The sequence below is a fragment of the Quercus lobata genome, chromosome 5, assembly GCF_001633185.2.
Source record: "Quercus lobata isolate SW786 chromosome 5, ValleyOak3.0 Primary Assembly, whole genome shotgun sequence".
Lineage (NCBI taxonomy): Eukaryota > Viridiplantae > Streptophyta > Magnoliopsida > Fagales > Fagaceae > Quercus > Quercus lobata.
The window spans coordinates 10,442,007-10,584,762 of NC_044908.1; the positions used below are offsets into that span (position 1 = coordinate 10,442,007).

Below are 142,756 nucleotides of genomic sequence, written 5' to 3' on the forward strand. Positions count from 1 at the left end.
TTGGATGAGGACTGTTAATATAACACATCAATTTGATTAGTTGTAATGATGTATGTTTTTGGATATTGACAACTTATAAATCTGAGTCAATTTTTACTGTAATATTGTAACATTAATTTCGTTTGGTAAAAAATGGGTTAGTGTTTGATAATTAATTAAAGTAATGAACATACAAGGATTAAAGACTACATCTTAAGTTTAAATAATTAAAGATTGGAAGTTAGCTTATAAATTCAAGTCATTTCCATGCGGTTGATGTATTAAATCTGAACACCAAATTTATGTTCACATATATATCGTTTTTGCAAATAAAGCTTACGTTTATTATGTTAGGAAAAAGAAAGACATTTGTTAGCTAACATTGAAGCAAGCCACATTAAAGGAGTATATGTATTTTGTAGATCTCCTTCTATGTCTCTAGCTCTTAATTAAATGACAGCATATAATTAAGATGTCCTCATTTATGCAAAATTAATTAGTTGAAAACCGTTTCTAGAAAACAAAAATAGTGAAAATCTTTACTTATTTATAAAAGGGAAATGTTTTGCTGCATACATGTATGTGGCAGCAAAAAGAAAGAAACATGCGCATATCACTAGGTGGACCTTAGACATTTGTCCATTTCTTTTTGTTGTTGCATACCTCCTCTACATATAAGTATGCATCAAAACTTTTTCCTTTTATAAAATTATGTTTTTAATTTTTATTGACTTTAAACCTACAAATCCTAGATTATCTTAAACTTTCCCTAAGAAAAATACTATCTTGCTACAAATCAATTGAATAAAATAGTGGGTTCTAGTTAACTCAACTAGTAAAGTCTCTTGTCATGAAATAAGAGAGTTAGGGTTCGATCCCTATTTACATCAAAAACCAATTGAATGTCTTGATTTGATGATAAAAAAGCAATTATCTGGAACGAAAAGCATAAGTTGAAACTCTTTCAAAAAATATTATAAAATGAATATATGTATAATAATCAAACATGTTTTAATATATTGATTTACTTGATTAAAAACCTGTCTTGGTTGTTATTTATAAAAATTGGGATTAAATAAGATTGAATTAAGGATCTAAGATACCAATCTTGTAACTAATGTGTAGTTCATAAATCTAGATAGAAACCAGCACCTCTTAGCGTTTTTAATGAAGATGTTTAGGATTTAAAACCTCATCCCCTAATTATCATATTATATTATTTATATATAACAAATTATTGTTTTTTTTTTTTTGGGAGAATCTTATATATAAAAATAAAAGTAAAATTCTAGACAGAAACTAAGAGAACTTTGGGAAGAATAAATAAAACAGAGTAAAGAAAAGGAAATGCATGTCGTATAGTGCTTGTGAGATACTATATCCAGACAAAATCTACGGTAATCAAGAACGTGATTAGCGTAATTTAGAGAATCATTCTACAGGTTGTGTCTTTTAATATTTTGACAATATCCTTTGAGCGTGTCAAAGTACCCTCTTGACCTTAATGTGGGGTCTCTTAAATTTGAATGGAAATCTCAGACCAAATGATGCAACTAATGTAGATGTTAGTTTCAAAGTCAATCATATAGTTTCCTTTGGGCTTAACAAAATTCTTTTGAATCAGTCTCAATAATTTTCACCTAAATGGGACTTTAATTTTGAATCATACACTTAGCCATAGGAAATCGAGTCAATTAACTTTTCTGTGCAATTTTCTTCAAGAACTTGCCAAAGAAAATAAAAGGAAATAGAAAGTAAAATTTAACTCAAGCACACACTAGTTTGTTAATTTTTGGAAGAATAGCATAAAACTACAAGTAATTGGGACTACCATATGGTTTATATCATCACAACAATAATCTTTTAAAGAAGAACGTTTAGGATTTATTCATGTGAGTTTACTCAAAGGATTCCCTATGCACATCTTACATTTATTTTTAAATTATCATAGAATATTAATTTCTATCAACGACCAAAAAGGAGTTGGAATGCACTCTTCTATTATTTATTTATTTATTTATTTACATCAATCCGTTATTAATATAAGTGAGGATTAAATTTTCGATATTTTATTCAACTATCAGAGACTTTATTAGTTGAACTAACTAAAATCCACTACTTTATGAGGTTTAATACGGATGGAATGACTATATTGAAAATATAAGTTTTATTAATTTATATATATATATATTGTGGGGCGCAAATGATTTATGGGCCAGGCCCCTCTACCCAGGGAGAGTCCAAAGGCCCAGGCCGAGGAGGATTATGGCACAAGTTCAACGAAATAGCCTTTGGGTACCGCCGATGGTAGTTCAGTCCTCGGCAGACCCACAGTACCTCCAAAGGGAAGGGTAAAAACGGTATAGGACTGGAACATGGAAGAAAGATCTAAAATATCCAGGGAAAGCTGCTGTTATGGCCATTTAATGTTCTGAACCCGACAGAGCCGCATTCTTTGGCTTTTACAACCATCCCCAACGACTTTTGGTATGGGCTGATGGGACAAGTATCAGTCTTGGAAAAGTTGACCCTATACGTGGACGAAGGACAATGAACGCAAGGAGATATAAAAGGAAAGATAAGTAAACTAGAGAAGGGGTTGGGAAAAATGGCCAGAAACCAGAGCCTCCCAGCCCACCTCTAGGAAAAAGACTCCAGGGGTGTAGGAAAACTGAAACTGGTACGAACACCATGAAAAACCCACCGCCTATCAACTAAGGCCTAGCCTTCCAAACCCACGCTCTACAAATGATATTGTTAGGGGCCTTTTCACGTGCGAACCCGACACTGTTACGGTCCGCCACGAATCGCGTCCTTACAATTGGCGCCGTCTGTAGGAAAGGCTTGTGTGTTGGTATGGGAAGTGGGTCGATAGAGTTTCTTCGTTATATCTAACCGTCGGTTATAGAGTTCTAGCATAAAGTTCTGTTAGGAACTATGTTTCTTGATTAGGGGCTTGGTTGGGGAGCCAACTCCCTTAAAGCCAAGGTCCCCTGTAAAGAGTAAACTAGGTACCTTGTAACGTTAACCGTATGGATAAACTCTAGGGGCTTGGCCGAGGAGCTAACTCCCCTAAAGCCAAGATCCCACACAATGAGAAAACTAGGTTTTGGACAGAACCAAGGCATTGCATGGTCCTCGGACCCAAGCCTCAGGGGAAACCAACTACCTGGATGTGGAAAACTAGGTTTTGGACAGAACCAAGGCATTGCATGGTCCTCGGACCCAAGCCTCAGGGGAAACCAACTACCTGGATGTGGAAAACTAGGTTTTGGACAGAACCAACCAAGGCATTGCATGGTCCTCGGACCCAAGCCTCTGGGGAAACCAACTACCTGGATGTGGAAAACTAGGTTTTGGACAGAACCAAGGCATTGCATGGTCCTCGGACCAAGCCTCAGGGGAAACCAACTACCTGGATGTGGAAAACTAGGTTTTGGACAGAACCAAGGCATTGCATAGTCCTCGGACCCAAGCCTCAGGGGAAACCAACTACCTGGATGTGGAAAACTAGGTTTTGGACAGAACCAAGGCATTGCATGGTCCTCGGACCCAAGCCTCAGGGGAAACCAACTACCTGGATGTGGAAAACTAGGTTTTGGACAGAACCAAGGCATTGCATTTGGACCCAGGCCTCAGGGGAAACCAACTACCTGGATGTGGAAAACTAGGTTTTGGACAGAACCAAGCATTGCATGGTCCTCGGACCCAAGCCTCAGGGGAAACCAACTACCTGGATGTAGTGAAAACTAGGTTTTGGACAGAACCAAGGCATTGCAAAGTCCTCGGACTCAAGCCTGTGGGGAAACCAACTACTTGGATGAGGAACCAACTATTTAAAGAAAAAACTATGGCCCGTAAACCTCGAAATCCCTCCGAAGAGAACTCCGCGTTAGCAGACGGGTTAATACCTTGATGGCGCGGATTCCTCGGTCTACCCTCGGATCCCCAGTATCAAAGGGGTTGATGCGATACGGCGCAACATATTACCCCAAAAGCACAACCAAAGTCCCTCGCTACTTAGCTACCCTTTCAGACGAATTATTTAGAGATTATCGTTCTCGGACATTGGTCTAGCATGCATCGCGTAGTACTCAGCGCTTATCCCGGTTAGTTCCAAGAATTTAATTTATTGAAAGTTACCATTGTTATACTTGATAATATTTGTGAGTTTAAATTAGTAGGAACCCGTGTTAAAGCATTTTTTCTGCCTGGAATATCCTTAAGGGCAAGCTTGCATTTAATATTCATGCATAAAGTAGTTGTTACGGAGAAGAAAGATATGTATAGAGAAATAGACACATATTTTATTAAGACAAAGGAACAGTACAGTGTACAATGAAAAGCTGAAACAAGCTTACACTGAAGCTGATTACATAAGTAAAGGAAAATACAAGCGAGTGGAGAGAAGGCCGTGGGGACAGCTCAGAGGAGAGGTTGGCTACTGCGCCAAGTTATTGTCTAAGGAAACCATTCCTCGACACCTCTACATGCCCATAACTCAGGCAGCCAAAGAACCTGACCTCAGGCTAACACCATCTACAGAAAAGGTGCTAGGAGCTTGAGGTTGGGAAGCCCCCACAAAAATTTGCCTGCCACAAGGTAGACAGTGCTGATGGTGGAAATTCCTTCTTTGGACATACCGAAAAACTGGCATGACCAGAACCTACTTCGGATTTCGACTAAAAGAGGGAAGAGGACCCTCTCCCCTATGACGAAATGGAATGCTCCCTTGAACTTGCACCTCCTTGGCCCGTACCTCCCTACTCTGAGTCTCGGGGGGACATGACGCCTTTGTGGCGGAGGGAGCTCCTTTTTCCCAATCTCTGCCTCAAGCATGATGAACTAAGGGAGGAATCTGAAGGATTTGTGTGTGAAAAGGAGCAACTTTCTCTCCTATTTATGTTAAAAGATAAGGTGGTGGCATTTAATTCGCGCAGCGTCCCAAGGAACGCTACAGACAAAACGTCTCTGGCTCGACTTCCAACGTCGTCTGCAACCCTGAGATTAAAGGAGTCTCGAGAAGGTGCACCTCGAACACTGGGACGCCAAAAGGTACCGCGTGATCAAAAGTTATGGAAACACCTCTTAATTTGTGGGCCCAGTAAATTCGCGGCCCAGGCCCGTTCGGCATATGGGCCCAGGGACAGAACCAAGGCCTTGTATGGTCCTCGGACTCAAGCCTATGGGGAAACCAAGTACGAAAAATTATAAAAATTACAAGTTTTTGGGCAGAACCAAGGCCTTGTATGGTCCTCGGACTCAAGCCTATGGGGAAACCAAGTACGAAAAATTATAAAAATTACAAGTTTTTGGGCAGAACCAAGGCCTTGTATGGTCCTCGGACTCAAGCCTATGGGGAAGCCAAGCACGAAAAATTATAAAAATTACAAGTTATTGGACAGAACCAAGGCCTTGCATGGTCCTCGGACTCAAGCCTATGGGAAAACCAAATACTTGGATAAGAAAAGGTTTGACTCTCATAAGAAAGGTTACTTGGTAAAAATGTCAGGTCACTTCATCCACGGCTTAAACACCATAAAATGTTAAGGCCAATAAAGGTGTAAGGAAGGGGGTGGAACGCCCCAGCATTTAGTCGTATAAGAGGGCTATTCATTTGGTAGGGGATATGTCCTCGGACGGCTATTTCTCACACGGCATCAAGCCTTCGGTTCTCTCCTCGGCTAGTTCCGGGTGAGTACTATTTTTTTTACGGGTCGGCCTTATTGTGCCAAGCACTTCTACTAAAGCTATGGCGACATCATTTTATTATCAAATATTTTGGTCTTCGTCGTCATTGGTTTAGATGCTATATTATTGTGCCGAGCAGTGCTTGCAAATTTATGAAAACATAGAGACATAACATGCGAAATAAGGTAGACAACAATTTTTATTAATATAAAAAAATCATTACAACATACAAAAAGGGGCTCAAACGAGCCTATATAAAATGTAAACTGCCTAAGCAACCATTACATCTGTAGTACAGAAAAGTAAACTGTTAAGCGTCTTTTAAACTCGTCTTCAAAGTTTCTCCAATCTCTGCCTCATTGCTGCTCATACTGAGAGAGAGACTCACTTTAAAAAAGAAAATGAATGAAGAAGAAGGAAATAGTAAGGAAGAAATCAATGACGAAGATGAGGGGGATGAATAAAGAAGATGAAGGACATGAGTAAAGAAGGAGGAGAAGAAGAGAGAGAGATGAAGAGACAAAGAGAGGAACAAAAGATAGAAAAGAAACAGCACCAGGGCGGAACTGGTGCTGGGAAGACAATAAGAAGAGGGAGGGGAAGGGCACCAAGGAGCAAAAGAGGGAGAAGCAGAAGCACTTAGCCCTTGCCTCCGCCCTGACTCCTAACACGCCGGTGCCATATTAGGTACGCTCGTGAGGAGCCGGATGGTAACGATCTTGGGTGTTCTCGACTCAGTCACGTCGAAAGTTTGACGTGACGAGTCCCTGCTTCGGATTTTGACTGAAAGAAGGATGAGGTTGATTTTGAGTCTTCGCCATCCTTGTCCCGATCGAGCCATGATAAGCTTTATCGGAACGTGGCGTTTTTGGGAGGGGTGGGACTTTTGCATCCCTTGTTGTTATGGTAAAGTATTTTACGATTAAGTGTATAAACCGGCGAGTAAACCGAATCTTAAGGGAGGCTAAGTATTCCAGAGTCGCAGGAGGATGAAAATGGATTTTTGGTAAAAACAATCACCTCCTCCTGTCCTACTTATACAGAGGGCGGAGCGGGGGGCATTTAATAGGTTCAGATCTCCAAAGGAACCAGCAAACCCAAACACGCCGGTTCCGCTTCTCCACCCCATCAAAATAAACCGTCGAATTAAAGTAGTCTCGTAAATAGTGATTATTCAAAGCGCGTTTTGAATACCCCAAGCGATAAGAATGCATCAAGCGCGAAATTAAAAACTGTCTCGTAGACCGGTGCACCTCTTGGGCATATGAAGCGCCGCCAGCATGTTCAATAGGCCGAATGGATTGGGCCGTAGGAAGAAGTTTGGCATCACCAAAACCCCCCTGTCCAGCCCAGAGGTTGGACAGCCGGGTTTTGAGGGGCTAATGTGGGGCGCAAATGATTTATGGGCCAGGCCCCTCTACCCAGGGAGAGTCCAAAGGCCCAGGCCGAGGAGGATTATGGCCCAAGTTCAACGAAATAGCCTTTGGGTACCGCCGAGGGTAGTTCAGTCCTCGGCAGACCCACAGTACCTCCAAAGGGAAGGGTAAAAACGGTATAAGACTGGAACATGGAAGAAAGATCTAAAATATCCAGGGAAAGCTGCTGTTATTGCCATTTAATGTTCTGAACCCGACAGAGCCGCATTCTTTGGCTTTTACAACCATCCCCAACGACTTTGGGTATGGGCTGATGGGACAAGTATCAGTCTTGGAAAAGTTGACCCTATACGTGGACGAAGGACAATGAACGCAAGGAGATATAAAAGGAAAGATAAGTAAACTAGAGAAGGGGCTGGGAAAAATGGCCAGAAACCAGAGCCTCCCAGCCCACCTCTAGGAAAAAGACTCCAGGGGTGTAGGAAAACTGAAACTGGTACGAACACCGTGAAAAACCCACCGCCTATCAACCAAGGCCTAGCCTTCCAAACCCACGCTCTACAAATGATATTGTTAGGGGCCTTTTCACGTGCGAACCCGACACTGTTACGGTCCGCCACGAATCGCGTCCTTACATATATAAAACAATTTTCCATTGTAGCAATGTTGGTGGGATTGGTAAATGGCAATGCAGATTTTGGGAGTGACGCCAACGTGGTAGCTCAACTGTTGTGCATTATTAGATGCAGTACTATATCATTGTTTTAAAGTCAAATTTCATAACATTTAATTTTCATGTCCCAAATGTTTGTCGGATTCCATCTGGTCTCCAATAATCCATCCACCTGTTTTACTTATTGTGACTTGTGTCGGTGCCTGGGTGCAGGTAGTTTTACCAAGAAGAAATGCATATTAATTATTGGTTGTAATTTGTAACTTGCAAAAGAAAACTTTAAGGATTGGAAGAGTAACATTAAAAATTTTGAATCCTTAATCCTTGAATAATAATGGGTTTCATTATGACATTGACATTGTCCTCAAATCCCATAATTCTCTTTGGCTATTCATGCCATTTGTAATTTCTTGTATGGAATCTCATAATAAACTGTCGAATTGAGATCGGTTGCAATACCTAAAGTATTGCACTTGATACAATAGTAATATACAGTTGAGATTGAAAGTTTCTTTTTTTAAACTTTCAATTTCAACCATTAAATAAAAAAATTAAAAAGAAGTTGAAAAAATTAAAAAGTTAAAGTTAAAAAATGAAAATGGTAAAAATTAATATGAGAATACGTGATATAATTGCACCTAGTGATATTGCACCTGATCCAAATCCGTAAACTGTCTTATCAATGAGGTCGCAAATAAAATAAGAAACTAGTTCGGACAAGAGAGAAAATGGAGGCATTGTTAAAGCGTAGAGTCTTTGTTGACATTCTAGCAGAATGAAGAGTAAAAGTTTTCCTTTTAAGATCGTCTATCTTTTCAAAGTGTAAAGAGGATATAAACCGCGTAAAAAGGGGTCTCCTAGCAAATTTACTGTGGAAGTATTAACATATTGAAAAGGGGTACTAATCTCAAAAAGAAAAAGATAAAAAGGGATACTTTGGTGACACATTGCTTTTGATAACTGATGCAAAGTTCATGATAATAAGGAATTCTGAAGAAAATGTAGTTATGTGGAATAGGATTGAGTAACTATTTTTGGTATTAATGGGGTTATTTAGAAGGTAGGAATGTAATTTTTTTTTTTTCATTCTCAAAAATAACTTTTAATTAAATTTTAGAGCAATTTTTTGAAAAACCAGCCAAATAGAACCTTACAGAATAGATTTTGTCTGTTCCATTGGGATGAAGGGGAGTTTTAATTAAGGAGAATAAAGACTCTGCCTCGATATGGTCCATTAACTTAAGAATTTATTAAATTATAATTGTAAAATCGAAAATTTGAGATATTGGAGTGAGCCGTAATGAGTTACTGTGTAATAGCAATGTTAAAGATCAAGAAATATGTCTTAACATTGTTTTTTCGAATGACTTAGGAATGGTGTTACCAAAACAAATATATGGACTCATGGAGTTTAATATTGCCTTTAGAAAGAGTGATTTATGGTGCCTTAAACATTTACTTAGCTATTGTGTTATAATTAGGGGTGTGTATTCTACTCATCAACCCGACAAACCCAGTTTAACACCCTTTGCCCCCCAAGCCCAACTAGGTTTGGAGTTTGAGCTAGCAAAATTGTCAGTCCATGTAAATAGATATAATCCATGCTATTAATAATATATATATATATATATATATATGTGTGTGTGTGTGTGTGTGTATTAATGTGTTAGTTTGCTTTACTTTTGATATTGAGATTTTGTTTAAATTTGCTTCTTTGATTTATTTTGGTATTCTAGGACTGATTTTTTATGACATTGAAATATTAAGATTTATTGTGTAAATTATAATGATTTATTGAATAATAAGATTAAATAGTTGAATAAAAATCAATTACTCTTAGACGCATCTAGTTGATTCTTTTTAATAAGAATGATTGAATTTCTTAAATAGTCATTAGAGATATAATTTTTTTAGTTAGGCCATCAATATTGCATCTTCAACCTGAAGACTAAATCTAACCCAATCCAATACCTACAATTTTGGGTTAGGTTAGATTGGAGATTTCACAACCTAAGGAAGTTGCATTGAGTTAAAAACAAAAAACATCTCAAACCCAACCCAATCCAACGTATATACACCTCATAGGCCATTTGGACAACTACAAATTCAAGTATGCAACAAAAGTTGTTCCTCTTTCTTATGTAAATAAATTTCAGGGTGCCCTACTTGTAGCTTTGTAATACTTTGATGGGTTTGATCCACGTGTTGTCCATCATACCACTCCCACTCTCTCCCACAAAAAGAACAACTTCACAAATTTTTTAAATTAATTTTCATATCACAGAATCTCCCAAACTATAGTTTACTTGGAAATTTTAAGAAACCCAAAACATGTGACAATGAAATGTTTATTCCAAAAATGGTCTTAAAGGGAGGTTTAGATCTCAAAATATAAAATGAAAAAGAATTTAACGATGACAAAATTTAGATGATACATGCATTAGTTTAGTGAGTTTTGGGAAAGCTTTGCTGGGTTGAATTGAGTTTTGGCTGAGAGTATGAAGTGGGTGTTTTAGCATGCAAGGTTTTGAGGAATTTTTGATGTGTTTGTGAGTTTCAATTGGCAAAAAGATGTTAGCTCAATTGAGAAATTGGGTTTGAGGATTGGTTGCTGTGAACTGTGATTACACTTTGTCGTGGAGGTCTGGTGATTTGGCTAGTGGGGGGACTAGAGTGGACAAGGGTTTTGGCCTAAAACCTAATCAATTTGGTTATTAAGGCATTTGGGGTGGTTGATAGGAAGTAGTCTATTTAAAATTTGAAGCAAGGACAATAGTGGTGAAGAGTGGAGAAGACTAGGAGAGGTGAAAGAAGGGAGAAAGAAAAATTAAAAATAAAAAAAGATTTATGGGTAAAATGGAAAAGAAATATAATCAAGAGTTAAATAACAAAATAATCTACAAGAGTTCACAGAGGATTAAACAAAAGCCACACCTTTTGCTAATTTAAAACAGAGGTGCAATTGAACCTGCAACAAGGAGAGATGATAGTGTGCAAATCGTAAATCCATTGGTGACATAAACCATATCTCATATCTATAACAAAGAGGACAATTTCTATCGCACTTTTAGCTAAATGAGTGAAATTTATTGTAGCTAATAAAATAAGCAAGGGATGAAGGTGTTGGGATGGGCATCTCCTTAAAGATTATTGTTGGGTTATAAATTGAACCCAATTCAATTAACTAATTAGTTAAGTAGATCAATTGATTCAATTACATGCAAATTCCAATTATAGGCATAATTATATCGCCAATCTAGAGTATAGCGCAGCAAAGAATAAATTGATATAGTGAGCCCGTCACAATGGGGAAAACTTTTGTAGTAAAAACTTCAACCGGTGATTATGTAGGTTACAAGTACAACTCTCAAAAACTCTATTAATAAAAAATCAAGGTTACAACTTACAAGGGCAAGGAATTTTATTCAATCCCAAATATCTACCTAAAATAAAACATACTAATCCTAACTCAATTCCGACTCATTGGACTTTGATTAACAGAAGACTTTTCAATTTGCACGGATCTCCTATTGATGTGACTAACAACGGTTGCACAAATATCTTATCAACATAGCAACCTTACAACAACAACAAATTGATTGCAATAGTGTAACTTTGCAGCAGTTTCACGTAAAATACCAATAAGATATTCAATGGTTAGAGTTGAAGACTTTCTTTGGTACATAACCATTAGTGCACAAAATTCGCAGCAAGATAACTCACAAGTTCAATGTGTAGGTTAGGATTTTTCTCTAAAAACCTTTCAGTTTCTATCTCAATAACATTATTTAAAGTGGGGCTTAATAAGCCTTTAAATAGGCTCCAGCTAGGTTACAAAAACTTAATTACAGTCATTTTAACTAAAAGCGTTTCAAGCTAATTCAGAATTTACAAATCTTGATCTATTGGCTGGTGTTGATATTTAATTAAACTTGATCAATTGATTTGTAGTCAAACCTAGTATTGAGGCAACAAATTCAGTTGTTATTGAGCAGTTTTCTTGTGTCTTCCACATAGATATTCAACACTTTTGGACACTAAAAATTAAGACTCAAAATACATCATTAAGTACGTTTGGAAGCTGGTATGCTAACACCTAAAAATATAACCTTAAATATTTTCCTATCAAAATCAGTTTCAAAAGTCGACAATTAGTCTTGTTCTATAATTTGTGTCATTACTCATTATCTTTCTAAGTTTTTTCACTAGTTCATAAAATGATTATTATTATTTTTTTTTTTGGTTACTACATTAATAAGTTAGAGCTAGGGATTGAAGGGATTGAATCCAAGACATCACTATTTTACCGTATGCAAGATTCTGTCGTTGGAGTGTCATTATCTTTATAAGCTTTTCACTAGTTCACAAAATGATCTTTTGATTTTGACTTTTTCCCCCCTCCTATATTAGCTGAAAACCAATGGTTCATTGACAATTAATCTCCTTAAAAATAAATAAAAAGAAAGAAAGAAAGAAAGAGATTCAATCAATAAGCAAGGTTACACATAAACATGAGATTATAATTAAAAAATAAAAAATTTATAGGTAAGAAATCCTTGAAGAAAAAAATAACACATAATAATTTCATAGGCAATTTTAATACTTGTTGAGATAATAAACTATAATTAATCCACAATTATCACATTTTTTTTTTTCACCCATCAGTCATAATAATAACTTTATTATCTCAAATAAGTTGTCAATAAAAACAACCTACTATATAATTATCCAAAAATATATGAAAAGTGAGCACACATAATATACTGGCTAATGAAAAAAAAAGCTTCTCAAACTCAAAGTGGCGCCGTTTCCAAAGCTACAAGTCGCTGCATCTTTAGTAGTTATCGATCCCTAAACACTACCCTCCAAAGCACTCTGTCGTATTACTGTTTCTATGGCGTTGAGGGCCTTCCAATTTTTGAAACCCTAGCCTAGGGTTTCAAATTTCAATTTCTGGAGCCAATTGAAGGACAAAAAAAACCCAGGTACACTTTCACTTTCTTCTTCATATTTATTCATTGACAAATTCGTAACGAATTGGACGGCTACGATTGTACAAGATTGTGATTAGACGATCCAGGATTTTCCCCAATTTTTTTTTTTTCAAATTTTTGCCTATTATTAATAAAGGGGAAAGAGTAAAAATCTGGGCTTGAAAACAAAGCACGCGAGAATTTGTTGCAAGCTGTGTTTGGCTGCAAAGAAAATGTTGGGAAAGTTTCATAAAAATTGAAACTTTGAATATTTATGTGCTATTTAAATAGAATTTGTTACTTTTCACAAATGAAAAAGAAAATCATTGTGGGTTTATGAAGCTGCATTGCTTAAAATTGGGTTGAACTAAAAAGCATGACACAGTTACAATTTACTTTGATTAGCTTCTGTGTAATGCTTTTGATTTTTCAAAAAAATTAAAGAACAAAAATTGTAATGTGTGTTATTTGACAATTTGCTAACTTCAAAGGAAATGGTTTATTGAAGTATTGAACCATTTTTTCTAACACTATCCCTCATGTGTGGTTTCATAATCTCTTAATAAGTGGGACCCACCATGTGAAAATTTTAAAGGGTTAAACTCAAGACTAACGATAATATCACTGTGATAAATTATCACTTATCCTAAAAGCTTTAAGTTGCTAGGAAAATGTTCATTTAGTGATTTGTCCATTTTTCTAACAGTTTAATACCTGCTTATACATGTAAAACTTTTGTGACTCGAATGCAATTTGTGTGTATCTAATGGCAGATTTGTTGATGGAGGGGTCTTAAGAAGTGTTGCAGTACGAGACTTGCATGAGAACTTTTGGTGTTTTTGTCGAACAGAAGTAAGTTATGGTCATGATTTTTGGGATAAATGAAGGTTTAGCTGACAGGGGATTTGTGCCCTGAGTAAAGAGTTTGCTAATTATAGATATAGCTAACAAGATCATTGCTTAGTCATGAATGTCTCAAAGGCCAGTTTAAATTATTCAGTGTAACTATTGAGTGTTTTATTTCCTTTCTAGAAGGTATTTTTCTATTTATATGGGCCATTAAACTTGCATTGCACAATGCTTTGAAGTTTGAAATCACCAAGCTTTGTGAGTACTTGCAATTGAATGTGAATGTTTGGTTGTAGCTTGGGATAGATTTGTCCTAATATGTGCTGCATTGTTGGCTGTAGTCATGGACCGAGAAGAGAGAATTAAGAATGCATGCATGAAGATTGTGGAGTGCATAAACGCCATGTCTTTTTTAAACTTGGATGACCAACGGGTGCATTCACTAGTGATGATGCGAGAAATAGCACGTGGGGTTGTTGAAAATAAGGATAGAAAGGTAAGAGAGAGAGGGGAGTATGTGCAAATTATTTTGATTATCATGTTGATCACTCTCATTTGTTGCATTGTTACTTTATAGGTAACTAAGAGTGATGTGACTAGGGCTTTGCACTCTAGTATTGAGAAGATGGTAAGTACTACTTATATCATGATAAGTTGTTTTACATTATGTTATCATTATGTGATGATTGATGGCAATGCAGGCCAGTTCATGCAGGGATATTGTGTATAAATTAAGTAAGATGTCATATAAAGGCTTAGATGACCAACGGATTCAATCATTATTAAGGGTGAAAGAGATTGCGGCTAAACATGCTAAAGTTGCGAGTGTTGAGAGTGATACATGGATTAAAGAAAGCTTGGCAGGTGAGGAAATGCAGCCAAGCAGCGTGGATGTCCTGGTTGGAGGTGCAGAAATTATGGTGGTTGAAGAATCGCTGGTGGAGGAAACGGAGCTAAGAAATGAAGACGGTCATAATGTGGTGCAGAAAAGGCCTGTGACTAGGGCAAAACTCACTGGAAAAAAGGATGTGCAGATTGGAGAGGTACCAAGGAAGATGCCTGAAGATGAGCCACCAGAGGTGGAAGCTCAATTAATAAACGAAAATGGTAAAAATCAGTTGCAGGAGATTTTGTCACAACCACCGCTTCTGCAATCTCTTATATGGCCTCCAGATGACTGCATTACCTTAGATTGGATCTGGTCATTGATATCCGCAATTAAGCAGTTTTCACAGAATCATCCCCCCTCTGAGTTTCAATTGGTAATGCCAATTTCTGTGGTGGATAAACTAGTTGATAATGCTTCAAGTATCCTTTCCAAAGAATCAAACTGTGTGAAAATTGATTGCCATGGAGTGGACTCAAGAGTTGTTGTAGTGGGCGACATTCATGGCCAGTTCCATGATTTGCTCCATCTTCTTGAAAATGCTGGTTTTCCCTCTGAGAATCAGTTCTATGTTTTCAATGGTAACTATGTAGATAGAGGAGCATGGGGTTTGGAGGTATTTTTGCTCCTATTGGCTTGGAAGGTATGTGATATGAATGATATTTATGGTAGTTGTCCATTTGCTTAATGCTCATTTTTTATTTTTAGAAAAAGCAAAAGAATGGAGGCAAAAAAAGCATATGTAAACAATTATGTATCATGTACTTGTTTTGGTGGCTAAGTAACACAATTATATTTTTCTATTGTCTGTTGTATGAGTTATATGATTACTTTGTATTCATTATTTTGATTATGCTTATTTTCTCATCTTAGTGATTATCATAAATAATATAGTGTTTTCTTCATTGAAGAAAAAGAGCAGTTGGTTTCTCCTCCCTCTGCATAAGTAATATATAGTCCACTTATTTGTTGTTGATTTTTTATGTGTATTTTTTTCATTCTATAACTTGTGATGATTATACTGCTTTAATGTTTGTTTGTTTTTGTTTTTCATTTTTAACTCCTTGGTGTTTAGGTATTGATGCCTCACAGAGTATATCTACTCCGTGGGAATCATGAGTCAAAAGAATGCACACTGTCATATGGTTTCGAGAAGGAGGTGAAGACCAAATTTGGAGATCAAGGTGAATACGTCTATAATAAATTCCTGGATTGCTTTAAAGAGCTTCCTTTGGCCTCAGTTATTGCTGGATCTGTTTATACCACTCATGGAGGGCTTTTCCGTAGTACACGCATTGCATATTCACGAAGATCTAGAAGAAAAAGGACACAGAGGCTAGAGCTTGGTTCTTTAGAAGAGTTATCTGCAGTTAAAAGATCTCTAATAGATGCTCCATATGAAGGCCCAAATATGATATTAACTGATGTGCTATGGTCAGATCCATCACAGAGGCAGGGTATGTGTAAAAATCGAGCTCGAGGACGGGGTTTATGGTGGGGTCCTGATTGCACTGAAGCTTTCTTGAAAATGTCCAAGTTAAAGGTAATAATTTTCTACGTAGCTAGTGAAAAATTAAGTTGAAGTTTTCTTGTCACAATTGAAGCTACCACTAACTTATTTTGTCACAATAGAAATCATATTAGATGTCAGTCATTTATGGAATTAATATCACATATGGTCTCATTTTTAAAATTCTTTTTTGTTAACTTTGGCTAAGGCTGGAGCTAATTTTTTCCCCCTTTTTTTGGACTGCGTTTTCAACGCTATGCTGGAATAAAAAATAAAGTCATTATGGAATGAAATGTTTCAAATGTTCTTTTGTTTGGTTTTGTGGACATTTGATGTGACTCATTGGATAATTAAATGGTTTTGTGAATTGTATAAGAAAAAAAGGATTAATGCCTAATATACTAGAGCCTGAAAGGTTAAATAAGCAGCCTTTTCTGACCTCTACCATAGTAATTAGTCCATAGGAAGCTTTAATATATATATATATATATATATATTGATAATTATAGTAAGCTTTAAAATTAAATATTTAATTAATAGCCTTAAAAGTTTCTAAAATTATGTTGCACTGATGCAAAGAGGACCCATTTCTTAAATTAGGAAGGATTTGAGCTACTCGCTTCAATCCTTCACAAGACATGCAATTGACTCTACAAGAACCCTAAAACATACTAAAGTTGAATATGATATGATGGAGGTTGAAATCAAAGGATGTCATCTTTGATGTGCTGCTTCTGCCTAAAATCTCCTTTAGCAGAGAAGAAGCGTTCCACCTCCACTAACTGACCCACGTAAAGATTTCTTGCAGAGCATGCCATTACTGCTCCTACTGGATCCAAGAAGATTCTCTTCAAATATTTCAGCCCTTTGTGCAACCTGACCATTTCTCAAATTACTTATAGATATATAAATTGGTAACATTCCGATGATTCAGCACTTCTTTACAGGTAGTAAAAGTGTCTATATGAAACTTATACTATAAGTGGAACCATAATGGCCCATTCTGACACCAGGTACTTGATGAACCTCATCACATCTTGTCCCACCATCCAGCTTTTTCCATGAAAAAGCCTTGGTCATGCCATCTGGATCCAATACCTTGTTCCCACTTGTATTTTGAAGAGTGAGGCTAGTAAAAGCTTATTACTTGGTATTCGCTCAAACTTTCAAGATTATTAACATACATACAATCATGTACACCGATTAGGTTCTAAGCAAATATTGAGACAAAATTAACTGAGGCAATAATTTTAGCTCTTGGCTCAATTATCTTTTGTTAGCTCCATTTTGTGAATTATTTGTGCATAAAGACTCACTTTCCAGATCCCCTTTTAATTTTTTTTTTAATGCTTGTGAACACTGCCTCTTCATTTCTACTGTAGTTGATCATAAGATCGCATGAAGGTCCTGATGTGAGGGCTGGTCAGCATCTTTTTGGTGATATGCTATGTGGGTATAGCTTGGATCATGAAGGAGAATTAGGGAAGCTGTATACGCTGTTTAGTGCTCCGGATTACCCTCAGGTTGAAGATTTATCTCTAAGACTTGACCCTTAATTTTTTTGGTATGTTTAATTTTGTAAGTGACATTTCTTAGTCCTATGTGATAATCTTTGCAACTAGCTACAGCTCTGTATTTCGTTTTTCTACATCTGAAGGGCAGTCTGTGTGTGTGTGGACTTATATTTAAATAATGGAATGCTTCTATTCTGTTTATATGACAACTATCAACTTTATACTTGGAAAAAAATAATGACAACTATAAACTTTATATGTGAATATCGTTGATGGGACATGACTTTGGAATTGACCAATATGAGCATTTCACCTTATTTCTCATATGAGAAAGTAAGCATAATTCTTCTGTACAAATAGCAACATATAACCATGACTAGAATTTCTGACTTTGATTGCATTATGTGTCATAAAAAAATAATTTTTCTTCTTAAATAAAACATGTCTTTTAATTATAGGATTGAAATTTGTGTGCTTTGGCTAACAGGTTGCAGGGTTCAGATTTATTCAATGTCCTAATTCTGTCTTTTGGTTGCTTTAACATGAAGTATCTTCATTTCTTTATTAAGTTGGTATGCATCCAACACCTGGAGAGTGGATTATAGGTGTTTATTCTATACATTATGAATGTGTAGACATGTTGCAACATGGCAAATATCGTCGACAAGCAGGCCTTTGTACCCCTTACTAAACTAAGATTTGACTTACACTAGGGTTCAGATTTATTCAATGTCCTAATTCTGTCTTTTGGTTGCTTTAACATGAAGTATCTTCATTTCTTTATTAAGTTGGTATGCATCCAACACCTGGAGAGTGGATTATAGATGTTTATTCTATACATTATGAATGTGTAGACATGTTGCAACACGGCAAATGTCGTCGACAAGCAGGCCTTTGTATCCCTTACTAAACTAAGATTTGACTTACACTAGAGATTGTTTTGCAAAGCTTAGTAATGTGCCACCAATTAGTATGGTTGTGTGCGTCAAGATAGAGAGGCCGTGACTAAGATTAATAGAAAATGAGGAATCCAATACACTTGTGGTCTGCTCTTTTGGTGTCTTTGCATCCCAAATGAGGGTTTCTATAAATGACTTCCATATAATGGAATGTGCAATTTGTTGCTAGCTTGCTAGTTGGTGTATTTTCTGGATAGAAGTTTTTCTACTTCTCTTCCTTTTATGAGCAGAAATTTGTGAGTATTTTATTTGGATTTTACATTTGAAAAGAAAATTAAATCTATTGGACTTTCTACAGTATGCATTATTAGTAAAACATGGTAGCTCTTGATGTTCAAAGAAAGGAAGTTAATGTCAACTGCTACGGAAGTATACTTTTTTGGGTACAGAAGTTGTATTCTATCTCAGATAACAGTTTGTGAATTATGCAGTTCGGTAGAAAGATATTTGCCAATGAAGGAGCATATGCTGTACTTCAGTCTCCTAATTTTGAAAGTCCTTCCTTCCACTCATTCAAAGCTGTAGAAAAACCAAAGGTATGGATTCCAACCATTGATTTTGGCCCCTTGCCGATGGATAAGTTTGCACTTGTATGCTTAGAACACCTGCATCTAGCTGCAGGTTGGGGAAATGACATTAAAGCTTTTTGAAGGGTTTCAGTTTCATGTAACTCATGCCTGCATGAATGTATCCAATTAACTTGATGCAACTTGCTTCACAGGCAGATCCTTTTGTTGATGTTGATGACTATGATAAGATAGCATCATCTAAACGTGAAGATCAGATAGCAACATCGGATGAAGAAGATGAGATAGATATAGGTGAACGAGACCTCACATCAATAGTAAGTTGTTAACATTTTCTGGAGGAAAAGTAACCCTTAATTTTTTTTAAATTATGGTTTCAAGTGAAATATATGATGCTCTGACTAATGTATTGGGTCTTAGATTCTGTGTTGTTCACAATGGTTGTTTTAAATTAACTTTTCCTCTGCCCTTGTTTAGTAAAGAGAAATGCAGCTTGAACAAATAAGGTATAATGTTATTCTTTATGGTGCAATTTGGGTCTGATTCCCGAAGACTCAACTCCACCTTATTTATACATTTGGGAAAAAAATTCTTAAGTAGGTTTGTCAACAAGGCATGAAGTTGGATTTCTTTTTCTAATCGATCTTACAAATAGGTACTTCCTTTTTTCTGGCTACTTCATCTCTTTAATGAAGTAGTCTTTTCTTAATGCAATTTTTCTTACTTATCAAAACAAAAGAAAAGAAAAACAATCAATCTTACAAATAGGTGATTCCTCTGTCCAATTTTGAAATGATATATATATATATATATATATATATATATATATTTTCTTGGGGAAAAAAATCAATCTCAGGTTAGGTAACTTTTTCTTTAAAATGGTTTCAAAGTAGGATTTGTTTTGCTTTATATCTTGCTTATATGGAAGATGGAATCAATGTGACATTATCTTTAAGTCGGAAAAGATTAACCATCTTTTCTAGAAAGTTGGAAGTTTAATATGTCTAAGAAATTCCAAAAGAAAATTTGAAAGCTGTGAAATGCATGTAATTTAAGGCAGATCAATTCTTGTAGCATTACATTATAGTATTATATGTTTGCACTTAGAGTATGCAGTATTATGTTTTGTTACATTTTCCCTGCTCACGTGTTCAATTGGGATTTCAGTTGCTATATGAAGGGCTTATGTCACTTATTCAATATATATATATATATATATATATGAAGGATTTATGTTAAATGCCCATGGCCCTCACACCTGATCTTAATGCTCCTAGCAGCTATTCTCCATTCTCCATAATATTATTCTCAGAAATGGACTTTCTTTGTTAATTAGCATTCACAGTCCTCAACGGCCGCCATCTCTTCGTTGCAAAAATCTTCTCCGGTTGTGATGGCTTCTGGGGTTAACTTTGAGGCACTGGGCATTTCTAATCCTCCTTCTTGGAGTGTTCTTTTGCCGAATGATTTGGGTGGCACCCAACTTGTTCAAGTTCCACAGGCTCCTGAGGTGGAAGGACTACCACTACCCCCCAACTTAGAGGTAATAACATCTTTTTGGATTACCCATTATTATCATCTTTGTCAGAGGTCTAAACCTAAACTGTGCAGGAGCCTCACAAATCTGCTTATGAGTACTTGTTCAAGCTTGTTGCTGGCCTAAAGCATATGCTTCAAACAAGGGTGAGCCATTTTCACATTTATCTTCTCTATTCCTCTTACGTGAGAAACTAACGTGATATTCTTTGAGTAGGAAATTGAGAGTAAGGGCCAAAAGAGGAAGCGAGATGATTAGGTCAGCTTGGAGCCAAGGCAGCTCTGCCACAATGGCTTGATATGTCAAGCATCACTAGAAAAAAGATTTTCTGGAGATGTATCCAAATGGAAATGTATATAATACCAAGTAATGTGATTCATTGATTCTATGTTTATGTAGATAAACACTCGAGCATTTTGTATCAAATTTACAAATGAGTTGATTTAGCATTTGGGATCTTTATTCAGTACACTTTCTTAGGAATCTAACCTTTGTCTAAATCTGTGAGAGATGAAAAATAGAGAGAAAAATGCGCAAAGAAAAACAATCAAACACAAGAGTTAAGTGATTTGGCGATGTGCCTATGTTCACAAAATTGCAACGATTTCACTATATCAATAAGATGAATACCGAGGTGGCCATACAATACAGTTCATAAAAAAAAGTACGAAGTCGGCAAGCCTTTGTTCTATGGACTAAATCTAAGAAAATCACTCATTTAAAATTGTAATGCTTCTATATGCGTTTTTACTTTGTGTAGATGGTCTCTGCAACACCTATTTTATTCATTTATTTATTTAGTCCATGGTCAGAAATCAGACTTAATGGAAAGATAGCAGATTGACACTCCATAACTGAATGAGCTACATGGTTCACAGGTGGTAAGGTGACCAGCTGAGCTTGGGCTTACTCACTAATCACATAGAAGATTTATCTCAAAAATTACTCAACACTATATTAGGAGTAAATGATAGTCATAATGACAACATTTGTCATAATGACAACATCTGTTATCTGGGAAATTCTTGAGGATATTGATGGAAGCTAAAAGGTCTTACTAAAGCTAAAATTTGCACTCATTTCAAAATACTCGAGTAGACCAAGTCAAAAATTAAAAAATTAAAAAAATACTCGAGTAGACAAGGAAGAAAAAATAAAAAGAAAGAGAAAAGTGATTAAATGGATTATGATTAATCTGCACTCTGCAGTATCTTTCATCCCCAATCCCTTGGATCAACTGGCTTGCTTTGCTTCAATAAAACCGAAAAATCAAATTTAAATTAAAAGTGTCATGGACCATCTAAAAGCTTCATTTTCCATGGCAATTAAAATAACTATCCAGCCCACAGCTCATTTGATACTACAACCGTTCCAGCACTGCTTGTTATAGACCAAGAACTTCATAAATTCAAGAGAGAGAGAGAGAGTCAAGCCAACACCAAATCCATCCCAGCATTGAAAATTTTAATTCAGTGAAGAACTACTTGACATCTTAAATGAAGAATTTTTTACACATTTCATAATCATACAAGGCGACTATAGGCTATGCACTACATATCCCCTAAAACTAAGTAATAATAACCTACTTCCTAGAAGTGCTTTACTAATGACCAACGAAAAGAAAATCACATCTTAACCACTTTGCCAAATAGATTTTTTTTAGGGTATTTTTATCTCAATAAACAGAGCTGTCCGCATGATTAATGCATCTACAACTCTTAACATTGGCCATCCTCGCAAATCGAATCATCCTTCCGCTTACGCTTCTTAGTACTCTTCATTCCAATTTTTTTTGGTGAATCTCCAACTTCATCCATCAAATATTTGTGCACAATATCCTTGACCTCATCAAGTAACTTCCTATCCTGGAAATCCATCCCATCTTCTGAAAACTTACCTAGCATGTCTGCGATTTCATTCAAAGCTTCAACCTGTAAAATTAATAAAAACCAAATATCAAGAAAAAAGAAAAGAAGAACAACAAGTTAAATAATATCTAATTGTTGAGATTAGTAAACATCAAATAGCTAGTTATGCATAGCCTTACTTTTCCCTTAAATTCAGACTCAACAGATGTAAGCCTCCCTACGAATTTACGAGTAATTTTCTCATACCACTGCATGTACTCCTTTTCGTCCACATCATCATCACCTTCCACGACATAAAATCTACGCATTGCCCACTCATCAAGCTCATATTGCATTTTACCCAAGATGTCAACACCATGATCATATGCACGGCTCTTTCTCTCCCATCGATGAACATCATTTGGAATCCCTTGAAGCATGCCAAATTGCCTAACGCAACGATCTGGGAGGTGTCTTTCTGCCTTTTCAAAGCAAATGAGCATAGTCCTTGATGCCCGCAAGGTCAAAGTATTTTTAATATCTTCTGGTATTACTGTATGGTCGATATCTTTGTAAGGAAGCCACTCCACCTGCACGTCAAAAGCACACCAATTGGATCATATCTTCTAGACAATACATATAAGAATTGACAGTGACTAACATGCATATAAACTCACATCAGAAGGTTTAAGAGAATCCAAGGCTTTCCGATAAGAGACTAAATTACATTTCATTCTGGAACCACTTTGTTTTCCTTTCCACCAGAGCACCAATGGGAAGCAACCTTGGTTTGGCTCCTGATTGAACCTTGGTCGGCCAACATTCAGGCGATAATAACTCCAACACTAAAGACACATAACAAAGAATTGAAGTCAGCATTATGACTGAAAGTCATCAACATAGCCAAATTCCAATTGCTTCACCAATCAATATTTTAAATCACAACCCTGCCCCCCCGACGGTTATTTATCTGAAACAAAAAGAGAAGCAAAGAAAACAGTTATTTATCTGAAACCTGGAGTAAAGTCAAAGAGCCGCTAATGGTGCTTTGAGACTTTAGTGAAGCATTGCCAAGTGCTCTATATAAGAATGCCAATGCTGCTGCACCCCATGCAAACTTTCCCGCTTTGTCAAAATCCTCAAACAATGAAAGGTACATGACAGGGACTTTGTTACCAGTTGTTGTAGAAAATATTGTACTGCCTACCAGGTATAGAAGGTAGGCACGTGTTCGGCACTCAATCTCTTCCACTGGTGCATCTTTGGGACATTGAGAAAAGAACTCTTTCAACCAGGTAAGCTTCACCATTCCACCAGTTAGGTCCTCTGGTACTCTTCCTAGTAATTTTTCACACAACAAGCTGGGTGTGCTGCTTGTTACACCTATAACAGGCTCTCCATCAATTGCTAGTCCAAGCAAGAGTGCTACATCTTCAAGAGTTATTGTCATTTCTCCAACAGGCAAGTGAAAGGTATTTGTTTCTCTCCTCCACCTCTCAACTAGCGCTGCTATGAGGGCACTGTCAAAATTAATTGCGGGAATCATTCGTAAGTAATGAAATCCAGCCTTCCCAACCAACTCGATTTGTTCAGCTGTGAGCTTCCATTGGTCAAGCAGTGAAGTGTGTTCATGACATCTAAGCACTCCTCGTTCCTTTTAAATGTTGCAATTAAATTATAAGCAATTGCAGTCCTTTAAAATTTTGGGAAAAAACAAATTAAAACAAAAGGAGTGATATGATAGATATTGTCAAACCTGCCCATCCCAAACAGCTGAAGAGACATGGCTATCTTGATCATAAAGTACAACATTATCAATTGGACCGGGATCTCCAGTGGTCTCCATTTGAGCTTTGTAACAAACTACAAGCCAAAAAAGGGAATGCTAAAGTTAGCTCCATATAGTAGTAGCTCAAGAGCAGTAATTCGAGCTAAAAAAAAAACTTGCAGTAGCATTAAACTAGTTTCAACTTGATTTTCAGACACAACAATTATTTTGGCCAGTTCAGACCTTGAATTGACAAGACTCACATTTGCATGACCCTTAATACATAGTTGAACAGATAGAGATTACAAAAAGGACAAACAAATGGTTAAGGCCATTAAAATCAATGCTCTCTTCATTGTACACTACCCTTACTTCAAAAGACACAGAGTTTGAATTGGAGCGTAAAGCTGAGGCTCCTTCCAATATATACAATAGTAAAAAGGATTAGCAAGTAAAGAAAAGCCTAACTTCCATTTTATTTACCTGAACTTTCCCTTATCAAAGCAAAAAGTAAGAATATTTACAACTAAAAAAATGAATGAACAATACTACTTTCTTCACTGTACACAAAGCCGTAGTTCCATATGCAAAGATCAATAATTAAACAAAAAGCCTAACTTCCATTTAATTTGTAGCAAACACCCAATTTCTCTAAATTTTAGCTCTCCCTTTTGAATTCTGTCTTCTGTGTCCAAAAATATAAAGATTAATTTCACAGATAACAAGAAAAATAGTAAAGAATTCAAGACTGGGATTTTATTGAGCAAATCCTGAAAGCACTTTCCTTTCCTTTATTTCTTACTTCTTACAAACAAAAATGCTTCTCTACATCATCAATTACTATATTCTTCCTTAAACAGCTTGATTAAACCATGTTTTTCATCGAAAACTTTTCTGGGTATTTTCCCATAGAGGCAAACAGAGCTTTAGCAAGCAATTGCAGCACCCAAACCCGCAAATTAATTAAAACCCAGATGATAAGATTAAAAACCCAGATCAAATATAATATTTAATTTAAAAATACTAGGCCAATTAGTGGTAAAGGTTCAAGCTTTCAAATTCAGTAACGAGAAAAGCAAATACACAAAAATAAAACCTTGACGACATATAGGAGAAAGAAAAGGAAGCAGAAGAACGACATGATTAAAGAGTAATTCACATTCACTGACCTGAAAAATAAATTTTTTTTTTAAAATGGTATGTTTGGCGAAACGACGATGTGCAAAGTGGGAAAGTTGTCGACGACGGCCACGGAAGTGTCGTACTTTGTTTTGAATTGGGGAACTCTGGATTTAAAAAAAAAAAAAAAAAATCTTTAAATTACGAAAGTGTTAACTGATAAGATGATTTGAAAAAGGCCAAAAAAGAAAAAGAAAAAGAAAAAAAAGAAGAAGAAAGGCTCGGATAAGAATAATACTAGATGGGTTTGGACCTTTCTCAGCTCGGCCCAATTCAAAGTCCAAAGTACAGTACTCAGAGCTTTAACTTTTAAACTCACTTTGATATAATTTTATATTCTAATTATTATTTTGTACTCTCATGTGCCAATTGGTATAGGGTAATATTTTAAATATTCTAATTATTATTTTGTACTCTTATGTGGCAATTGGTACAGGGTAATATTTTAAAATTCTCAAAAATGTTTTAAAATTCTTATATTTGGTTGCAAATTATACAAGAAAATTAGATGCCAGGGGAATCTGAATTCTCCCTTTAAACCCTTCTCAGTAAGAATGTGGATTTCCTTTAAAACAGGTGGGTATCCAGATTCTCAAACTTAAAAGAAATTGTATTTTTTATAAATTGATAATTTTAACTCTTTTCCTTATCATTTAAGCAATTAAGATAAAATATAAAACAAATTATTAATATTTTTTCCCACCAAAATAACATAAATAGGATAGAGAAATTTGTTGATATATTCTTTATCAAAGTTCTATTTAGATTTCACATGTGGGGGAAAAAAAAATTAGAAGGGGACCCTTCATTATTGCTAGGTATTCACTTTTGTTGTTGTGTGTGTGTTGCTCAACAAATTATTAATAGTTTATATTTTGTTTTTTTATTATTTATTTACAAGAAGATTTTTTTTTAAAGGACTTGGTAGTTCACATTCAAATCTAAAGATAGAATGAGAAAAATAAATAATTCATTTAAGATTCTTGGGAATAAACTAAATATTATCATTTCACATTCTTAAGAATTTTAAGAGATTTCCAATGAAATCAAACATAAGAGTAGTTACATTCCTAGGCATCCAGATTGTAAGGAATCACATTCTTAGGAATCTGGATGCTATGAGTAATGTGGATTCCCTCATACCAAACGCCAATCAAAGTTTTAATTTATTTTGCTTCTTTTGATCATTTGATCGAGGATGTGAAGGTTATAGAAGAATTCTTTATTGGTTTTACTATTTCTCATGTTAAGAGACAAGGAAATTCTGTTGCTCACAATCCTGCTAAACATGTTATTGATTTAAAGGTGTGAATGAAGAGTGTCCCTCCACATCTTAATGTTGTAATTGTTGCCGACTTGACATCCCTTATTTAATAATATTAGCTTATAACCCCCTATATATGCATGGATACATTTAAAAATATACAATAAGATACATAATATAATATTTATATATATAATTTAAATACTATTGATAGTCATTTTTATATTTTGTTAACTCTTTAAAAAAATTTGTAAGGATATTATTAGGTATAAAATGTAAATTGTCCATTTTTTATTATTATTATTGTGAAGCATTTTTTTTTAATGATTCATTTATTCTAGACTCTTTAGTTTTTGTACTTAATAACTCACTTAGATGAATATTTATGGTGTGGTCCAACATTTGATTCTAAAATTAAGAAATAAAAATTTTTAAAAATAAATAATTTAGGACACATGATGCAAAATTGGAATTCTAATTTTTCTAGTTTGAATTTCTCTCAGTTTCACTAATTATATAAATATATATATATATAGATGTGGGGCCCAACAATTCGTGGACCAGGCCCATTTATCCTTAGAGCGTCCGAAGGCCCAATCCGAGGAGAGCTGTGGCCCAAGCTCTACAACGCAGAGCACAAAACAATTTTTGGGAAGCAGCCGAGGACAGTTTAGTCCTCGGCAGATCCATAATCCCACCAGAATAAAGGGCAAAACTGGTATAGGGACGAATTAGTAAGGAAATCCAGAATATCTTGGGGAAGTTATCCATACTACCCTTCTAGATAAGGCCCGACGCCTGACAGAGCCGTACTCTGCAGCTTTATCAAACCATCCCCAACAATTCCGGGATTGGACTGATGGGACAAATGTCAGTGTTCGTAAAGATTGACCCTACACGTGGACGAAGGGCAATGAATGCAAGCTAGTATAAAATAAGGAAGTAAGTAGATCTGAGGGAGGCCCTTTTTTCCACCTCCGAAAAAAGAGAGACGACATGGGGAAACATCTCAGGAACACCGAACTTCATGGAAGAAAGTCCGTCGTTGGGCAACCGAGAGAAGACCTCAACAGGTCCTCGGATCAACTCCGAGGAGCTCCATCCCACGGGGTACGACGCCTCAGGGCTTAAATGTTCATACCCAATCCCCTTTTTCTACGTAGATTCCTCTAAAGCCATGACCGGACAACGCCACTTGACCAACGACTAGCTTCTCAAGCCCACTCTCTACAAATCATATTGTGAGGGATCTTTCGTACGCGAGCCCAACATCCTTATTGGGCCGCCAGAGAATTGTGTCCTTACAATTGGCGCCGTCTGTGGGAAAGCTTGCGCGTTGGCGCAGGTGGCGGTGGAGTCAGCTCTCTAGTAAGCAGAAATTCCGGGATTTCCCCCGTCTCCGGCGGCATATAGTTGTTGCTCCGACGTAAGCCTCTGCTAGGGGCTACGCCTCGCAGTGCTAAGGGCGCGGGCGTCTCTAGGGGCTTCCGGCCTCAGGCCAACTATCCCCGCCTTGGTGAAGGGGCTGGTGGTTGAAAAATAAAACAAATAAAAGAAATCTTACAAGTTTTGGACAGAACCAAGGCCTTGCATGGTCCTCGGACTCAAGCCTATGGGGAAACCAAGTACATAAAAGAGATCTTACAAGTTTTGGACAGAACCAAGGCCTTGCATGGTCCGGACTCAAGCCTATGGGGAAACCAAGTACATAAAAGAAATCTTACAAGTTTTGGACAGAACCAAGGCCTTGCATGGTCCACGGACTCAAGCCTATGGGGAAACCAAGTACATAAAAGAAATCTTATAAGTTTTGGACAGAACCAAGGCCTTGCATGGTCCACGGACTCAAGCCTACGGGGAAACCAAGTACATAAAAGAAATCTTATAAGTTTTGGACAGAACCCTAGGGCCTTGCATGGTCCACGGACTCAAGCCTATGGGGAAACCGAAGTACATAAAAGTAGGAAATCTTACACAAGGTTTTGGACAGAACCAAGGCCTTTGCATGATTGGTCCACGGCTTCAAGCCTATTGGGAACACCAAAGTACATTAAAAGAATCTACAAGTTTGGACAGAACCAAGGCATTGTATGGTCCTCGGATTCAAGCCTATAGGGAAACCAACTACTTAAAAAAAAGATTCTGAGTTTTGGACAGAACCCATGCATTGTATGGTCCTCGGACTCAAGCCTATGGGGAAAGCAAATACTTAAAAGAAAGATTATGAGTTTTGGACAGAACCAAGGCATTGTATGGTCCTCGGACTCAAGACTATGGGGAAACCAACTACTTAAAAGAAAGATTATGAGTTTTGGACAGAACCCAGGCATTGTATGGTCCTCGGACTCAAGCCTATGGGGAAACCAAATACTTAAAACAAAGATTATGAGTTTTGGACAGAACCAAGACATTGTATGGTCCTCGGACTCAAGCCTATGGGGAAACCAAGTACATAAAAAGATCATAAGTTTTGGACAGAACCAGGGCCTTGCATGGTCCTCGGACTCAAGCCTATGGGGAAACCAAGTACAAAAAAGAAATCTCATAAGTTTTGGACAGAACCAAGGCCTTGCATGGTCCTCGGACTCAAGCCTATGGGGAAACCAAGTACAAAAAAGAAATCTCACAAGTTTTGGATAGAACCAAGGCCTTGCATGGTCCTCGGACTCAAGCCTAGGGGGAAACCAAGTACAAAAAAGAAATCTTACAAGTTTTGGACAGAACCAAGGCCTTGCATGGTCCTCGGACCCAAGCCCATGGGGAAACCAAGTACATAAAAGAAACTTACAAGTTTTGGACAGAACCAAGGCCTTGCATAATAGGTCCACGGACTCAAGACCTATGGGGAAACCAAGTACATAAAAGAAATCTTACAAGTTTTGGACAGAACCAAGGCCTTGCATGGTCCTCGGACTCAAGCCTATGGGGAAACCAAGTACATAAAAGAAATCTTATAAGTTTTGGACAGAACCAAGGCCTTGCATGGTCCTCGGACTCAAGCCTATGGGGAAACCAAGTACATAAAAGAAATCTTAGAAGTTTTGGACAGAACCAAGGCCTTGCATGGTCCTCGGACTCAAGCCTATGGGAAAACCAAGTACATAAAAGAAATCTTAGAAGTTTTGGACAGAACCAAGGCCTTGCATGGTCCTCGGACTCAAGCCTATGGGGAAACCAAGTACACAAAATAAAAACTGTTACTAGAGCATTAAAATCCATCCGAAGAGGACTTCTCGTTAACAGTTGGGTCAGTCTTTAATTGCACGGGTTCCCCGGTCTACCCGCAGATCCCCAGTGCCAAAGGGGCTAATACGATACGGCACAGTATGTTGTCCCAAGGGCACGATCCAAGTCCATCGCTGCTTGGCTGCTCTCTCGGATATTCGTCTAGCGTGCATCACGCAGCGCTCAGCAGCTATCTCGGTTAGTTCCATAAATTCAATCTATTGAGGATTACCATTGTTATACTTGATAATATTTGCGAGTTTAAACTAATAAGGGTTTGTATTAAAGTGTTCTTCCGTCCAGAATATTGTTAAAGGCATGTTTAGACTTAATATTCAGACCCAAAGTGGTTGTTGCAAAAAAAATAATAATAACATATGTATAAAGAAATAAACACATCTTTTATTAAGACAAAAGAACAGTACAGTGTACAATAAAAGCTGAAACCAGCTTACATTAGAGTTAACTGCGTAAGCAAAAGAAAAGCACAAAAGAGTAAAGATGATGCCGAGGAGATATCTCAGAGGAGAGGTTGGCTACTGTTCCAAGATGTCGTCTAAGGAAACTATTCCTCGACGCTTCTACATGCCCATAACTCAGGCAGCCAAAGAACCTGACCTTAGGCTAACACCATCTACAGCAAAGATGCAGGGAGCCGGCAGTTGGGAAGCCCCCGCAGAAGTTTGCCTGCTACAAGGCAGACGGCGCTGATGGCGGAAATTCCTTCTTCGGGCATGCCAAAAATCTGGCATGACTAGAACCTGCTTCGGATTTTGACTAAAAGAGGGAGAAACATCCTTTCCCCTCTCTCGAATTGAGATATTCTCTTGAGTCTACGCCTCCTTGGCCTGTACCTCACTATCTGGAGTCTCAGGAAGACACAGCGCTTTTGTGGCGGAGAGAGCTCCTTTGCCCCAATCCTCGCCTCAAACATGATGTACTAAGAGAGGAGACTGAAGAATTCGTGTGAAAGTAAAGCAACCTTCTCTCCTATTTATTTAAAAGAAGAGGTGATGGCATTTAATTCACGCAGCGTCCCAAGGAACGCTACAGACAAAATGTCTCCGGCTCGATTTCCAATGCCGTCTGCAACCCTGAGATTAAAGGAGCCTCGTAAAGGCGCACCTCGAATACTGGGACGCCAAAAAGTACCGCGTGACCAAAGGCTACGGAAATGCCTCTAAACCTGTGGGCCTAATAAATTCGCGGCCCAGGCCCGTTCTGCATGGAAGCCCACGGACTATGGCCCACACCAAGGAATAACCATTACCGAGGACAACTTCCTGCTCGGCAACTTATGAGACACCTGAGGAAAGACAGGTGCAAAAAGAAAAGGGGAGGGAATAAAGTTTTGGACAGAACCAAGGCCTTGTATGGTCCTCGGACTCAAGCCTATGGGGAAACCAAGTACAAAACATTATTATTATTAAAGTTTTGGACAGAACCAAGGCCTTGTATGGTCCTCGGACTCAAGCCTATGGGGAAACCAAGTACAAAAAATTATTATTATTAAAGTTTTGGACAGAACCAAGGCCTTGTATGGTCCTCGGACTCAAGCCTATGGGGAAACCATTATTAAAGTTTTGGACAGAACCAAGACCTTGTATGGTCCTTGGACTCAAGCCTATGGGGAAACCAAGTACAAAAATTATTATTATTAAAGTTTTGGACAGAACCAAGGCCTTGTATGGTCTCGGACTCAAGCCTATGGGGAAACCAAGCACAAAACATTATTATTATTAAAGTTTTGGACAGAACCAAGGCCTTGTATGGTCCTCGGACTCAAGCCTATGGGGAAACCAAGTACAAAACATTATTATTATTAAAGTTTTGGAAAGGACCAAGGCCTTGCATGGTCCTCGGACCCAAGCCAGGGGGGTAAGTATTACTTTTTATTGGTCTGCCTTATCATGCCGGGCACTTCCATTAAAGTTATGGCAACATTTTTTTATTATTAAGTATTTTGGTCTTAGTCGTCATTGATTTAGATGCTATATGATTGTGCCGAGCGGCGCTTACAAATTTATAAAAAACAAAGAGACCGAACATGCAAAGTGAAATAGAAACAAGTTTTATTAATATGAAAAATTATTACAATATACAAAGAGAGGCTTCAACCAGCCTATACAAAAGAGGGGCTGCCGAAGCAGTACTAACATCCACAGTACAGATAAGCAAACGGTCAAGCGCCTTTTTAAACTTGTCTTCAAGGTCCCTCCGATCTCTGCCTCATAGCTGCTCATACTAAGAGAAGAACTCACTTTAAAAATAAAAAAATAAATAAATAAATAAATAAAAAAAAAACGAAGAAGAAGGAAATAGTAAGGAAGAAATCAATGAAGAAGATGGAGGAGATGGATGAAGAAGATGGAGGACATGAGTAAGGAAGGAGGAGAAGAAGAGAGAAGAGATAAAAAGAAAGGAAAGGAGCAAAAGAGGGAAAAGAGAAAGCACCAGAACGGAACTGGTGCTGGGAAGACTATAAGAAGAGGGCGGGGGAGGGCACCAGGGAGCAAAAGAGGGAGAAGCAGAAGCACTTAGCCCCTGCCTCAGCCCTGACTCCTAACACGCTGGTGCCATATTAGGTACGCTCGTGAGGAGCCGGGTGGTGCTGGTCTTGGTTGTTCTCGACTCAGTCACGCCGAGAATTCGACATGACGAGCCCCTGCTTCGGATTTTGGCTAAAAGAGAGGCGGGACAGATCTTAAGTCTGCGCCACCCTTGCCCTGACCGAGCCATTTCAAGTTTTGTCAGGATATGGTGTTTTGAGGAGGAGTGTGTTTCCTTCATCATTCGTTATGGAGGACGTGTACGGATATGATGTATAACAAACAGGCTAAGCAGACGCTAAAAGAGGCTACGGGTTTCAGATCTCAGAAGGAAGGGGAGGAGTCTGTACGAAAGTGATTGCCTCCTGCTTGCCTTCTTATAGGAAGAACCAAACAGAGGGAATTAAACGCATTCAAAGTTTCCAAAAGAATCTGAAGAAAAAGAGGCGTCTCTTCCGCTTCCCCACCTTATCAGATGAGCCGCCGGACATAAATGAGCCTCGTAAAGGGGATTTACTAAAGGCGTGTCTGGGATAGTCAATCGGCAGGAGCAGATCACGAGCAGATTAAACGGACTCCCTTGAAAAACGGCTAACTTCGTGGACAGGCGGAAAACCGCTCACATAAATGCGGGGTCAAATTAAATGGGCCATATTGAGGGCCCGGGTTTGCCAAAACCCTCCTTTCCAACCCGGAAGTCGGACAGAAAGGTTTTGAGGGGCTATTGTGGGGCCCAACAATTCGTGGACCAGGCCCATTTATCCTTAGAGCGTCCGAAGGCCCAATCCGAGGAGAGCTGTGGCCCAAGCTCTACAACGCAGAGCACAAAACAATTTTTGGGAAGCAGCCGAGGACAGTTTAGTCCTCGGCAGATCCATAATCCCACCAGAATAAAGGGGCAAAACTGGTATAGGGACGAATTAGTAAGGAAATCCAGAATATCTTGGGGAAGTTATCCATACTACCCTTCTAGATAAGGCCCGACGCCTGACAGAGCCGTACTCTGCAGCTTTATCAAACCATCCCCAACAATTCCGGGATTGGACTGATGGGACAAATGTCAGTGTTCGTAAAGATTGACCCTACACGTGGACGAAGGGCAATGAATGCAAGCTAGTATAAAATAAGGAAGTAAGTAGATCTAGAGGAGGCCCTTTTTTCCACCTCCGAAAAAAGAGAGACAACATGGGGAAACATCTCAGGAACACCGAACTTCATGGAAGAAAGTCTGTCGTTGGGCAACCGAGAGAAGACCTCAATAGGTCCTCGGATCAACTCCGAGGAGCTCCATCCCACGGGGTACGACGCCTCAGGGCTTAAATGTTCATACCCAATCCCCTTTTTCTATGTAGATTCCTCTAAAGCCATGACCGGACAACGCCACTTGACCAACGGCTAGCTTCTCAAGTCCACTCTCTACAAATCATATTGTGAGGGATCTTTCGTACGTGAGCCCAACATCCTTATTGGGCCGCCAGAGAATTGTGTCCTTACAGCTTTTTTTATTTTTATTTTTTAAAGTTTTGAGTCCCTCCCAAAAAAGAAAAAAAAAATTGAGAAGGAAAAAAGAAAAAGAAAGAAAGAAATAAGTGTCCATTTGGCAGCAAAATTTAATCTATAAACTTTTTGCTTGAATCGATTTTTGTATCATTTTTATCATATAAAACAAGAGAAAATCTGGTTCTAACATAGAAGTATATCTAAAGTTCCACAAAGGAAACAAATCTATATTTCTCTTTGTCTTACCTTTGAATAAATAAAGTTACCCGAAATTACAAAAAATGCAAATTCTTCTCTACGCGAGTGGATAACGCAAATGAGGTCCAACGTGTTAATGAGTCGCTGCCACATAGTATGCTGCAGATTCAAGCTAACGTGTCAACAATACAGCTGCACAATAACCGAAACCCCACAGCGAATGGGGTACACCGACTCACACTTCATCCCCATCACCAAACACAATCAATGTAAGGTACTACTATTACCATTTTTTATAATATCATAAAATAGACAATTTTTTTTTTTTTTGGTTTCAAAAATAAACGGTAACCGAGACGATAGACTTCCCAACGTCCAGACTAACGATAACGCAGCGGACCAAGACTGCACCGCACGACCGTTAGGAACTAAGTGGGACCCAGCCAAAGTCTCAACTACCCAATCAAAAAACGACACGTACCCCCCACCGTCTTCTAACAGCTGGTGCCACGATATATTCGTTTTCTCGCAGAAAATACGGATTCCATAAGCATTTCACTGTTTGTTGAAACGTAAGAATTTTCCATTTTCTCTTTTTTTCTTTTATTTATTTGTCTTTTCCATTTAGGTCCCTTTAAATGGGGAAACAGAAACGAGAGCGGGAACGCGTACCGCACAGCTCCTCCTTTCTTTCTTTCTCTACTTAAACGCTATTCCCATTTTTTAGGTCTTGCAAGTTGCATCCTCTCTTTCCCATTCTCTCATTCTCTTTCTCTATTTTCGTCGAGATCTGTTCCTTCTCTCGAAGTTTCATTTGTACGAGCTGGATCCTCAGTTAACAGTTGAAATAGTGGAGGTACGTTTCACAGATCGGCTTTTTTTGCCGTAAACTTCATGCTCTTGCCTTTTGCTTTCTGTTTTGGTCGTGGTCTCGTGGATCCAAATTTTTTTTTTTTTTCGTTGCGTGTGATGCATGCAACAGTGCTCTCTGTGTGTTATTGTGTGAGCGTTTCTTATTACCAAAGAAAGAACGAGTGGATTTGCTTGTGATTTTTCCGAATCTTTGTTTTGATTTTTTTAAACGGTATTTTTACTTTTATATCCCTGCGATTGTTGAAGGAAACTCTTGATGAATCTTTGTTAGCCATTTTTGGCAGATCTGAGACTGATTTTGTGGATGAAATTATTTTCCTTACAGTTCATTTTTTTCTGATACGTTTCAAAATGAAATTGTTTTGTCTGTGCGTTTTTTAAGTACGAAGAAAATGAAATTTTTTCTTCTTCTTCTAATTAGATATTCACCTCAATATCTATTTGGATCGAGAAGCTTAGGGCATTTATTAATTTAAATTTGTCTGATTTTTGTATTAAAATTTAAAATTTTAGAAAAGTAATCTGTAACCTGCTAGCCAAATAATGCCAAAAGTCTTTGACGAATTTCAAAGCCAGAACTGTTTCTGTCATGTTTGTGCTTGTCTTTGTAGAAGATTTTTAATTTTTAATTTTTTTAATAAAAAAAATCTTGGTTTCTTATTATTATTTTTTTAATAGTTTTTTACGGTTGCTTCTGGTTGATGTTACTTTTAGTTGACACGGTAAAGGTCTAATAAACGTTATCGTTTCATATTGTAATCTTGTAGTTGACGTTTGGTTTAGCAATTGGGACCCTTAATTAATACATAAAAAGTTGATAAATGGGTATCTTTGTTTGGTACAAATGTCTTTATGAGACACAATTAAGTGTCTCTCTATATTGCTAATTCCAACTAATCAGAAAGTTGCGTATAATGTGAGTAGAACTAAATGAAGATTCTCGTTTTGATTTAGTTTGAGAAATTGTTGCTTGAAGATACATGATTTATTGGGTTTGTGACAAAAGTACTAGCTGCGTTTTTTGAAATATCAATGTATGCACTTTCAGCCTGCAGTCATGGTTCCACCAATTGAAACCCCAAACAAAAACCACGATGCTCATTACGCCCCACATGCTCCTCTTAATGAGAGGATTCTTTCATCCATGACGAGGAGGTCTGTTGCTGCTCACCCTTGGCATGATCTTGAGATAGGTATGCAATGTCATAGTAAACCGTTTGCAGTTAATGCTTAATTGTTATTTTTTGTCACTAATCAATGTGGCAAACCTATGTTTTCGTTTCGAACAGGACCTGGAGCTCCAACCGTATTCAACGCTGTAAGAATACCGAACCATTATCATCATTTGTTCATTTACTCGTTGTATAAGTTGTTCTGGCTTGTGATTGCTTGAGAACTGATTCTAAGGTTTGCACGTGTAAATAGTGATTTATGATTATCATATATTTTACACAGATCTAGCCATAACCAAAAAGTTGGACAAACCAGTCTGGTTATTACCGACACTGTGTATCACCTATGTTTTCATCTATGTTTCGGAACATCAATGCATTCTGTTCTTGTTTAGAATGGGAGTTCCTTTTTTCTAAACAAATCATATGGCCCCCTAAGTTCTGAGGAAACTTTGCAAAGTGGACCAAGAATTGTATGGTCAAACATATGAATGCTGCGTAACTTTTGGGGCCGCTTGTTTGTTAGGAAAGTGTCAGAAAGAACTTCTAAAAAAAGAGAAAGTGAATACATCATACTTAGTTTGCTAGATATTATTGGATTTTAGTCCAAACTATTAATACCCTGTAATTTTAATCTCTCATTATTAGAGAAGTTTTGTTTAACTAGTACTGAATTGGATACTTTAAAAATGCACTAAACCTTGGAGCCACATTAGCCACAAATTTGCAGCTCCTGCCATGTGATTTGTGGATGTGGTTCCTGTCATGTAATTTTGGGGTGGTTTGCGAATCAACATATAAAGATATGTCCTTTATATTTGTGCCATTGTTCTGTGCAGCACTGTATGACATAATCTGCAAAATTTAGCTATCTTATCTAAAGAAAACTGTTTATTCATGACTATGGAATTGGAAGAAGTAACTTGTTTAGACAAGTCAGACTAAATCTATAATTTTCCAGAACTGTAATGTCGTTGGTTTTCTTCTTCCTTTAAATAAGCTGCCCCAGAAAATACCATCTTGCACTTTTCTTTGAAGATGCAGTTTTATATTACTTTCTGTACAGTTACAGCTTTGGGCTGTTAGAATTGCTATTGCATTTCAGAAGAATAAGGGAATATTTTACATGATATTTAGTGAAAAATTGTTATACATTCAGCATTTTGACTAGAATCTTTTATGGGTTGATGGCTAATTTATGTAGGTAGTTGAAATATCAAAAGGAAGCAAGGTGAAATATGAACTTGACAAGAAAACTGGATTGATTAAGGTAATGATGCGAGTTAAGTCTCTTTCCTTGGTTTCCTCATGTGTGTTAGTGGATTTCTAAATGGTACATCTATTTACAGGTTGATCGTGTGCTCTACTCATCTGTTGTGTATCCCCACAACTATGGTTTCATTCCTCGTACTCTTTGCGAGGACAATGACCCCATGGATGTCTTGGTTATTATGCAGGTATGCATATCTCTTTGCAAATTTCAAAATTTCACTCCTTTTTATCCTTGCATGGATGTGTTTTTGGGAATTATACATGTATGCTTGAAAGCACTTAATGTCATCTGATTGCCTTGTTTGTTCAAGGCATTCAAACTTGACTTGAACTTGCATTGATTAGATTATGTTTGTACATGTGTATATCGCATTGAACATGACTGATGAACTGAACCCTACAAATGGCCTTCAAAACAATGGTTTAATTGTAGAGAGTTGTAAACCTGCCTGATATATCTTGGCTTTACAAATATTGACAGGAGCCAGTTCTTCCTGGATGCTTTCTTCGGGCTAGAGCTATAGGCCTCATGCCTATGATCGATCAGGTAAATAATCTGAGACCCTAGAGAAAAAGTCTTTATCCTTAAAAAAAACAAGTGTTAATTTTGATTTTTTACAGGGTGAGAAAGATGACAAGATAATTGCTGTTTGTGCTGATGATCCTGAGTACCGGGACATCAATGATATCAAGGATCTCCCACCACATCGTTTGGCTGAGATACGCCGCTTCTTTGAAGACTGTAAGTTTTTAGCATACAATAATTGTGAACATCTGCAAACATAATCCATTGCTGTATATGGTCCTTTCTTTGTGTAAGTCCTATGGATGATGTGTTACTGATCCTGAATACGATAATCAGACAAGAAAAATGAGAACAAGGAAGTTGCAGTTAATGACTTTCTGCCTGCTTCTGCTGCCTATGAAGCAATCCAGTACTCCATGTAAGTGATATTCCTCTTTAATTAGTCTCTCTTACACATGAATACACACACACACACAAAAGGGAAGAAAATGCTTCAATATTTTTGATCTAGAAGATATTCCCAATTCCAGTTTGAGTTTTGGGCAAGTGATCTAATTGTAAAATATATTTGTAAATCTATTTCTTATGCTTTCTTTGCACTACTTCCAACCCTGGACAACACAGGTTCCAGGCTTTTATAGTTACTTTTAGGTGTTCATCTTGAATATCTTAATTTTTTTTTCCTTTCTAATTCCTTTTTAGTACTGATATGTGCATGTATTATTATGCTTATCATCTGATTACATTTATCTTCTTTCTTTGTTAAGGAACCTCTATGCAGACTACATAGTGGAGAGCCTGAGGCGGTAGCTGTTTGTACAAGCATACATCTTGGGGTGTGATTCTCTTACTTATAATGAAGTTGCTGTTATATAAGATTTTACTTTGTTACAAGAAACCTCTATATGTAGCTGCTCTGCTTACATTGGTTTCAGGAATGTGTGCTAATACTACAACCTTTAAATGGATTGTTTTTTCATGATGATGATGATGATGATAAAGTACGGAACGAATTTTGTTGTAATGAATATCTGAAAGGAGCAGGGAAAATTAGTCTGGCTAGAGAGTATATTGATGCTTGTGATGATTCTTTTTTAGGGTCCTCAATTTGTCACCGTTTTTTGTAAGATGCTTGGCATTATTCAAGCATGCAGTCGATTTGTCACAAGTTTTTATTATTATAAAAAAATAAATGTGTTTTGTTAAACAACTGGTGCAATGGTTTGTAAAATGAATAAATCGGTATTTGCCTCGTATCAAGTTTACTTGGTAGACATTAGAGGGAGTCTCTCTCCCTCTAATGCCTACAACTATAAGGGTATTCAAACCTTGGTTCTCCCTTGTATGAAGAAAGTTTGGTAGACATTAGAGGGAGTCTCTCTATGAAGGTATTCAAACCTTGATTCTCCTCAAAGAACAGGTAATACAAAGGGTCTAAAATTCATTTATTATAACCGATATGGCAATGAAAAATGTAACTATTGGGTTGATTACCTCTTGCATAGAGGATTTGTTCAAGTGTTTTGTAACCGGCACTTTTATTGGAAGAATTAATGTTTAAATCCTTTTTCCCTTATAGTACTATCGAATTATTAGGGGGAAAAAAGAGTAGAACAACGGAACATTTTATCAAAAATAAATCTCAAGTTCGAAAAATTACTAATTTTCATTGTTCAAATTCCTGCCTTACAATGTTAAAAAAAAAAAAAAAAAACCTCCAAAATTTTAAAGAAAAAATTGTCTAATAAGAATAGAATGGTAAATATGCTCGGATTTTGCAATTTATGCTCATAATAAATATGATCACAATTAAAATGCCAGATTCTCTAAATGCTCTCAATATCTGCTTGGGGAGATGATCCAGATGTACCTTGTAAACTTTCACAAAATTTCAATCCCCAAAACTTTAATTATTGGGGCTATCGTTTGAGTGCCCCAAAATTTCTAGGAGTTTATTTGCATAGATTTATAGCTATAGATTTATATAAATATATATATATATATATATATATATAATTTTTATGTTAAATCTATAACAAAAAGCTAAAAGCTAGCGTGGTTAAAAAAAAAATAAATAAATAAAAGTTAGATTATTAGCAAAAAAAAAAAAAGGAAAAAACTTTTTGCCATTTTTCATTTAAAAAAATAGAGAAAACCATCAACCATCATTCATTATCATTCTCAAATTTATTTCTCATTTTTTCTAAGAGAAATACCAAAATTTCAATTTTGTGATGCATTGAAAATTTGAAATATACTTTCAAAAGGGATATCCTGTAATTTGTAGACTCAAGTTGAACTCAACTTCATGTCCCTTTAGGAAAACACATCATATTACAATCCATTATGTTTCATGAAAAATTTCTATAGAGTCAAGATAACAAAGAAATAAGAATAGTGAAACAAGTATGCTACAAAACAGAATAGCAGTACCAAATAATTCTTTGTAAGCTTACTTGAATCTATCTTGAATAATTATCCCAAAAAAAAAATTTATCTTCAATAATATTTCACATCCTGAAATTCATTTCAATACTTAAAAATATTACAAAAGGGTTAAGAAATGAAAATTCTGAAAGATTACAAAGATGATGATTTTGAGTACAAGTGTGATCATAAGTTTTGTTTTATTTATTTATAATTTTTTTTTTTTTTTTTTTTTTTTTTTTGTGATGCATGATACATCCAAGGAGCATCCTTATATAGCCCTCAAAAGTGAGAGTATAATAAGTTAGAAGAGGAATATTAAATATTCATAAACAGTAAAAGTTTTCAATAATTCCTAATGCTGCCAATTAAACAACAAAAATATGCAATAGGTTTTTTTGTTACGAATAGTGAAAACTTGAATAATTTCACTTTATCGACAAAATAATTTAGATTCATTTTTAAAAAGATTACCATATGCCTGGTACTAATCAACCTAATACACTTTCATATATAAAATATTATGTTATCTAAGAATGATTATGATACACTTTCACAAATTGAATTAGAATAAAAAGAAAAAACCAGCACAAATTCTTACTTTCACATATGAAATGATATCCTTCATATGAATCTTAAAAATCTTAATAATTTAAAATCTTGATAATAATGTGGATGGAGAGAGTCACTTTGAGTTCAGATGTTTATTATACATTAGCTTGGTTTAGGTTTTTTGTGAAGTAAGAATTTGTGCTGGTTGTTTTTATGAAACATTCTAATTCAATTTGCTTGATAATATTATTATCATATACTTCACCGTTATTTTAAAAAAATCCTTTAAAAAAAAACAAATATAGATTTTTTTTTCTTTTTATGAAAAAGAAAATTAGAAACTTTTTTATGAAAAACTTGGATAAAAAAAGATGCTATAGCAAAATTCCAACGCTTACTCAGCAACCATTTTTCATATTTATCCTTTGCTTACACGTGTCTCCAATAGATCTCCAAACCTGTCAAAAATCTAAAAATATTAATCATAAACCCTCCATTCTCCCACCCACGGGTCCATTCTCCCCTCAACACTCTTCCTCCTAAAGTCTAAAACCCTTTAGAAGAAGAATCAATCACTCTCTTTTTTCTCAGAGACCAAATATCAAACACCATGGGGTCATTCACCAACACCACCAACTTCGACAATCTCCTCCTCCAAACTCTCATGGGTCGCCTCCAAATCCGCCCTCCCACCGCCACAACCACCACCAACCCTTTCCACTCTCAGTCCCTCGAAGACCTCCTCTTCGAAGCCGCCAATTTCTCCGACGACAACGATGACGACGAAGACGACGGTGAGAATGGCAGTAGCAAAACCCAGCTCGCCAAAGAAGAATCCAAGCTCGAAAAGGAAATCGTCCGGGTCATCCTTAGTGGAAAGACCGATTCTCTGAAACCCAACTCGGGTCAGGCCGTGACTATCGGTGAGCACCACATTTGTGTCGGGTTTCACGAGGAAACGGGTTCGGATTACCGGGTATGGGAGTGGCATGGGCATATAATGCTTTTCGATGAAGAAAATGGGTACACGCCTGAGTATATATATGGGAATTACTTCGAGAGGTTGTTGGTTAAGTCGCGTGGTGTTGAGGAAGAGAAAGAGAAAGAAAAAGAGGAGGAGAAGGAAGAGAAGGTTGGGAACTTGGGGCTAAGAGAGTTGATTGATGGTGGCGATTCTGGCGGGGCTCGGATTCTTCATCGGAATATCAATGCTGGTTCTCCAAGGTTTATATGAGAAAATCCCTTTTCATTTTCTTTTCTTGTGTTTCTTATTGTATAAGCTGTTTTGGGATTTTCTTGGTTTTGTGTTTGGTTGGTTTAGTTTAGTGATGATGTTGTTTTGGGTGTTAGAAATGAGAACCTGCTTGCTGTTTTCTCTTTTTGTAACTTGATAAAGCTACCTATGTTTGTTTTTTGGAAGCTGCAATGATAATGAAAAATAGGCTTTATACAGTGTTATCAGTATCGATCAGATATTTTGGTAAAGTAATGTTGGGTTTGGTGGAACAGAGTAGTGTGGCAGTACTGGAAATGGATGCAATGAAGAGATAGGGTTTTGGGTGATTCTGCTGATTTTTGCTGACAGCAGTTAATACCATTAGGTGTTTGTTGGGATGATGTTGATGATTGGGTGGCTATGGTGCATGTGCCAATGGGGTTATATGGTTGGGGTGTGTGTTGATGTGACGGTTGTCATAGGGCTTTTAATCTTTTTGTAGTATTCACATGTATTTGCAATTCCAGTGGATTCTAGTTAACCTAATTGATAAAATCCGTCGTCGAGCAATACATATAGATATAGTGTTCAAACCTTACCTATACCAAAAACCAATTAGTGTCAATCATCATGGAGGAGATGCCTTAGGTTGAAAATTCTATCGTATTCATATGAATTGTATCTATAAAAAAAAATGCATTTGTAGTTCCAAGCACAATGGATGATTTGCTCCAAATGTACGAGTAGCGTATGTGAAACTGATTGATGAAAGGAAGGGAATATTCACCCTATGGTCTTTGCCTTTGGAAATTGAAGTAGCATTAGACAATCTAATGCCAGCTGGATGCTAGTGTAATTGTGATTTGATGTCCATTGGAATTGTGATTTTTGTCTAATTATTATTGTTTGTGCTGGCAAAAAATGGTGCATAAGAGTCATGTAGCTGATTAACCATGTCATTGGTATTTATGATAATTGGAGTTAACTAGATATTTACATACTTTTGTTAGTTTTTTGAGGAAATAATTTATCATTCATCAGTTGTAGGATATCAGGCTAAGGGGTTCACTCCATCTGTTCTTTGTTGATGTTTTGTTGTATTAGCTAGTGATTTGCTGGGATTTGCATACTTAATAAATGGAGTGGTGTTTGATAAGGTTGAAGCCTCAAGAGTAAATTATGTACATGATCAGATCTATGGGATTTTTGGCACTGTAACAAAGAAGTCTGTGGTGGCTGATGAAAGCCAACTATCTCCATGGGAAACACCTGCTGACATAGATCTATCAATGTTTAGGGTAAAGTGTAAAGAAAAATATTATTTCTAGAAAGCCAGAGTATCCTTGGTGATTATGGATAAGTCACCTAGGGTTTAACCAACTCCAGGCTTTAAAGAGCCAAATATTTGCTTATATAGTGATAAATATGTTGAGTAAAGAAGTATTTGGTGACGGTGGCCATCAGGGCGGGAGAGAGAGAAGTGGGGGTGGGGGATTGGGGATTTAGAAGTATTGCTAAATTGCCCTAACATTTTCCAACTCTGATGGCATTGAGTTTAGCATTAGGATGTGGCTATAAAAGGAAAACCATTGGTCACAAAGGAAATAGGCAAGGATTCTGAGTTACCTAATTTTCATGCAATTAAGGCACAAGACCAGTTACCTTAATATGTAGGCACAGTATAATGTCAGAATCAAAGCCTGACTGGTGGTTTCCTGAAATTTTCTATGGCTTACAAGTGATTGGTCGTTGCAGCCTTCTTTAGGATGTTGTCTATAGAGGTAGGAGTGGGAGGCTATAAACAGTTCAGAACACACACACACACACACATGAAAATTTAGATAGAATGATCAATTTTGGTAATTCTCAAAGTTCAGGGGATCTAATTTCAAATTAGACGATTTAAAGGATGTTTTTGCATTTGACCCAAAATCCTATTTTACCAACAAAACTATTTGGAACTTATCAAGGAACAAGAAACCTGTTTTGAGAACACAGAGATTTAGAGATTAACTTGGGGTTTGCTTGATGGTCTAGGTGATTCACCTGTCTGCAGCCCATAACTAGGTAATCTACCTGGTTTTGAATGAATTGGTGGACCAGGCTAGATCTCAAGTGCCTAGCCTACTTTTGCTGAGTTTTCCAATTCAACCAAATGCTCGTACTTATTTTGATGTCTACTCCAATTTATTTGTTTATTCAAGGTTTGGTCTTAATTGGATTCAAGAAAATGCACATGTGACTGACATAATATAAAAATGTGACATATTATGGGAGAATGACAAGGTCTAATTTATATGGGATTCTAATTTAGGTCATCAGGGCTTTGTTCCTAGTATGTATAAGGCCCTGTTTCTGCGTTTTTCTCCGTGATAGCTTAATGACATAAATTTTTTTCAACATCAAAGGAGAGGTGCTAATTCCATTTGGTTGTACTTCATTCAAAATTATGCATGGCTTTAGTTGAATTTGTTCATCTTCCATGTCAGTTTTATGTTATCGTATAAATGTCTTCATGATATCTTTGTGAAGCATATTTATTTATGAAATTGATTATTCTATTGACTTTACTTTGCATGTCGTCTAACGTTTGAGACATGCTGCTGTTCAGCACCAAAGCATAAGGTTACTTGCATGAGTTTCTCAAACCTTCTTCTGAATTACTGTATTCACTGCGTAATATATACTGCATCATAATTCATGGTTTCTTTATCCATTTATTAGTAAAGGAAATAAAATGATATTTTACGGTGCTTTGTTTGATTTTCTTATGTTATTATTCTTTAAATATGCCTTCCATGCATTTTTGAATGAATGATGTTTCTATTCATTCATTTGTTTGTTCATTCATTCTCCCTCTTCTTTTTTGTTTTTTCTTTGATTTTCCTCCCTTCTCTGAACTGACAGGTTTTAGCCAAGTTTTCACTCATAGCATAAGAAATTTTGGATTTTAAAGAAGGAAGATGCACTCAGTGTCTCATCCTGTCATCCACAATGCTATTTGGAGACTGAAGTTAATGCTTATCATTCTGCACATGATGTTCAATGCAGTTTCAAGTTTTCATCTGGGTCTTTTATGTGCTCTCTATTTGGACTTCAAATACATATATGACAGCAAAGACCTGAGACATACTTTTGTTAAGGTAGCTTTTTTATCTAGCAGAACGAATATTTGCATCAATCTGCTAAATTTCTTCTCGGTTGTAAGTTTAAGTCTGCCAGGCAGAGCAAGTTGGTAATTACATGGTCACAGTTGGTTTCCCTTGGTTCCACAGTGTCTGCTTGCTAACTTTGTCCTAGTGGGTCAAAATTCCAAAATTTCATTCTGATTGTGTTTTTCAAAATTTATATGGAACATGGCTTGTCTGTCTTTTCCCTCTGCCATAATAAATCTACAACCAAACAACATGATAACTATTCCTTAAGAATAACTACTACATTTCGACGTTTATTATAGTTTACCAAACTTGCCTCAAGTATTACCACTTGCAGATAGTGTGGGCATCAATGAATTATCACCCACTCTGCCCCAATTGGCTTATTTACACAACGAGACTTATTACACACACTTTGCCCATGCAATAATACTCTTTTTTATTTATTTATTTTTGATTTAGTGTTATAATGTTTAAAAGTGATACATAAATAATTGTATATTTGTTTTTTTTTAAAGAAAGAGATAAGGTAACGTGAAATAATGTTTAAAATGAGATAAAGGTAGTGTTCTAAGTTTTAGGCTGAATGGAAAAGATAAAGGAAAAAGCTTAAAAGTTAGAAACAATAAATTTCTCTTTTAACTAGTTTGTGTTTTATAATTTAAGACTATTTAACTAAAAGATAGGAGTATTTTAGAGAGTTTAAGAATTTGTACGAGAGTATTTTAGTACACAAAATGTTGAGATCTAAACAGGAAATTCTGTTATTTATTTTTTATTTTTGATAAAAACGTAAGCAAAATATTATTAAGAAATTAAGAAAAATTGGATTGGAATATAGATATAGATATAAGATACAGATAAAAGTTTCTACTTACAATTGTATTGATGGGCTTTTGAATTTGTTACTTGATTAGTCCAATGGTTTGTTTTGTTTGGTAAATGACTCGGATTTGGGCATTTTCCAACTTCCACATAAATAATTATTTTGTGTAAATTAAGGCTATTATCGTGGGCCAAATCCACGTAGAGAGAATATGATATGAGCATATTATATGGCAAAAGCTCGTGGGTCATGACTCATGAGGCATACTTCCGAAGCAAGGAGATCGATCGTTAAGCAAAAGAAGACGTGCCATGAGCCCAACTCATGAAGGAGGAGAAAATACTCCTACCTGATCTTAAATCCCACATCGTGAAGTAAAGTCCATTGGTCATAAAGGTCATATCGTGAAGAAAAATCCAAGGACTGCAAGGCCTGATTCATGAGAGACCCATAATTTAGCAAAAGTGCCCAACCCGTGTGACCAAACATTGGGCCTGTTTGGTTTGAGCATCAACCATAACTTAAATTCCATAATTCGAATCTCATAACTCAAACTCAATTATCATAATTCATATCTCTAACTCTACTTTTTCACTTATTCTAAAAAATACTTGTTTGGTTTCATATCTTGTCTTGGGTGCATATCTCTTTTCTAAAGCTCAAAATTGATAAAATGAGAAGGAGGGTGTGGGCGTGCTATGTGATGGATGTAAGAGTAAAGAGTTGCTTGAAAATTAAAAAAAAAAAAATTAAATAAAGAATAAAGAGAGCTCGACGGTCTTATACTATTATGATTTAACAATACACTGACATAAGCTCTACTAGACTAATGGCCTGTTTGGAAGTTTAGAGAGGGAGGAGGGTAGAGGGGAGTAGAGGTGAGGACAGAAGTGGGGAGGAGAGTAGAGTTGGATGTTTTTAAAATTAGTAAGAGAGAATGGAGTAATTAGTCATTCCCCTTATTTGGATGTTTTAAAAATTAGGATGAAGATGAGAGAAAATGATTAAAATAGACAAATTTACCCCTATTTGAAAATAGACTTGCAATATTGGTCTATTATTAATTAAGAAAGGATAAATTGAGAAATTTATTTAGTCAATAATTTATCTACTCTACTCTCCCTTCAAATCTCTCCAATTTGGGGAAATTAAAAATGAGGGGTTAGAGGTGGTTGAAAGCCCTCCAAGCCCCTCCAAATTCTTCCCCCTTTTTCCTTAAAAAACTTCCAAATAAGGTAATTGAATTACTCTCCCTCTCTCTATTCTACTCCCTCTCCTTTTTTAAACTTTCAAACAGGCCATAAGTTATTTATAATTATACCATTGAAACACTTAACTCAAAACTCAAAAATAGTTGAATTTTGTTTTTTGTTTCCGTAACTCAAACTCAAAATTTTGAGTTTTGAGTTATGAAAAATCAACTCAAAAATCAATCCAAACAACTTGTTTTTCAATAGGCCCCACGTTTTTTGAGTTTTGGATGATGAAAACATAGTTATCTAACTCAGTTTCATTTGGCTTTGTCCAACACCCATATTTAACGGTTGAGTTAAAGTAAATGTTGATGCAGCAATGGGGACAAATTGTTCTTATAGTAGAGGGATGCTGGTTTTTGCTCACTCAAAAAAGGTTAAAACTACTCCTCTCCAAGTAGAAGCAGAGGCGTTTAATTGGGCAAACCGTTGTGGTGGGTAGCTATAATTTTCGGAGAACAGTAAGGGGAGTTAAAAAATTGCATGGATGCTTTGAGAAATCCGGAAGTTTATACAATTACACTACTAGAAAATTGAACCACTGTTGCTAATACTTTTGTAAGGCAACTCAAAGTCAAGCCATATTGTTTAGTTTGGTTCCCAAGGGAAGCAAATAAAGCAGCCAACTCTCTTCCTAAAAGCATCCACATTAATGGTTCTAAAATTGCTAAAAAGCTATTTTAGCAACCAAAATACAAATAAGGAAGCAACATTGATTGTACCAAAGTTAAATATTTTAGCAAACAAGCTACAATAAAATGTCATTTTTGACACTTTATTGTAACTTCAAAATTATAAAAAAAATATTTTATTTCGATCTCTCTCCTCTTCCACTTAAAATATATTTTTTCTCTTTCTTCTTTTCTCCCTCATTTTTCTCTTTTAGCTTTTCTGATTCTTTTTTTTTTTTTTCTCCTTTTTTTCTCTGTAGCTTCTCCAATTCTCTCCCTTTCTTCTATCCTTTTTCTCTCTCTCCCTTTCTTCAGATTTGGCTGGGTTTTAAGTTTGTGTATTATTCGGCTTTGGTTGTGAGTTTCATTGATTTTGGCTACGGGTTTCATGGATTTGGTTACGGTAGTGGGTTATGGTTGAGATGGTGGGTTGTAGTTGGTGGTGGCAATGTCATGGGTTGTGGTTTTTTATTTTATTTTATTTTTTTGCCATAGGCTATCATTGCCACAGTGATGGTTATGGTTGGTGGAGTGGTGGTGGGGGTGGTTGTGGCTGGTTGCTAAGGTTTTTATGGATGTTTTTTATTATTATTTTAATGAGTTCTTTGTACTATTTTAATCGAAGTGGTAAAAAAAATAGAATCATTGATGTTGGGTGTGTTAAAATAGATAAAGTGAATTTTTGTGATGCTAAAAGTTATAAATTTTAGTTCCATTAATGCTAATGCTCTGTGGTCTTTAAATTTTCTTAGTTAGGGTATCTTGATGTTATGTTTGTGTTCTTATGTTGTTGTAAAAATTATCTTAGAGGAACAACTTCCTAGTTGAGGAGAAATTATACAATCCTCTGGTGGACTCTATCATTTGTTCACCATTTCACTAAAAGACTCTCACTTGTTTAAAATTACCGAGTCAGTAATTAGTTTGTGTTTTAAAAAATTTCTAACTTAGCAATTTCAAATAGGTGAGAGTCTTTATGTGGAATGGTGGACCACATCAGTTGTCTATCATGAGGACCTTATAATTTCTCTTGGTTGAGGAGTTTGTCCCCTTTAATGTTTTGTTGGTATTAATAAAATATTTCTTTCTAAAAAAATAAAAATAAAACCCATGTTCTATAACATAGTATTTGAGTTTGCATAGGGTGACAAATAAAAATATACCATGTGGCTTGAAATCGAAAAAAAAAAATTCAAAACAAAAATTTAGTGTTAAATTGGTTCTTATACACTTTTATTTTGAACAATTAACCCTTTCACTTTGGCCTTGTAATAAATTAAATCTTTTACTAAAAATTTCATTAAATTAACCTTTTATTAAATGATGTACACATATTTTTTTTCACCTCATCAATTGGTTGATACTCCAAATAATGTTTATGTATAATCTCTATATATTAAAAAGATTTAGAAAGTCATTTATGCTTTCAAAAAATGTCAAAAATACCCTTAAGCTAATTAGATAATTTTTATTTTTAAAAAATAAAAAATAGAGTTAAAATTGTAATTCAAAAAAAAAATACCAGAGAAAATTTTTCCTAAAAATTAGCACTCTTTATTTAAATATGAGAGATGCTACGTCTACAACATTTTTACAATAAATTACAGGTGGTTAGTTGTTATTGGTTCAAATTTGAAACTAACGCTAAGATTATTTTTTTGCCCTAACAATAATAACCAGTAACAACCTGCCACTTAGAATTTGTTGTAAAAATATTGTAGAAATATCTCTCACGAATGTTTGAAATTATTTTCCTAAAAACTAGCGCACATTAAACCAAGCAGTTTACTCTATTTCAAATATTAAATTTTAGTTTCTTAAAAATCCATTCCTGTGTAATCTCATTAACAATAGATAAATTCAAATTGAAAAAATGGAATATATAGTAGAATTACTCATATTTAAGATAGTAATTAATATTTAGATTGTGAACTATGAAGTAATTTATCTTTTTTTTTTTTTTTTTTTTTGTATGGAACTTTATTTTCAAGAAATCAAATACTGGATAAATTTTGTTTTTCTTTTGTAAATTTTATATTATTAAGTGGATTATAAATATTGAAGATAGTAATTAGTATTTAAAGTGCGGAATGTGGAGTGAATTATATTTATCCTTTTTTTTTGTATAGTACTTTACTTTAAAAAAATCAAGTACTGTGTAAATTTCTTTTTTCACTTTTTTTTTTCATTTGTAACTTTTATATTATTATGTGAATTATAAATATTTGAGATAGTAATTAGTATTTAGAGTATGGACTGTGTAATGATTTATCTTTATTTATTTATTTATTGTTGTATGGTACTTTACCTTTAAAAAATCAAGTACTAGGTAATTTTTTTTTCACTTTTTTTTTTGTAAATTTTATATTATTAAGTAGATTATAAATATTTAAAATAATAATTAGTATTTAAAGTGTGGATTACAGAGTGATTTATCTTTTCTTTTTCTTTTTCTTTTTGTATGATACTTTACTTTTAAGAAATCAAGTACTGGGTAATGAAGCTAGTATTTATAAAAGTACTTAGATATCCCATGCATTTCTTTTTAATGTCAAAAACAAGTTTTAATATATTGATGTGGAGGTAATTTTTGATACACACTCATGTCATTCAAATTTTCTTAACCATACATATGTTCTACAAAATGTTTTACAACAACAAACAAATAAAAGAGAGACTTGAAATGAATATATATTATTTTAGTGACCTTTCAGTTGGATTAAAATCCTTTATGAAACATTTCTTTTAACTTTCCCCATCCCTTAAAAGACTTAAGAAATTTTTTTATTTTAAAATAATTTGGAAATTCCCGTAGTCATTGGATAAACCGTACAGCAGTAACCGCACTCCGAATCCGCAAGATTACGACTCAATAAAGAGTGAAAAACGCAATCCCCACCGTCCATACAGATCAAGAAAACGCCACGTCATCGATCCGCGTGAAAACCCTATCCTCCAATAAGAGCCTACTCCGCCTCCCTATATAAACTCTCCCAAACCCATCAACCTCTTCATCACATTTTGCATTGCAAGTTTTTCTCACATTCCGAATCTCTCTCTAGAATTTTCACTCTCTCTTTCAAATCAATGGCACCCACAAAGGCAGAGAAGAAGCCAGCGGAGAAGAAGCCAGTGGCAGCGGAGAAAGCTCCGGCGAAGGCCGAGAAGAAGATCTCGAAGGAAGGCGGTAGCGATTTGAAGAAGAAGAAGAAGGTCAAGAAGAGCATCGAGACATACAAGATCTACCTCTTCAAGGTTCTCAAACAGGTTCACCCCGATATTGGGATTTCGAGCAAGGCTATGGGGATCATGAACAGCTTCATCAACGATATCTTCGAGAAGCTCGCCCAGGAGTCATCGCGATTGGCTCGGTACAACAAGAAGCCCACGATCACGTCTCGGGAGATTCAGACTGCGGTGCGTTTGGTGTTGCCTGGTGAGTTGGCTAAGCACGCTGTCTCCGAAGGAACCAAGGCTGTCACCAAGTTTACTAGTTCTTGAATTTGATGTTTTTGTTAGTTTCTGTTTGGCAAAGCAAACTATAGTTTGTAACGTTTGGTAGAGAAATTTAATGGAATTTGTTGGTTCTGGGAATTGTTTGGAATGATTGGTTGTTTGTTTTTCAATGGGATGTGAATGTGAATGTGAATGTGTTTGGTGGGAAAACGATTGAAATTATGTATTTACCAAACGGGAAATGGGATAATGTTGATTTGTGTATTTGATATATAAAGTGGGTTGTGATAATTATTTTTTGGGGGAGATGCTAGTGGTGGTGGTGTTTTTGCTAATGGAAACTGAAAAAAAAAAAAAAAATGAGACCGATTTCTATGGTAGTGTGAAATTATAACTTGAATTAGAATATGCTTTAAAAATTGTGTGGGAATTTTGAACTTTTAATGAAAAATTTCCCGGAAAAATCTGGATTGGTTTTGATTAATGACTGAATTTTAGTTTGATATTTTTGAAGAGATATGGTGGTTTGGCAATCAAGTTTTCAACAAATTCTTGTATGTGAGTATGGCTTTCTTGGAAGATTGTCAGTTGTCACCTACTCATAAAAATGGTATATAATCTATATAGTTTTATTTATTTATTTTTATTTTGTATATATGAAAGACTGGGGTGCAAACAATTTCATTCTACTCGCGCTATCAATCTCAAAAAGACATTCCAATCAACTTGAAGTATAAAAATGTGCAAAAGAACAAACGCACAACCATTACATAATTGCCATTACCATTTTTGAATTTTCGCATAAGTCAGGATTTATAAATAGAAAATTTTAAATCCTGTCTTAAAGCCCAAATCCAGCTACAAATCACGCATACAAACACTTGGACTCTTTTATCTCCTCTCTGATACTATGAGGGCTGTCCTTCAAGCCTTCTGTAACAGATCGACAAATTGCACAATATTTAGGTTCTCGAGGTGCAACCTGTATTCCGAGAGCATATTGTTGATGCACGCCTCAACAAGCTCATGTTCCTCATTGTTGTCATAACAATCCAAGGCTGTGTCCATGAATCTTCGGATGAATTCCACCACACCTTCATTCACATTTTGCTTGGTGTTATTACAAAGACTGACAAACGTTATCCTCTCCTCCTCCTGGAAGAACTTATTGCAGAAATCGTCTACCATCTTATCCCAAATCCTGATTGAAACTTATGGGGGTGTGGCATACCATGTGTAAGCCCTATATGTAAGGGATTTAAAAAACTCTCTTAGACATAGCTCTTCATTACCAGCATACAGTCCCACTGTATCGAGGAATTTGTTGACATGCTCTGTCGTGTTCTCCCTGCTCCCATCATAGTGGACGAAGATAGGAGTTTTGTAGTTCTTTGGATAGTGTGCTTTTTCATTAACTCGATCGGATAGGGAGGCCATCGAATGATAGATTGCTGGTTATTGGCGGTAGAGCCAATCTCCTTATCAGACAACATTTTCCCGCTGCTTGCTTATAGAGACTCTCTCTCAGTTGCTTGATTGACTCAGCAAGCTTTAGCTATTCTCGCTGCATGGTTTGCAACATCTCATAGAGGATGGCAACATCTGGTATAGGTGCGTGGGAAGAGGCATCAGCTGCTACCTCCGCTTTGCTCTCTCTCTTCATGCTCTTTGACTTTGGAGCCATTGTTGGACACGGTGATGAAGAGGTATTACTGTATTAGGACTATTTGATCCAAGATGCACAAAGCAGAGAATTAAGGAAGAAGAAAAAAGGGCAAAAGAGAAACAAAATTCAAAGCTTTTCTGAATTCTCTCAATGACCGATTTCTCTCTTTTTTTCATCTGCCCCTACAAGTGAGTCTCTTTAATCTTTACCCTTACATATAGGGTGAGAATTTAGACTTGGGTTTTCGTATCCCCCACTTTTTCCTCTTGGTTTCTCTAGCTTATTTGGGCACTGCCTATTATCCTCTGAGAAGAGGAAAGTCCTTGCCTCACTTTTTCTTCTTCCTCCTGCAACTAGAATTCCTCACTTTTTGCTTTCAATTTGTGATCTCGTTTTAGGCATCTTGCTTGTCTCGGAGGTGTTGGACCGTTTGACCCTGCTCCTCGGAGTTGATGGTGACCCCGATACAGGACGGTAGGACCTGTCCTTTCATGAATCTCTGTTAAGACCGCTAAACCATGGCCGAAGTGAGTTCTGAACTTTCCTTGATTGTTTTGCTTGAGGAAGACGCTTGTGTTGATGAGGACCGGACCTAGGGTCTTGCTTGAATTTGTGTGCACGTGGGACACCCACCTGCTGCTGCAACTGCGGATATGTGAGTAGGCGAATGTAAGAAAAACCACTTTGGGCCTTTCTCTTAGATGTGTGCCTTTGTGGGTTGTTCCAATTCTTGAATCTGATAGGCATGGGCTTAGCCGAATTGGCGAATTATCCCTCAACAGCCTCCAAGTACATAACCATCTATCAACAACATTTCTTCAAGTCTCAGTGCCATGAAATTCCTAGGATCTCAACCTAACTATCACAGCAAGAAAAGTCTCCGAACACCTGAAACTTGGAATGTATTTGATTTATTACTTGATTTCTACACGAACTAATTTTTTTATATAAGAATAACAAAATTCAACTCCAGAAGACAGCAAATAAATAACTTCATTGTCATAATTAAACAAAGATTTAAGAAAATTGACTTGTATGAGTAAATAGAAATGTAAATAAGGACAAGGATGGTGTACACAGACCATCATTTAAGACAATTAGCAATATACTTATCATATGACAACTGCCTCAATTCTTGATTTTCATGGAACCAAGTAAAATTTTTAAAATATGTCATTGAATCTTCTTGTTTTCAGTCCCTCTCTCTTGCTTGATATCATAGATCTAATTCATACCTTGTTAGGTAAACACACATAATCTAGAAGATCAAAGCCTTAAAATTGCTCTTTCACTTTTTCACAATGATAATGACAAAAGAATTATACAATTATAAGAGAAAATTATTGTAAAATGTAAATTAAATAATGCGACTTAAAATACTTACATGAGATCCAACGAGCCAAAATAGTTTCTTTCTCCAATGCCCCTTACTCCACAGTCTCTTTTTTCTTAAGTTTAGTTCTTAACTGCAAAAGCAAAAGGAATTAACAAGCAAGCCCATGAAAAATCACCAACAAAGAACAAAAATACATAAACATAAAAACTCATTCAGACATTTTCACAAACAATACATATGCACTCATTGATGGACCTGAATCTTCAATAAGAACTAAAATTCCAAACAATAAAAATAATATTCTCAAATTCCTTAGCTACTTCATCAACTATAAAACCCAATGGCAGTATCATCTATATTAATCCAACTAAAAAAATGCACATGGATGAATTTTTTTTTAAAAACCTTCAATGTCAAAACAAATCAGAGAGTGGGTAAGAGAGATTGCAGAAATATTAATCTGCCCCCACAAAATCTCTTTATGGATGACTATCAATGTATAATTTCCTCAAATCTTAACTGTAAGAGTTAACCGAAAAAATCATTAGTGCAAACTGCTAAATATCAATGGCAGTAAAGCAAGAAAAAGAAAAAGAAAAAGAAACTAAATGAGAATTCTTAAAGATGCAGAAACTTCAACTCCCTTTGTCTCTCTCCCTCAAACTTTTACAGAGAAAAAAAAATCAACAAATGGTACCAATCTCAATACCAACAAAATTTACTCAAAGCGTGAATAGAAAATAGACACAATCAGAGAACTAGGTTTTCAGTTTTCACATAGATAAAAGAAGGAACACTGATCAACCATAAATATGATGCAAAATTAGGTTTGAACCATCTATATTAGCAAATTTCTTATTAGAGCAGCATAATGAGTGAAGCTTGAAAATGTATTTCCTATCTGAAACTTGCCTAAGGTTTTATACTAGTTATTAAGCTTCTTGAAAGTGATGAAGAAAAACTAAAAGACAACTGGACTATACTTGTTAGCGACCAAACCAACTGTACGGCAAGAAAGAAAAGAAAAGAAACTAGGATTAGACTTATAACAGGAAGGATGTTGGAATTGGTCATTACCATTGGATGAAGAGGGAAATATTTCATTTTTTTCACATTAAATAAATACTTAGTCATCACAGTCATCACGGCTACTCTTTTTCTTTTTTTCTTTTCTTCTTTTTGATTTGACAAATCCACGATGGACACCATCCCAACCTTCAAAAGTAATGACACGGCTACTGCTGCTGCATTGTGCATTTGCTTGGTTTAACTCTTCCATCAATTCCATGTCTAGCTCATATACCAAACTGACCCCACATTGTCCCACAGGATTCATTGAATAAGGAGAGTCGACTTCAAATACAACCTCAATCTGAGTGCATTCACCATTCCCAACAGTACTAAACCAATCATCACGAGACAAATACAATAACCAAACATGGTTCGAACTACAGAACCCAAAATGAAATTGAAATTTAGATGTCTCAAAATGAAATTTAGAGACATATTGACTGTGAGGCATATCACCAATGGCTTTCACACGAGCTCTCAAACCAGAATAGACAAATGAATTGAAAAGAGCACATAGAGTGAATCCCATCCATCTACTGTTACACCAATTTGGAGACAACACTACGCTTATTGAGTTCCCCCTACTTTGATAAGTTAACCACCGCGGAACTGAACATCCGGGAATAATGATCTGAAATTCAGTTTTAGATCCATCTTCTTTTCTTTTGGTAGCATTTTCATATCCAATTTTTTGACAGAAGAGTCCCTGTACCCCAAAAAAAAAAAAAAAAACACATGATATTCCATTTCACAAGTGAAGAGAAAGAGTCAAAGAGAGAGAAAGAAGAGATTACCTGTAGGTAACGATTCAATATTGTAAATGCCACTCCACCACTGCTCTCATCATACCCACGAAAAAATGGGGGAGAATAAGATGGTGGAAAAGAGTGATACAAATTTATATATCTCGTGGTTGATGGAAGCTCTGACACTGAAAGAAGCTTCCAGCAGTCGCTCAAATCAAGAACTTCAAGTTTTGAAAGTTGACTGAAGATTGCAGGCAGGGTGACCAATTTGTGGCAACATAGTGATAAATATTTTAACGAGGACAAGCAGCCTATACGATTAAGTTCTATTTCTTCAAGTTGAGACATCCCTGTCAAATCAAGTCTTTCCAAACACTTTATTTTCCGTAAGTTCTCCGGCAGGTTGGCAAGCTTTGAGCACCAAGAAAGATTGAGAAATTTAAGAGACCTCAAACTATCCATGTTGCTTGGAAGGCATTTGAGATCTTTCCAGCCTTTTAGATCTAGAATTTCAAGGCCAGTCAAACACTCGATTGATGAGGGTGGTAGTTCCTTAATAGCAGGCCGACCCAAAATAAGTTCCGATAGGCTTTTCATAGTTCCCTTAAATTCTGGAATCTTCTTGATTTTTGAGCAATTAGAAAGATCAATAGACGTAAGGGACTCCATTTTAGATGACAAGCTGGGTAGATTGGTAAGAGACTCGCAGAACCTCAGATTTAAACTTTTAAGCTTGCTGAGTTGTCCAATAGATGGGTGTAACCCAACCAAATTGTCGCACCATCTAAGGTCTAGTACCTCAAGTCTCGGAGCCCCTGAAAAGTCAGGTGTCCTAATAAGGTTGGACGAGGAAAGATTGATGGACTTCAAGTTTTCTAAACACTGTTAAAAAGAAGAAAAAAAAAAAAAAAACCATTAAGCACAAAATTTAGTTTAATAAGTAAAGAATTCTTTGAAATTAAAACAACCTTATTAATGAAAGGAGAAAGCTCAAATACACCGGCACTATATTGTAGCTACACTTAAAGAAAAGAGAAATAATAAATAATAGAAACGCAGTTAAAAGAACCAAATTACCTTTGCTCGGATTTCTCAAAAAAAAAAAAAAAAAAAAATTACCTTTGCTCCTTCCCAAAGATATTCACACTTGCTATCCCGCAAGTCAAGTTCAACAAGTTCCTTTGGTGGGAAACTAGATGGCAAACATTTTAAAGAACAGTATTCCCATGAAAGATGTCGTAGGCTATTAGGAAAACGATTGAGAGCATTTGGGATGTGCAATCCATCAATTATTAGCAATCTAAGATTAGACATCTTTGAAAAACCTTCCGGAAATTCTTCAAAGTCTTCCCCATAGTTTTTTTTTCGTGACCTTGCTTCCCAATTCTTGATGACTATGGCTTGAATTGCATTTGTTGCCTATGATTTCAAAGGCAAACACTTGAGATTTACACAAGCAAATGATAAAAATTAAGAACATTAGAATTACTACAGTAAAGCCTTCAAAGGAGATAAAAATATCCAATCCCTCAATTTTCCATATATAACCTCCTCTTAATTATTGGTATGCTCAAGAAGGCTAAGGTGGGAAATCGCCTCATTGAACCCGAACTAAAAATAATTTAATTTTTGCATTCCACTTGCCTCTCAAAAATGGCGGGTCAAAATTTCAAATTTAATAATAGAAAATAGTAAGATGCGCTCCAAATTACCAATTTACCATTTGACATTGTGATTTTGTGGAGAAAAAGACCGATTTAAATGAAAATGTATAACGATGGTGTTTGACTTTGCGTTTTTAAGATAATACAATTCATAGTGTTTTTTGCTTTTCCATTACATTTACACACTACAACTTTTTCATATAGAAATTCTTTCCAGTTTCCACAGATTTTATCAAACACTTAGGATATGTTTGGTAACTGTTTTTTTCCCCTTATTTTCTGTTTCCAAATTTTTATTTTTTCATTTTTTAAACTAAAAAATTTGTTTGGCAACCCAAAAAAAAAAAAAAAAAAATCTCAAAACTCAATTTGTAAAAGAAAATGAAAACATATAAAACCCTGTTTTCAATTTCTAGTTTTTAAAAGTCAATAAAAATACACATTTTATTCAATGAATCTGTCTCATTTAATGAGTTAGTATTAAAATTCAAATCCTAGTAACAACATATTTTAGTTTTATTTTTTCCTTCAAAAAACTTTTTTTTTTTTTAATTTCAACAAATAAAACATGTTTTTGAATTCAAAAATACAAAAAAAAAAAAAAAAATTGTTTTTTCTTTATATTCCCAAAAACAAGCTTTTGAAAATAGAAAACAAAAACTGTTACAAAACATAACATTAATCTCATTTTTAAAAAAACACATTTTCAAAAAACAATTTTTAAAATCATTACGCTTCAAAACACATTTTTTTTAACATCACAAACCGAAACTAAGAGTCACATTAGTAATTAATAGATCATAGTACAACATCACATTTTAATTATAAAATGTACTACATATTAAGCCCTCTTAGTAACTAATAGATCATAGTACATCATATTTTAAAGATTTTATATTTTTTAAACAATTTAAATCTCATACTGTCATACATTAAAACAATAATGGAGCACTATGATTTTAAAATATAAGAGCATTCACATCAGTCTATATAAAATAGACTAAGAGTCACATTTTAGCCAACTAACCCCGAAAACTACCCACATCATATCATTTAAAAATGTATAAAACATTTACAAAGCTATAGAGAAAATTTGGACCAACGAGTGTATGATAGAAAAATGTGTCAAATTTAAACATTCAAGCCCCAAAATCGCTAGCATCAATCAAGCTAAAGATATATAAATTTACAAAGTTATTATAGTAACTATGTATTCTACACAGTTACTGTAGCTTTGAATATCATTTAAAAAATTTTCTCTCATCTCTTATCTCATCAAATTCCTCTCTCTCTCTCTCTCTCTCTCTCTCTCTCTCTCTCTCTCTCTAAAGATAATAATAAAAAAACAATGAAGAATAATTATTTAAATAAAATAAAATGTACAATAGATAATCTGATATGGGTATTTTTGAAAAGTGGTTTTGTAAAATAGAAAATGTAGGTTCTTAAACTAAAATAGATAGAAATTTTTGCACGAGCTGATGTAAATGCTCAACCATGTAAATATAGAGGTTACTGTAGCTTTGTATTTCATTTTTTAACACACATACACACACACACTCTCTCTCTCTCTCTCTCTCTCTCTCTCTCTCTCTCTCTCTCTCTCTCTCTCTCTCTCTCTCTCTCTCTCTCTCTCTCTCTCTCTCTCTCTCTCTCTCTCTGTGTGTGTTGCTCCCTAACTATAACCAATCAACCACCATCACAATTTAATCATCCTATCACAAAACCCGATTGACCCATCAACTGAAAAATCCATATCAAACCCAACAGCAACTCAAACCCATCAACCTAAACTCAAAGTCAAATCAATTGGTAGCACAAAAAACCATACAACGGAGATCCATGGTGTAGGGGAACTTCAAATCTCACCATTGGTGTGTGGGAGAACTCAAAATCATCGACTAAGGTCGCCAAATTGGTTATGGATGGATTTTGGGTTAATCTATGATGGCAAGGTAGGTAGCGGTTATGTAAGAGTGATTTACGTGTGTGTGTGTGTGTGTGTGTGTGTGTGTGTGAGAGAGAGAGAGAGTCTCAGGTTTGATGGGTTTGGATAGGAAGAAAGAGTGAAACTGATTGTGTGTGAGAGAGACTGGTTTTTTAAAATTAAAAAAAAAAAATTTAAGGAGGAGAGAGATATGATTTGGGAGAATTAATTAAAAAAATGATAAAGAAATGCAGTGTAAATAGATAATATGACACAGGTGTTTTTGAAAAATAGTTTTGTAAAATAAAACAAATACGTTCCTTGTTAAAAAAGACAACAAATTCTACTCGAACTAACATGAATGCTCTAAGAAATCGTCATAGACAATATATTAGCATGTTAAATGAACATATTCTATATTTTGTTATTTAGATACTTAGGTAACCACTTAACCTATTTAAGTTTTTTTTTTTTTTTCAAGAACTAATTTATTGAACACAATTATGTCACTATACTAAATCTTATTTGCTAAAATAAAATTATAGCTTCTTACCATATTATACTCCAATACACGAAACAAGTCCTCAAGAAGCCACAACCTACTCTGCCTTCCAAGCTCTTCACGTGATTGTTGACGAACAATTTTTTCACCCATTTCTTGTAGTAGATCATGCATCCCCAATCTTTCATTGTATCCTATGACAGTTAGGAGAGATTTGTCCAAGAGAACACTTATACCAATACTTGCCTGAAAACCACGGTTCTCTAATATATGTATTACCTCCAATTTGGACCACCCTTTAAAGAAACATGCAATATCTAAGAATATCTCCTTCCACTCTTCCTCCTCTAGTCCATCATAACTTATTTTAAGTATATCAAAAATTTCTTTTTTAGATTTTTTTTTAACCAAGTCCAATGCACTTTGCCATTCATCTATTTTTCTTCCAAATAAAAAGGAACCCAATGTAACAAGAGTTAATGGAAGGCCACTAGCATATTTTACAAATTCTTGAGAGAGCAACGTATAATCTTCTTTGGGTTGCTCATTATTGAAGGCTTTCGAACAAAAAAGTTGTAAGGCATCATCATTATTGAGTCCATTAGGCTTATATATTTTAAGAACTCCATGTTTGGCCAACAAATGTTCATCTCTTGTTGTTATGATGATCCAACTCCCTGATCCAAACCACTGACGCTCTCCAGCCAAATTTTCTAATTGGTCCATGTGATCAACATCATCTAGGACAAGTAGAACTTTTTTATGACGTAACCTATCCTTCATTATCGCAACTCCTTGATGAACATCCCAAATCTCTGTAACCCCCAAACTTTCTTTAAGAAATTGTTTTTGTAATTGAAGCAAATCACCTTTTTTTGACTTTTCCCTAATATCAGCAATTAAACTAGAAACATCAAATTTATCAGAATACATTTCACAAACAACTCTAGCAAGAGTTGTCTTTCCAATTCCCCCCATACCACAAATCCCTATCATGCAAACATTATTCCCAAAATCTAAATATGAAGTGATCAATTTGTCCACGATAGATTGTATCCCTATCAAGTTTTTGTTAATTCTTGAGAATTTTGGACTCAATTTCTTCCACATTTCTTCAACGATGTCTTTGATAAAGTTTGACTCACGCCTACAAATAAGATAGAAAATATTCATGTGATGGCCAAACCAAATATTTTATTATTTCTCACAACGTGTTGGATGAATTCTAACTCATGCCAATGAACAAGATAGAAAATAATTACATGATGGTCCAAACCAATTAAAAAAAAAAAAAAAAAAAAAAAAAAAAAAAAAAAAAAAAAAAAACCCCGAGAGGAAGAAAAATATTAGTATCCTTGCTTAAACACATTTGAATTCATTTGCTCAAGTAGCGTGGATAGAACTACCCATATAAGAACAGAAGAGAATTACGTGGACTAAATTCGTGGATGTAACTACCCTTAGCGGAAGTAAAACTATAAAATAAAGAACATATGAGAGTTACGTGGTTTAGTCTCGCAGTATACATCTACAAAGGAAACTCTTAAGAGCTACATCTTTAATACATGAGTGAAGTACAAATCTTATATTACAATGAACCCAATCAAAGGTGGAACCAAAATTTTTTGTTTTGGGGAGGGGGGCGAGACTAAACTATCATATTAATTTGCAATTCAAGAAAAACTCAAGTTACTATATATCTCTATATACACAAAAGTTACACATCAACAAAATTATCTTATATGAGAATTGTTCATCCTTTCTAAACTTTTCTTGAGTGTACATGAGTTTTTCAATTTGCCATAGATATATTTAACAAATATTCAAAAAAAAAAAAAAGCATTTAGCATCCTCCATTAAAATTATAATCAACAGTGGTCTTTTATATAATAAAAATCTATCCATTATCATCTCCATTGTGAAATTTTGAGCAATTTCTTTTTCAATGTAAACTATCAATTAAACATTATTAAGGTCACTTTTTGCTCTAGATTTCTCATATCTTTTGAACAACCATTAGTGTATAACATTCATAGATATTAAATATAAGTATATAACAAGAAATTAAATTTAACAAAAACACTATGGGCAACCATAAAATAATGGAGAAATTACACTTTTCCACCCTAAATTATACCCCATTTACACCTACTCCCTTGAACTACAAGAATGTATGATCGCCCCCTGAAACTAAAACTTGTGCAACACTTTATCCACTTCCTTCACTTTTCCAATTAAGTTAGATAAAAAAAACATAGTCACGTGAAACTCATGCAACACTTGCTAACATGGATCCAATAATGCCACTTGGAATGACCGAAATACCCCTCATTATTAGTAACTTAAAAAGGGGAAAGAAAATACAAAGACATAATAGCCAAGCGCATAGTTTAATTTCTCGTTGAACCAAATTAAATAAAGAGAAGTAAATCTCTCTCCAAAATGAATCCATAAGAGTAAGTGAGAAACCAAAAATAGATGGAATCATTCTCCAAATTCCTTCTCATTGAACCTAAATTCCCTCTCACTGAACCTAGATTGATTGTCTCTATCTCTTGGTTTGTGTATAGACTATTGACATAATAGCTTAGCACGTAGGAACCACACACCCAATAAGCCTTGACACAGACCCGAACCTGATTATCCAACCACAACCTGCCAGGGACAAAGAGAGAAGCTAGTTGTACAATAACCTTAACCTAAACTCGTCAACAACAAAGAGAAGAAGCTAGTTGTATGAACCCACAAGAACAACGTGGTCAAAAGTGGTTGTTCTCCCACCATTCTGACCATCACTACAAGATGTGTTAGGTTAGGGTTTGGGTTTTAGCACCTCCTTCAATTGGCAATTATTCAGTAGTTTTGTTGATTTGCTACTTCGGTGTGAGGCAATCAACCTAGAATTTTGACATTTAGGTGAAGGGTTTTCATATCTAGTTGCCTATGAAGCCGAAATAGAGATTTGAATCGAGTCTGGGTTTGGAGAATTGGGATGAGGTTTATGTCTAAGTTTGATTTGATGTTGTAATCTTGGGTTTGATGTTTGATCTCTTTGTGGCATAGTACATTTTCTGGGTTTGTTGTTAATGTTTTGGGTTTGTTGCTCATCTGGATTTGTTGTTTAGCTCAGTGGGTTTGTTGTTTAATCTCTCGGCATATTTCATTTTATGGGTTTGTTATTCATTCGGATTCGCTGATCATCACAATCGATTTGTTATCTGATCTCCTATGGCATAGTTCATTTTCGAGGTTTGTTGTTCATCTTGTTCATTTTCCTTTCTTTCCAGCCAAAAAAGATTTTAGGGGAAATTGGAAATTTGCTTTTGGTTTAAGGAGGGCATTGTGGTCATTTCAGGTGGTGTTAATGGGTTCCACGTCAACAAGTGCCACATGACTCAAGTGCTTTTCCCTCCAACTTAATTAAGAAAGTGACGGGAGGGGGAAAAGTGCTATACAGGTTTTAGTTTAGGGGGCTGATTGTGAATCCTTGTAGTTCAAGGGGTTAAGTGTAAAATAGGGTATAGTTTATGATCGAAACATTTAATTTCCCATAAAATAATTTAAACTCAACCAAAATAGAGATTTATGGCCAAAAAGGGGAAAAAAAAAGTTAATATCACTTTTACATTTAAAGGCATTGTCAAATTTTGAATAATCAGGTGGTGCCCCTACTAATAATTGCACCAATAAATTTTCATACATCAAATTTTCTTATATATAAGTAAAATTTTTATTAATCAACTAAAAATGTGCCTCCATGTACACAATAAGAACACAACATTCAGCATGAAATCTTTTTTCATTCATCAACTTCAAGATTTGCTCTTCTTCAAATATCAAAGCCAAATCCAATATTTTATTTCTGACGTGTGTATAAGGTTTTTTTTTTGATAAGTTAGTGCTACCAATTGATTTAATAAATTAAAGGAAAAAGAAGAAAGAAAATTATAAACTATAAGATAAATAAAAAGAAATTAATCTAAAATATAATTGAAAAAGGAAAAGATGAATTTTGCACATCTCAAGATTTGAATGTCATATTTTCCTACCTAAAAATAAGAAACTTTTTATTAAGGAAGAGGGATGAATTGAGTGAGAATGTGAGAGCATTTGGATGAAGGTGAGAGGCTTTTGCCTTTGGGGAATTGGGTAATTGGTTTCTGTAAGAATTTTGAGATATGAGAATACAAAGGTGGCTTCTAAAACAAGCTAATACAAAAGGCTAAGGATAAACTGAGGTACGATACCTTAAGTGTAGTACATTAGGTTCCTAAATTAAATTAAACACCTTATTGCGTTCACCAATAAATACAATATTATTCTTTCCAAGAATAATTAAATGCGGTGCAACTATGTTTTTGAAATTTAATTAGAGAACTTAATGTACTGCACTACACCTATAAATTAAAGGCTAAACATGTGAGGGAGGGAGTTTCAATTCAATAGAAAAAATCAAAATAATAATAAAAGCAAATCAGTATGTTAAGACGAAGAGAAAGCTCAAGGAAAGTGTGGTAGCTGAATTCGAACACAGCTGGGCCTCCTAGAGATAAGAGAGAAGAGTAACAAACGAGCACATTCTTATTGCTTGAATCATTATACAGATTGTTCTATGCTTTTATAGATTTTTTTATTGTGAAAATAATTTTTTTTTTAAAGTAAAATTTTTAACAAAATTGGACAAAAAGCCTGAATTGAATAAATTTTGTTGGCTTATTTAGTGACAAATTTTATGTACTTGTTCTCTCATTTTTATGTAGTTTTGTTGTGCATAATTGTACATAATATATGAAACTTTTTTATTCAGAAGGGAATCATCATCTGAAACTAATTTCTCTATTTCATTTCCATTAAATTATCTAACTAGATTTATCATACATAACAGCATGAATAACTAAGAGTAATATATGAACATACTGAAAAAATGTGAATCATTAATATATGAATATATACATATAACAGTATGAATATCTAAGAATAACAATTCTATGTCCCAACATCAAGAAGCTACATGAGTTAAACAACAAGCTTTCTTAGAGCATCTCCAACAGGAGAGCTAAACACAAAATGCTATCTACTTTAGAGAGTAAACTCACAAAATAGGCTACTGTTCATTCTCCAATGGACTCTCTATATCCTGAATTTTTTTTGGCTCATGAACAGTAGCTCATCAAATCTAATGGGCTACTGTTCATTCTTCAAATATTTTTTTTCTATTATAATAATAAGGTATTGAATAAAAAAATGTTGAAAGATGTGTAGTTGTTAAAAAAAATAAATAATGAATGAAGAAATAATATTTAAATGAAATAGAGAATCTGTTAGAAAGTATATTTGAAAAAATGGGTAGTCAAAAGGTAAAAGTCACTGTTCATTCTCTAAATAGTACAAAAATTTGTCTAATGCTCTTAATTGTGTTGATTTTAGTACCTCAAATTTCAAAATCAATCATGTCTTCCTTCAGTCTCTTTTCCATATAAAATTTAATTAAATCAGTAGTTGAAATCAAGGTTTTGAAACCCATACTAGACCGTACAATCCGACCGAGACAACTGGAAACCATTCACCAAAACGGTTCTTTTATCCTCAAAAACCGGCATATATGAAAAACTCAATGAACCGTGCAAACTGCGGTTCAACCTCACAGGTTTGAAAATTGCAGACGGTTGTCACGGTTCTCGCAGGTTCAATTGATTCAGAGTTTTTTTTGTACTTACTGGCTCAACCATTGATGAAGCTTCAACCTCAAACATTGAGATCGCACCACTATTAGTTCTTATTCTTCTTTTCAGTTTCGCTCGCCTTCTCTCTCTGCGTTTTTGCTGATTGCTTCTCTGCATTTTCTCTTTCTCTACGTTTCGTTTGTTCTTATTCTTATTTAGTACAAGTTTTGTTGGCTTATTTAGTGACAAATTTTATGTACCTATTCTCTCATTTTTATGTAGTTTTGTGTGCATAATTGTATTTGGGAAAAGTTTTGTCAAAGTTGTTGGAAGTGCATCTGTGACCTACATCCTAGTTTGTAAACTGGTCTCTATTTTTCCGTCTAAAAAGTTACATTATCCATTATACCAACTCATTTGTCAATACACCCTACATCCTCGTTTCTATTCTTTAACCACTTAAATTAAATATTATTTTTTAATTCTTTATTTACCATTTCTTTATTTTTGTTTATTCTTTCTGGACAAGAACCACCACAAATCTACTGACACCACCACCACCACCACTAGCAACCCACAAAAATCCACAATCCACCATCAACGCACAAAAATTTTTTTGAAGTGGATAGACTAGCACCAATCCACCATCAACACCAAATGCAGCAACCTAGAGTCCCCACCACTGTGAGCAAAACCCAAACTCACGGCGAGCAAAACCCAGACCCACAGCCACAATCAACAAACACCCCCAACCACAAACCCAAAACAAGAAACCCATCCACCATCCACCACTCACCTCAAACCCATTGGAACAAATCAAAAAAACCACATCACCACACCCAAATCGGAATAACCACATACCCAAATTGGAACAAATCAAAACAATCACATTCCCAAACCCAAACCAGAACAACTAAACCCATACCACCGAACCAACCAACTAGCCACCACCACTGAAAATCTGAAGAACACCACCCTCAGACCTCAAACTCCAACCATCAACACCATAAAATAAAAACAACAACCCACGGTCCCCACCACCCTGAGCAAAACCCAAACCCACCAATCCACCACAATTAGAACACGGAGAACTTAGAGATGAGAGAATCGGAGATCCTACCTAAAATCACAAGGGAGAATTAAGAGAGAAGAGAGCTTCAGAGATTGAGAGAGCAGTGCAGAGAGTTGAGAGAGAAGAGAGTTTCGGAGATTGAGAGAGACTCAGGAAGAAGTGCAGAGAGACAAAAAGTGAATATTTTTTTTTTCAGAATAAATTATTATTATTTTGTTTACAAACCCGTGAACAGTCACGGGTTCTAAAATTTTTAAGTCCTTATTATAAATAAAAAATAAATAAAAAATTATGTCCCTAAATAAAATAGTTCTTTTTCAATTATTGCAAGGGAGCGTACCTAAGTCCAAAGAAGAGGTCTCACTAAATATAAATTAACAAAAAATATAAAAAAAAGGTCACATACTATTTCTAATAATATAACACAAATTCTTTCTCAAAAAAAAAAATAATATAACAAAAATTTAACAAGTATATGTTGCAATATTTCAATTCACGCATAATATGCTACATTTTTTAATAACTATTTATATTATATACTTCATGATATATGAAATAAGACTGGGTGTTTAATGTTTATATATGAGAAATAAATTTGTGATGAAAATTATACCTATCTTGTAAATCCCAACCCGAGAGATTAGCCACTTCTGTCAAAGTAGATTTCCATATTTCAACCTTCTCTATGCTCTCCTTACAACTTTCTTTGTATTTATCAAATGCTTCTGCAAAAGTTCCCCTCTGTTTCCGTACATCAGATGGATCCACATGGTAAAAAATTGGAAAAACTTCCAATCTTTTCTCTTTCCTGCATCTAACAATATGCTCTAGTTCATTCAAGCACCATGTTGAAAATGCATATTTTATGGAGAAAATAACAATAGCAAATCTCGATTCTTCTATAGCTTTCACGAGCTCTTGTGAGATGAATTTTCCTCTCTCAAGTTTTGGATCATCCCTAAAGGTAAAAATGCCTTTTCTTATCAAAGCATCATATAGATGATCCGTAAAGCCTTTACGGGTGTCCTCGCCTCTAAAACTGAGAAAGACATCCCACCGAGGTGTTGAAGAAGAAGACGGTGATGAAGTTGAGGCTCCTTGGGTGCTCATGGAAACCTGTAAATCTTGAGCTATAATATAGATCCACGAAAAAAAAAAGATACGTTCAATTAAAATGAAGAGAAATATATTAAAAGAAAAGAAAACTAAGGAAAGAGAAAACAATTTGATGCGGATTTTTCATCTCAAGGGCGAAGTGAAAGGAAAGATATAAAAGTGATGAATATGTGAGAAAATTGAGAACATACGGATCGAAACTCTCCTGAAACAACGTCTGATTTAATTCCTACTAGATAAGTTTCCTGTTTAGTAAAGGAATGAATACTGGTCTTTCTCCGCGCGTGTGTGAGAGAGAGAGAAAGAGAGAGATTTAGAGGTTGTTTGGAAACCCACAAAACTGAGTGATATCACTCAGTTTTTTGTTTTCATCATCCAAATGATGTGGGTTCCACAGAAGCACAATTGTTTGGATGGAGTTTCGGATCATCATTCTCATGATTCAGTGTCTCAAAAATTGGGTGTGAGTGAGCAAAAGTGAAAACTCAGCTGTTTTTATCACTCAAAACCGGTCACTCAGTGTCAAGTCCGTAAATTAGCTAAGACTGTGGGCCCCTTCACCAGTGCATTGTCACATCCATCACCAACGACTCTCTCTCTCTCTTTCTTCTTTCTCCTTTCTCCAGCAGCATTCTTTCTCTCTCTCTTTCTTCTTTCCCCTTTCTCCTTCTCCCAGCAACAAACCAACATTTCTTCATAAATTTTTTACTCCTGTTTAGTAAAGGAATGAATACTGTTCTTTCGCCGTGTGTGTGTGTGTAAGAGAAGAGAAAGAGGGAGATTTATTCACAATTTCGCATCCCCTGTTCAGGGCCGGCTCTATGGTGGAGCAAAAAATGCAACCGCCTAAGGCCCCAAGTAAAAAAAAGGCCCCTAAATTTTAACCAATAGGATTATTTATAATCAATAAATAAAATAATTTTTTTGATTAGATGAAAAACAAATAAAAAAATAGAGAAAAATGCAACGTCGTCCACAATATTTTTCACAACACTTTTACAACTAATGCTAAGTAGCAAATTATTACAGCCTATTGTTGATGGCAAAAAAATAATTATAGTGATATTTTCAAATAAAAAACAAAAAGCAGTTTAAAATATAGGATTTGTTGTAAAAAATATTGTGAATGTTGCACTTCTAAAAAAAAAGAATAATAATAAGAGTTTAATTAGCAAACTTTTACTAGTTTTCATCTAAATCTACCACTAACACCACTGTTTTACTTACCATTATTAATCTACCACATCAACAAGTATGAAAATTTTTGTCAAATTTTTTTTGTCTTAAAAATTCAAAAAAAAAAAAAAATTCTATGTTGTTTATGTTAATTAGTAGTAATTTTACATCTAAATAAAATGATCAATTTTCACCTTAGGCCTCCAAATACATCAAGCCGCCCTACCCCTGTTCTGAGTCAAGTCAACATGTCTTCTTCTTTTTTTCGGCAATTTCGCAGTGACCAGGCTATAAACAATGCATCACAGCTGGTTTGTCTTTTCCCTTATAAAAATAATGCTTCACAGCGTGGCAAAGGTCAGAGTAACTTCGTGGTGACCAGCTGTGAAAGACCGTTTAAATTTCTTGTCTAATGGTAATAAAATACTAATATTTGCTATAAAATTTAAATTTGAGTGAAGTCATGTGCGCGTTTGGTTCCACTTTTTTGAGTCAAAATGCACTTTTCCAAACCGCATGTTTGGTAACGCATTACAAACACACTTTGTAGAATTCTTTTTTTTTTTTTGCTGAATGTAGAAATTCACTTTTTCAAATATGCAAAAAAATTTATGGGTCGTTTGATAATGTTGTTTTTATTTATATTTTTTAGAAATATATGTGGATAAAAAAATAAGTAAAAATACATGTAATATTTGAATTATGTTAGTGCTAGATAATTAGGCACAATTTTATGCCACAATTCACCACATAACGAGTTGTGATTGACAAAATGTCCTCACATAACTCTTTGACGCATTTTTACTCATCACAATTCACCAAATGACAAGTTATAGCATAAAGTTATACCCAAATTATGTGGTACTAGAACAATTCTTAAAGAGAGTTTGGTTCAACTTTTTAAAATTAGGCTTTTTGAAAAAGTGGAGTTTTTAAAAAGTGTTTATGAAATTGGGCTTTTTAAAAAAACTAAGGACCTGTTTGGTCATAGTTTTCAAAAATTGTTGTTTAAAAAGATATGAAAATTGTGGTTTAAAAAGTGTCGTTGAAAAACGTATTTTTAGTGTGAATAAAAAAAAAAAAAAGTGTTTGGTATCATGGTTTAAACAACATTTTTCGGTACTCAAAAAATATAAAATATGTGTTTAGTATGTGTATTTAGTACAAAATAAATATATTTTAAATTAGGAAAGAGAACATGGTGGGCCATAAATCAGGAGAGAGCCAAAACATTTTAAAAAAACTGACGAAAGTATGAAAAAGCTGACCGGAGCACTATTGTTTGTTGTTTGAGATAATTACGGAATTGCCACTAAGCACTAATGTTTATTGTTTAAAAACTATCCAGACTTGATTTCAAAAAATGGGTTTTATAACATTGGTTTTTGAACAATGTTTTCCAAACAATAAGGACAGAACTGGTACACCGTACACCAAACACTTTTTTTTTTTTTTTTGGACACTAGTGTTCAGTGTTTAAACACTGAACACTAATGTTTAAATGTGGTGACCAAACAGTGCCTAAGCATTTGGTGAAAGTTGTTAAAAAACACCTTTTAAAAAAGTTAAATATTTGTCTAGAACTTATAAAAGTGATGGTTTGAGTTGTAAAGAAATGAATACTGTTCTTTCTCCGCGTGTGTGTATGTGTGTGTGTAAAAGAGAGAAAGAGAGAGATTTATTCCCAATTTCGCATCCCCTGTTCTGAGTCAAGTCAACATGTCTTCTTTTTTTTCGGTAATTTAGTAGTGACCAGGCTATAAACAATGCATCACAGCTGGTTTGTCTTTTCCCTTAGAAAAATAATGCTTCACAGCGTGGCAAAGGTCAGAGTAACTTCGTGGTGACCAGCTGTGAAATACCGTTTAAATTTATTGTCTAATGGTAATAAAATACTAATATTTGCTATAAAATTTAAATTTGGGTGAAGTCGACTTTCTAAAAGTTACCTACTTCGTTACGGTAATTTCGCAGTGACCAGGCTATAAGTTGTTAAACATCACAGTTGGTTTGCCATTTCCCTTAGAAAAAACAGTGCTTCACAGCATGGCAAACGACAAAGCAACTTCGTGGTGACCAGCTGTGAAACACCGTTTAAATTTCTTTCCTAAAATGGTAATAAATACTGGAGTAATATTTACTATAAAATTTAAAGAGAAATTACACTTCGTCCAGTTTTCTTGAAATTTTTTTACTTATTTGTAATTTAAAAATTGACATTTTATTTATTAGAAATTAGTTCAGTTTATCTCTTGTTACTCACATCTATTAAAAATATGGATAAATTTATATTTTATTACCTTTTTATGTCTCTTTCCCTTCAAAACATAAAAAAAATTCAAAAATCAAGAGAAAATAAGATCTAAAAGGGTGGTCTGGTAAAAATTAAAATCTAACTTTTACATTTTCTTTTCATGTATCAACTTTTAAATCTTCTATTTTAACACATTAAAAAATATAAATTTGAGCTAAATTAATATGCTTGAAGCCTTTGTCCAACTCCAAATGAAAAATAACAAACCCATTAAACTGATGATATAATGGGACTAAGGCAGCAATCTCAACAGAGATTGGGATGAGCACGAGCTTTGATAAACAAAGGAAGAATCGATAGAAATGTTCATTGGAACAAGAAGATCAAAAACAAAAACAAAATGCTAGGAAAACTCTGAAAATTCTACACAACAAAGTCATGGTTATTTGTATTTATTAAAAAGAGCAGCGGATAACCACACTGCTCCTAAACAATAATATAAAAAAGGAGAGAGATATATTTCAGACCACCAAATGCGATTTTCAAACAACCCAGGATATAAAACCACATCTTATTAAAGAAATAAATTAGGAAAAACACTATTATTATTTTCGTAAGTACTACTGTTTACTTAAAAAAAAGAATAGGGATGCTTGTCTCACATTAGTTGTGTGTATCTAGTGTCCTCTGTTTGTAATCACAGTCTACAACTACAAAGGTTAGGCATTTTTGTAATTGTACTCTAGTTATGTAATATATTATAAACACAGTTCAAAACACTATTATTATTTTCGTATGTGTTCTAATAAGTATTAGTGTATTACTGTTTATTCAAAAAATTAGGAAAAACAAATAAATATACTAATAAATAAATAAGCAATTAAACTGAAAACCTTGCAGCAGGCAATACACTCAGCAACTGATCAAATGGCTTGAAAGGTTTCCCTAATGTGAATTCAATTTTTAATTGATCAACACCACTAAAGTCTGAAGCAAACGGGGCATAATGATATGGGTAAAACCATTGCCAGGAGCATACTCCGTAGTAGTACTAATGCATGACCCAGCAATCCCTTCAATATATTTTGAATCCGCATGTCTCCGAATTTTCAGACCACCAAGACATGAGACACCCAGGAAATCTAAACAGAACATGATGTAGTAGAACACATAAAAATAGAAAATCTAAAAGTTGGAACATGAAAAGAAGACGGAAAAGTTAGGTTTTAATTTTTACAAAACCTACCTTTTTGATCTTCTATTCCCTTGATTTTTGAGTTTTTTTTTTTTTTTTTTTAAATGTTTTGAGAGAAGAGAGATATAAAATGATAACAAAAATACAAATTTACGCTTATTTTTAATAGAGATGGGTAATGAGAGACAAACGAAGCTAATCTCAAATGAGTAAAGTGCCAATTTTTAAACTATAGGTAGACAAAAAAAATTTGGGCAAACCACATGTGGACAAAGTGTAATTTTTCCAAAATTTAAATTACAAATTGCAAGTTTTAGGGTTTGGCTTACCTACAGTACTTTTTTAACTGAAAATGTCATTTTGTTTTAAGTATACAATAGCAAATGATAGTGGGTTTTAATTTTCACATTTTACTTAGTTAGTGGATGATGTGACAATCTCTCATTAAAATAAAAGTAAATTCCTTTTTAAAAGGTACTGGAGGTAAGCCAAACCCCAAGTTTTATTTGTTTAAATTTAATTTATAGTTTCATCAAAAAAAAAAAAAAATTGATAGGCATAAAAAAAAATCAAAATGTTAATTCAGAGTGCGTGCTCCAGAGTTCAATTCTCATATAGTCATAATGCCCTTTTTTCCAAAAAATAAAATAAAACCGTTGCTTGAAATTTAATTCAGTCATGTAACTTTACTTTTATTTAATATATTCCTTTAAGTTTCAATTTTTTCCATTAGCCTTTTGTCAAAATTGTGCGTTGGCGACCCTTAAAAAAAAAGATCTAGTTTTGATTTTTGTCAAAATTGTGGGTTAGTGACCCTAAAAAAAGGATCTAGTTTTGATTTTTGTCGAAATTGTGTGTTGAGCCTTTATTTTTTCTAAAAATTATTATTATTAGTTTTTCATAATAATTAGGGTAAAATACTATTTTGATCTCTAAACTTTAAGAAAAGTTTGTTTTTCATCTGTAAACTTTAAAAAGTTATTTTTTTTTCATCCCTAAACTTTGTAAATAGTTTTTTCAATAGTTTAGAGAAAAAAAAATAGAGATGAAAAAATAACTTTTTTCAATAATTTATGGATGAAGAACAAATTTTAGTAAAGTTGAGGACATAAATAAAACGATTTCAATGATTAAGGGACGAATGATGAACTTTTCAATAGTTTAGGGACGAAAAATGAACTTCTTAAAATTTAAGAATGAAAAACAAACTTTTAAATTTTTAATAAAATTTAGAAACTAAAATAGTATTTTACTCTAAAAATTAATACAAAGCATTAATTAAAAAAAAAACGAAAAAAGGAAGAATTACACTTTATCACCCTAAACTATATCTCAAATTACACTTTGCACCATAAACTTTTCGAATGCATATTTTATACCCTAAACTATAACCTTTGTTACACTTTGCATCCTGACGTTAAGTTTGCCGTTAACTTGGATGGAAAAGTATGACATCATGTGAAATGACCAAATTTCCCTTATTCTCAATCCATTCAAAATAAAGAAAAAATTAAACTTTACCATCCTAAACTATACTCTTAATTACACATTGCACCCTAAACTTTATATGTTTATCCAAGTTAACAGCAAACTTAACATCAAGGTGCACAGTGTAACATGAGTCATAGTTTATGGTGCAAAGTGTAATATAGGGTATAGTTAGGATAGTAAAGTGTAATTTTCCCTTAAAAAAAGCATTAGTATTTATGAAAAATTAATAAAAATATTTTCTATAAAAATCAAAGGCTTAAATCGTATCTAAAAAAACTTAATATGTTTCTAAACAAAGTTCATATGCAAACTAGTGTAGAGAAATTTCTCCAAATTGGGTTAAGAAGTATTTATAAAGTTGACATACGTGCTTAACTCGACTATTCCAAAACCCAATCCCTCTCTCTCTCCGCTTGTCTGTCTCTAAGCAAGCAATCATATGATCTCTTTCAATAATCACCCTCTATTATAATTGAAAGTTAAGCTTTTTCTTTTTCTTCATTGCTTTTTTTTTTTTTTTTTAAATTCACATGCCGTATGGTGTGCATGCAGGAACGGAGCTAGATTATGAAGTTAGGGAGGGCAGTTTTACTATTAGTTGCATGTGGTGGCTTTAGCTTCCACCTCAATTGCTTAACAACTAATGTGTTTTTTTTTTTTTTTTTTTGTGTTTTTTATGTGGGCATCCAGGTATGGAAAAAATTATTTTGTTTAAAATTTTTTGGCGAAAATACAATTTTAGTCCCTACATTTTGGGGTTATAGTCAATTTGGTCCCTATATTTTGATAGCAGTCAATTTGGTCTCTGTTATTTTTAACTTGCAACCAATTTGGTCTCTACCATTAAATTGTTAACGGAAAATGTTTACATGTCAAATGGTTTGCATTGTTAGTGCACACTGGCTACAATAATAATTTAAAATCAAATAATTAAACATTAAAAAAGCCACCTTAGCATTTTAATAAGAATGAATAGGCCATGTCAAATAATAAAAAAACTGAAAAAATTAATTGGAAACAAATCAAATAAAATGAATTATAAAAAGAATCAATTTATTTTCTTTTCTTTTTGTAGCCATTCACTTTCTTAGCTACCAAACACTATACCCAGCAAGCAATATAGTAATCTGAAAACTTTGAAGCTTTATCGGTCCTTCGGTCTGCTTATTGAATAGTTTGAAAACTTTGAAGCTTTATCTGTGCTTCGGTGATTGGGATAAGCTAAAGGAATGAACACCATGCTTGAGAATTGTTCAGATCTGAAAGTTCAAACAACTGTTATTGTGATTGGAGGAGTGGGTTTGTTGTTGCATCGGTACTTGTGATTCATCATGACTCCCATTTGTTGAAGAAGAGAAAATATGAGTAGTCAATATTGTAACAATGAGATTTGTATAATATTAAACCTAAGTTGAGCTTTATAACACTAATATGATAATAACACGGATGCTTCTTGTTGGATCTATGATAACTGTGTGAATGTGTGATTTGTGCCTTGTTTCTTGCTTGCTGGGTATCATGTTTGGAAGTTAAGAAACTGCAAGAGTACAAAAGAAAAAAAATTGAAGTTTTTTTAAAAATCCATTTTCTTTGATTTTTTTTTTTCATTCAAATAATTTTTTCAGAATATGTTATCCAATGTGGCCTTTTTTCTTTCATTAAAATGTTTAGGTGGCGTTTTTAATGTTTAGTTATTTGATTTTATATTATTATTATAGCCACGTGTGCGCCAACATTGCAAATCATTTGCCATGTAGAAATTTTCCGTTAGTAATTTAATGCTAGGGACCAAATTGGTTGCAAGTTGAAAATAACAGGGACCAAATTGATTGCTACCAAAATGTAAAGACCAAATTGACAATGACCCAAAAATGTAAGGACCAAAATGGTGTTTTCGCCAAATTTTTTAAAGGGCCAAGTTGTTTGTTTTAGGTAAAATTGGTTGATTGAGTTTAATTGTTTTTAGGTTTACTATTGGTAATTTTTGTTGTTGAATAATTTTTTTGGGCTTGTTTATTTTGCTTTAGATTTTAGATTTGGCCTTTAAAATGAGGAAAATGCTAGAATTACAAACTTTTTTTTATAAATTATTAATGTGGTGAGTGGTTATTAGTAAATAAAAATGCGATGTAAGTGATGAGTCCAGATGCAAACCAATAAAAGTTTACTACCACAACAGTTTGTAAAAATGTTATAGAAAATTTTGTGGCTAAAGTAGTACTCCTAAAAGAATCAATGATAATATTAAGGGGGGCAAAGTGTGATTTTATAGAACAAAATTGCTAAAATTGGTGACTATGTATATATTAATTTTAAAAAAAAAAAAAAATTAGGGGGGGCCATTCCTAGTCCAAGTCTCCCTCCATCCCTGTGTGCGTGTGTCTGAGAAGTAATACTTAGGTATTTCCGGAGCACGGAAAATGATGTTTCCTCCTCTCATATTTATGGTAGGGTTCATTCATTAAATTCATGGCAAGGTCTATCATGAATGTAAGAGAAATGAACACCATTTCTCCATGTTTCGGGAACACCTAAGAATTTTCTATATCTGGGTCCCGATTGAATGGAAAAAGGAAAAAGAGAAGACAAGATAGGGTGGTAGTGTGTAAAGCTAAAAGGCTAGCTATAAATTGAAACAATGCAACACTCAATAAAGTTGAGATGAGTTGTGCACTTGTGCGTGTGTGTGTTGGGGAACTTAATAAATTATAAAATTAGGATTTGTTTTGACAATAATATTTTCTAAAAAATAAATCATTTTTCAAAATATATTTTCTATAAAATTATTTTATTTTCTTATATTTGGTAGCAACCTTAAATGAATTGAAAAATAATTTCCAAACTACTCTTATTTAGTTTGATATGAGATAGAGTTATTTTTCAAAAAAATTTAGTGGGAAACATCCTCTAAAAATAAGTCATACTTTTTCTGTTGATCAAAGATAATCTTCCTTTGACTAATTTATTTTTGATGTTACCAAACACTGAAAAACACAAAAAATTATCTTTACACAAGATTTTATATCGAAACGAACAAAGCTAAAGTATTAATAAATCTCCTCTCAATTCTCACCTTGTTTGGACAATGGAGTTTATTTCATTCCTCTAAAAATTTTTACCGTAAACCTAAAATTTTCAATGTAGATTGTAGAAACTAAATTCATCTAAAATTTAACTATAAGCATTGTCAGTGAATATCAATAGGGCAAAAATTTCTTAGATTCTCATTTTAAAATTCAGTCATAGAGCAACTTTAACAGCTTCAAATCACAGCATTAAAGCACCTTTTATTTTGTTCTTCATAAGAAAATCCAGCCTTTTCTCATATGAGGTGAAGACTAAACGTAGTCCCACCAAATTAAAGAACTCAAATATCAAATTGGACAACGAAAACTGAGGACACAAAATTAGACAAAGACCTATTATTCACAATTTCGCATCCCCTGTTTTGAGTCAAGTTAACACGTCTTGTTCTTTCTAAAAGCTACATATTCCGTTTCGGTAATTTGGCAGTGACCAGGCTATAAGTTATTAAACATCACAGCTGGTTTGTCTTTTCCCTCCAAAAAAAACAATGCTTCACAGCGTGTGGCAAAGGACAGAGCAACTTCGTGGTGACCAGCTGTGAATTACCGTTTAAATTTCTTTTCTAAAATGGTAATAAATACTGGAGTAAAATTTAATTCATAGTTTCATAAAAAATATTTAATTCAGAGTGCGTGCATTAGAGTTCAATTCTCATATGGTCATAATGCCCCTTTCTTTTTTCCAAAAAATAAAATAAAACCTTTACTTAAAATTTAATTCAGTCCTGTAACTTTACTTTCATTTAGTATAGTCCTTCAAGTTTTAATATTATTCAATTCAATATTTTCTATTAGCCTTTTTGTCAAAATTGTGTGTTGGTGATCCTAAAAAAACAGATCCAGTTTTGATTTTCATCAAAATTGTGTGTCAGTAATCCTAAAAAAATGATCTAGTTTTGATTTTGTCAAAATTGTGTGTTGAGCCTTGATTTTTTCTAAATTTTTTTTTTAATTTTTCATAAAAATTAGGGTAAAATACTATTTTGATTCCTAAATTTTAAGAAAAGTTTGTTTTTCGTCCGTCAACTTTAAAAAGTTATTTTTTCATCCCTAAATTTTGTAGTTTGTAAAGAGTTTATTCAGTAGTAGAGAGACAAAAATAAGGATGAAAAAATAATTTTTTCAATAGTTTAGGGATAAAAACAAACTTTTAGTAAAGTTTATGGACATAAATAAAACGTTTTCAATAGTTTAGGAACGAAAAATGAATTTCTTAAAGTTTAAAGATGAAAAACAAACTTTTAGTAAAATTTAGAGACTAAAATAGTATTCTATCCTAAAAATTAATACAAAGCATTAATTATAAAAATGGAAGAATTATACTTTACCACCCTAAACTATATCGCATATTACACTTTGCACCCTAAACTTTTCGAATACATATTTTACACCATAAACTATGACTCTTGTTACACTTTGCACCTCGACATTAAGTTTATCGTTAACTTGGATGGAAAAGTATGACATCATGTGAAATGACCCAATTGCCCTTTTTCTCAATCCATTAAAAACAAAGAAGAAATTATACTTTACCACCCTAAACTATACTCTTAATTACACTTTGCGCTCTAAACTTTATATTTCCATCCAAGTTAATGGCAAACTTAGCGTCGGGATGCAAAGTGTAATAAGAGTCATAGTTTAGAGTGCAAAACATGCATTCAAAAAGTTTAGGATGCAAAGCGTAATCTAGGATAGTAAAGTGTAATTTCCCCTAAAAAAAACATTAATATTTATGAAAAATTAATAAAAATATTTTCTAAAAAAATAAAGGCTCAAATCATATCTTGAAAAATTTAATATGTATCTAAACAAATTTTATATGCAGACTAGTGTACAGAAATTTCTCCAAATTGGGTTAGGAAGTATTTTATAAAGTTGACATATGTGCTTAACCCGAGTATACCAAAACCCAATTCCTCTCTTTCCACCTGTATGTCTCTAAGTAAGCAATCATATGATCTCTTTCAATAATCACCCTCTGTTATAATTGAGATTTAAGTCTTTACTTTTTCTTCATTGCTATTCTTTTTTAAATTGACATGTCGTATGGTGTGCATGTGTTTGAGGAATAATACTTAAGTACTCCCGGAGCATGGAGAATGGTGCTCCCTCTTCTCACATTCACGGTGAATTCTGTAGGTGCAAAGGAGAGCACGCCACGACCGAGTGGACCGTGACGAAGAAAAATGGAATAGCCACCTAGTTTAGGTCTAGGAACCATATTGGGCCTTTTGGGCCAATCACTTACATACATGAGTCCACATACCAGATTATGAGTATGGAGTTTGAGTACGACTTGGGAAAGTGTTAGGCACCCAAGACCGTCCAGCTTGTGGGCTAGTCTCCATTATGTGTTGCTAGGTCATATTTAATTAAAGAGTTTATTAAGAGAGCCCTAATCCTTAGCCTAAACATACATCATGCATTTAAGGAAAATAAAACATACAACACGTTAAAGATCACATCACAATATAAAAGAAAATAAATAAACACAATAAAAAAAAAATTAAACATGGCAAGTTGACAATTAAATAAAACACACAAGGAAAGAATATCAAATAAACTAAACATGGAAAAAATACTAAAAGAAACGTGGAAAATAATTAAACATAAATAATCAACCTAATCATAGTCAAACATAATCAAATTACATGTGAAAAATGAAGTATAAACATAGTAGAGAAGGAAGTCCTGTACAGACTATGTAGAAAAATTTTCTTGTTTTTGCCAACACAATGCAAGGTGAATATGAAAATTAGCATAATACTTGAACACTTACAAATGGGATGACAAAATAGGTCTAAACTATCAACCTTAGCAAATTAAATCCTTAAAGTTCGAAATCAAAAACCTCATGAAACGATGTCAGATTTAGTTCCTATTATGCAATTAGTGGATTAATTAAGGAGTAGGCATTGTTATTTCGAAGCATTTTACTAAATAGTAACAAAAATTGTTTCCTTTATTATATCTATTTATTTACTAAACAAAGAAGTTGAGCTAGGAAAGTATCCCCCCAATGTAATTCTCTAATTATATCCAATTTTTAGTCTGATTTGCAACATATGTTATTTATTTGATTTTTAAATGTCACATGTCTTACACTCAAATAAAAATTTGAGAGAATTGAAGGATTCAATGGGAGGGGGATCTCATCCAAAAATTAGCACTCAAAAAATTTATGACCCGGAGGGGTGAGAGGGGAGTAAAGTAGAGTGGGCTAAAACTAGGCTAATTTTTAAGCCAATTCCACTCTACTCTATTCTACTCTTCCTCCCTCCTCCTCAATCCAAATGGAAACAACATAACAACTTTTTTATTGCTTTCTTATCATCTAAAGAGGAATTAAAGAAAAATTTAAAAATGAATTATAAAAAATAAAAATAAAAAACTGAGAATTCATACAAAGCATTGCTTAAGAGAAGAGAGGACCTTGTGGATGCAGATATCAACAGAGAGGCTTGAACAATTCATTGCAAAAAAACTTTTGGTTTTAAGAGGAAAATTAGAGAGATGTGTGCTCGGTAGAGAGAGACTGTCGCATTAGGTTGGTAGGTGACAACTGACAAATCTATAATGAGATACTATTTGTAATTTAATTTTGGATGATAAAAAAACAGCAGAATTTTTTATATATAAATTTATCATTTTTATTTCAATTATAATTTAATTGAGGTTCAGAGTTCAGTCAAGCACAAAGGTAGTCTAGTTTCAACTAGACCAAAGTTTGGATCACCCAATACACAATTGAGCTGAACAATTTTGCATCTTTACTATGGATTACATATATTATTCGTGATTGGTAAATCTAAAGGCGTGCCTTCTATTCTATGCTGATAAATGCAGGGTGTTGGCACAAACGCAAAAGCCATTGGAAGGAAAAGAAAGCCGAAGTCGCCGATTTGACAGCACGTATGGTTGGGCTAAACAATCAAGTCTAATAAGTGGCTAGCCACTTTCAAGAAGTGATTGGTCTAATTGTAAAGAACCTAAATGAAAAATGCTAATAGCATCCTGGCTCATATTTAGAACCCTAGACATCATTTTTACAGCTTAATCACTTTTAGCCTAAAACTACTGATTAGTGAAATATAAGTGATTAACCAATTCCATATATCAAACACAAAACTACTATGAACTAAACAAAGTAAATAACAAAATGGAAATAAGGTAAATAAAAGCAAACCAACACTAAACAAAGAAGTGTTTAAGAAGAGGGAAACTTGAGGCTCGGGTGAAAAAACCTCTCCCCGACCATACTATTAGAAATCTCCACTAGATAAATAGTTGCAATACAATAGACATCATGAACCTTTCCAACCCATAAACCTAAAGTACTTGAGCCCCCCAAACCCCAACTAGCAGCCAACTAATCCGGATTTTTTCTCCACCAGGCTTGCAAGAGACACCTCCATTGAACCACCAATGGACAACCACTAATAAGATTGAATTTGTGATGGTTTTCTATATTTCCACAACTTCATCTCACAATGATCTGTGTGTTTGAGATGAAGTAAATAAAAATCTCTCTCAAATGATGAGAACGATGGAGAAGAGAGGATGAAAGTTTCATGCCTCAAAACTAAAAGCTCTCTCTTTTCTTAAAGGTGGCTAGATAGATGATAAGAATGATGTGTAGAGATTAAGTTATACCATGATCATTCCCTCTTGTCATATTCAACATACATAGAATGTGTATTAAAAATTTTACAATGGACAAAAAAATATCAAAAAACATAGCTGTTTGATCGTGCAGTTTGCGACCTTGTCACAATCTGGACTTGCGAGTTGAGCAAGTTGCCTGAGGTCGCAAGTTGACCCAGAATGCAGTTTTCACAAAGATCACAGGGCTTAAGTACTTTTTTACTCCAAATACAATTAAGCCTAGAAACATTAAAATGGCACAAAAAATAGTAAAATACACAAATTTGTCATTGAATAGAGCCAATTAAAAACATGGACTTTACAATCTCCTCATTTAGCTATTTTGTGACAAAACACACCTATACAAACTCTAAACTTAAATGTGAGTCAAAAACCTAGGAACAACAAATGACTCACACTTAATTGTAATGACTATAGCAAAACTTGAACTTAAAACTAATGAACTTAAGGCAAGTAGGATAAAGTAAGAAATAAGAAACAAATACAATATGATCAAGTTGATATGAATAATATGCATGAATGCGACTTGATCAAACAAACAACCATTTAAAAATGGCTACAGTGATCAAAACACCAAGTAGTGATCATCTGAACATGCAAGCAATTAAGCACACAAGCACAAGATAATTGCATGTCCAACATTAAAGAACAGTGTAATGGAAATAGTTTAGCATAATATAAAGTCTTAAATCCAAAACACCACACAAGTCAAATAGGCCTAAACACGGCCATAAGTACAAACCAACAAACAGAGTTATAAAGATAACCATAAGTAAAGACTACATAAAAACAGTAATGCGAATAAAATAAGTTACAACAAAAAGAAACGGGTGAGATTTGGTGTAGGCCGTGTAGCTAATCAATCTTCTCACCACCTTGAGCAATCCCTCTTAAGTATAAAAAGTCAGTTTGTACTGCTCTCCCCCTTTTTAGCAGAATAGGCAAAGAGGGCCCTCAAATCCTATAGTCCTCCGTAGGAGGTGAAGGAGGAGGTGGAGACAGAACATGTAGAAACTGCTCGATCCCATCAACCCGAGTCAAGACCGTCAAATCAGTGTACATGTCAACAAAGAGAGAATCCATATGGGAGAAACCCGATGCAATCTGAATCAATAGCTCTTCAAACTTTGCTTGAATATCAGGCATATCGAACGAAGGAGGGGCACCCTCTTCTAACATCCTGTCAATCTCTGCATCAAGGTCAACATTGGCACCACCAAATCCAGGGGCCTCCTGGTGACTAGAAGAACCTTTCTCTTTATTCTTCTCAATCTGTACACGGATCCTTGCAAGAATGGAGCTGCTAATCGGTCCAACACGGGGAAGAGATGTGTACGGATCAAGACGGTTCACCGAAAAATAGCCACAAATATTGAGCACGAGAGGGGGAAACAGTAAGCCACTACTGGAAGAAGTCTGGGACCCTTGTTGACAAAAACAATGATAGATGTGGTAGCAAATGTCAATGGAGGCGCCCTTGATAACATCATAGATTGAATGACTGGAGTTGAGATTTGCCAAATGATCAATAGGATATAGATTGGTGCCCATGATGGTGGGCAAAGCCTTATTCTCAACCGAGAAACCTCTAGTCATTATAAAACTAAGTCCAGGTTGACACCGTCCACCAAGGAACGATGCAACATAATCAATATTGTGGAGAAGACAAGTCTCGTAGGCTTGAGTCTCAATTCTTGGAAGAAGACTAATAACCAATGATACAAGATATGTTGCCTGGTGTGAGTTCAAAACAAACACCTCCAGCATAGCATAAAAGACTCTCATCAGTACCTATGAGATTTGCATAGAACTCTCAAACTAAATTTGCTGTGTATCTAGACTTGGAAAAAATGAAATAAACCTTTCTCAATGCTGAAGAGAGCTTAGTGGAAAGAGCAGATGCATATATCACAATACAAGCTACAGCACTAACTAATAACTTCTTCTGGGCTTGACGAGATTACTATTTCTTAATTCAAATAAAATCATCCTAGTCTTCCTAGTGGCATAAGATTGATAAGTTGGAAAATTACCTAATTGCCTTGAACAACTATATTTGGTAATCATATTGATATCTTTTCTAGGTATGAAATATTATGGTAAAGTACGGTCAGTCTCGGATCTGCACAGCAGAGTGAGGTCAAACACCCAGCTTCTCCATCCCTAATATGGAAAGCCAAAGAGGCGTTATAAGTTTTAGTTCCATTTGGTGGAGGAAACGTTAATTCCCCCCTTAAATTTGGGTCCTGTGTCTTACCTATAAAATAAAATAAAATAAAAGCAAGGGAAAATTGGTCAAAACAAACCGAGTGGCAGGTATGCTGCTTAAACCAAATTATTAATAAGATATGAAAAATCACCTAAAAGAAGCTTGTTCTACTTCAATTCTACAGATCTTGCTCCATTTCTCATCAGCAAGAGGAATCATGCTTCATTCTAGCATTCGCTATCAGCTCATGGACGAATAAAAACCAAATGAAATGCAAACAAGCTTGGCCTCCCTTCACAATAACACAACTAAAACCCAGTGGGTTATAGCATCATTGTGAAACATACATAACATGGTCAACTTTCTAAGCTTTACATAACCATCTTTACAGAACTAGGATGCAAAACAAACAAATCATAGGGCAGCTAGAAATACACATTAGAATAGGAAACATTAATTCGAAACAAATTATATACACTACCAAATTCATCAAATACCATTGTCAATTGCCACACAATCTCTCTCTCTCTCGCTCTCTCTGTGAACAATAAAACAACTCTTTATATTCTAAAATGAGTTAATCAAAAGGAAAATCCAATGCAGAATAGAATTATGAATAAAAATTGGTAAAGCTGTGAAGGGGACAACCAACCATGCCAACTCTACTTAAGCTTGACAATAATAGCTCTTCTATCGTAGTATACTCAAGTAGTATTCAATTCCCTATCATTTTATCCATCAGTAGAGGGTCATATTAGCAATATCATTCAAATGAGTTAACCAAGTCAACTAAGATCACACCTGACGGCAAATACAAAACAATTCATTGTACCTAAATATCTCCACACCTAATTGTTTAAGAAAACTGTTTATTCTTATTTAGATGAAAGAGCACATTTTTCTAGACAATGCTTTCCTCTAAACCAATTTGAAGGGATGTCCTTCAACTTAATATGTGGTTATCAGATGATCCTTCATGTGCATTTTGATTACACTTTCTTAAACAAGTTATATGACTTAATAGGACATGTGAATAATTGTTTGAATTTTCACGTATTATATTGGAGAATTCTATTATGTTTTCATTATGTAAATGGTGAGTGTCTTTTTAAACTAGCTGATGATGATGACAGGGGACAATGGTGATGACAACATAACAAGAACAAGATGCACGCAAGCATCAAACTGATTGGCTTATTTCAAATTAGTATATTACACTCCGCAACACATCTTTATTTTTTATTGGTAGAGAAGGCTAATACTAACAGAAATTACTCGCCATTGTTAACAAGTACAATTCTGGAGACGTATCAACAAAATAACATATATCAACCCTAGAGAGGGGATTAGAAAAAACATCATCAGCTTGACAATGAGCCAATCAAGCCAAAGCATCAACACTTTAGTTAGCCTCCTAAACATATACAATATCTTTTTACAAGAGATTTGGTGGAAGAGACACTTGTAATCATCAATGAGGGCAAATTAACCAAGATTAGTTTTCACCGAACCATTTACAAAGGACCATCACTAGAGCATCTAATTCTACAACCAAACTAGTGAACCTCAAAGAGAGCACAAGATATAAACCATCACTTTTTTGCCCACAATTCAACCACAACACTAGAAGTTATGCCTCCTAGAAAACCCATAGATCCAATTACCACAATAATCCCGTTGTAGGCCCCCTCAAGTAGCCAGATCAAGACTGCCCAACACCAAAAATTTGCATTCAACTTAATCGAGATCCAAATGAATCAACAAACTTCCGTAGACATCTCTAAGTGATTAGATTTGGCATTCCCTAAAAGAGCATACTCTACGCACAGAGTGGAGACAAAATAGATCGAGAAGAAGCTCAAAAGACTAAATTGTTTCTGTCAAGCTAAAGACTCCAAATCCATGGGAGACAAAAATTTCCAATGCACATCTTCTTTATGCTTTATGACCTTTACAGAAAGATCTGCTCTAATTTGACTACACCTATTGTCATCTTCGTGCTTTTTTAAGGAAACATGAATTACAATATCATACTTGACCTTCGAGTGCTTCCAAGGTCAGTGGCTCCAATAAGAACCTTAGTTAAGCCTCAGTTGATTTGTGTTGTTCTTGGTTTTTTTTTTTTTTGAAATTCAATAGTTACAACTTACAACTGGGGGAGGTGGGGATTTAAAAGCCAGTTCTCCTAATAAGGTAGAACATATTGTGGCATTACACTACAAGGCTCTTGGCAGTTGATTTGTGTTTCTAGCCTGCCTTTGGGTTAAATCTTTTATTTTCAGGCAATGAACCAAAGACACCTCAAGTCTCTTCAATATGAATTAAAATCTTCCACAGTTAACCACCACCAAGGCTACACCCCAAAATTTGAATTATTTCCATCCAGCCACGAACAAGAACTCTTATGCTATGTTTGGAGGGTGAGGAGAGTAAAGGAAAGTAGAGAAGAGGAGAGTAGTGGGGAGGATAGTAGAGAAAAATTGTTATCCTCCACCTTGTTTAAATGTTTTTAAAATTAAGTAAAAGAGAGAGAAATAATTAGCATTTTCATAGTTTGCAATTTTGTTAATATGATAAGAGAATTTAGTAATTTATTTGGTCAAGCAGTTCTATCTCCTACTCTCCCTCCCTCTACTCTCCATCCATCCAAACAAGCTTCTTAAATGACAGCCCAGGATTTTTCTTCTAAACACTTAACACAACAAACCAAATGGTCAAAGCCACAAACAACCCAGATTAAGCCTAATTACATTACAACAACTTCAACCAAAGTAACAAATGAGAATTCCAAACTGGGCTGCAATTTCATTTCAATGACTTAAAACAAAGGATGTTTTAACACTACAATCACATGGAAACAAAGAGTACAAATGGTCCTAACTCCTAAGAACATTAAAAAGCTTCCCTACAAGCCACATACAGATAGGAAATTACATACAGTGACACAAAAGACTGAATTTGTTTTAACACATTAAGCTTTCTTAGGCGATTTAGTGGCCCTGGCTGGAGACTTGGGCTCCTTTGTGGCCGCCTTCTCGGTCTTCTTCGGAAGAAGGACAGGGTTGATGTTGGGAAGTACTCCTCCATGTGCAATCGTCACACCTGCAAGAAGCTTTCCAAGCTCTTCATCATTCCTCACGGCTAGCAACACATGCCTTGGTATAATCCTGTTTTTCTTGTTGTCTCTTGCAGCATTTCCAGCCAATTCCAAAACCTAAACCAAAAAAAACAATATTCTTAAAAGTGAACAAGAAAACTAATTTACACGTTAAGACCAATACACACAAATCATAAGTTTAAGCAAACATATAGCAAATGTAACAAATTCATTAACCTATGCCGTCATCATTGCTTTATATCATCAGACCAAAACACCAATCGGTTTTTTAAGTTGAACAGAAATTGAACCCCAAATCTCTTATTCAACGACAAAAAACTTTACTAATTGAACTAACTAAAACCCGCAACAAATTCATTACTTGAGACTACAGTAATGCAAGATCTAACAGAATCATAGTTCAGACAACCAAACAAATAAACTAATTTAAATGTTTGGTTCTAATTAAAACCCACAAATGAACATTAAATTAGCTTCAAATTCTTAAGTTCCGAAAGTTTGAAAACCTAAATTACATCTCCATTACAAGTTCTACCTTTTTTCATATTCTTTATAACTAAATCAAGTAGAAGCAACTAAATCAAGTAGAAACCCTAAATAGTCAAAAGCAACAAAAAATTTTGGTTACCTCAGCAGCTAAGTACTCGAGCACGGCGGCGAGGTAAACCGGAGCACCGGTACCGACACGCTGAGCGTAACGGCCTTTCTTCAAGTACCGGCCGATCCGACCGACTGGGAACTGTAGACCGGCTTTGACGGACCGGGAGACGGGTTTCTTCTTTGGGCCGCCGCCTTTTCTTCCTCCAGCTCCTCTCTTCACTTTTCCACCTGTATCCATGAAAAAATCACACAAAAAGAATTTTCTCGAGAAACAAACAGGGAGTTAGGGAAAGAGTGTTTGGACTGGAAGTGGGAAATGGAAATGGAAATTGTGTGAGCGAGCGGTATGGTTGGGTGGGTGAGATTTAATACGGACTCGGCGAGAACCATGGTCTGTGGTTGGGGGAATCTGGACTGTTGAATCTGGGTCTAATTGACGGTTGTGAAGTGATGAAGTGGCGATCCGTGTGAAGTGGGATGGACCAATGAGGTAAGGACGTGGGTTTAGATATATCAAAGACCAATTTTACTATTTGGACCCTATAATATGGGAGTATCTTTGCTTGTGTTTGGGGTTGACATGGTCTATTGAGATTCACGAAAGTTAATTTCATATATGTCGATCAATAGTCATAGTTGGTTTTGTTGTAGTAATTGTAAAAAAAAAAAAAATGTGTAATTATATAAATATATATATATATATATTTGTGGGGCCAGAGAATTTGTGGTCACGACTCACTTTACATTAGGGCCCAAGACCCAAGCCGAGGAGACCTATTGCCGAAGACGCATAATGAAAGCCCCACCGATCTCACGCTCAGCATCCCATAGGAAACCTAAAGAAAAATGACGAGCTCAGTGCAGGGGCAGGGCAGGTGAAAAATCTGTCAATGTTGTGATAAATAATTCTGCGTCTGACAGGTTCATGCTCTTGACCATGCTATTCAACCTTTACGTCTATTTCCCAACCACTCTAGGTATGGGCTGATAGGACAAGTCTCCATCCCAGCAAATGAAACTTACACGTGGAAATTAAAAGGAACGTAACTACTAGTATAAAAGGAAAGAAGAACCAAGGGAGAGGAAAAAAAAAAAAGAACACTAAGCTCCTCGGATGGGGTCAGATGACAAAAACCCCATAGGTCGCACTGAAGGAAGGTTTTGTCAGTCACGTCAGGTCTACCCTCATATGAACTTCCATAAAAATCACGACCAAACCGCTGTCCAGTGATCAAGGTCAAGTCTTTCAAGCCCACACTCTACAAATTATATTGTTCGGGCCCTTTACGTACGAGCCCAATGTCATTCTTAAGTCATTAATAATCGTGTCCTTACAATTGGCGCCGTTTGTGAGAAGGCTTGCGCGTTGGCACAGGTGGTGGCGGAGTCAAGCCTCTGTCAAACAAGGGTCTGCGAAAACTCCTCCATTTCCAGCAACACGCTGTTGTTGTCCCGACATAAATGTCCGCCAAGGGCTACACCTCACAGTGTCAATGGCACGGGCAGCTCTAGGGGCTTCCAACATCAAGCTAATGCCCCCCACCTTGGTCGAGGGGCTAATCCTCGAAAAAAAAAATGATATAAAAGAAAAACTACAAGTTTTGGACAGAATCAAGGTCTTGTATAGTCCTCGGACTCAAACCTATGGGAAAACCAACTACTTAAAAGAAAAATTACAAGTTTTGGACAGAACCAAGACCTTGTATGGTTTTCGGACTCAAGCCTATGGGGAAACCAACTATTTAAAAGAAAAACTACAAGTTTTGGACAGAACCAAGGCCTTGTATGGTCCTCGGACTCAAGCCTATGGGGAAACCAACTACTTATAGAAAAAACTACAAGTTTTGGACAGAACCAAGGCATTGTATGGTCCTCGGACTTAAGCCTATGGGAAAACCAACTACTTAGATGAAAAATACTGAATTTTGGACACAACCCGGACATTGTATAGTCCCCGGACTCTGTCCCATGGAGGGGTTACCCATTAATAATTGGGTTAATCCCTAGACCGAATGAAAGTCCCGATTTATCCTCGGATCCTCAATACCAAGGGAACTAATGCAAATGTGTTGGGGCCCGCTACAACCATACCTCAGTCCTCGGATCAGAGGTTAGATGTTATCAAAAACACGGCCAAAGTTCCTCACTACTCGGCAACCCTCTCGGATGGTTTATTTTGGGTTTCTCATTCTCGGACGACTACCTCACGCGCATTACGGATCACTCAGCTGTTATCTCAGTTAGTCTCATAAGTTTAATCTACTGTGGGTTGGTATTATTATATTTGATAGTCTCTATAAGTTCAAATTAATAGCTTTTTGTTACAAGGTTTCCTGCCCCAAGTATCGTTAAATAAAAATACACATGAAATATATCCATTCACAAAGTAATTACTGTAGAAAAGAAAAATATTTAGAATGAAACAGAATCATGTTTTATTAAGACAAAGAACTAGTACAACGTACAACGTACAATGAAGGAGCTTAAGTAAGCCTATACTAAAAGCTAACTACATAAGCAAAGAGAAAAGATACAGAGGAGAGAAGAAGAAGCAAAAGAAGAGCTGTAGAGAAGAAAGATGCAACAGTTCCAAAATGTTGTCTAAGGAAACCATTTCTCAATACTTTTACATGCCCATAACTCAGGCGGCAAAAGAACTTAACGTGGGATTAACACTTTTGAAGAAAAGGTGCAGGGAGCTGGGTATTCGTAGGTGGCCACACAGGAAGTTGATGGCCTCCCTATTAGCAACGCTCGCGATAGAACAGATGGTGTTGATGACGGAAAATTCCACTGCTGTCGCATCAAAAATCTGACGCGACCAGTACCTGCTTCGGATTTTGACTGAAAGAGGCGGAGGAATCGCTCCCATCTCGTGAAAGCGGAGAGCTATCTCGAGTCTCTGTCTTCCCTGCCCTGACCGTGCCATCCTAAGACTCGGAGAGACCCAATGCTTCTGGAGCAGGTGTGGTTCATTCACCCGCATTCGTGCCTCAAACATATTACTCTAAGGTTTGATTGCACTGGAGACGAAGACTAGGAGCACAGCTGAAGGATTAAGAATTTGAAGGGGCCAAAAGGGTTTTGTACGTAAAGGGAGTAACCTCCTATCCTGCTTCTTATATAGAGGGCAAGTTGGAGGCATTTAATCTACGTAGGTTCCTAAGAAATGCTACGGACGAGACAGTTTTTGCTCAACTCCCAACGCCGTCTGCAACCATAAGATTTGGATAGCCTCGTGAAGGGGACATATTAATGACGCGCCTCGAGCACTGAAACGTCAAGGACGCCGCGTGAGTAAATCTAGGGAGATGTCTCATAATCCGGCGCGCCTCCTATGCAAATAGAGAAACCCCAATATTAATGAAGTGCAGAGCTGGGCAAGCCATGGTTTGGGCCCGACATCACCAAAACCCTCTTTCCCAACCACGAGGTCGGGCAGTAGAATTTTGAGGGGCTATTATGGGGCCGGAGAATTTGTGGTTCCAGCCCACTTTACATTAGGGCCCAAGACCCAAGCCGAGGAGACCTATTGCCGAGGACGCATAATGAAAGCCCTAAAGAGGCCTAAGGATGTGGCCGAGAACGATCTCACGCTCAGCATCCCATAGGACACCTAAAGAAAAAGGACGAGCTCAGTGCAGGGGCAGGACAGGTGAAAAAGTTGTCAATGTTGTGATAAAGAACTCTACGTCTGACAGGTCCATGCTCTTGACCATGCTATTCAACCTTTACGTCTATTTCCCAACCACTCTAGGTATGGGCTGATAGGACAAGTCTCCATTCCAGCAAGTGAAACTTACACGTGGACATTAAAAGGAACGTAACTACTAGTATAAAAGGAAAGAAGAACCAAGGGAGAGGAAAAAAAAAAGAACACTAAGCTCCTCGGACAGGGTCAGAGGACAAAAACCCCATAGGTCGCACTGAAGGAAAGTTTTGTCAGTCACGCCAAGTCCACCCTCATATGAACTTCCATAAAAACCACAACTAGACCGCTATCCAGTGACCAAGGTCAAGCCTTTCAAGCCCACACTCTACAAATTATATTGTTCGGGTCCTTTACGTACGAGCCCAATGTCATTTTTGGGTCGTTAATAATCGTGTCCTTACAATATTTGTTTTTGTTTTTGAGTAGGATATATATATATATATATATTTGTTGAAGGAACAATTAGATTTATTATATAATTGCATTTAGAAGAAAAAAAAATTAAAAATTGTGTGACAAACCACAAAATTAATTATTTTTTATAGAGACAAAAGAAAAACTAAATGAGTTGAAACACGACGTACTCCAAAAGTTATAGGTACAATCCACGGTCCATAAAATTTGTACTTTTTAATTTCCTTTATAAGTAAGGAGTGGAATATTATAAGGTTTTATTTTGAGGGTAAAATACAAAAATTACTGCTATGGTATGAATTAATGCGAGTTATCATTCAAACTTTTCAAAAATATATAATTTATCCCCTACGTACAAATAATACTTAATATTGTTTGAAAGTATCCCACTCTTTTAAGTTCTTTGTTTTCTTCTTATAGCTTGTTTTGACTATATAATAGTGACTATATATTATGTACATGAGGGGGTATTCGAGCAGCCAATGGTAAATACATAATAACCAGATATAGAGAATGAAACACAAACAACAAACTTTTAAAAATAGTGTTAAGTAATGTTTATGGTTGGGGAGTAAATTGGATCTTTTTAAAAGTTTTAGGTATTGCATAGCATTAGTCCAAACCTTAAGAGTAGTTTTTTTTTTTTTTTTTTTTTTCATTTTATTCTTTTATTTTATATCAATTTTGTTTGGAATCGTATTAAAATCAATTTTAGCCTATATTCATTTTCACCTTTAAAAAATCTATTCTTCAAGGAATGTGCATGTAACTAAAGAAAGATATATTATTCTTGTTCAATTTTGTTATACCAAACACTTCTTTAAAAATATATAAATATATATATATATATATATATTGTATGCTGCAATTAAATAGGTTTATTTAATTTCAGCGTACAGATCCTTGTAATATTGAAGGTGATTGTCTCCATGTTATCAAGGCTTTGCAGCGTACAGATCCTTGTAATATGTTGTTTGGGCATATCATTGATGAGACTAAGAGGATGGGTCAGACGTTGAGAGGTTGTAGGTTTCAGCATGTTAGCCGGGAGGGGAATAGCTTAGCGCATAGTCTAGCTAAAAAAGCAGTTTTAACTGCAGACAAGGAGGTTTGGGTAGAGGCTCTACCTGAGGAGGTGGCTGATGTCTTTCAGTCTGATCGCTCCTGAGTTTGCTGGTTGTATTTTTTGAAGTTTGTTTTAATAAAATTTCGCTTACCTTTTTCTCAAAAAAAAAAAAAAAAGGTTTATTTAGCCCAGTGAGTAAGTCTACGGATACAACATATTTTTTCATAATTTTTTTATAATTATTAATGTAGTGTATTATGATTAGTGCATAATAAAAATAGTGTCAGTGATGAGTTCAAATGAAATTAATGTTACTTAAATCATAATAAATTATATCAACAATTGCAAAAAATATTGTATCATTAGCATTACTCTTATACATTTAACCAACTTATTTAAAAATAATTTTTTTTTAAAAGTCCCATTACTAGATCATGGAGTTTATCCATGAATTTGACTTAAAAGATTTCGTGGAGATAGACAACGAAAGTGGTAGACGGATTGCAACGTAGGCAAAGAAACACGATCGCTTTGGATAAGTTTTACTTTTGCTTTTGAATCAATGGGCTCAGGAGTGAGACTGCGAGTTTCAGCTGCTCTCCGCTTTGAACGGTATCCAATCGATCAACCGTGATAGGTGAGTTTCATTGCATGATTTTGGGTCGGGCCTGACTGAAGCTCGAACAGCAAGCAAACGATGTTTAAATTATCCAGGTCCAGTTCAAATAAATATCTTGGATTGGAGAAGTGGTGGGTCCGGGATTATTTGTTAGGGGATCAATAAAAAACATAAATTATACAAAATTTAAAATAAGTGAGAATTTGAATATATCAACATTACAAAAAAAAAAAAAAAAAACAAAAAACAAAAACTAAAAGACATAAAGTTTTACAATTGCTTTCTACGATGTTTCATATTTTTGAAATCGTTATAAAATATTTCCATTATCAATTCTCTAAGTTACATCTCTTTCAATGTACCAAGTCAAGCAATTATTCATCTATTGATCTCTCATTTGATTGATTTATTTCAAATTTTAAATATCTAAATGTGTTTTTTCTAAGATTTAAAATTAACAAATTTCTACTTTTGTTATTGGGCTTATCAAATTTTTTTTTTCAAATTTTAGATCAGATTGGTTTGTTATTGAGCTTTTTTTGTGTTTAAAAATGCTAGGATATTGTTAAGATAATTATATTCAAACTTCTTTCAGCTGGGCTTAAAAAAGATCTAAGATTAGGGTATTCAAAATTTTATTTTAGGAAGGTCAAAACAAAAAAAGATTTAAAAAATATTATACATAATTTATTTGGGGCCAATTCAGGGGGTTCAAAACCCCCTAGGCTCCAAGTGGAGCCGCCCATGGATTGGAGTAGAATCTAAAGTTTTTTTTTGGTTTTTTTTTTTTATACAAAAATATAAATGCTTATCGAGTCTAATCTAAGTGTATACTATATAGGTATGTGAAACTTTCTCTTGAAGATTTAAATGCCAAACTTTGTACTTGTAAAGTAACCATCATATCAAGGATGCATGGTGATAATCTAAAAGTCTGTTTAGTTTGGCTGAAAATGGGAGAATAGAAAACTAGGAAGAGAAAATGAAGTGATTATTATTTTTTACAATTCGGCAAGGAATAAAAAAAAAAAAAAAAAGATGGGTGGGTATATCCTCATTGAGCCCACAATTTTTTCTCTCTCTTTAAAATAGAAATAAAAACCGTGAGAAAAATCCTTAGGAATTAGGACAAGAAGGTAATCTCATTTGGAATATCTTTTTCATACTCTTATTCTTCCTCTCAAACAAACAAATAGAAGTTTTATTTATTTTCTAAATGAATTTGCAAATTACACCTTTTATGTTTGGGGTTACAGACACCATATTTACCATCAGTACTAAAATTTCAATTTAATGGTAAAATGATCATTTCATAAACTCAATGGTAAAAATATCATCTTCGAGATTGAGAATTCATTTTAGAACATTATCAAAACTTTTTTTTATGTGAGATAAAAATCCTACTTTAGTTTAATATTAAGTGTAGATGTGTATAAACTCTCTCTTGAAGATCTTGTATTTATAATGACAATAATGCCAAGAGTGCACGATGGCATCATCAAAACTTTTAATGCTCAAAAAGGCATTCATTATTATTAATAATGTGTCACATTCTTAATGGTTAAAACCCAAAGAAAGAATGTGCTTTAATGCATGAAATAAACTTAATAGAAAATTAGATGTTTTAATTAATTATTTGTTTCATAAAATGAATAATTTTTTTTTTTATACAAGATAAAAATTATACTCTAACCTAATCTAGGTGTATATGTGTACGAAACTCCCTCCTAGAAACTTAAACCCCAACCCTTACCCCCCACACCTCACACCCCTCCCCCACAAGCTTCCTAAATAAAAAACCTAATTAATTATAGGGTTAAAATATCATACAATGGCTCAAAGTAGGAGATAAACTTAAAAATTATCCCCCTAAAAATATTTATAAATTAAAAAAAAAAAAAAACACTAAAGCAAAATCGGATAAACTTGAAAATAGAAGTTATAAGTGAGAATGAGACGAATGGGGCAATGTTATTAACCGTATAGCAACTTAGCAAGGGTAATCCGTAACTTCAAGAGAATAGTGCATGGGTATTGGGTGGTAATGATTTTTTTAAGTTAGGTTTGGTGGTTGGACTTTCAACATAGTGGTTCGATCGATTTGGCATGGTGCTCGGGTCGACTTTGGAAATATATTGGTTTATGGGTTTTGTTCAAGGATAGGTCTTGGTGAAATTGATCAATTCTAGATGGTGGCTAATGGATTTGGCCAAAGTTGTTTGCGTGATAATAAACCTAAAATCCACGATTTCTCAAGTGAAGAGGCAAATTTAAAGAATTAGATGTTAAAAGAATGACATTATAGGTTGTGTAAAATGGTGACTAGATTGTTCGACCATGTTGGCTTGGATTGAGAGGGCTGGCGAAGGCTAGTTGTGGCGATTGGAGAGAAATAGAGAATGGACGTAGAAAAAATAATAATAAAACAAAAATTGAAGTTTGAAAATAGAAAATAGAAATGAACAGTTCTTTTTATTATCTACTAAATATATTAAAACCACATCTTTTTGAGCTTAAATTACCTTATTTCTTCTATAAAAAAAATATTTATTTATTTTTATAAAAAAGTTTCTAAAGATATTTAATGTTCAACTCAACAATGCGCATAAATGGTATGATTGAAATTAAATCCTCGTATAATCTTAAGATCTTAAACCCTAAATTTTAAATTAATTAGGATAGAATCAAGATAATTCCAAATTTAAAGGATTCAATTTACAATTTACGATCCGATTGTTCCGGCATTAACATTTAATGAAAAATAAATCATTTTTCAAAAAATACTTTCCAAAAAATTATCTCATTTTCCTATATTTAGTAGCAAGCTTAAAGTAAGAAAAACAATTCTATCTTTTGCCAAGCTAAATAAGGGAGTTGGCATGCCTTTGGAACTCTAGTGTTCTTGGACACTAAAGGCAACACATGCACAATGCATGTTCTAAAATGACCAAGTGCACAAGACAATTTTTCATCATTTCAACTAAGCACACCACAATAATGTTATAAATACATAAATTCCACGAAATTTTCAGAACTTGTTATTTATTAATGTGATAGATTGTGATTAAAATATCACTTTTATTATATGCTAATAATAACTTGCCATCTCACCCATTGTGAAATATGAAAATTTAATGCTGATTTGAGATGCCTCATAGTGTTATTAAATTTGTACCAAACCACTGATTAAACCGTTTAATCCATGAACCAAAGCATTATCCAAAATGATTTGTTGTAAAACACTAAATGTGAAATTTCCTAATCTCAAACCATGTAAACCAACGGATTGCAACCCATAGATAAAAGAAAGAATATAGTGTGAAATTGTGAAAGAAGATTGAACTAAAGGTATTGAACTCTGAAGTTTGAATAGAATTACTAAACTACTGAAAATTGAAAAGGTAAACAGATAAAGATTAAAAACTAAAAAGATAAAGTAAAAGTTGTGCAGTCCATGAAACGAGAGTTGAGGGTGAAGAGATAAAGAGATAGTGATAAAACTATAGAAGTATGTGATAAAGTGATGAACTTAAATAAATAAATATATATATATATATATATATAGGGGGAGAGAGAGAGAGAGAGAGAGAGAGAGAGATGGAAGAACTTCTACACTCTAAAGATAGATATAACTTTGTGGATTCCATTGATTCGTCTACATGAAACACAAGTGATCAATATCACAACGATAACACCTTATTTTAATCATCACTTGTATTTGGAGATTTAAATAATTTTGTTATGCTAGCTCTAGGGTTTAGTGAATAAGCTAAAGATTTATTTTGAACTTCTATGACATAAGTTTTTTTTAAGACTTTTGGACTATATAACTTAGTTATTGGATGATTTACATATGAATGATGTGTTTTTTTTTTCCTCTAAATTTATTTCATATGATATATTTTTTTTGTTATAATTTATTAATTTATGTAAATGAAGTATTTTTATTTTATTTTAGTTACTTTCTATAATTATAAAATATATTATTTAATCAATTAATAAACCTAAAGTTCAACCAATGAACCACTGGTTGAAACCAATCCTTCAGTCGGGTTAACCTCTAGTACAATTTTGATAACTATAATAAGCGAGTCTATTGCTTATTTTTTCATACTATTTGCAGATCTCACGTGAATCATGATCACCTATTTATTTTATTATACTTCTATTTATTTTTCTTCCCATTTGTGGATACCATTTAAGTTATTTACTTAATTGATTTAGCTTTTACTTTTTATCTATAATAGAAAAAGAAAGGATCCGGCTTGCGGACACGTGACTACTCTTAGACACATGTCCGAATCCGGCCATGGACATGTGTCCGCAATCTAATGTGTCCAGTGAAAATTTTCACTAAACACAAGCCTTTTCCCAAAAAAAAAAAAAAAATTTAAATAAAAAGTTAAATAAATTATTTTCAAACAGCCACTTTAAACTTAACGAACACACTCACAAACTCTACTTGGATAGGGTAAGAGAAAATCGAAAAACACGATAAAATGTCACAAATTTGTTACTCCTATCTTTTATCTGTAGCAAAAATACTGTGACAGCATGTTGTTGTTGTTGTTGTTTTTTTTTTTTTTTTAAGAAACGAAGGTATGCTGTTGTGTCCGTAGAAGTAGAACAACAAGTCATAGTAAAAACGTGTACGTCCCTGATTTGGTCTGAGACAACGCCACACGTCTAGGCGATACACCCATTGGCCATTGACCAAAAGACTCTCTCTCTCTCTCTCTCTCTCTCTCTCTCTCTAAATGTATATAGTAAACCCTCACCTGCTCTTTCTCATTTCCATACCCAATATCTGCCTCCTTCTCCGATCTTTCTTATCTTCTTCTCCGATCACGCAAATGTCTCTCTCTCTACCTCCGACCCACTTCATGCTTTGCCTCCAAACTCGCTGATTTCTCAGACCCACATCCCACAATTTGTTTTTCCTCTTATTCAACTCCAAAAATCTGCTTTCGCTGATCAAAAAAATCGCTGCAATTGTGGCTCATTAGAGGAATTTCGGGGTTTTTCTTAACTGGGTTTCGAAGAGCATTGTGAAAATGCCTTCGGTACCCGTTGAACTCTTTATTCTTCCTTTGGTTCCTTCTTTGACTTGCTTTCATGGTGGTTCATCTTTTCATCGTCTGAAACGTCTTGAGAAAGGTGATCGTCGTGGTAATCTTAGTTAACATTTGCTTTCTTTTTCCTTCTTTTTCTTTGTTCTTGTTGTTGTTGTGTTTTTTTTTGTTCTTTCGGTGAGATATTTTCCCGGTCATTCTCGTTTCGTGAGCGATCTGTACGAGATTTGAAGTGGGGTTTTCGAGAAATTCAAGATCGAGAGGGATTAAGGTTTTGGGTGGACAAAAACTGAGAAAGATAGTAGATTCTGTTTGGTAAAATACTAAATACGTGTTCCTGGTTTGTCATAGCCCTGAAATTTGTTTAAGGTACTCTTTCTTTTTTCTTTTATTTTTAATTTCATGTAGATTTCAATGCATATGAAATTTCTGACTTTATTGAGTATTGATATGATAATCTTTAAGCTTTTTACATTCACTAACATGTTTAATAATAACATTATTTTAGTTTTATGACTTTGGGATTGTTATGCATTCAAAAATATTAAGATTTAGTTTAGTTGGATGTGCGTGCTGTCACTTTAAATTCTTTTGGATTTCAAGGTTTGTTTGGTTTTTGCTTTGATGGCAATGAGGGATATTTTAAAGATTTTACTGTTGCTGTTTATGTTTACTACATTGATTACCACTATAGTTGTCTTTTGAATATGAATGTGATGCTCTTGTTCTTGTAGAATCTATTGATTACCAGTATACTTGATGTTTCTAATCTTCATGTGTTGGGCTCAAATTTTTGTAGAAGTTGATTTTGGCAATGGACAGTCAATCTTCTGATGTAAATGCCCTTGGGGATGCTCTTCACGAGTCGCTAAATATCCAACATGTTCAAGTGTCAGAACCTGCATCTGATGGGCATGAGGGGGAGGAAGACATACATGAATGGAAGGAAACTTGCCCAAAGAAGCACTTAATCAAGTCTGAAACCTTTCCATATCCAAAGCTAAGGTTGCCTCCTAATTCTTCTTCAGATGAAGAAGGTGAAGAAGATGAGGAACCTGAAATAATATCACAGGGCCTCCACTCTGAGGAATCTAACGATCATGCCTACTCACGATCGATATCGTTGCCAGTAAGTTCTCATCTTTTTGCTAAACTTGTTACTGAACTTGTATATATATTTACACACACACACACACACTTGTATTTACCTCCTCCTGCACTGTCTTTTCTGTTGTGAGCTCATAAGTGCCATTCAGTTTTCTTCTAACTAAATATTCTTTGCTGTCATTGTATCTTGGCTGGAAATTTTTTTAGCAATAGACCCTAAATGTGAATTTTAGATGTGACAAAATAATGATGGGGAAATAACTGATAAACACCTGGGAAAGCTGGTTCTAGCATTCAAGCATTAATTTGGGGATGCGTCAGATGATGGAGAGCTCTTGGAAGTTGGAACCTTGCTTAGTTGGTTTAAGTTGAACTGATTTTTATTTTATCGTTTAGGAAAACCTAGATGTGATTGTTTAGAAAAACTTAGGTTTGGTTGCTTAATTTTTGTATTTCTTCTGTAAGATGTCTTTTAGATTTTTCAAAATGGCTGCACATTATTATTATTTAAAATATGCTGGGGAATCATTGTAATGCTTTTTTTTTTATTAACTTTATACCTTCCAGACTCCTTTGAAGCTTGTGTCTGCCATGAAAGGTAGCCGTAGGACTCAGGGGATTCCGCCGAAGAAACTGCCTGTGAAATGGGCTCCTGATGTGTATGATCCAAGGCCTACTTTGATGTCACACTCGGTTAAAAACAAGAGCTCACAGAAGTATAAAAACAACAAGAAAAATGACAAGAAAAATGAAAAGAAAAATGGAAAGAAAGGGCAGAAGAACTCTTCACATGGGATAAGTGGCAAGGACAAGAAACAATCTCGCAAGGCTGCTAAGGGTTCTAATGAATTTGAGGTTTTTGAAGTTGGCAGCTCCAACTCCCACTGTGGGAATAGCTTCCTTAGAAAATCACACACTGAGATGCACTACCCTGTTGCTGAAGCATTATGAGTCGACATATCTGTACGATGTCCTATCTTTTGTTCCCATGTGTGTGGATAAATAAGTATTTGCCTCAACTGTTTTCATAGTTTTTGATGGTCTAAGAACTTTGGATGATACATGCACTACTGTGTGGTGATAACTTTTTAACTAAGTTAATATATGGTGTTTGATGCTTTGTATATAGCAGTATTAATTTCAAAGTTTGTATTGTTGGTAGATTTGTATCCATTTCTAGTCTTGATGAAAGAGGCCTCCTTAGTGCTAAGTATATGGTGAAGTCCTTTTTGTTTCCACGACAGGTAGAACCTTGTTTTCATGCAAGTCTAACCACCATTTTGATGGCTTTGCTGAAGCCTGGCCCCGTCAATTCCCACTAATTATACTAGAATGAAGGACCAGAAAGCACTAAATCAGTGTTTCCAGATCCAAAGCCTTTCTCAAGTCTTGTAAGTAGGTGATACTTTTCCTTTTCAAAGTAGTGATTTATATTCAGACTTAAGTATGGGGCTGCTTTGGAAGGGGAAAAGAGGTTCTGTTTCTGTTGCAGACTTACCACAAATGTGATATCATTCCTACTATCGTGTAGTGATTATTAGGAGTTTTTACCAGAGACCCCCAGTTCAGATGTTTGATTTCCTAGACTGTCTCCTAATTTTTTCTTATGATAGTAGGAATGAGCTCCAAAATTTATTTGCAATCATGCAGTGTTGATTGTTGAAAAATGTTTTGCATAAGCAGATCTACATGAGATACAACAATGACAGAATATTAAACCTATAATCAATATATGATAAAGAGGGTTTAATTGTTTGGAAATCCTGAAGTGAGAATAAATACGAGATGGCACAAGTGTTCTTTTATGTTGTGTATTCTGCATTTATTTTGACATAATCATAACTTAAATCACATCCCCAAGCTTGCCCACTTCCCAATCCATCACCTGTTTGAAAGAAGAAATGAGGGAAATTAAATAAGATTAACACCAAAAGATGTAAAATCTCATTATGCTCATTTATAGTAAAGTATACTGATGCAATGAGAATATGAGATGACAGATATCTTTCTGAATTTCTTTTTTTAGACATTATCTGTTGGGTAACTAAACATGAGTTGTCAACTATGCACTAAATCTTTATTATGATAAGATTGCACTAAATCTTAATATTTGAGTAGATGGCTGCCCAAATGAGCAAATACTAAATTCAGCTAGCCAACTTGTTCGAACCCAAGAAATCGGCCCAGATTAGCTACCGAATGGCAAAAGAGCTAACACATTGTTTTCCGTTCTTCTTTTTAAAAATGAATAGTAGTTATTTAACTTGAAGAGAATTCAGGAGTCCTAGCCCTTTATCAACCATGCAAATCTGCAGCCTAAGCAGGGACATTAGCATCACCCTAACTGAATTGTTTGGATTCGGTCTGAATATTCAGATTATGAACAAACATTCTAAACCAATACTAGTATTCATTGTGTAAACAAAGGTTAGCAGGCAAAATTGCATTTATATTTTTTTCTTTTTTACAAAATTATGTGGATCCCACCCTCTAGGGAAGGGTTATCCCTTAACTGGCTAATTTTAGTGGACTTGATAATTCTGGATTGAACTATAAATAGGGAGAAAAATTAGCATTTGTATGCTTCATGAGTACTACAGAAGCTTACCAACTGATATATGTATTTTAACTCTACTGTGGGTTTCACCAGCCTTCCTCAGATAGTTACTTGCTGCAGCCCTGAAAACATCTCCAATTACTCAATACATTGTAGGTACAAGCTGAAAAGAATTTGTAAAACAGAAAGTGGCATGCTTCAAAGGCAATGTGCACATGTAAAATGCTTAGAGTACGTTTGGTACACTGAATGTAAATTACGTTAGGAATAGTAATCTTTATTATTGGGAATAGAAGACATTGTAATGGAATAACTATTACTGTTCATAAGTTTGGTTGTTACATATGAAAAACTTGTAAAAGATGATGTATAAGGAAACTTTATATTTTTGGAAATATATTAATTTTAAAACCTATTATATATACTAAAGAATAGCTATTACATCCAATTTAAAGAGGAATAGCTATTCTTTAGTTTAAAGAATAGTCACTCCAATGTAATAACTAATCCATGTAATAAAGATGCAATCAAATGACCGAATTGTTATTACACATGAATAACTATTCCATTACAGGAGCTATTACAGCATACCAAACGTACCCTTAAAAAAAAAAAAGTGCACCCGCAACATGCATGCCTTCACAGAATCAAACCTGCACTCATCTATACAGGAGAGTCCTCTACCTCAAAAAATTCAGTTCTAAAACATGGGGTATAAACTAGCTTGGGAAACAAAGTGTTTACACTGGAATTTGGATGATGGCTACATTTTGGGGCTCTCAAAACTGCAACTATGATCGCAAAGTTGATTGCCTTTTTTAACACACAGCAACCAAAGAAGCATTGTATAGAAAAATTTCAAGATGATACCCCGTGCTGTGACAGGTACCAGATTTTAGTGACACACCGATGGTAACAGTAAGTTAATCAAAGGAACCAGCCCATTCTCTCTTTCGCTCTCACCCCCACCCCACCAAAAAAAAAAAAAGATAAGAATAGAAACTTATGATCAACTTCCACAGAGCATTGGAAATAAGATATGTACACTGGGAGGAACTAAAATGAGGGGGAAAAAAAACATATGCAAGATCAAATCTTATAGAGAAAAGAACTAGTTCTTGGTTATGCCCCAGATTTTAACATAAAAGTCAAGCCTTAGAATTACCGGTCAAATGGTTGTGGTTCCCCAGCATCCATGAGCAGAATATCACCTAGCAATACTCGAAGCTTGTTTTGGTGGAAAGAAATCCCTGCATAGCCTGCAGCAGCAGCAATGCGCCCCCAATTTGGATCTCTGCCATATACAGCAGCCTGCTTAACAAAACTGACAGAAGATTAGACTCTAATGTGAGAATTGGAAGGTTGGTCAGGTTTAAAAATCCTGCCTTAACAAGTGAAGAAGATGCTACTGAGCGTGCAATCTTTGCTGCTTCAGCCTCACTGTCTGCACCTGCCACACTTACCTATACACCAAAGATAAAATTAGATAGAAGATTTCAACGTATCAGCCGGTCACTTCCCTAAAATCACAGCATATTGCTGAGTTTGAAATCATAATTAAGTCATAAAGATTATTTTTAATTTGCAAGTTATATACACACAATGGATCTTTAACCCACAACGCAGAACCTCACCCTCCAACCCATTATTAGAGGAGGAAGTGCCATTTGAACTAGAATAAGTCAAAAATATAAGCTTCAATTTTTTTGCCTTTTCATTCTCTCTGAAAAAACCATGCTGGTTCTTTGTTTTTTTAATTAATTAATGAGTAAGAGGATACTGCTTCATAGATATGAGAGTTGTTCCCTCTCACATTGCTCCCCTAAGAGACTTGTTTCTTGTTCATAGTTGTGTTCAAGAGTAGGTTTGGTAGGTTACTATTAGATGTCCAATTTTATAGAATGGGGCAAATGTACAGCATCAAATTTGGCTCATAAGCAGAGATAACATTAACTTTAGATGCAGACCTCTATTAAGCATGTTGCTCCTTCTCCATCCCAAGCTATTGATTTGGCAAGACCTTGCATTACCTGAAAATTTGAAATTGATAAAACTTCGAATAAATTAAACTCAATACCTGGTTTAGATCCATACAATATTACAATTTAAGGCCCGTGACTAATTATGGCCCTTCTCATGAAATTATATAAAATGCAGGACCAAGTCCTAGGAACAAATTTGAGCACTACCAATTTTATTTTATTTTTGATAAATTAAAGCACTAGCAATTGAAAAGAGTTAGTGCAACACTACATTTTTTTTTTTTTTTTTTTGTCAAAAAAAAAAGGAAAGAAAGATAGATAGAAAGAAACAAGAAGAAAAAAAAAAAAAAAAAACTTTTACAATCTTAGTGAACAAAAAAATTTCAGTAATGTTGGATTAGGAGATGTAAATAAATACAAGGGTTTTGTTAGCACCAGGAGGAAGGGGAACAGAGGCATCCAAATACAATGGAAAGTTGGTGCAAGTTTTGCAGAAAACAGTTCTTTATCAATGAGAAGCAAAATAATACTTGTGAATTTATATGATTGAGTGAATAGTTTAATAGCAGCATAACTTACCGCATCAAGGCATGCTTGGAGTTGCAATGCCTCGTAACTGTCTATAGAAGCTATCCTGGTTGATCCAGATAACCCACTAGCCAAAGCAATAACAGTATCATTGGTACTAGTGTCTCCATCTACCTGTTGCACCAAATCGACCACCTGTTATATTTACAACTTTCATAATGTCCCAGAAGTGGGATTAATCACACCATGTCAAAAAGGAAACTTGGGTACTTATTCATGGCAACAAGCGTGCTTGCCAAAGAGGACATATAGTTCATAAAACAGGAGCATTATATGCATATTTATAAGATAAGAAATTAGGTCATGTATATGCCTATATTCATCAATGTGAACTGGCAAAATTGTGATCATTAAATATCTAGGAAGCAAAAACCTCTCTTAAGGCTAAATTATTAGGGGGAGAGGAGGAGCTTTCTGTTAATGAATAGTGTTGACTAGAAGAAATATTGATTACACAAAGAATCAATAATCATTAGGAAAAAAAAGAAAAAGAAAAAAAGAGAGCAATGAACAAATTAGTTAAACCTCTGATTAGCATCAACTGAATGTAAATAACTTGGAAGTTCACACACCTACAGCAGACGTGATGGGCACTAGGAGAGCAACCATGAACAGAGGAACTGAACCAACCCAATCTAGAAGTTACCGGCTTGGTTCATTTTTCTTTGAATTTTGGTTATATTTGGGTTAATAAGTTTTCGAACCAATTGTACTCAAATTCAGTTCCAGTTCAAATAGTCAAACCCCAACAAGAACTGAACATTAAGTGGATCACACATCATTCAATAGAAGACATCACCCCACTCCACATAAAGAGGACAATTTTACTTATCAGGAGAGGGAGAGTGTTGTGTCCCAAGGCCAAATGGCAAATAATTCTGAAGTAGTTGAAGAAGTTTGAATTTGAATAGAATTCTAATAAAATTATGTAGTAGATTAGGATGAGGAGTAGGATTTAATTTCAATTTGTATTTAAATTTAAGTAGGAGTTGGATCCTATGTTTTAGGACTTGGTTGTGATGAAGGTTATCTTCTCACTAGTATTTATGTACGTAGGAATTGTGAATGAAGCAAGCAGAAAATTAATAAAAAAATGTTTATTTCCTCTCAAGTTCAAGAGATTAGTCATCTCGAATTGACTACACTATCTTTTATTTCTCAATTCACAACATTTGGTATCAGAGCCAATAAATTCATCTAGTTTCTTGGAAAAAAAAAAATTCAGTCATATTCTCATCCCACACTATCACACTATCCCACCATCTACAACCCAAGGCAAACAACGGCCACCATAGTTCCAGGCAGCCGCTGCAACACCCAACCAAAAAAAAAAAAAAGCCACATCTATCTATCAAGTGTGTCAATCCCAGCAAACAAAGAATGGAGAGCATGTCAAAGATTGTCAACCGAATGTTAGATATTACTAAGGACATGTCCAAAACCATAGCAAGGATGGAAGCAAAGATGCAAGATTCGTGGGATCAAATGATAGAGGTCTTAGATAAACAATCCAATGTACTTTTGGAACTCAAAGAATAATTAAAAGATTAAGGATCTCATGAAATTTCGGAGAATCAAAGTCAAGTGCTCCAAGTATCACCAACAATTCAAGAAAGTAATATGTTGGAGGGTGCACTTTCTACAAAAATTGAGTTTGAAGATCAAAGGTTCAATGAAGTGGAAAAGATTGATCAAAGGGATCTTTTCATGAATTCAAATGAGTCGATCTCAATCCCACACATTGAATTTGTCATCCCCAATGAGTTCAAGGGTATGAGAAGCAAGATATTTTTGTCTCTAGTGCTCACAAAAATGGTTAAAGAATTGGTGCAAGTCTCCATGATCATAATTTTCCTTCAACACTTCAAAATCCGAGGCCGAGTATTCTCCAATCAATGTGACCAAGGGTTAATTTCTATGTTGTAGAATCTTGAGGACAAGATTCATCTAAAGGGGAAGGGAATGTTGTGTCCCAAGGCCAAATGGCAAATAATTCTGAAGTAGTTGAAGAAGTTTGAATTTGAATAGAATTCTAATAAAATTATGTAGTAAATTAGGATGAGGATTAGGATTTAAGTTCAATTTGTATTTAAATTTAAGTAGGATTGGATCCTATGTTTTAGGACTTGGTTGTGATGAAGGTTATCTCCTCACTAGTATTTATGTACGTAGGAATTGTGAATGAAGCAAGTAGAAAATTAATAAAAAAATGTCTATTTCCTCTCTCAAGTTCAGGAGATTAGTCATCTCGAATTGAATACATTATCTTTTATTTCTCAATTCACAACAGAGAGAGAGAGGAAAACTTTAATTGTTTTGGCATTATGATTAATTGTATTGACAATGAAATTTACAGAGAGCTTTCATATGACATAATACCAAGACAAAGATGCACTCATAGAATATATAGAAATATTGATATTAAGGAGAGGTAAAGGATGTGCAGGCCAAAGATTCGCGTCTAAACATCAAGCAGTCCAATATGAGGTAAAGTTCATCCCATTGACAGGAGATAATAAGAGAAACTGTAAAATGGGTATAAAAGTTAACTACAGTGTGAATTACTGCATTCACAAATGGGTGCTCATTACATGCAAGAGACAAAAGAGGAGAGTTACTTATGATACCTAAATTAAAGGAAGTCTGTGTAAAAGAGGGCACAGCGAAAATTACAAAAATGATAGCCAAGTCAATAATCCTATAAAACAGACAGGATTAAAGCAATGATATTCCATACAGTTATCTGGTTGAAACTCCTGTTTACAGAAATCTGCACCATCTTTCTCCAAATATCACTTGTAACCAGGGCATCAGTTGTTATTACCTGGAACACATAAAGCAATATAAAGGAATGGAAAAGAAATGTATGCTTCCCACAAAAGTTGCAGGAGAACCGTGAGGATACATACACCAAGCATGGTAGCCATATTTGGGTGGATCATCCCAGAACCTTTTGCCATTCCCCCAACTCTTACTGTTCTCCCTCCAACCTGAGGAATTTATAACTTTTAAAGGCCTGTCTTTGCCAGGAAGTTAAATTTCCAAGAGTAATAATATAGAAGAATCCTAATTTCCTGGGATGCAAGTTCTGTAAGGTTGAGATAAGGCTATTCTATACATCCAACAACATTTTCTACAAAGGAAGGATGTTAACTTGCTTATTGCTTTTTATTGACAAGATACAGCCCATTGCTGAAACAAACCATTTTCTTTAACATTAGATATTGTCCTTATTAAACTCTAAAGAGTCACCAATTATGCATTAGAAATCAAGAAACCAACAAGAGTTGCTCCTATTTGGTCCTTGATCCAGTATCCATATTCAATGCCTCATTTAAGCAAGTAGCACAATTATCTCTCAAGATATGCATGCTGATAATCATTGGTTTAAATTTGTAACGGTAACACATATGCATGCAAATTGACACAGAAAACAAGTACTTGCACACCTGAGATTCAATTGCAATGCTCTTGCTTACAAGGTCAGTCGTTGTGATTGCCACTGCTGCAGAATCTGCCCTGCACATGTGCTGATAATATTCAAGAATGTTTTAATAAACATGACATAGGAGACTAAACAACCTATCAAGGAGATCATTTGAAGCTTATACATTTTTCGGTACAATAGAAAAAATCAACATAGAAGATTGGAAGTAGAAAACACAGACAAGCAGGTGCCTTCATAAACATGGATTAACGTCAATAACACAAACTAAAATGAAGAAAGCATGAGCATTACCCCTCAGTTGATGATGAGAGCAAAGCAACTAGTTTTGGAAGTGACTTTAAAAGTGCTTCCTGCATATACATTAGAGTATCAATTATATGTAAAACATTGAAAGCAACAGGGCATGTTATTAATCTGACAAAAGAAATTGCGGCAAAAAATTTTAGCTGGTCTATTTGGCAGGCATGGTGCACATCAATGTGATCAGTATAACATACATAAGGTCACCAAGTTACCTTCTTTATTCTTTGACCAATTACACCAGTGGATTCAATCAACACTTCTTCTGGTCTCCTTTGAAGTAGCTGCAGCAAAGAATATTCTTAGTCTAATTAGCAAGAAAAAATTGAACCTGCACAACCACAACGATGGGAATGAAGTGTTCAAACTCTGAAGGTAGCATACCTCAGCAAGCATGTTGGCAGATTCTATCACATCCTGGTATCCTGCATCACCCTGGACATCATTGGTAGGTCATTTAGCCACATAAGACTTGATTCACACTCAAGGCAATGACATTTTTCCCCCTATTCAATGAATCTCTCAAAGTAACAGGCTGACAGCAAATAATGTGGTTGACTTGAATAAACCCCTAGTCTTTGCACAGACATGGCCTCAGTGCCCCCGGGGGGAGAACAACAATTAACTTTGGTATTGTACCACATTTTGACTGAAACTATGCAGTTACTGGACAGGAATATACAAGCAAAGCATCAATATACTCAGATATCTTACCGTTGCTGCATTGGCTTGGCCAGCATTTATTAACACTGCACGTGCCTGATGAGTTGCCGAAATTGAGTCATTAGCAGATAGATAAGAAACTGAAAACATAATAATAAAAAATCTGAACAGCAACCACTCAAAAAATCCCTATTTTGATTTATAGGCCATACTATGGCAAAATATGTGTAGAATGAATAACTTATACATCAAATGTTCAAGGTAGCAAGCCCTTTAAAACAAAGTATTGTCGAAAGTATAATCTAGCCAGAAACAAATAATAATCATAATAATATCTAAAATTCATGCTAACTACAAGTCATCCCTCCATTTATTGATTTATGGTTGACAGAAAAAGGAGTTGAGTACCGTTTTTGAAATGTCTAACACCTTCTTGCAGTATAACACTGGTGCAGCAGCAACCACATTCGTTGTGAACGCCCCTATAAATAAATATTGACATGAAACAGTATCTCCAATCAAATCCTTTCCTTTCTTAAATTCTCAAAGAGCCAATATTGTTCCAAGTGCACACAACTCAAGAAAAATACTTAAGACCATAAACAACTGGAAAATAAGTTTTACTACAAAACAAAAGCATAAAAATGATTGAAACTAAATTTGCTAAGCAAAATGAAAGCTAGCTAACCTGCAGATGTGGCATCCACATCACAAGTGACAAGTGCAAGGTCAGGTTTCTCGGCTTTAGCACGCAAACCGCCATACATACCAGCAGCTTTGAATCCCTCTGCGGCAGTAACTCCCCCAGGAATCTACACATTATTCCATATTCCTTACATTGATTACATATTTTACCAGTGACATTCACACGGCTTTTTTTTTTTTTTTTTAAATGTTTTCAGAAAGTACTTTTTTGACAAATATATGCAAATTATGTTTCCCAAACAAAGAAAACAAAAATGATCACCTGCTTCCATGGGCCTTCGGGGAGAAAAATCGGAGCCTTTGGAATGTAATTGGAGGCGTCGATATTCCCAGTGGTTGAAACAGCACATACTTTGAATTCCCTCTGAGACGAACTAAACGAGCTCCAAATCTGTGACTGAGATATATACAGTTCCTTTATTCAACTATTTTTAAAATTTTCTTGGCAACCAAACAGATTGTTGAGGCGAATATTACAATGTGAGAGAGTGATACTGACCTTTGGAGCACTTAGTGGTGGTGGTGGCGGCAGTTTCATCATGGAGACGCAGTGAGAATGAAGAGCATATGGACACAGATTATTCATGTTTGTTTGCGACTGTAAAAGTATTGTTTGGGTTTAAGTAAAGCCGAAGGGTTTTGTTTCTTTTTTCTTATTTGTAGGCGTTTTTTTTTAAAAAAAAAAAGACGAGTGTGTCAACCTCGGAAGGTGACAAAAATTGTTCAGACCAGTTCACCACCTTCCGAGGTTGAAAGACGAAGTTGAGACCCTCTGCCAACTAAGTAGCCTCACTTCTCTCTCTATGCTACAAAAAAACCAACAAAAATTTTTCATAGCTTTATTGAATTTTAATTAATCTCTAATTCTCTATTTGCCTTTTTTTTTTAACCTTTGTGAGAGATAGTTTTATTATTACATTCCCTTATTATAATAATTGTTTTTTTTATCGTCAGACTAATTTGACAACAAAATCCTTTACTAGTTGAAGTAACTAGTACCCAAAATTTTCTATTGGTCTTAAGTTAAAAAAATGAGTCTTATTGTTCCACTATCTATTAGTTTCTTTGCCCATGTCTAATGGAGCAATGAGGTATTATCTTTTTGGTGATATGACAACATTTTCATTATCAAACAATTACACATCAGCTTAAACAAATTTGGAACAACTATTTCTGTTACCCACTCGGATTCGAAAAAAAAAACAAAAAACCTAGATGAGAGAGAGAGAGAGAGGGGCCTTTGACAACCTGATGGGAATCATGGGATCCCTCTCAATTCAACCCATGGAAAATTTTGAAGGTAAAAGGACTTGGTTGTGTCAACAGACATTAAACTATTATTCATTTTTCAGTGTCAATATAGGTACCCTGGGAAAACATTAGAGGGCCTTCTGAGATTCAGTGCATTTCAACTGAATTTGAAGTCGGAATCCTAAGAACCAGTCACAGCAAGTTCCATACCACGTAAACAAAATTTTAGCAACACAATGAATAACAAAGCCTAACAGGCTAACAGCAATAAACCAACAATGCATTGAATTAAAAAAGGTCAAAAAGTTTCATTTTTCTCAATGGTTAATGCAATAGTGTTCCATTTTCACCAATTCAACATGTATATTGGCTAATAATGTGTAGTATAGTCTCAAACAGTCCTCATATCCCAATGAGATCCACTACAGCTTCTAATACATTCATCCACACCATCCAACAGTCCTGTTTGTTCTGAAACCAGTTTCGGAAGGCTCTTGCTGTGGCTGAGGTGGAGGTCTGGGCTCCCTTGGTTTGGCAGGGTCAACAAAAATAACCCATCCATCCAAGAACTTAGCATTCATTCCTTCTCTGGCCTTCTCAGCTTCTTCTATGGTTGCATATGAAACAAACCCAAACCCCTTTGATCTTCCAGTGGCTCTATCAGTTATGACTTTTGCTGCAGAATCATTAAGCCAGTTGGTCAAAGTGGAAGAATAAGGAAGGATGCAAGGAAGAAATATAACCAAAATATGTTTGCCTTTTACCATCAACAAGCTGGCCAAAAGGAGAAAATGCCTCTTGAAGCTTTTGATCTGTTGTAAGTCTGGAAAGACCTGTTTTTGTTACACAAGGATAAAAGACAGTCATGCTTCAAAATAAGAATTTCGGGTAAATTGTAAATTGTAGGTAGACGCCCACTATCTTCAGTCTGTTTTACGTATCCTTGAGAAGAGACACTAGGCAATAAAATTGCTACTAATACAGTAACTATTCCATAACCCTTGATGCCATTATGATAAAATACATTAGTTTTAATAATGTAAGAAACCAGTAAGTTACATAAGCTGATGATAAGTTGATAACCTCATAAGATGAATTAGAAAAGAAATATCAACTGTCCATGTGTGCAGAATCCATTTGTACTAACTACAAGCCTTATACTGCTTCTCCAGCGCTAGTTTGATAGCAATTGCCAAATTTTGAGCAGATATGTCAGGTTGGCAGGGAAGATGCACCCAGCTCAAGTTATTGGGGGGTAAAGCCAAGCAGTATGGTTACTACTGGGCCATGCTCAACCTGTCTCACCCACCTTTAAACCCATAAACATCCAACAAATCGTAATGCATTTAAAGAAATTTATACTTATGTAATAAACAAACAAATAAATGTTAGATTTTAAGATCCACCTCTTGGAAAATAAAATTTATGACTAACTTATTCACACAATCACACCTTTGATTTTAGAACTAACTTAGATGGTTCCATACCTAGATTCTCTAATTGGTGGCACTAGCTATAAAATGGGATTTGAGATGAATGAAGATTGATAAATATTTATCCTAAATGTCAGTGATCTTAAGTAGCAACAATCATCTACACCATCCTAAGGTATGATAATATTTCCTTGAACAATAAACCAAGCTCTACATTCAAGTGACAAAGGACAGACGGTGTTATGACTTATGAGAACTAAGCACCTGCAAACATGATCAGGCAGATACTGTGAATACTTCCACTTGTTTTTATCAGAAATAAATATACATATCCCTTACTTTTAACAAGCTTAGAATTCTTAATTTAAATGAGCATCGCTGCTAAAACACGAACAAGATCCATCAACAATTTCTTGACTACATTGGTTCGCCTTCATTTACCTAGAGATCAATTTAATTGGCAAGTAGTAGCGTCATCCAGGTAATTTGAATACCCCAAAAAAATAAAATAAAAAATCAAATGATCTATACTTTAAATTTCAGCTCAAAATGAATCAACCCACTTTCATTTTAGAAACCCGAAAACGAAAAGAAATTTGAAATTACTTTCGTTACAGCTATTCAAGCAAAATAATGATCTATTTGATATTGAGCTTAAAATTCAGAGCTCTGAAATACATAAGATTCTAAATGCTACAAAACCGAGACAAAAATAATAATTAGAAAACAGATTGCACAATTGCTAACTCACTTTTTTGAAATGAAAATTACAACCGGTTGATTACTGATTAGTCTGCTAAAGCTAAAGCACAAGCAAAAGACATTTCAACCTCAAAAGAATCACCCAGAAGAAACAAGAATTTCCCATTTGATTGCTGGGAAAATGGGAGCAAGAAAGAGATATATCTATTTAAAATAAAAATTAGAAAACTGGTCTAAAATGGATGACCCAAGATTACCAAATCAAATATAGACTCACTTTTGTAACATTTACCGCACAATTTTCCCGGGAACCAAACGAAAAGCAAACTTAGAAAAGAGTGAATGAGACGTACCGCTGATAAAGAGCTTAGGGGAAGTAAGAGTAGTATTGAAACGAATGGAAGTGTAGTGAGATTGAAGAATCGAAGACGCAGTGGAAGATCCTCCACCAAGAACGCGTCGAATGCCAGAGACGAAGGCCATTGTAGGAATTTGGGAATGATATTGATTTGGGTTTTAGAGGATCCGCAAAACCCTAGTAAAACCCTCGATAGGACAGGAAGGTTGGAACTTGGAATGAGAAATGTGTGAGTGTGAGAGAATCTTCTAGTGAGTCACGACTGATAGTAAGTACTATGTGCAATCAACCAATCTCAAACGTCGAATGTTATTCATTTGTTTTGTGAACCCTTTGATGTTGTTGCTTTTTTTTTTTTCTTTTTTTCAGTAGTCTATTACGCACTCTTGGACATATGTGAAAAAAAAAGTGTATATTGTCATAAAATAAATATGAAACCGAGTGTGTGTATAAATACATACATACATATATATATATATATATCTTAATGGTTCATCCATTCTCTCATATTACCCAAAAATACAAGAAAAGCTTTCCTATATAATAGTTATCTATCAATTTACAGCGAAACTTTCATATATGAGAAATGCTAACGGATACTTTAGAACATTGATTAACAATTTATTTAAAGAAAGTTTTTATGGAAAAAAAAAAATTAATGTTTTGATAGTTTTTTTTCATTTCTCATAAAAGTGTCAAAATCTTCCTAAAATAGATTGTTAACTATTGCTGTAAAGACACTCGTTATATATATATATATATATATATATATTTATAACCTTAGTAAGTCTGTTGGTTTTAGACTAATAGGAGATTGTTGTAGCAAATGAAATATCATTGGAGAATTGTTGTGACATTAAGGGCCGAATTTTACTGCTAAAAGCCGCATAATAGAAGGCCAAATTTGGGAAATGTATTGCTGTAAAATTCAGTTGGCACTTTCCAACTTATCTCAATTTCCAACATATATTAGTGTATGTGTAACATAATTTTTCTTTTTTCTTTTTTTTCCTTTTTGTGAACCCTTAGATGTATTTTTTTTTTTTTTTTTTTTGATGTGAGATGTATTGATCCTTCTCCCACTTTTTAAAAAAAAAATATTTTTTTTTATATACTAGAATTTCAATCTATATCTCGATATGGATAAAAACCTATGACAACATGGAATTGGCTTTATTTTAGTAGTGTTAAAATTCTTTGCCTACGGAGAGAAATGGATCCCTAGGAAAGACAATGCATTTCCACTCCTTCATTATCAATTTAGATAGACATTCCATACTTTTCTTTTTGGTTTTAAACTATTAATCAAAAACACTTATCTGCTTGTGATATAATCCTTTTCTTCCACCTTTTACCTTATCTTAGATCTGCTCCACTATACTGGCTAACAATTGTTGCTTTGATTTGTCTTGGCTTAAGGGGACCCAAAGTATTTCGAGTGCAGAGTTGTTGATTTGAGGTCTAAAAGAGTATACTGATGGATCTTTGGTTTAGAGACTTGCTTTTGTTAATAGAAAATTCCATATTACTATGCTAATAGAGTACCCAATAATTTGCACAGGTTTAATTTTCATTTTGCTTTTTTGTTGGGTGTTAAAAAGGCTTATACATTATCACTCAAAAAAAAAAAAAAAAAACAGGCAGCTTGAAGGCCAAAAATGTAAACCGAAAATAAGATTTATATAAATATGAACAACAATCTGACTTCTACAAGAAAATAGCTTTCCCTTTATCAGGATCTTCAAGTACACGATAATGCCAACTAGATCAACTTTTCTTTCCTTTTTTTGATAAATAAAGCCAACTAAATCAACTTTCTTCCTGAACAAAGGGTAACTGAGTTTTTGATAGACATTTTTGTACATATATGGAACTAGAGGGAAAAATAAAAATAAAAAAAGCAAAGTTTCAATAATACAAAAATAAAATTTACCGCATGCATGCGCAATAAAAGGTTAGCATGCACTGTTTTTCTTGTTCTACTTCCACCTCTTCCCTTCTTTCTTTCTTCTCTTTTTTCTTTTTATTTTTTTTTTCATTTATTTAACACTCCCTTCTCCCCCACTCTACTCCACTCTACTCAGTTCTCATTCCTAGTTTGTACAAGAAAAAAAACAATGTAGCTGGCTGCTGGCCAAAAACAAAATAGCAGCACCAATACATGAAAATAGAATCACTTATACAAAAATTAATGAATAAGTCTTCCCATCTTCATTGACGGAGTCATTTTGGACTTGGAGAAGCTATCACTCCATTCTTTGCTGCACAGCCTTCTCTAGCATTGCTGTTCCCTTGAAAATTGTCAGCTGGACCTCCCTCATATACTTCGACAACTAGCCAGTAAAATATATTTATCAGTCAATAATTGTTTCACATTCACTATTTACCAACATCAAGATGGAATATGAAGTTCAATACCATTCTAAATAAGACTATAATGTTAAAAAGAAAATACGTCCACCATCATATTTTATTAACTAATGGGCAATGAAAAAAAACTAGACAATAGACACTCATGTCATACAGATCTCTAAAACGGGAACTTAATCAGACCCTTCAAACATTCAGACATTTTCCCAAAGTTTCTCCTTTTCTTTGTACATGTTATTTATTGGGGAAATTATATTTTTTATTTAGGGGTGATTTCAAATTAAACCCCATATTGTTAGAAGATTCAAATAAACCCTATAATTTATAAAAGTTTCAACTCAAACCATAAACCCACTACACAAGATGTTGTAAATAAATAAATAAAGTACTTATATAAAATGACACTATACGTAATGGATTAAATAACAATCATATATAATAGACACTTGTTCAATAATCACAAAGTGTTGCTTTTTTTAAGGGGTGTAAAGTTTCAATTGAAACTTTTTGCAAATGTAATGAAACTTCTGAAAGTAAATAACTTAATTTGAAATCACCCCTATGGGGCTTAAAATGTAACTTATCCTATTTATTGTGCACAGCTCCATGGCTAAACAGCACCTCCATCCTCCACAAGAATGAGATGGTGCACAGGGTCATGGGTTGAAGTCCCATGGTTCTTTCACTTACCGATCAAAAAAGGAAAGGCAGCTTAATGTTTTCTCAGTGTTCTTTAACCTGTTCAGATGACTGTTTCATTCTTTTCTGTTTATATAAATATATATATATATATATATATTTTCCCCTCTTAAAGTTGTCTGACATTCAGATGACTAATAACTAATTTGTCCCAAAAAAAAAAAAATCAGGTAAATATATATTTTTAATCTGTATGAGTCCACTGTCACAGAATTCACTTACTCTCTCTTCACTCATCTTTCTGAAGCCTAATTTCTTTGTCCAAATTGACTCAGCATCCTCAGCAGCAGGGAGCACCAGGTTTTGCACATCCATGGAAACCAGCAACCTCTCTATACATGAAAACAATGCTTGGAAATAACCCTAAAAATAAAAATACAATAAAAAACAAATCATAAGATTACCCATAAAAAACATGTAATATTCAGGAAAAGGAGGGAAAGAAAGGGGGTGGGGGGGCAATATTAACATCTACAACATAGCAAATTTAAAAAACAACATGAAACTGAGAAAGTACTGACTTTTCCTTGATGTTCTCTACTGGTAGCCACTAGAGGAAGCTCAGCGACCTCTCTGCCAAAAATTCGGAGAAGACCAGCTGATACAACAACGGACCTGTGCATGCATTAAACCATTAAACATATGATGATTGAAATGTCTAGAATAATCTCAAGAACCCTAAACAGAAACAATATCAACATTGTGCCACGAAAGAAACATACTTCACAATTAAAACAACACAATACATTCCTCCAAACTCTTGCCCAGATATATTTCTCCTGCAAAATACAAAAGAAAAATAAAAACACATTATGGAAATTGCCAGAATAACCAAACATTCAAAATAAAGTCATAAGAAGTTTAATATTAGGCCCAAGCATGCAATTAGAATTTCTAAACAAATTGTTTAAATGGACCTAACTGCAGTGTTTAAATGAAATGCTAAATAAATTGTTAAGGTTAGATAAGGAAAAAAAGGGTAATTAGAATATTCCTGTGTTTAAATGCAATATTCAAAAAGGTATTTTATTTTTTTTATTTTTATTTTTAAATCATCCTGGTTAACGAAAGATAATTTTATGGGTAAATTTCTTTTGCTTCTAAAACATCGAATAATAAAGAACATTATTTAACTTTCCCACATCTGATAGTAGTAGCCATAATAATGTGTTTGCTCATAAGACCTAGGAGAGTATTAAAAAAAAGGTTGTTTGACATCAGTGAAATAGCAAGATAGGTACCCACAATACCTGCTATATAATAGTGTTCCAAAATATAATGTCTCACACATCAACCGTTAAACAAAACATATGCTAGTAGCCTAGTACAAGAACCAAATGCCTATATTCTTCTCACCAACTAGTCCCACATTTACAACAGAAATGCCTATATTCGTCTCACCAACTAGTCCCACATTTACAACAGAGTCATACATTTAGCCACCTCAACTCTTTTTGGGGTAAGTAAATGCCACTTCAACTATCACAAAATATTTATGGAAACCATCATAAAATGCTAGCAAAACACACACTCTGCACACACACACCCACGAGAGAAGAATGAAAACAAAAGGCAGTGTAATAAGCACATGTCAAATACTACTTACCCGTAGACCATAACAGGAATTAGATCACGACCCGATTTTGCAATAATAGGGTCAAAACACTCCTGGCAAAAATATAGGACAAAAAATTAGTCAAAAGAGGATAACAATTAATAACTCCAATAACTATCGTATAACCAAGTTCTCCAAACACAAACACACAATTATAAGATTTAACAGCAATGGGGAAAAAGGAATAACAACTAAAATATTTTTCATCGAACAAGACTTTAAAAGCAGATAATCAACAATGGGGAAAATTTGGTTCATAATCATCACATTTTATCAATCAAGGTTCCGAGTGACTCTTTTCACAAGATATCACTGTTTTGTTAAGAGAACAAGTTGGGATCCAACACAGTATATAAACAACTTACTCGAAAAATAGAAGTAGCTGTTGAAAGCAAGGGTAGATGCTCTGGATAGCGACTTTTTCCACTCATAATTTGCCACTGAACATCATTTGCATCCCCATCAATAAATAATCCTTTCTCTACATGCTTGTTGTTTATTATGTTAAACAATGAAGCAGGAACTGTCTCTGTTCCATGGGAAACTGAATTCTGTAGAGCCACATGGATCTTATCACAGTCATCACAGCAGAACCACTTATCCTTGGGGAGTTCCTGAGATATGATTCAAGGAAAATATATAAGCCCCTTTAACAAACCTTATAAGAAAAAACTATTACAAGGTTCCCAAACTTACTTCTAAATTGCATAGCCCACTGTCTCGCAAACATCCGACATGGAACTCCCTCTCACACTAAACAGAAATAAAGAGTTAGGCTAAAAAAATTATCAATACTAAAATTGATGCTTGCATGCTTAAGGGGAAAATGAAAGCCATACTTGGTCACAGAGCATAACTGTTCGCTCATCGAATTTAGCGACGCTGAAATCATGAGCCCTAGGAACAAAACAAAAATTGTCGAACAGTTGGTTAGCCTAATTATAAAATCAAAAGAGGAAGTGCATCACTGGCACATAATATAATGCTAACTAATCAACATAAACAAGAAAACAAATGAATAAAAGAAACTTCCGCTTCAAAAGGCAAAAACAGATCTTCCACCAAGAGGAAGCCCCTTCTTTACTAGTTTTTTCTTCTTTGATAGGTACCCCTTCATTAGGGCTAAATAATCCAGTCCATTCACAAAACATAAGCAACTAATCTATAACATTTTAAAAACAGTTAACCCATTGCTCTGTCATGTATCCATTTTTCCACCCAACATTATTGATTTAAATCCACATTTATTCCATTAGTTCCCTGCACCTGCTCCCAATCACCAAAAAATTCTTTCAAGAACTTTGTAGGACGATAATGACCAAGTGCTGAAATTAATAACAGGTTGATAAGAACCCCTTCCCAAGCAATTACAAAGTAAAAAAGTATCTAGCAGGGGGAAGAGAGATAAAGAAGATGAGATGAACCAGAAAAATAAAGACCACAAATCCACAAAGACATGCACAGGAAGCATTTTTTATTTGGAAAGAATAGGATAAGAAAAATAAAACTCCCTTGTGTAAACTGAAAATAGCACATAAATGAAAACAAAAACAGGAAAAACAAAGGATAAATCTGTTTCAATCACCCACTACACATCAAAGGGGAAATATAAGGTTAATCACATCTTAAACGTGATTCTCTCAGATGCCAAACAATTTAATCAAGTCAAAGAATGTCAGAGATACTATATTACCAAGACCACATTTGGCACCAAGTCACAAAAAATTGTGTATCATCTTCTCACATAACCAAATAAAAAATAACAAACAACATTTTGCTATTTTCAGGGATAACAAATTATAAATTAGAGCAACCAACCTGCAAACAACACAACCACCATATTCAGATTCAGGTGCTTTGACAACTCGTGTCAACCGTATAACAATTGGTCTCACAAGACTTGAGGATTCTCCAGCAGCAGATTTTCTGCCAGGGCCAGGTTTTTCTATACAATTTGGACAATGCCAATCACCTTCAGGAACACACTCTAAATCCAAACAAGCTGCAACACAAAAAAAAATCCAGCTGAAACAAAATTGAAAGAAAACTGTATGCCGAAAAAGCATTAAGAGTAATTTAGACATAAAGGAGTAATCATATTGACCAACATCACCACCATGTTCAAAAAATAATGTTTGGTTCTATTCAGATCCAAATGAAGAGTACAATATACATACACACACACCCACCCACACACACACACACACATATACATATAAAAGAAGAAGAAGCTGACATGTCTTTCTAAGGTCTTTTTCTATATACAAATGTCTTTTTAAGGTAATTGGAAATGATATAATAAGGTATTCATCTCTGAGAAATTGGGCTGGCAATATTGGATTGCAAAGACTCCTCGATGTAAAACAAAGACCATTCATTATCTAGTGGAAGCAATATGAGTCAAGTTATATGTCCTGTTAGTGCAAGATAAAGCTGAAGAAAGATGTGAGGCAAGATAGTATGAAAAGATAAGGTAGCCTTTATGTTTTATGCATAATTCAAGTGTACCTAATAAACTTCAAACAAAATTGAGAAACCAATATAACACATATGGAAAGCTAACACATATAGGGTCTATTTGAATACCGCTTATTACTGAAAATTGAAAACACTATAGCAAAATAATTTTTAAATGTATGAACAGTGCCGTGAGACTCAGTTTTAAAGAAAAATTTGCTAAAATTTGTACTTACGGGTCTTATGAATAGTGCACGGGACCCACACAAAATGCCAAACGCAGCTGAAAATTTCATTCTCAATGCTATCTAAACTCACACATAATGTACAACTTATTTTCATTTTTGAAGAGAATGTACAACTTTTCAAAGCATCACCTTTTTAAGGTACAGCTGCACTTTTGCACAATAAATAAAACAAACTGATGAAAGTAAGCTCATCCAAACACACAATGATCTTTAACATCAACTAAATCCAAGCATAAAGCAAACAGAAAATCAGAAGCTAGGTACCATCTGCATGAAAAGACCGTGGGCATCTATCACAGGCAATCAAATCCCCCCCATCTCCACACACTGCACACATATCATCACTGCCACCTGTGGTAAGGTTTTGTCCACTTGCCAATGAAATAGCTATATCATGGAGTGTCAAACCATTAGAGATATAGATGTGGCGGTACCTGCAATAAGACATATAAACTAATTACATTACAGCAAACTAACTCAAACAAGAATCACAGTACTTTAAAGACTACTCACGGTTGACGCCTGGCAGCCATTCCAGCATGTGCTTCAAACTGTGAAGGGCTAATCTGTTCACAGGTACAAGTGATAGTATTGCTAAGCAATAGAGAGAGGGAGGGAGAAACAGGTAAACAAGCATGCAATGCAAATTTCAAAACTTGATGTGGTCTATACAACTCAATGATCATACCTCTCTGTCACAGCATCCACAGACAATACCATTCCCCTGCTTGTAGCCGCCTAATATTTTCTGTAAAAGACAAGAATAAAGAACCACATCAGCAGAACATCCACCATAACAAGAACCAATCACCAACACTAAAATATTTCAATACCTGTCCTTTGACATAGTAAGCCAATTCAGCACCATCTGGAAGTCCATTTGGCATGAAAAGCAACCGGTGTAGATCATTATCCCTGCCAATTCAAGAAAACCCCCCAAGTAAGCAAGTATAAACCCCATTAATAAACATCCTATTGAAATTGGGAAGAAGCATAGTAGAAGATGAAAACAAATACCTTTTCCTAGTGCCACCATCAGTAGTTTTCTTCTGTTGTGTAATTGAGCTAGAAACATAGGAGTTCGGTCTACAAAACACGTATAATGTTGGCGTCCAAAACAGAACGACACATAGTTCAATAAATCAATTTAGTGAAGAAGAATGTAGATTACTGAATGAGAAATGTATGGAGAAAAACAGAGAGAGGGCATACTTTTTCATTGCATATTTCTGCTCTTCATAGGCCTCTTTCATATACATTTTCCTTTCAAAATGGTTGTTCTGCACAAAGGAACATGAAGCAGGGCTAACACTTTCTTCAAAAGCTGGACTGGAGTAGCTAGAAGTTTCAAGAAAGCAACATTGTTAACCCAAATAATTAATCATAAACAAGTTCAGTTGCCATGCCCAAAAAGAAAATTAGAAATCACCAAAAACACAATCAAGAATACAACTAGAATCTAGGCTTAATAAAATCATGCACAAACTTTATGCAAATTGATGGTGTCTTCCACAAATATCTACAAGTAGATAAATTAATTCCTTTGCTCTACATGAACCAAACCAACCAAGCCCTGTGGATCAATCCAAAGGGCAGCAGACCTTGCACCCACAAATGGCTATTAATAATGTTTTACCTCATATGTGAATGAAGCAACGGAGGAAGCTTGCGGTTATAATTTCGATTGGATTCAACCTTTCCATCACTCTGTTGAAGACTTTCTGCAGGGTACAAAAGAACCTCAAAGTCTGAACAAGACCATAAATGAATAGACACACAACATTTGTTTTCTTCAACTTCTCTCTTTTCCTATGCAAGTTCTCATTACAAGTATATATGCAACCTATCCCCCACCCCCCCTCTTTTCTTCTCCTCTTTTGGTTCATTAGTTCATATGTAACTAAAAAAAACATTTTAAATGATTTTTTTTATATTATTCATAAGTCACACACGGTCACATGAACCTAGTGGGTTTGAAACCATAACACCTCACCCTCAACCAACACTTGTGAGGGAAGGAAGTGCCATTTGAGGCAGATTCCAAATAAAACAATTTAAAGATCAAATAACAGTCATCACCTTTCCAAAGCTGGAAGAACTCCTCATTGACAGATGATCCGGCCGAATCCATTATCACTTGATCAAGTATGCTGAGTGGTGCAGTCTTCAGTTCTTGTATAATACTATAAATTGGCCTCCCATTCTCCAAGTATATGTGATTATTTGGATGTCTGGTCTTGACACCAGCATGCTGCTCAAACTCATACGCACTTAAAACCTGTTCATACCATTCAATCAATCATTAATCACCACTACCAAACAAAAGCCCCAGTAACCAGAAACAATTAAAAACTGCACGACTTACTCTCGAAAAATCACAAGATGAACAAGAACACAAATATCCACCACCATTTATGATTCCCTGAAGCTCTATCTGGCAACCATTTAAAAACAACATATCAATCCCAAACAAATACAAAACTTTAAACAACGACCCAATGAGGTTGCAGATTCAAAACCCAATTGCACACGTGTAACATACCAACAAAATAAAAAAAATTATATAGAACTACAATTTACCTTCCCTGACGTAGAAACATACTTCACTCGAGCCCCATCAAGAATACCAGTAGCTAACAGCTTCTTGACATTCGTAGGAACAACCTTCTCAGACACATTGAACTCATTATTAGAACTACCAAAACCCGATTTTCTTGGTCCGAGGTACTCCTTCCCATACGTGCTTTCTACCATGACCCTACCAGAATCAATCATCTCCGTCGAATAATCTTGTTCAAAATGGACTCCATATGACATGCCAATAGCAACCCCATTAGTCTCAGGCTGAGACACCACCGAAGCATACGACTGGTTATCATAGTCCTCTCTTCTTTTACTAAACTTAAACGTAATTTTTCTTATTCCAGTTGACCGTACGTCCTTGGGAATTTCCATCACAACCCGGGACGTCTCAACAGCACCGGAGGCAGAGGCGGAGGCTTCAGCATCGTGAGAAGTGTCATTGTCGTCGTGGTGGCTCAATGCCTCGTCTGAACTCGAACTCGAGTTACTTCCCAAACATGTGGAGGTGACTTCACCGCACTCCACCTGGTTGTTACTCCCATTCCCATTCCCAAGTCCAGGTGATTGGCTAGTGAATTCCTGAACACTACTAGACCCGTTCTGCTTCGGCGAACAAGTGTTGGGGTTCGAAACTTCTGACCGAATGTCTTCGTTCGAAACCTCCTTCGCTTGCTTCTTGTTTGGAAACAACGGTTCCGCCTCGTCCTCTAGAAGATACTGATGATCGCGCTTCAACTCATTCGTCGTGTTCTCGTTTTCACTGACTCCAATTGTCAGTACATCCAAACACAGTGCTCCTTCCTCTCCCATTCAGCCACAAAATTCAATTCCTCCCAAACAGCAAAACAGAGAGAGAGCATTCAAAAACAAACAGCACGAGAAGCCAAAATCCCTCTTAATTATGAACTGTGAACTCAAAGCAAAATATATTTGAATTTGAATTTGAACTTGAATTTCAACGTTGGTCCTCTATATAACAGAAAAAATATATATATTTCGTAACCTCCACGCTAGATATCCTAAAACAAACCAAACACATTAAAAAACCGTTATTGTAATCAATAACCGCCTGAACTGCTTTTTTTTTAATTTGAAATAATGAAAAGAAAAAAAAAATTACCTTCAAAGCTTTGAATAAATCCAAATCTGCAAGCAGAAATCAAATCGAGAAAAACAAAGGGCCTTGGAATGAAATTTGAATCTTACAGATCTGAGATTTGCGGAGAGAACGAAAGCTTTTTGGTTCTAAAGCCAGAGATCCAAACAAGAGTATAGCGCGCGATTTGATAGGATTAGGGTTTTTGTGTTTGTGTTTGTGTTTGGGAAAAAGGAAAAGGTAGAAGAAAACGAAATTGATAAAAAGGCAACGTGCTGAGCGGCAACAAACTGAAACGAAAAGCTGGTTTCGCGGTCGAGATTTAATTTCGAGGGAGAGAGATAAAAGAGTAGGAAAGAGTTGAAAAGACAGAAAAAAATATTATATTGTAACAAAAAATCAGGAAGAAGTTTTGGAAGCAACGAGAAGGGAAGTGGATATACATGATGGAGCCCACTTTAGCTGACCTGTAATGTGTCTCCACGTGGCATATATTGCGGCTTGAAACTGAGGACCCATCACCATGAGTAATAAAAGTCTAGGATCACTAACCTGTCACAAACAATTTGTCACAACTTAAATAGGTGGCAAGCAGAAATTTAAATTTTTTTAACCCTCAAAAAAAAAAAAAATTTTTTACCAAAAATAATAAAACCCTTTAAAAAGTCTTAAAAGAATATTATTAGATAGAAATATAAATTATTCATATTTTTAAAAAAATTTATATTCATTAATTCTAAATTCTTTGGTTTTTAAATGGTACTTTACTTTCAATAAATCAAGTACTGACTAAAAAAAAATTACTTTTTTTTTAATAAATTTTATCTTATTTAATGAATTATAAATATTTAAGATAGTAATTAGTATTTAGATTGTGAAATGTGTAGTTAATTATTTTTTTCTTTTTTTCTTTTTATATGGTACTTTACTTTCAAGAAATCAAGTATTGGGTAATATTTTTCATTTTTTTTCTTTTGTAAATTTTATATTATTAAGTGGATTATAAATATTTAAAATAGTAATTAGTATTTAGAATGTGGACTATGGAGTGATTTATCTTTATCCTTTTTTTTTCTTTTCTTTTTTGTATGGTAAGTTATTTTCAATAAATCAAGTACTGGGTAATTTTTTTTTCTTTTTGTAAATTTTTTTTTTATTTATTCATTTCTAGCAACTATATTTTTCAAATTCTCAACCACTATATTTTTTAAATCTCCCAAGGTTATCATTTTTGGTAACATTTTAATTTGAAATTTATCAAATCTATATAATTTGGAATGAAATTATTCATTGCTTTTTCCCTACAAAATTCATTAAATTTTTTGCCTAGTTTTATTTTTTAGGTCATGATTATTATTCATTGTCTTATCATTATCCCTTTCTAATTTTTCATTTAAAAAACCTATCAAATTTTAATTTAAGGGATTAATATTACTATTTATTAGAAAATATCTCAGATTATAATCAAGTAATGCGCGTGCTCAAAAGCTAGTTTTACTAAATATCAATGAAGATTGATGTTTAAGTAAGTAATATAATTCGAAAAGAGCTTGTGTTAAGTGTCCAATTCTACTAGACGCATTGGGATGTAGATATATATTCATATCCCAACGTGTCCAATGGAACTAAACACTGATCACAAGCCATGTTTATATAATTCAATTGCTAATTAACATATATGTAAATTATGTTGACACCTACCCAATATAATTTTACACAAATTAAACATTACGAATGGTGATATAACCATGATTTATTAACAAATATGCAAGTTGTGTCAAAATATGTCAATGCCTACCAACATAATTTAACACAACTTAAACACATAATTAAGTAGTGATTAAATTATTTTTCATTAACGCATAAATAACATAATCTAATCTCTCGCTATCAAGTTGTGTTAAAGTGCGTCGACATTAGTCACCAGACACATCAGACTTTTTTTTTGGATGCAGTGTCACGTCTTGTACAGGTGTACATAGCAATTCTCATCGAGAGGATAGAGTGTTGAGGTTTGGTTCAGTCTCTTTTCTTAGTGATGTGTACGAAATAACACATGCCGCCATCGGTGCGTCAGAGTTAGTATAGGCCGTTGGATGGTCCATGCAATTGCATCACATATTTTCAATTGCTTTCTGAGCCGTTGGATTTCAGAAAGTTAGTTGGGTGAAAGAGACGTGGGAGTTGGGACCGTGTGAGATTTTGAAGCCTTGAGGGATAAGGCTCCTGCATGCATGCGTACGTGTGGTGAAATTAGGCCCAAGGTAAAACTGTACAGGGCCATTCCTCAAGCCAGCCTATTTGGGCCACATATGGGCTTAGAAATTGCTCAGTCATAGAAACTCTTACCAAAAGGATATTGGGAAATCTGTTTCTAACCCTAATGTTAGGAATTTATAAATGGATGAAATCAAATAAAATAGATAGAAAATAAAAGAATGAATTCTAAAAAAAAAAATTAATAATAATAATAATTAAATAATTATCTTTTTTAATTTTTGAAGGGGAATAAATGGAAGGAAAAATAACCTTAAAATAAAAACGAATTTTAGTATTTTTAATTACCTTTTTAGGTTGTTCAAGATGTTTATGGATAAATTGTTGCTATCTCGAGATAATTCTCAAGATATGACAACTAGTTTGAAGTGTTATCTAACTTTGTAAATTAGGGTATGAGGTACGAAAATGCTTAACCTAATAGGACTTTGAAACATGCACTGGCTAACAACTAAAGAGATTAAGAAATGCTAAATGGCAAAACTCTTAAAGTGACTATGTTAACTAATTGACTATAAAACATGTTGCATCATCTTGAAATCAAAGGGCTTAAAGTAAATTGAAGCATATCCTCTCAATTAAAGGAAAATCACAAGAATTCGATTAATTCAATTCTAATAACACTATGTTGCATTGAAATGGACATTCATATATATCAAATTTTCACAACATGTACATATTGCATTAAACTTAAATAAAAGTATTAGGACATAAGCTTACAAGGACCTAATAACCTAATATAAGGTCTCTAAAATTGCTCTGATATATGTTGTGAATAAGTTCTTTGGTTTGTTGATCTGATGGTTATGTTCCATCTCTAGCACCACATGTCCTTCTCCGTTTTGTTCTTTTGCATTTGTTCCATCTCTAGCTTAATTTATTTGCATATGTGTATGAAACTCCCTCTTGGAAATTTGAACTCCGACCCTTGCCCCCCCCTCTCCCCCTCACACACTCCACAAGCACTTATACTTATAGAGTAACCATTACGCCAAAGGTGCGTAGTGATTCATGCATCCTTTACTTAAATCATCAAATGTCTATCTTATGTCAACTTAAGTGAATCACTTCCCATAATAGCTTTTGTTTCCAGGCTTGCCTATCATTGTTACTATATGGGCTTAGCCTATTCTTTTACTCAAATTAATACTTAGCCCAACATGTTCATTAAAACACAAAAAATAAAAAATTCATGTTGTTATTTGATATTGGAATTGTATGGGGCAACCCAAACTTATCTGATATGATAAATGAGGGTAGGATGGATGTATATATATATATATATATATTTTTTTTTTTCCTAGTTATATCGAATATAAAAAATAAAAAAATAAAAAAAATAAAACACTCAAGAATTAAAATGATAGATAAGCTCACTAACAAAGCAAACTCAAAAGAATATAGATATTACCACCCAAAGGAATTTAACTACGGATATAGAATTAGATTGGCTCACCACTCAATGAGATACAGAATATCACCACCCAAAGAGATATAGAAACTCGCTACATAAAGGGATCCATTAAAGGGATAAGAGTTAATTTAGAATAAATCCATCTTCTGAAAAGCATAAAGGTTAATTCTAAAAACAGTATAACATGATTTTATAAAATTCAACCAAATGACTTATATAATGCTTAGAACAACATTCTAAGCATGGAAGAATGAAATTAGCAATTAAAAACATTGCATTTTCAAGAACTTGACTCATAGAAACTATAAACAAAATAAATAACTTATCTATTTAGGAGAACTAAAACATAATGACTATATATTTCATAGGAAACCAACATTAAATACTCTTTGACTTATTGGATTAAATGACTTATTATTATCCTTCAAATATCTTTTGAATTATTGGAAAATTTGTTCAAAATAATGGCTTTTTTTGTTGGGTTTAAGAAATTAATTGGATTGGGCTGTAGGCTTGTTTGGATACTCCTCATGTCACCATGTTTGTGGTTGCCACTTTACTCCGGTGCCATTATTTTACACTTTGTTTGGTTGTAGACTTGTAGCTAGGGAGAAGGATAATAAAGGAAAAAATGAAGGGAAATTACATGATAAAGAAATGAGAAAATAAAATGTTTCCCTCAAATATGTATGGTTTCAAAAACCATAACGGTTAGAGAATTAGGAAAGGGTCTGGTTCTCCGTTTTTTTTTTTTCTTTCTAGTTTTTGACCAATTTTTCATGGTTTTAACCAGTTTTTTTTTTAATCAATTATTCTAGTTTTTACCTAACCAGTTATAGGTTTGAGTCAATCAGTTGAACCAACTAGTTGAGTGTGATTTTTAAAATAGTGTGTACATGTCTAGAAATAGGGATGGAATGAGAAATGAAAATTATATATATGTACTTATGTTTCTTCTGTTTGGTTTGTAAAGGGAATAGAAATAGAAAGAAAAAATGCGTGTGTGTGTGTGTTTTTTTTAGCATATATATCCTCGTGAAGCAGAGAGAGGGATGAAAACTAATGGGCTGTTTGGAAGTTTAAAAAATGAGGGAGAGTAGAGTAGAGGGACGGAGAGTAATTCAATTATCTTGTTTGTAAGTTTATTAAGGAATGAGGGGGGAGGAGTTTGGAGGGATTTGGAGGGGTTTCAACCACCTTTAACCCCTCATTTTTAATTCCCCCAAATTGGAGAGATTTGGAGGGAAAGTAGAGTAGATAAATTCTTGACTAAATAAATTTCCCAATTTACCATTTCTAAATTAATAATAGACCAATGTTGCAAGTCCATTTCAAATAGGGGTAAATTTGTCTATTTTAATCATTTCCTCTCCTCTCCATCCTAATTTTTAAAACATCCAAATAAGGGGAAAGGCTAATTACTCCCTTTCCCCTTACTAATTTTAAAAACATCCAAACAAGGTGGAGGGGAACCATTTCCCTCTACTCTCCTCCCCACTACTCTCCTCCCTCTCTAAACTTCCAAACAAGCCATAATGGACGAAAGTGTAATTTTGTGAGCCACTAAAAAGTTATAAAAAAAATAAAAAAAACCAACCGTACCTTTTTCATTATATAGCTTTCTCCCCATTTATGCCCACTTCTCTCAAGCTCAACTGAACATAATTTCCCTTCCCTATTATCTTCAATTCACCCAATCCAAACACAGCATAAATGATTTTCACTTTATTCATTTTTATCATTTTCCATTCGATTAAATTTAACTCATCTTCTATTTTCCAATAAGTTTAGACAAAAATATAACCAAACATAATTTCCCTTCCCTATTATCTTCACTTCACCCAATCCAAACACAGCATTAATTAATGATTTTCACTTTATTCATTTTTATCATTTTTCATTCAATTAAATTTAACTCATCTTCTACTTTCCAATAAGTTTAGGCAAAAATATGTTGACAATATTATATTTTATTTTGTTATATATATATATATATATATTGAATAACAATTTTAAAATGGTATATGTGTTGGTACACTATAAAAAGTCTTATACTCTTATATAGTTTATTGGTATTATCCGATTCTTCACATAAAATAAATGATTGAGTTCAAAATTCCAGTTCTTACTTGCTAGGGAAAAATTATTATTATTATTATTATACAATAAAAAAAAAATGTTCTGATGCAATATGTTTGCTTTTGCAAATTATGAGTCCCTTTACAGACAAAAAATGTCAAAAATAAAAGTTGAAATCTTTGTATTTGGCAATAACATATAGGCTCAAAAGGTTTGTTATATATCAAGATGTGTATGCCCAAATTTTTTGAAAATGTGAGATAATTCATAGCAAGATTAATACAACAATATTTCTTAGAATCCATTTCCAATTACTTAATATGGTTTTAAGTAAACTCAACTTGATCTATTTATAAACAACTCAAACTTTACTTAGGCAAATACTTATTTATATTTGTTTATTTATTATCAAACAAATAAAAATCAAGTTCAAGTTTAGGTCCAACTATCAAACTATGAAATTTAAACGGGATAACAAGCTCATGAGTGTTAGTTTCAATTTGAATAAGTATAATATTATATGTTTATATAAATCATATTATCTATTTATAATATTCATATGTATAAAAATATATTAATATTATATATGATTTGAAATTAGAATGCGTACATTTGTCCTTGCATAAGATATCAAATTATTACTTGTAATTTATCGATGATATAAATAGTTCAAATTGTAGTAAAAAAATATATGTAATTATGAACAATATAAGTTTTTTTTTTTTTTTTTTTGGATTCTGTATATAAATTTAATTGTTGCAACAAGTGAGGGAGGAGGATTCAAACCTTAGTTTTTCTCAAAAAGAACTAGGCAATATCACTTAAGGTACGAGGCACTTGGCAACAATTCAAAGTTAGTGAATCTAGTTTATACCACTGCACACCCTTGGTGCGGTGGTCACTCCATAAATATAAGTACTTGTGAGGTGTGGAGGGAAAAGGCTAGGGTTCAAGTCTCTAGGAGGGAGCTTCACACACATATACTTAAATTAGGCTAAAATAGAAATTCTATCTTGTATATAAAAAAATAATTTAAAAAAAAAAAAAATAGTTTATGAAAGTTCATTTTCTCAAAAAAAAAAAAAAGGTTTATGAAAGTTCTTAAATGAAAATTGTAGGGGCAAAAGCCCAAGATCACACAATGGGCCTTGGGCCCCATATAGAAAATTCGATCACGTCCGAGAACAAGGTGTGGGTGCCAAAATGGCCCCCGGCCCAACTCTAGTGGGCCTTAAGAGGGCTAAAAGGCGGTCCGAGGAGAAATGTCTCCTCGGACGTACCAAACATGACTCAAACATGCACTCTGCCTGCTAGAAATATCCACACCTACGAGCATTGGTAACAAGGATGAGTCCCATAAGCCCATAAGAAGGAGGAAAGTGTAGGACGCCAAGGGAGAGGCTGCAGCTGCCACATTAAATGCATGACAGCTACTTTTCTGGCCGCATTAATGTGGAGAGGACTTGTGAACAGTATTGTCTTGGCTACCACAACTCACAGAAAGATGGGGGGGGGGGGATGTCCGATGGGACAGGCACTCAAGTGGAGGTCCAGATAACCAACAAATGTAAGGCTCTGATGATTTCGAGAGGGCTATATAAGAGAGGGAAGTCCTCATGAAGAGGGGACGGAGAAAAAAGGGAACTTAGAACAGAAGAACAGTGTTAGGACCAGAGCCTTTGAACAGGGACCGATATACATCCTCCACGTCTCCTCAGATTGAACATCTAATGGACATGAAGGGGATTTTCTTATTCTCGATTGTTGCATGACCCAATTTTAGCTAGTACCTATTTCGTTAAGGCCTAGTTCTGCAACCCATTCTCTATAAATTCATTGTTTTGGGCTCCTTGGGCCAGAACTCCATTCCTGTTGGGCATGGGCCCTAAATTGCAACCCTACAAAAATCATTTTATCTAATTAACTCAAATGATTAATTTCTATAATATTTTATCGGCCAGAAGACTTAACGTAGCCCACGTAGAGTTTATCCTACTTTTTTGATTAATATAATTTCGGATTTTTTTTAATATATTTAATAATAGTAATAAGAGTGATATACAATAACGAAAAAAAAAAAAAAAAAAACTTGGCCTATCATATCGTGTAATTTTTTTCTCTTCATGGAATAAAACTTGACCTATCGGTCTGGATTCTCAAAAAAAGAAAAAAGAAAAAAAGAGTGATATAAAAACTCGTTTTATTAGGAGTCTATTTATGAACCAAAACTTAAAACGTCATTTGCTTAATAGACGTTACTTTTCTGTCCAATTCTTGACTAATAACAATCAATGATACTTTTTGATGGGAGGATTGAGAAGTATAGATAGTGTATCGACATTAAAATTGAGGGGGTCTTTGGTAGGCCCAAGGGCGTAGCCAATAATTTTTTCTGGGGGTCAAGGTAAAACTATCATTTTGATTTGTAATTCAATGAAAAACTCGAAGTACAGTATATTTATAACACAAGATTATTGATAAAAAAAATTTGTCAGTGTAATTCTATAGCACTCAAATATCAAGATACTAACAAGTTAATTGACCAATTGAGCATCTTAAGTCTTTTTTTTTCATGAGTTTCTGCTATTCTTTTGAAAAACCATAAGTCCATAAAAATCATAGAAATCAAATATAAGTATACAACAAAATTGCAGAAGAAGAAGTTGGTATTTCTCAATATTTGCTTAGCTTTAAATAAGAAAACTCTTTGTTAAGGAAGAGGGAGAAACTAATGAAAATTTGATTATGTGAGAGCATCCCATGGAAGAGTTAATGAAGAGTAACTGAAGAGAGAGAACCAAGTGAAGAGAAGAGTCTTTTCAGTGGTTTTTAAGTGGAAAATGATATTGTAATAGTTTTGAGAAAGTGCAAAACTTAAGTGCATTATCCTAAGTGTAATACATTAGGTTCTTCAATTAAATTCAAGCACATGTTTAACATGATCAATAAAATACAAATAATGTTATTATTTTTAAGAACAATTAAATTCAATACATATAATTTTAATCAGGTAATCTGATGTACTACACCTTAGTTTTATCCCTTCACAAAAATTGAATAACTAAAAACTAAAAAAATATGGATGTGGCTATCATGCTTTAGCGAATAATGGAAAAGACAAAAGGAGTTAATTTTTATAATTGTACAGTTGGGATTTGGGATGGGAAGAATTTTATGAGTGACGTGTTGGAGGGGGGGCCGATCTTTTAATCTTATGGGGGCCAACTCTTAACTCACACTCTGTTTGTTTCAGCATTAACGTTTTCTAGAAAATCATTTATTTTCCAAAGAGCATTTTCTAGAAAACTGTCTTATTTTCCAGTGTTTGGTAACAACCTTAAAAATGAGCTTGAGAATGTTTTCTGATGTTTGGTATGCAATTTTTTCTAAAATATTTATTGTATAATTTAAAACATGTATATTATGAAAACTAATTAACGTAATCCTTATAAATAAAAAACCAAGAATAAATTTGGTTTTCATACTAAAATTTTGACAATAGATACAATCAAAATTAATTAGTTGTCAAATTTTCATGATCTCTACCACTCATTTTGCTTGTATAAATAGACAGTAACATATACACACACACATATCAACCATTTGTCTACTATGATCAACCACAAGTCTTCAATATTACTCTAAATTATGTATTTACATAATGTACTACATAATATATCATCACTACGTAGTATCTGCCAACAAAAAAAGTATTTGCCAACAAATGCAATTCTCCTAAACAATTATCATTCATTATATAACAATATTATTAGTCCACAGTAAAGATTGTCCCATGTAAAAGCAATTTAGGGCAATATAGGTACTATGTTTAAAATTTTCATCTTTTACTTCACTCATTCTTTCTTCTCCTTCTTTTTTTATTTTATTTTTTTTGCACTTTATGTATGAAAAGGAAGTAACTTCTACTTGGAATCCATCAAACCAAAAATTTCTTAGAGAAAAAAGAAAATCGAACTTGAAATTCAAAGTAAAGAATTGGGATTTTGGTAGAGGGGAATGAAATAATTACTGCTGCAAATTTTTTCTCCTTTGCAAGTAGGAGCTATTGACCGATCAGTGAAGGAAAAAAAAAATCTAATATGAGAATTGTGTTACAGAGGGGAAGAGAAACATGGAGAAAAGAGAGAAGAGAGACAATTAAAGAGAGAGATCTATGGGAAGAGGAAAGACCAGAGTTAGTGACAGTGAGGGTATGAGGAGAAAAAAAGTAAAGGGAAGAGAGAAAAAGCGAGAAAATTTACGTAAATTTTCTTATAACATAGTTGGTATGTGGCTACTCTTAATGCATTGTTAGAAATGTTTCTTATAACATAGTTAATGTTTTTACTTTATAATTTTAATGTAGTATTGTTTTTATATCTGTGCAGATTTCATATTGGTGGCTTTTAGGGCATTTATTTTTGGCATTACTTGAAGACATTTGAGGACATCTTCTGTTGGTCCTAGTTATATTATGCTACACTTTTTGTATTGTTATAAAACATCTTGTGTTATTGTATGTGTTGCAAACAATTATTGTATGGAAGGAGTTTGAATTGGATACTTATTTTATTTTTTAGTTGTGGAATGTATGGATCGTTTTTTTATAAATGTGTTGTTGAAATAAATGTGTTATTCAAATGTGAAGTTTTAATAATGTAATGACAGTTTATAGGTTAATATCAAAGCCATGAAAAAACAAAAACATAAAATAAGTTTTAGCGACGAATTTTTCCGTCACAAATATAGCAACAAAAAATTGTTTTAGTGACGAAATATTTTGTCACTAAATGTAGCAGAATTTTGTAAAAAATGGTTTTAGTGACGAAAATTTTTATCACTATATGTGCCTAGATTTTCTTAAAAATAGTTTCAGGGACGAATTTTTTCGTCACTATATGTACCCAAACATAGTTTTAGTGACGAAATTATTCGTCACTAAATATGATTTAGTAAACTAAAGTGTTTTTAGTGACGAAATATTTTTGTCACTGAATAGTGTTTTTAGTGAGGAAAACATTTAGTGACGAAATGTTTTCGTCACTAAAAGTTAAAAAAAAAAAAAAAAATCAAATCGGACTTTTAGTGATGAAATTTTTCGTCACCAGGACTTTTAGTGACGGGGCTATAGTGACGAAATGAGTTTCGTCACTAAAGGTTTTTAGTGACGAAAAACTGAACTTTTAGTGACGAATTTTTTCGTCACTGAAAATACATTTTGTTGTAGTGTACCATGAGAGAGAGAAGGCGCCAAAAAATTATGTTTCCCACATCTATAGACGAAAATAATATTTATAAGAGATTCAACGCGTGAGAGAGAGATTGTTTTCCAAATTTTTTTTTTGGAAAACAACCTATAGAAAATAAGCCTTATTTTTATTAGAATTTTTCGTTGACCAAAGATAATTTTCCATTGACCAGGTTTTTTTGTGCTACCAAACACTGGAAAATGTGGAAAACCATCTTTATAGAAGGTTTTCCAGCGAAACAAACAGAGCGTCAAAATGATTCTAGCCTAGTTTTACCTATAATTAGAAAGGTTTTAAAAAAAGTTGGGGGGGCCATGCATAAGGTGGCTCCACCCTAAGGCCATAAATGAAAAGAATTCTTTCACCATTATGCAGTGGATTTTCTTTGTACATTAATTGAACAATAATGGCATGACATATCATTTTAAATTTCTTACATGTAAACTATAATTCAGTTATTAATCATTAGATTTGTTAAAGGGTAATAGAAATTAGGTGCGGTGTTTACTACATAATATAAGAGAAGATTATTTTAATCAAGTAACTCATAAATAAGTTTGGATTTATTTGACAAGAAATGACCAAAATTTAATCATGCTATTTAGCTTCGTGAGGAGATCAAATTTGACTTATGTTTAACATAAAATTAAATGAACCAATTTGGAAATTTTAATATATAGTTTGACTCAACTCGTTTACAACCTTAATCGTGAATTGCATGAGAATGTCAAATTAATTATGGAGTCACTCACCTTGATTATGGGCTCTATGTTGTCCAACACCCTCCACAACAAAACCATAAGTGGAGAATGGGAAATTCAAAACTAAATTCTCCTCATAAGGAAACATGTCAATCATATTTGGTTACAAGGATTTTAGACACTTTCTGATCCACAAAAAGGAGGAAAAAAAAGCATCAATGCCTTGTAGGGGCATTTATGCCATTATGATTTTTTTTTTTTAAATGTTTTGTTGAAAATACTAGTATGGTCCAATCTTGGTGCATGATATTTATCTTCCACTCAAAATAATAACTTTTTTTTTTCTTTATTAAATAGATAGTCAGCGGGGAGAGTTTGACGAGATTTAAGATACATAAATGAAGCATCACAATATCTATCAATTTAACCCAAAATAATAGATTGAGAATCTTATTAAGTGAGAGCTTTATATAAAGAAAATATGTGTTTGACAGGTTTGTTTCATAGACAAAGTACTTAGGAGTTCAAGAGTAGAAATATTTAACAATAAATAAATGTATTTCTAACAACCCAAGGGAAAGGGAAAAAAAGTATTATCAAGACATCAATGCAATTTGGAATTGCATCTTGTGCAAGATATTGCCCACGAATCCCGGTGCATTGGATAACCCTTTTAAGACATTACCATATACAAAAGAAGTCAACTATGTATTGTGCAATATAAATCTAGCGAACCCCCACCGTCTCTCTCATCAGCCTCTCTTGCTTTCCTTCCTCAAACTCCCATATTTGTTTCTGTGATTCTTATCAGTTTGCTTGAAGAAAAAAACAAGAAGAAGAAGAAAAATGTCTCAGAGAGTAGGTCGCCACCAAAGGAAGCCATCACAGAGTGTGTTCATTTCCCTTGAAGACCTCTCAGCTCCTCCTTCGGACAATGCTGCTGCAGACAAGGCTGTTCCACCTCCACCACCCAATCAGGCTCTGCCACCGCGGCAGACTCTTGCTCCTCCTCCCAGCACTCCGGCTCCACCATCGGCATCGACTGAGTCTTTGCCAAAAAATGATATCAAACCAGCTGATTTGGGAAACTAAAACTAGTATATTGTGCTTTATTTTATATGAATGCAAACTAGCATTTGATTTGGGTTATGGAAGTATCTACACAGTTGGGAACGTTCATAGTGGTTAGCTTTAAACTTTGATGGTATAATACACAGTTGGAAATGTATTTCCTTTTCTATGTTTTGTTCTCTTTGCTAAAAATAAAAATCTGTGTTTGTTTTTGTACTGCTAATATATATATTGCTTGCTTAATTAGAATCATGCGTACGTTGTTTGTTTTGTTTTTAATTTTCTGAATAAACTCATATTATTAACGAAAAACATATATATATATACATATATATATATATATAACAGATCTCCATCATTCCCCTTAAGCTTACAAAATCATGGGCTAAGAAATTGGCTTCCCTTACAACGTGAGTAAAGGCTAGAGAGGAGAGAACCAAAATATAAAAAATAACCAATCTAGTATCATCAACGTGGCACGTTGTTTAATGGTTCAAAGCCGTATTTGTTATTTAATCTGGCAATAGATGATGGTCAATGGAGACACAAATAATAATGATGATGATGATGATGATGATGTCCATATTGACTAAAGTACGATAGCAAGGATGTACAAGAGCAATTACCCTAATAAAAATTTCAAAAAGTGAATGTCTATTATTCAAAGACAGCAATTTTTTTTTTTTTTTTTTTTAATAATTATTGCTAACATAATATCGTTAAGACAAGATCGACCCTTTGAACCCGTCCTTATATCTAAGTATATTATTATATCATACAATAAGGGTATTGGATCTATAAAATCAAGTCTTACTAATGTATGAACTCTTTATAAGCTTTTAAGCTTTTGACATGATATGCGGTTTCAAAAAAAAAGCCAAAATGTTTATATTTTTAGAAGAAGACGTGTTAAGTTAGTATAGGAAAAAAATAAAAGATTGAAAATAAATCAAAGTGACTGTCTATTAATAACATTCAAAGACAACACGTTTTTATAATATTTTATTTTAATTTTGAATTATTGATGACATAAAATATCGTTAAGACAAAATTCTTTGAACCCATCCTTATATTTAAGTATATTATATCATACAAAAAGGTTCTTGGACCTATCATGTCCCATTAGTAATGCATGAACTCTTTAAGTTTTTGACATGAAAATAGGCCAAAATAGGCATTTGTCCATTTCGCCAAAACTTTCCAACAAAATGCCCCATGTCTGAAGCTATTTAGGGAAATGTCCCTATTTTAAAAATCGATTTTTGGACAATCGAGTTATAAGGAACTGAAAATTAAATAAATAAATTTTGTGGAACTCGAGTTCCAGGAATTTTTTTTTTAGTTCAATTTCGCTATAACTCAATTATCCAAAAATCGAGTTTTACATTTGAAACTTAACTTTCTAAAAATCGAGTTTCAAAATAGGGGCATATTTCTAAATAGTTTCAGATAGAGGGCATTTTGCTGGAAAGTTTGTGAGAAAGGAGTAAAACCCCATTTTGGCCCATGAAAATATGTTGTTTCACAAAAAATCGTAATATTTTATTCTTTTTAGAAGTAGATGTGTTAAGTTAGTATGCAGAAAAAATAGAAGATTGAAAATAAATTAAAGTTCCTTATATTATGTACTTACTATATGATAAAAGTTAAGTCTTAGAAGTTGTAGTTACATTAAGTGAATATCTTATTTAATTGCCATACCATTGCGCTGAATTGCAACAATTTTTTGGGATAAAATAGTGGCTTAACGGTTTTATCAATTTTTGGATAAATACAAAAGTTTAATTATTGTTTTGAAAGCTCACTACTTTGAGGTTAGATGCCAATATATATGGTATTACTTTGTTTTTGGTCATTAGTTATATGTCGAGATTTTGAACTATGGCTAGATTTTGTCGTTTGGAGATGCCTAATTTGGAGTTTTGAGAGTTTTGATACCATCTAGAATACGTAAATTATGGTATGTTATGAATCATTGATCATTTTTTAGTGATTTTTTTTTTTTTTTTTTTTGAGAAGGAGTGAAGGACTGATCATATTATTAGGGGATTGAGACTGTTCAAATCAGCTTTTGTAGTGATTTTTATTGTTGAATTTTCTCTCTCAATCATCTAATATGTGGCCAAAAAAAAATCAGAGAGTAATCAATTTGTTGTTTGTCTATACTCTATATATGATATGACTCGCTGAAGAGGTTATTATTTAGTATTTACTATTTGTACATATTTACATATAGCTTGTGTATTTTGGAATAGGCAGTCATGTATTTAAGAAAAATAATAATTAAATACTATCTAAAACAAAAGGAGAGACTCGCGCTCACATAATTTGTTTTTCTCACATTTTTCATCACCACTAAGTTGATGTTTACTTCTTCTTTTTTCATTAAAAAAAAAAAAAAAAGTAAATGACTTCAATTTGTCTTCAAGTTTATTGTATCAACTTACTTTTTGTGTTTTAAGACTTTCTTCTCTTTCTCTGTGTGTGCGTTAAAAATACTTAATATTCTAAAAAAAAAACCTTATTTTTTGTGCAAGAATGAACTTTGTCCCTTGCCTCAAGATTTTTAGTTAAACTTGCTCTAGCATGCTCATCCATTGTGAGATAGTGCATTATTACAATAGAGTACATTAATCTTAAACCATATATAGTTATATTTTGCCAAAAATCTTGTAATTCAACTAGTATCTCATAATATTTCTAATGGAAATGTACATGGTTCAACTCTCTCTCACGTCCTAATTGTTGTAACTATCAAAATAAAATAATAATAAAAACTTTAGTTATAATTCAATTATTTTATGCATATTATCATGCAAAAATTGGTTGTAGGAAGTAACGTAATGTAACATTTTGATACATATTGGGTCATACAAAAGACATTTCATCATATTACCAATAGACTATGTTTGGTAGTTCATAGAGAAATAAAATGGAAAAATTTGTGTTTGGAATTTTATAAATAAATATTTCCTTGGGTTAATTTTAGCTTTCCATCTTAAACTATATTTTATTTATAATGTGTATCCAAAATTTTAAAATCTTACGGTCAATATCCCAAATTGAGAATAATTTGTGATATCCACCCTCCATCCAAAATTATGGCTGTGGGGCCCAATAATTTGTGGGCCAGGCCCACTTGCTCGTGGGGAGTCCAAAGGCCCAAACCGAAAAAGGTAATGGCCCGGAGATGCAGCCGAGCACAGTTTCGTCCTCGGCAGACCCAAAGCTCCATTGAGGGTAGGGGTAAAAAAGAGATAAGGGAATAAAGGTGGAAGGAGATCTAAAAGATCTTGGGAGAGTTATCCCTACGCTACCCTTCCCAGATAAGACTCTGCACCTAACAGAGCCGTATTCTTCAGCTTTATCAACCATCCCCCATAATTCTGGGATTAGACTGATGGGACAAATATCAGTCTTGTAAAGGTTGACCCTACACGTGGACGAAGGACAGCGGACGTAAGCTAGTATAAAAGAAAAAGTAAGTGAACCTAGAAGGGACTCCCATCTGACCTCCAGAAAGAAGGACTACAGGGGTGAAAACACCTCAACAACACCTGAAATCACAGAAAAAACCCATCGTTGGGTAACCGGTGTAAGACCTTAATGGTCCTCGGATCAAGTCCGAGGAGTCCAACCCCATAGGATGCGACGCCGTAGGGCTTAAATGTTCAAGCCCAACTCCTTTTTCAACATGAATTCTTCCAAAATCAAGACTGGAATATCGCCCCGTGCCCAACGGCTAGCTTTTCAAGCCCACTCTCTACAAATCATATTGTGAGGGATCTTTCACGTGCGAGCCCAACATCATTATTGGGCCGCAAAGGAATCGTGTCCTTACAATGGCTTAAATCAATTATGCACATTACAATGCCCTCTACAACAAGTAACCATTTTGTTAGTTTTTTACACTAATTTATATTAAGGTAGAAATTATAAATTAACATCTAATTAGGAAATGTATTGTAAAATTTAGAAATTTAGGGTATGTTTGGTAACTGTTTTTTTCCTTTATTTTATATTTTCAAAAACAATTTTCTATTTTTGAGGCAAAAAAACTTGTTTGGCAACCCAAAATGAACAGAAAACAAAAACTGTTTTCAAAACTCAATTTGTGAAGGAAACTGAAAACATGCAAAATGCTATTTTCAGTTTCTAATTTTCAAAGTCAATAAAAACATGCATTTAATTTAATGAATCTGTCTCATTTAATGAGTTAGCATTAGAGTTCAAATCCTAGTAACAAAATATTTTAGTATTTTCTATTTTTTTCTTCAAAAAACTTTTTTTTTTTTAAGTTTCAACTAACCAAACATGTTTTTTATTTCAAAAATACAAGAAACTTTTTTTTTTCTTTGTATTCCCAAAAACAAGTTTTTGAAAATAGAAAATAAAACTATTACCAAACATAACCTTAGTCTACACATTGAAAACACCCTTATAGTTTAGGGTTGATTATTATAATGAACCCTACGTAGTTTAATTGTAGTTAATTACGCTATGTTTGTTTCGATGGAAAACATTGTGTATAGATAGTTTTTCATATTTTCCAGTATTTGGTAGCATCTAAAAAAATGAGTTAAAGGAAAATTATATTTAATTAACATAAAAAGTATGGCTTATTTTTAGAGATTATTTTTTACAAATATTTTTGAAAAAATAATTCTATTTCAAAGCAAGCTAAATAAAGGAAGTTGAAAGATTGTTTTTTGTTTTTTTTGTTTTTTAACTCATTTAAGGTTGTTACCAAATATAGGAAAGTTAGATAATTTTATAGAAAATGCTTTTTGGGAAATGATTCATTTTCTATATAACATTATTACTAAAACAAACAGAGCGTTATTCATCTATTAAAAAAACGAGAATAAAAACATAATTTCATAGCAAATAATGAGAGGAATGATTCACTTTGCCAACATTTTGGATATAACACGTATAAAATAATAAAATGAAATGG

The 142,756-nt window shown here is 34.4% G+C and overlaps 11 protein-coding genes across 22 annotated transcripts; 5 read left to right on the forward strand and 6 right to left on the reverse strand.

Moving 5' to 3' along the window:
* The first annotated feature begins 12,487 nt into the window (after window positions 1-12,487).
* LOC115988996 (serine/threonine-protein phosphatase 7-like) lies at window positions 12,488-20,962 on the forward strand. 6 transcript variants are annotated; one of them, XR_004091738.1, is made up of 12 exons: window positions 12,488-12,704; window positions 13,466-13,544; window positions 13,883-14,037; window positions 14,119-14,169; window positions 14,243-15,070; window positions 15,503-15,970; window positions 17,320-17,460; window positions 18,842-18,946; window positions 19,132-19,254; window positions 19,415-19,443; window positions 19,538-19,592; window positions 20,274-20,355. XR_004091738.1 is itself a non-coding variant. In XM_031112637.1 (12 exons), exons 3-12 carry the CDS (start codon window positions 13,885-13,887, stop codon window positions 20,730-20,732), a joined length of 2,181 nt encoding a protein of 726 aa, XP_030968497.1. In that variant the 5' UTR covers window positions 12,488-12,704; window positions 13,466-13,544; window positions 13,883-13,884; the 3' UTR covers window positions 20,733-20,962. The 6 variants fall into 6 exon arrangements, 3 of the variants coding, with proteins under 3 accessions (XP_030968497.1, XP_030968499.1, XP_030968496.1); XM_031112637.1 differs by lacking the exons at window positions 19,415-19,443; window positions 19,538-19,592 and adding exons at window positions 20,549-20,620; window positions 20,691-20,962 and having other exon boundaries at window positions 20,283-20,480; XM_031112636.1 differs by lacking the exons at window positions 19,415-19,443; window positions 19,538-19,592 and adding exons at window positions 20,549-20,620; window positions 20,691-20,962 and having other exon boundaries at window positions 12,489-12,704; window positions 20,274-20,480.
* A 967-nt stretch (window positions 20,963-21,929) lies between these two features.
* LOC115988997 (protein MAIN-LIKE 2-like) lies at window positions 21,930-25,389 on the reverse strand. Its single transcript, XM_031112640.1, has 6 exons — window positions 25,259-25,389; window positions 24,078-24,184; window positions 23,337-23,975; window positions 22,999-23,166; window positions 22,522-22,911; window positions 21,930-22,405 (listed from the first exon to the last, which is right to left on the reverse strand). The coding sequence occupies exons 2-6, from the start codon at window positions 24,165-24,167 to the stop codon at window positions 22,193-22,195; spliced, it is 1,500 nt and encodes a 499-aa protein (XP_030968500.1). The 5' UTR covers window positions 24,168-24,184; window positions 25,259-25,389; the 3' UTR covers window positions 21,930-22,192.
* A 9,211-nt stretch (window positions 25,390-34,600) lies between these two features.
* On the forward strand, window positions 34,601-39,054 carry LOC115991805 (soluble inorganic pyrophosphatase 1-like). Its single transcript, XM_031115738.1, has 9 exons — window positions 34,601-34,860; window positions 35,926-36,070; window positions 36,167-36,195; window positions 37,254-37,319; window positions 37,399-37,506; window positions 37,803-37,868; window positions 37,943-38,063; window positions 38,184-38,265; window positions 38,615-39,054. The coding sequence occupies exons 2-9, from the start codon at window positions 35,935-35,937 to the stop codon at window positions 38,655-38,657; spliced, it is 651 nt and encodes a 216-aa protein (XP_030971598.1). The 5' UTR covers window positions 34,601-34,860; window positions 35,926-35,934; the 3' UTR covers window positions 38,658-39,054.
* A 2,252-nt stretch (window positions 39,055-41,306) lies between these two features.
* On the forward strand, window positions 41,307-45,390 carry LOC115992210. The gene is made up of 2 exons (XM_031116305.1): window positions 41,307-42,050; window positions 44,950-45,390. Exons 1-2 carry the CDS (start codon window positions 41,437-41,439, stop codon window positions 44,954-44,956), a joined length of 621 nt encoding a protein of 206 aa, XP_030972165.1. The 5' UTR covers window positions 41,307-41,436; the 3' UTR covers window positions 44,957-45,390.
* A 5,562-nt stretch (window positions 45,391-50,952) lies between these two features.
* On the forward strand, window positions 50,953-51,667 carry LOC115991832 (probable histone H2B.3). Its single transcript, XM_031115776.1, has one exon. The coding sequence runs from the start codon at window positions 51,035-51,037 to the stop codon at window positions 51,446-51,448; it is 414 nt and encodes a 137-aa protein (XP_030971636.1). The 5' UTR covers window positions 50,953-51,034; the 3' UTR covers window positions 51,449-51,667.
* A 784-nt stretch (window positions 51,668-52,451) lies between these two features.
* Window positions 52,452-68,606, reverse strand: LOC115989736 (TMV resistance protein N-like). 3 transcript variants are annotated; one of them, XM_031113572.1, is made up of 8 exons: window positions 68,358-68,606; window positions 67,664-68,166; window positions 60,367-61,462; window positions 57,342-57,641; window positions 56,271-57,104; window positions 55,483-56,182; window positions 54,454-54,535; window positions 52,452-53,957 (listed from the first exon to the last, which is right to left on the reverse strand). In XM_031113572.1, exons 2-6 carry the CDS (start codon window positions 68,158-68,160, stop codon window positions 55,532-55,534), a joined length of 3,378 nt encoding a protein of 1,125 aa, XP_030969432.1. In that variant the 5' UTR covers window positions 68,161-68,166; window positions 68,358-68,606; the 3' UTR covers window positions 52,452-53,957; window positions 54,454-54,535; window positions 55,483-55,531. The 3 variants fall into 3 exon arrangements, with proteins under 3 accessions (XP_030969432.1, XP_030969430.1, XP_030969431.1); XM_031113570.1 differs by having other exon boundaries at window positions 67,664-68,180; XM_031113571.1 differs by having other exon boundaries at window positions 52,452-53,963; window positions 67,664-68,180.
* An 18,413-nt stretch (window positions 68,607-87,019) lies between these two features.
* LOC115992599 (histone H2A) lies at window positions 87,020-88,312 on the reverse strand. Its single transcript, XM_031116823.1, has 2 exons — window positions 87,992-88,312; window positions 87,020-87,459 (listed from the first exon to the last, which is right to left on the reverse strand). Exons 1-2 carry the CDS (start codon window positions 88,199-88,201, stop codon window positions 87,217-87,219), a joined length of 453 nt encoding a protein of 150 aa, XP_030972683.1. The 5' UTR covers window positions 88,202-88,312; the 3' UTR covers window positions 87,020-87,216.
* Window positions 88,313-98,523: 10,211 nt separating this feature from the next.
* On the forward strand, window positions 98,524-101,114 carry LOC115989740. Its single transcript, XM_031113579.1, has 3 exons — window positions 98,524-99,215; window positions 99,646-99,975; window positions 100,521-101,114. Exons 2-3 carry the CDS (start codon window positions 99,661-99,663, stop codon window positions 100,902-100,904), a joined length of 699 nt encoding a protein of 232 aa, XP_030969439.1. The 5' UTR covers window positions 98,524-99,215; window positions 99,646-99,660; the 3' UTR covers window positions 100,905-101,114.
* A 547-nt stretch (window positions 101,115-101,661) lies between these two features.
* On the reverse strand, window positions 101,662-111,000 carry LOC115989739 (arginine biosynthesis bifunctional protein ArgJ, chloroplastic-like). Of its 3 annotated transcripts, none has more exons than XM_031113577.1 (17): window positions 110,696-111,000; window positions 110,459-110,587; window positions 110,180-110,303; window positions 109,900-109,973; window positions 109,543-109,587; window positions 109,213-109,263; window positions 109,044-109,112; window positions 108,820-108,878; window positions 108,530-108,599; window positions 107,990-108,070; window positions 107,818-107,904; window positions 105,072-105,194; window positions 104,478-104,540; window positions 103,896-103,973; window positions 103,676-103,821; window positions 102,562-102,632; window positions 101,662-101,838 (listed from the first exon to the last, which is right to left on the reverse strand). In XM_031113577.1, exons 1-17 carry the CDS (start codon window positions 110,780-110,782, stop codon window positions 101,756-101,758), a joined length of 1,440 nt encoding a protein of 479 aa, XP_030969437.1. In that variant the 5' UTR covers window positions 110,783-111,000; the 3' UTR covers window positions 101,662-101,755. The 3 variants fall into 3 exon arrangements, with proteins under 3 accessions (XP_030969437.1, XP_030969436.1, XP_030969438.1); XM_031113576.1 differs by having other exon boundaries at window positions 110,459-110,593; window positions 110,696-110,998; XM_031113578.1 differs by lacking the exon at window positions 103,896-103,973 and having other exon boundaries at window positions 110,459-110,593.
* Window positions 111,001-111,710: 710 nt separating this feature from the next.
* Window positions 111,711-114,209, reverse strand: LOC115988593 (organelle RRM domain-containing protein 2, mitochondrial-like). Its single transcript, XM_031112157.1, has 3 exons — window positions 113,936-114,209; window positions 112,212-112,280; window positions 111,711-112,123 (listed from the first exon to the last, which is right to left on the reverse strand). Exons 1-3 carry the CDS (start codon window positions 114,063-114,065, stop codon window positions 111,888-111,890), a joined length of 435 nt encoding a protein of 144 aa, XP_030968017.1. The 5' UTR covers window positions 114,066-114,209; the 3' UTR covers window positions 111,711-111,887.
* A 1,529-nt stretch (window positions 114,210-115,738) lies between these two features.
* On the reverse strand, window positions 115,739-125,386 carry LOC115989797. Of its 3 annotated transcripts, none has more exons than XM_031113674.1 (20): window positions 125,033-125,386; window positions 123,910-124,931; window positions 123,695-123,763; window positions 123,409-123,607; window positions 122,966-123,050; window positions 122,542-122,658; window positions 122,347-122,415; window positions 122,163-122,244; window positions 122,018-122,077; window positions 121,843-121,895; window positions 121,594-121,763; window positions 120,443-120,626; window positions 119,464-119,521; window positions 119,321-119,377; window positions 118,990-119,238; window positions 118,616-118,677; window positions 117,732-117,788; window positions 117,531-117,624; window positions 117,232-117,372; window positions 115,739-116,273 (listed from the first exon to the last, which is right to left on the reverse strand). In XM_031113674.1, the coding sequence occupies exons 2-20, from the start codon at window positions 124,720-124,722 to the stop codon at window positions 116,187-116,189; spliced, it is 2,706 nt and encodes a 901-aa protein (XP_030969534.1). In that variant the 5' UTR covers window positions 124,723-124,931; window positions 125,033-125,386; the 3' UTR covers window positions 115,739-116,186. The 3 variants fall into 3 exon arrangements, with proteins under 3 accessions (XP_030969534.1, XP_030969532.1, XP_030969533.1); XM_031113672.1 differs by having other exon boundaries at window positions 122,542-122,667; XM_031113673.1 differs by having other exon boundaries at window positions 121,597-121,763; window positions 122,542-122,667; window positions 125,033-125,385.
* Between the last annotated feature and the right edge of the window lie 17,370 nt (window positions 125,387-142,756).

What these genes read in the sequence shown, in the direction of transcription:
- LOC115991832 (XM_031115776.1), top strand. Translation starts at nt 51,035, where the DNA reads ATGGCACCCACAAAGGCAGAGAAGAAGCCAGCGGAGAAGAAGCCAGTG.
- LOC115992210 (XM_031116305.1), top strand. Translation starts at nt 41,437, where the DNA reads ATGGGGTCATTCACCAACACCACCAACTTCGACAATCTCCTCCTCCAA.
- LOC115989797 (XM_031113672.1), bottom strand. Translation starts at nt 124,722, where the DNA reads ATGGGAGAGGAAGGAGCACTGTGTTTGGATGTACTGACAATTGGAGTC. An exon ending in CTTACTATGTCAAAGGACAG is followed by an intron (nt 122,078 to 122,162) that starts GTATTGAAATAT and finishes TGTCTTTTACAG; the next exon opens with AAAATATTAGGCGGCTACAA. An exon ending in GTGGATGCTGTGACAGAGAG is followed by an intron (nt 121,896 to 122,017) that starts GTATGATCATTG and finishes ACCTGTGAACAG; the next exon opens with ATTAGCCCTTCACAGTTTGA.
- LOC115988996 (XM_031112636.1), top strand. Translation starts at nt 13,885, where the DNA reads ATGGACCGAGAAGAGAGAATTAAGAATGCATGCATGAAGATTGTGGAG. An exon ending in GTGCTCCGGATTACCCTCAG is followed by an intron (nt 17,461 to 18,841) that starts GTTGAAGATTTA and finishes TGAATTATGCAG; the next exon opens with TTCGGTAGAAAGATATTTGC. An exon ending in AGCATATGCTTCAAACAAGG is followed by an intron (nt 20,621 to 20,690) that starts GTGAGCCATTTT and finishes TTCTTTGAGTAG; the next exon opens with GAAATTGAGAGTAAGGGCCA.
- LOC115991805 (XM_031115738.1), top strand. Translation starts at nt 35,935, where the DNA reads ATGGTTCCACCAATTGAAACCCCAAACAAAAACCACGATGCTCATTAC. An exon ending in CTCCAACCGTATTCAACGCT is followed by an intron (nt 36,196 to 37,253) that starts GTAAGAATACCG and finishes TAATTTATGTAG; the next exon opens with GTAGTTGAAATATCAAAAGG. An exon ending in GAAGCAATCCAGTACTCCAT is followed by an intron (nt 38,266 to 38,614) that starts GTAAGTGATATT and finishes TTCTTTGTTAAG; the next exon opens with GAACCTCTATGCAGACTACA.
- LOC115989740 (XM_031113579.1), top strand. Translation starts at nt 99,661, where the DNA reads ATGGACAGTCAATCTTCTGATGTAAATGCCCTTGGGGATGCTCTTCAC. An exon ending in CACGATCGATATCGTTGCCA is followed by an intron (nt 99,976 to 100,520) that starts GTAAGTTCTCAT and finishes TATACCTTCCAG; the next exon opens with ACTCCTTTGAAGCTTGTGTC.
- LOC115988593 (XM_031112157.1), bottom strand. Translation starts at nt 114,065, where the DNA reads ATGGCCTTCGTCTCTGGCATTCGACGCGTTCTTGGTGGAGGATCTTCC. An exon ending in CCCTAAGCTCTTTATCAGCG is followed by an intron (nt 112,281 to 113,935) that starts GTACGTCTCATT and finishes TAACAAAAACAG; the next exon opens with GTCTTTCCAGACTTACAACA. An exon ending in TTTTGGCCAGCTTGTTGATG is followed by an intron (nt 112,124 to 112,211) that starts GTAAAAGGCAAA and finishes ATGATTCTGCAG; the next exon opens with CAAAAGTCATAACTGATAGA.
- LOC115989736 (XM_031113572.1), bottom strand. Translation starts at nt 68,160, where the DNA reads ATGAGCACCCAAGGAGCCTCAACTTCATCACCGTCTTCTTCTTCAACA. An exon ending in GGTTGGGATTTACAAGATAG is followed by an intron (nt 61,463 to 67,663) that starts GTATAATTTTCA and finishes TCTTATTTGTAG; the next exon opens with GCGTGAGTCAAACTTTATCA. An exon ending in ATCTTTGGGAAGGAGCAAAG is followed by an intron (nt 57,105 to 57,341) that starts GTAATTTTTTTT and finishes TCTTTTTAACAG; the next exon opens with TGTTTAGAAAACTTGAAGTC.
- LOC115988997 (XM_031112640.1), bottom strand. Translation starts at nt 24,167, where the DNA reads ATGGAGACCACTGGAGATCCCGGTCCAATTGATAATGTTGTACTTTAT. An exon ending in GCTCTTTGACTTTACTCCAG is followed by an intron (nt 23,167 to 23,336) that starts GTTTCAGATAAA and finishes ATGTGTCTTTAG; the next exon opens with TGTTGGAGTTATTATCGCCT. An exon ending in AGTCTGAATTTAAGGGAAAA is followed by an intron (nt 22,406 to 22,521) that starts GTAAGGCTATGC and finishes TTAATTTTACAG; the next exon opens with GTTGAAGCTTTGAATGAAAT.
- LOC115992599 (XM_031116823.1), bottom strand. Translation starts at nt 88,201, where the DNA reads ATGGATACAGGTGGAAAAGTGAAGAGAGGAGCTGGAGGAAGAAAAGGC. An exon ending in TCGAGTACTTAGCTGCTGAG is followed by an intron (nt 87,460 to 87,991) that starts GTAACCAAAATT and finishes TTTTTGGTTTAG; the next exon opens with GTTTTGGAATTGGCTGGAAA.
- LOC115989739 (XM_031113576.1), bottom strand. Translation starts at nt 110,782, where the DNA reads ATGAATAATCTGTGTCCATATGCTCTTCATTCTCACTGCGTCTCCATG. An exon ending in CACCACTAAGTGCTCCAAAG is followed by an intron (nt 110,594 to 110,695) that starts GTCAGTATCACT and finishes TATATATCTCAG; the next exon opens with TCACAGATTTGGAGCTCGTT. An exon ending in GAGCAACATGCTTAATAGAG is followed by an intron (nt 103,974 to 104,477) that starts GTCTGCATCTAA and finishes TTTGGTGTATAG; the next exon opens with GTAAGTGTGGCAGGTGCAGA.